At 48.8% G+C, this 138,109-nt stretch overlaps 8 protein-coding genes and 3 pseudogenes across 21 annotated transcripts in view; 4 read left to right on the top strand and 7 right to left on the bottom strand.

The window, feature by feature from the left end:
• Positions 1 to 20,382, bottom strand: part of Bcl9l (BCL9 like) — a 30,042-nt gene extending 9,660 nt beyond the window's left edge. Inside the window, exons 1-5 of one of the 8 annotated variants that reach the window (XM_038321730.2) lie at positions 19,427 to 20,382; positions 13,512 to 13,568; positions 3,944 to 4,045; positions 2,342 to 2,727; positions 1,685 to 1,804 (exon numbers count right to left, since the gene is read on the bottom strand). In XM_038321730.2, the coding sequence (XP_038177658.1) occupies positions 1,685 to 1,804; positions 2,342 to 2,727; positions 3,944 to 3,969 (532 nt within the window). In that variant the 5' untranslated portion in view covers positions 3,970 to 4,045; positions 13,512 to 13,568; positions 19,427 to 20,382. Of the gene's footprint in view, positions 1 to 1,684; positions 1,805 to 2,341; positions 2,728 to 3,943; positions 4,046 to 13,511; positions 13,569 to 14,016; positions 14,168 to 16,307; positions 16,903 to 18,093; positions 18,279 to 19,426 lie in introns of those variants that run through there. The other 7 variants (XM_038321729.2, XM_038321731.2, XM_038321733.2 and 4 more) reach the window with 7 other exon arrangements.
• Positions 20,383 to 46,966: 26,584 nt separating this feature from the next.
• On the top strand, positions 46,967 to 48,659 carry Upk2 (uroplakin 2). Of its 2 annotated transcripts, none has more exons than XM_038324415.1 (5): positions 46,967 to 47,042; positions 47,434 to 47,565; positions 47,663 to 47,801; positions 48,022 to 48,092; positions 48,420 to 48,659. In XM_038324415.1, the coding sequence occupies exons 1-5, from the start codon at positions 46,967 to 46,969 to the stop codon at positions 48,554 to 48,556; spliced, it is 555 nt and encodes a 184-aa protein (XP_038180343.1). In that variant the 3' UTR covers positions 48,557 to 48,659. The 2 variants fall into 2 exon arrangements, with proteins under 2 accessions (XP_038180343.1, XP_038180344.1); XM_038324416.1 differs by having other exon boundaries at positions 48,022 to 48,096; positions 48,424 to 48,659.
• An 11,848-nt stretch (positions 48,660 to 60,507) lies between these two features.
• Foxr1 (forkhead box R1) lies at positions 60,508 to 68,655 on the top strand. Its single transcript, XM_038322201.1, has 6 exons — positions 60,508 to 60,637; positions 65,929 to 66,003; positions 66,106 to 66,335; positions 66,537 to 66,766; positions 67,970 to 68,208; positions 68,603 to 68,655. Exons 1-6 carry the CDS (start codon positions 60,577 to 60,579, stop codon positions 68,653 to 68,655), a joined length of 888 nt encoding a protein of 295 aa, XP_038178129.1. The 5' UTR covers positions 60,508 to 60,576.
• A 1,735-nt stretch (positions 68,656 to 70,390) lies between these two features.
• On the bottom strand, positions 70,391 to 82,048 carry LOC121677132 (annotated as a pseudogene).
• Positions 82,049 to 86,873: 4,825 nt separating this feature from the next.
• Cenatac (centrosomal AT-AC splicing factor) lies at positions 86,874 to 93,809 on the top strand. Of its 3 annotated transcripts, none has more exons than XM_038321534.1 (11): positions 86,874 to 87,033; positions 87,130 to 87,293; positions 87,697 to 87,795; positions 90,489 to 90,555; positions 90,629 to 90,691; positions 90,986 to 91,050; positions 91,166 to 91,271; positions 91,949 to 91,979; positions 93,210 to 93,299; positions 93,395 to 93,527; positions 93,601 to 93,809. In XM_038321534.1, the coding sequence occupies exons 1-11, from the start codon at positions 86,914 to 86,916 to the stop codon at positions 93,659 to 93,661; spliced, it is 999 nt and encodes a 332-aa protein (XP_038177462.1). In that variant the 5' UTR covers positions 86,874 to 86,913; the 3' UTR covers positions 93,662 to 93,809. The 3 variants fall into 3 exon arrangements, with proteins under 3 accessions (XP_038177462.1, XP_038177461.1, XP_038177463.1); XM_038321533.1 differs by having other exon boundaries at positions 91,166 to 91,277; XM_038321535.1 differs by lacking the exon at positions 87,697 to 87,795 and having other exon boundaries at positions 91,166 to 91,277.
• Positions 93,776 to 96,239, bottom strand: Rps25 (ribosomal protein S25). The gene is made up of 5 exons (XM_038321538.1): positions 96,079 to 96,239; positions 95,752 to 95,847; positions 94,969 to 95,152; positions 93,917 to 94,015; positions 93,776 to 93,822 (listed from the first exon to the last, which is right to left on the bottom strand). The coding sequence occupies exons 1-4, from the start codon at positions 96,079 to 96,081 to the stop codon at positions 93,921 to 93,923; spliced, it is 378 nt and encodes a 125-aa protein (XP_038177466.1). The 5' UTR covers positions 96,082 to 96,239; the 3' UTR covers positions 93,776 to 93,822; positions 93,917 to 93,920.
• Positions 96,240 to 96,384: 145 nt separating this feature from the next.
• On the top strand, positions 96,385 to 99,424 carry Trappc4 (trafficking protein particle complex subunit 4). 2 transcript variants are annotated; one of them, XM_038321536.1, is made up of 5 exons: positions 96,385 to 96,705; positions 96,814 to 96,988; positions 98,020 to 98,123; positions 98,733 to 98,859; positions 99,078 to 99,424. In XM_038321536.1, the coding sequence occupies exons 1-5, from the start codon at positions 96,531 to 96,533 to the stop codon at positions 99,154 to 99,156; spliced, it is 660 nt and encodes a 219-aa protein (XP_038177464.1). In that variant the 5' UTR covers positions 96,385 to 96,530; the 3' UTR covers positions 99,157 to 99,424. The 2 variants fall into 2 exon arrangements, with proteins under 2 accessions (XP_038177464.1, XP_038177465.1); XM_038321537.1 differs by lacking the exons at positions 96,385 to 96,705; positions 98,020 to 98,123 and having other exon boundaries at positions 96,853 to 96,988.
• A 586-nt stretch (positions 99,425 to 100,010) lies between these two features.
• Positions 100,011 to 106,082, bottom strand: Slc37a4 (solute carrier family 37 member 4). The gene is made up of 9 exons (XM_038321531.2): positions 105,750 to 106,082; positions 104,591 to 104,932; positions 103,680 to 103,912; positions 103,025 to 103,268; positions 102,409 to 102,567; positions 102,110 to 102,195; positions 101,501 to 101,614; positions 100,818 to 100,956; positions 100,011 to 100,696 (listed from the first exon to the last, which is right to left on the bottom strand). Exons 2-9 carry the CDS (start codon positions 104,736 to 104,738, stop codon positions 100,530 to 100,532), a joined length of 1,290 nt encoding a protein of 429 aa, XP_038177459.1. The 5' UTR covers positions 104,739 to 104,932; positions 105,750 to 106,082; the 3' UTR covers positions 100,011 to 100,529.
• A 4,434-nt stretch (positions 106,083 to 110,516) lies between these two features.
• Hyou1 (hypoxia up-regulated 1) lies at positions 110,517 to 123,842 on the bottom strand. Of its 3 annotated transcripts, none has more exons than XM_038323611.1 (26): positions 123,786 to 123,842; positions 122,754 to 122,851; positions 122,446 to 122,539; positions 122,204 to 122,282; positions 121,928 to 122,082; positions 121,750 to 121,826; positions 121,262 to 121,443; positions 120,892 to 121,007; positions 118,493 to 118,685; positions 118,217 to 118,351; positions 118,015 to 118,097; positions 117,757 to 117,889; positions 117,407 to 117,594; positions 117,011 to 117,149; positions 115,546 to 115,606; positions 115,288 to 115,367; positions 114,737 to 114,916; positions 114,443 to 114,615; positions 114,248 to 114,335; positions 114,010 to 114,132; positions 113,719 to 113,852; positions 113,508 to 113,592; positions 113,116 to 113,356; positions 112,971 to 113,021; positions 112,025 to 112,075; positions 110,517 to 111,906 (listed from the first exon to the last, which is right to left on the bottom strand). In XM_038323611.1, exons 2-26 carry the CDS (start codon positions 122,842 to 122,844, stop codon positions 111,845 to 111,847), a joined length of 2,994 nt encoding a protein of 997 aa, XP_038179539.1. In that variant the 5' UTR covers positions 122,845 to 122,851; positions 123,786 to 123,842; the 3' UTR covers positions 110,517 to 111,844. The 3 variants fall into 3 exon arrangements, with proteins under 3 accessions (XP_038179539.1, XP_038179538.1, XP_038179537.1); XM_038323610.1 differs by lacking the exon at positions 123,786 to 123,842 and adding an exon at positions 123,445 to 123,779; XM_038323609.1 differs by lacking the exon at positions 123,786 to 123,842 and adding an exon at positions 123,640 to 123,768.
• Positions 123,843 to 125,025: 1,183 nt separating this feature from the next.
• On the bottom strand, positions 125,026 to 125,359 carry LOC119810719 (annotated as a pseudogene).
• An 8,562-nt stretch (positions 125,360 to 133,921) lies between these two features.
• LOC119810602 lies at positions 133,922 to 134,393 on the bottom strand (annotated as a pseudogene).
• Between the last annotated feature and the right edge of the window lie 3,716 nt (positions 134,394 to 138,109).

Here is a 138,109-nt window from a genome sequence, read left to right as displayed (position 1 = left end):
ACAAGAAGGCACTTTCTCGTACCATCACAGCAGTACAAACTAATGCTGTTCAAAGCATGCTGAATGCCTGGACTCATTTCTCCTTGTATTAAATCTATACAGACAAGATCGTTTTTATAGATGAGGAAGCAGAAATCCTTTCCGAAGTTTACAGATAGCAAGTGCATTCCCGGGGGGGAAGCAGCCTAGTCTCTGAGCCTGTGCTATGCTCATCTACATCGTTCTGCCTCTCCTTGAAGAATCCAATTGCACAGTTGAACACTGTTGGATGGCGTGCTGTCAAAAGACTATAATCCCAGCACTTGGGAGGTATAGGCCAGCCTTATCTAATTAGCAAACTTGAGATTAGCCTGTACTACACGAAACCTGGTCTCAGCTGAATGGCAGTTATCTAAAAGAGGCTGGTCATGGGATCTCTTCTTTTTATCTCTCTGTATCTTTCAGAGTTTCTACACTGTCACAGTCTAATGTTACAGAAACAAATTCAGGGTGATAGGAAGGTTCCTGTCCCAGGAAGCAGGGAAAGATTCTACCATTCAAGTGTTCAGACAGAGACTGAGGAGCACTAGTGAGCCCCACGGGAGCCTCTACAGTCCCAGTCAGCTGTGGAGGCTTCTTCCCGGCCACTCCCCAGTAGGGTCCACTCAGTCCCCATTTGCTGACTGTGTCCTCTGTAACAGTCATGACAACCCCTTCCTCAAAGGACAGCAGCCAGCACATTCTTCCTCCTTTCCTGATCCCTGCCTTCGAAAGCCCACACTTTAACCAGGCATGGCGATGCCAGATGCCTTTAATCCCAGTCCTGGGGAAACAGAGGTGAATGGATCATTGTGAGTTCTAGGCCAGCCAGGGCTATACACTGAGATCTTGTCTCCAACAAACAGCATAACAGCCCACGGTTTAACCTTCTCTGGATAGTGTCTTATGCATTAAGCTATCTCCTTCTCAAAACAGATATAAGTTTGAGGGAAAACACCAAGGACACAGTCTTCAGTCTCCAGTACACAAGGATGGATAAGAACGAGAGCCAGGTGGTGGCGGTGCACACCTTGGATCCCAGCACTCTGGAGGCAGAAAAAGGTTTCAGACCAGCCTGGTCTACAGAGTGTGTTCTAAGACAGCTAGGACTACACAGAGAAGCCATGTCTCTTAAAAACAAAAAAAAGAAGGGAGAGAGAGGAATGGATATCAGTTCACACCTACTTGTCCTGGCAATGCACCCTGAGCACTTTCTGAGAGTCATTCAGAGGCTGGAGAAAGGAACCAGTGTGGGTTCACAACTAGGCTTTGCAAAGCCAAGCTGGACCAAGCCAGGACCTTCCCTGCCCATCTATTATTGACCAGTAGGTGGCAGCATAGGCCATGAAATCTGTTAGAAAAGTAGTGCGTTGTCCAGGAAAGAGACCACCTGAGAAACCCTACAGAGTGGACCAGACTGAGGAGAGAAGGGGAAAGGAAGAGAGAAGAGGGGAGGGGAGTAGAAGGACGGGAGACTGGGAGAAGGGAACGCAGGGACTGGGCTACCGCAATGGAGGCAGCAAAACAGACTAAAGTAGAACTGAAGAGGAGCCAGGGTGCCTGGTCCTTATCACTTCTCTCAGAATCCCTAAAGCCCTAGGTCAGGAGGTTCCCTTAGGCAGCATCCTTGGAGGGCTCCATGAGGCACAGAACCAAGGGTACTCACTGTGGGCGGCCCCAATGGGCTTGTCGTCCTCCTCGCTGTCTGGCCCGGAGCACCATTCGTCCCCGCTGTACGGCTGCTTCCGCTCTAGCACACACCTCCGTTTACTCCGGGGTGCCACCTCTACCCGGGCAGAAGACAGGCAAAAAGAGTGAGTGCCCCACCCTAAAGGGCACTGCCCTGACCACAGTGGGCACTTTGCCAGTCCTTGGCCCCCACCACACCACCATTTGTTTCTGATTTCTTTCTCCAACCCTGGCTGCCTGTCTCCCCTCCCCCCCCCCATACCAAGTAGAGCATAATCCCAACCACAACTGGTTCTAATTAGGGCTGGGGGGGCAGGGAGGAGCCACTGTGACTCTTTCAGGCCCCAGTGTCTGTTCCCAAAAGGCTTGGGGGGGTTGCTATGTACTCAGGACACCTCCCTCTCCCAATGTAGGGGCCATGGTGGGAAGGCTGAGGACGCTGAAACCAGAAGTCCAATCCACCCTACTCTGGAATGAACTGATTGACTGATGGGATAGAGATAAGAGGAAGAAAGGGGTGGGACGAGAAACAATCCAGGTTGGATGGCAGCGCAGGATGGAATTAAGCAACAGATGTCTTGGACCAGTTGGGGTCTTGGTGATGCTAAAGTCTATAGGTGAGAGGATATCATACCTTTGGCCTCTGAGTCCAGGGATGGAGTCCCAGCCTCCCGCTGCTCTCCAGAGTCTACGGACACACTCCTCTCTCGCTTCACCTTGCCCTTGAGTGAGCTGAAAGGAGGTACCCCTGCCTGGGGGTTCTTCAGACTTGAGTTGCTAGGTGAGATCTGGTTGGCCTTGGCCCCATGGCTCCCCGCCCCCACGCCCTTGGAGCCCAGGTTGCAGGTGGGTCCTTGGTTCACATTCTGGTGCTGGGATTGGGCCCCTCCATTCCCTGTCTTGCCATGATTGGTCAATTTATTTTCTGGGTGCATTGGCTTGGCTGGGGCAGGGGGACAGTGGCCGCGAGGGGACAGCGGCGGACTCCCTGGAGCTTCTCGCCTCCTGGGGTGGGGTAACCTGGGAGAAGGGAGGAGAGACAGGACAGGTTAATCCTACAAGGAGGTGGGCACGCCTGGACTTTAGCTCCCTAGCTTCACCTAATGGTGTAGGGGGTGACTAAGTTCTATCTGGAGACCACCTGCTCTTCCCTGCCTCGGTGTGTGTGGTTCCTCAGATAAGAGCAGAGCTCTGTTCCCTTAGGGGATGTTCCTTATCTCCTGGGCCCAATCAAAAGGAAACTGGGGCTCTGAGTTGGTAGGATCTACCCACCTTCAGCCTCCACATCACCAACCTCCCTCAGCAGCCTGGCCTCTTCAGCGTCTGATGCATTCTTAGCACCTTCTAGGGTTTAAGACTCCTTCCAAGGCCCCAAACCTCAACTATGCTGTGTCCTAACAACTCACAGAGAAGGGCCACAGGACCTGTGAGTCACTGCTCAAGCCCCAGTCCTAGTCCCTAGGGGAGTAGGGGAAAGCACAATTGAGAGTGGTACCCACTGGTCCAGAAGACTCCCCAGAGCCTATGGGGGAAGGCCTGAAGAGGGTGGGCCAGTAGACCCTGTCGGCAAGCAGGGACAGAAGGGGGGGGAGGGGAGGGGGATGTCAAGCAGAGGAGTGCTGCTTGAAGCCAAGGATTCCTGCAGCCTAGGCTGCGGGCCCTTTAAGCTCCAGCCCGCTCCCCCCACCGCCTCCCCCTCCCCGGAGACCTATTAATAGCCGCTGGAAAGATCACATCACGGGAGAGGATATTTATCCCCCCTCATTCCACACCAGCTCAGATTTATTTCAGCCCTGCTGTCCTGCTGCTGCCGCCTGGCCCTGTCTGCCCGCTTCTCCTAAGGAGGAGGGAGGCAGGCACCGCCCCCACTCCAGCTCCTACACCCAACTAGACTGAGGCTGGAGGGCATCCTCCTCACACCCCAATACTAGTGTGGGGGGGTCTGCTCTAACGGTTTTAGGAGGGAAGAAATGGAAGGGACCAGAAGCATCAGGCATAGCTAGCTGCCAGTCTCCTCTGCCTCTGGGCCCAGGCGCTAAGGCTGGCTGCCAGCTCCTGCCTGGGCCCAGACGTTCCCACTCTACCTCCCTTCAGCCCACTGGTGGCCAGGAAGCCAGGTGCCCAGGGGACTTCTCTCCAAACCGGCAAAGCTCCACAGCTTGGCTCCATCACCATGGGCCCTTCCCTTCCCCGCTCTCCAGACACACGTATCCCACCCTCCGTGACACCCACACACCTTGTCTTGTTAGCCAGGATCCTCATGGCTCCCACACACAGTGGGGCTACGGCCCCTGTGCGTGCCCAGGGCCCAGACAGGTACTCGATACTGGAGCAGGGACTGCAGCAACAAGCCCCAAAGAGAAAACTTGTGACTTAAGGAGGGGGTGTATGAAGGGGAGGGAAGGGAGAACCCAACAGCCCCGGGACTAAGGAACTGGATAGGGTAGAGTGGGAGTGGAAAGAGAAGACTTCTCTATCCTAAAGACCAGTCCAGTCCTCATCCCTCCCGCACCTTGTCCTCAAGGAGCTTGCAGTATCTAGCAAGCCCCTCACCCTGGACACCTCCCCCTCCCGAGGGCTGCAGAGTCAGAATTCACTAATAGGCTAGGTCGCAAAAGTGACGCGTGGGGTGGCTGTGCGAGGTCTGCTCTGGCCCACTGGGGGACTCCCACTCCCAGACACGCCCCTTACCCAGGATTCGGGAATCCCTCACGCCCCGCCCCAACACTGCGCCCTGTCCCCGGGCGCTGCAGCCTTCTAGGGGCCTGGGTGGGGGCACTGCCCTGCCCCGCCCCCAGCTCCAGGCCTAGCCCGTGCCCATCCCGGCAGGCCCGGGCGGGCAGCAAGAGGCCTGGCGGGGCCCCGGGGCTGCAGCTGGGCTCTTCTGGAGACCAGTAACGCTGGCTCAGATTCCTCCCAGACCGCAAGAATGCAGGAGCCTCCCCTCCCCCCTCCCTTGCACCCCCACCCCGCCCCCTTCGGCAGAGCCAGAGTGTAGAGACAGAGCGAGCAAGGAGCGAGAGAACCAGCGAGGCAGCGAGCGAGGGTGAGGGAGGCAGGCAGGGCTGCAGCGTGGATCTCACAGGCCCACTGGAGGGCGTGCGGACAGACACACAGACAAGTCCCCTAGGGACTGACTAGGAACTAGCCGGCCGGGCAGACTGGACGCGCAAAGCTGGGGCACAAGAGACCCACAAGCACCCTAACTCTGACTCACGCACACTTACAGCTCACACGTGGACAGGGAGACAAAGACACGCACGGAGCCCAGGAAACTAGAGATGCTCACGGCCAGCTGGCGGAGGTGTGCCCAAGGGACTGGGCAGTGCGAACCAGTGGGAGCCGCCGGGCAGCCTGGGGCATACAGACACGCCGGCAGCCCAGAGGAGTGAGAGCCGGCAGACTCATTGAGCAGGTGTGAAGACTGAGACCCAGACACAAGGGAGCCATAGAAAGTTGAGCCCTATAGTCACAAAGAATACACAGAGGGCCATAGATACACCAACAAGCTGACTTACACAAACACAGACGCCTCACCCAACCGCCCCCTGCTCTGTCCCCTTTCCCCGCCTCCAGCAGCGATCCCGGTAAAAGGTGGGGGAGGGAAGGGAGGAGTCTTTGGCCCTAGAGCTTCTTCCTCTGACAGGTCCAGCTAGACACACCCGTGCACACTCAGGCTCCCTGCTCAGCTGCGGGAAGCTAGGCTAGGACCTCCAAGTAAGGGGGCCCGACAAGGTACACTGTGGACGTCTAACCTTAACCATGTGGAACATTGGCCTTCCCCACTCCAATTCTGTACCTGGAAAAGAAGGTTCCAAAGTCCAGGGCCTAGCTTGCAGCTGTCACCCCCACACACACACACACACACAGGCACAGGCATACCACAACACGACAAGGGAAGATCAGAAGCAGGAATCACTGGGGACTCCTGGGGAAAACCAGACAGGTCAATGATGGACATGCAGCTTCCGCTCTCACCTTCATCCCTGGTTGATTCTTAGAGCTATCTACCCAGTTTCACAAAGAGGAACTGAGGTCTGGGGGGGGGGGGGGGAAGCTGTATTCTCTTGGGTCCCATGACAGCACGGGCAACCGAGGACCTCCATTCCAGGTACTACAGTGTCCTGGTGGAGCCATGACTGTTCATCTCAGCCTAAATCAAATCGGTGGGCTTTTCCCATTTGAGCCCCAGAGCCTACCAAGGGGGATGGGAATGGTCAGGGAAAAGGACATCTCCTACTTTCTGTTAAGGGTCTCAAAAACTGGAGACTTGGCCTTGGCATGGTGACTCACACCTATAATCCTAGCAGTTGGGAGGCAGAAGCAGGACCCACCACAAATTCAAGCCCAACCTGTGTTAGAATGAGTTCCAGGACAGCCTCAACTACTTAGCAAGATTTTATCTCAAAACCTTCCCTGAAAAGCTACCACTGGAGAAAAGAAACAAAAAAAACCAAACAAACAAACAAAAAAAAACTGTACTAATCCAGGAAGGGGCTGCTAGGAACTTAGTTGTCTCCAGAGGCCCCAGTGAATCTTAAACGTGCCCCCCCCCCCCAGGACTCCACCTCCTGCTCCCACCCAACTGCAAGGCAAGCTGAGTCAAGCACAGACAAGTCAGGACTTTGCCATCTCCCTGTCTGCCTTCCAGGAGTCAGCCCTGGCTCCCAAAGACCCCACTTCCTCTAGACTCCGCCCCACATTGGCAGGTAGGTGGGCTGATAATGGCAATGCTTCAGCAATGAATGCACGTCCCAGCACCAGGCCAGAAGGCCCTGGAGATAAGGCCTGTCAGGGAAGACCGCTGGGAACACAACCCTCTCAGAGTACAGAAAGGTGACATGAGCTCACAAACAGGGAGCAGGTGCAAGTCACCTGAGTGAAAGGCCAGGAGCAAGCCCATGAGAATGTGCCTGGAGCAAAGGTGCCGAGACAAAAAAGCTGGGGCCAGCACAGGTCTGTGGTCCCTGTTCTTGGGAGGCTGAAACAGGATCCAGGCCAGATACTTAGTGGGTTCTAAAACGAAAAGCCTGAAGTGGGGTCGCTTGCCTCCACTGTGGGCCACAGATTAGGTGTTAGTGAGAACAACCCCAGCCGGAGGAGCTCCAGGTATTTTGTGCCACCCCTGTTTAACACAACTGTCCCCTAACTGGCCAGGCATTCATATACACAGTGGTAATCTGCCTGCTTCCATGCTGGGAGCCTGCTTGACCAGGACACCCAGCCCACTAGCCTCTCTGCCCTGCTCACAACCATCTCAGAGAAGCCAGGCACTGTGGCTCAGGAAGCTGAGGCAGGAGGATTTTTAGGGATTCAAGATCAGCACAAGCTACACAATGAGTTCTACAATAAGACTCTACAGTAAATCGTACTGTAAGTCTCTCTACAAAATAAATATTTATTCCTGGTATGGTGGTTTATGCCTTCAATTAGGTAGATAGGGCTGACTTTCTGTGATTTCAAGAGGAACCCAGTCAACATACCAAATTCCAGGCCATCCAAGGCTTTGTAGTGAGATGCTATCTCTCTCACCCACCACCACCACCAGCACCATCACCACCACCAGCAGCACACAAAATACATTTTACTTCAGGGCTAGTGATGTCATCAGTAGAGCAAATGCTTCATCAGAGGACCTCTGTACAATCTTAGCAAGACCAAGGAAACCAAAAACAAACACAACAAAGAAGAAGTGAGAAATGTTTTGGATGGCCCATGTCCCCACATGCAGTAAACAGACTTTCAGAAAAGAAAACGTGATACAGGGGGACAGGGTTCTTGGCCTCTGGCTGAAGGAGATTCAGCTCCCCAGATAATGTCCTAATTCCCCTTTCTCCTGGTGTCAGGACTCCCCTGATCCTCAGAAACCCTCTTCCAGTGCTCAAGTTACTCCCTCTCCCTGAGGTGGTGTGACTCAGCTGGGTGGGGAGGTCAGGGATTTAGAGGTAGCTCAAGGAAATCTGCTTAAGGACCCAAGTTGTTATTCTGTTAGGGACCCTCTAGGTGGGGACTTCCAGGCTTAGCGTGGTTGGGGTCCCCTGGCCTGGGTTCCTAGCAACAACTCCCCTCCCAGGAATCCATGCAAATAAACAGTTTTGCTTGGGGAAGTTTTACCAGCGGAGTTTCCAGCCAGCATGCCCCACCTAGAGCCCCAGGTAAGGTCAAACAATTCTAACCCCGCAGGACCAGGAGTCTACTGACCCCAGAAACGTGCAATTCAGAATCTTTGCACCGAGCACCTGTGGGATCTCTTTCTGTTCTGCTCTTCGTGGACCACTGTGGATCAGCTGCCACCCCTAGACAAATGTCAGTCAATCAGGGGTCCTGAGCCTTAGAAACCCCTCATCCCCACCTTTACTTGAGTTCTATAAAAACCCAACTCTAACTGAGCTCGGGGGCTCTCTGTTTATTCCAATACATTGGACATGCGGAGAGACTGAGTTTGCAAACTTGCATAAAATAAAGTCTCTTTGCTTTTACATAGGGCCTCGATCTCCTTGTTGGTTTTGGGGGACTTCGCAGACCTGGGCATAACAGGGGTAAGTGACATTGCCAGAACAGTCCACCCTACTTCTGTAGGCTCTTTCAGCCATTACCTGTGCGTCCAGACCTCAGGAAGCAATCATGCCCTGGCAGTGGGGTGCCCCCAAAAGACTGCTGCCCCATCCCTAGCTACTCCCTCCCCCTAGGGAGAGGGGTGGGGAGGGGTGGGGGGGCACAAGGAAACAAGACAGGGCAGGAAGCCCAGGCAGGCAGCGGGCACTCTGGGCCAGGCACAAACAGCCAACACAGGAAACCACAGCCCACCCCCGCCCACCCCACCCGCCCAAGGCTCTGGGAGAGAGGAGTGCCAGAAGTCTAGTACCCTGACCGAGACCAAGGCCAGGGGTTAGCCCAGGGCAAAGGAGGTGCTCAAAGTCCTCCAGATCGCTCTGACCCAGACCCTATCTGGGGAGGGGGAGAGGAAGCCAGGCTGGCAGAGATGGTGCTGCCTCTTTAAATCCACCGAAATCCTGAGCTAGGCCCAACCCAGCTCTGGTTTCACAGGAAGGAAAGGAGTGCAGGAGCCAGCAGAGCAGACGGTAGTGGCTGGAATTAGCCCCACCGCCCAAATATATCTGGGCTTCACTGCCACCCCCCTGGCACTTCCTGCCCCCTGGCACCTGTACCAGACTGGGGGTAGGAGAGGGTCTAGGTGCTACTTCTCCCTGATGGAAGACCCCAATTTCAGGAGGTGGCCCGTTGCTGTGTGGCTAGGGAATGACTTCTCAAGCCAGTATTCCTACAACAGGGAAAAAAGTGAGCCAGGCCGTTTCCTGGGGGCCTTCACCTGGTCCCGTCTCCCAAGGGGTTAATCTAGCCCCTATTTAGGGGGGCATGGGTGGCCGAGGAACCTCCTCCAAACTGCCTGGCTACTGGGAACAATGGGGCCATTGTGGGAGGAGTGGAGTGCGGGCAGGCTGCTGGCACAGCCAGCACACCACGGACGGGACCTCGCCCAAACCCTGCCTGCCTAGCTCTGCTCTCTACCCCAGGTACTGCCAGAGGCAGACACATCCTCCATCCCTTGCCTTGCCTGCCTGGCCCAAGCTCTTGGCACCAGCAGTACCTGGATGGCCATCTAGTCCTGTCTACATTGACATGCCGGCAGCCATGACCCTCCAGGAAGCAGGGGCTTCTGGGCCAGGGCTAGTGGGGGTGGGGTGATGAGACCGGATGTATGCCTGTGATCCTCCTGCAGGGCAGACAGGAAGGCCAAACTGGGTTTCTAGTGTCAGTCCTGGCACCCTCAGGCAAGAAGGGTTTACAGGACTGTGAGAGTTGTGACAGGCAGGGTCCCCTGTCCCAAGGCCTCCTTTCCCACACCATCCCATAAACCTTCCCTCTGAGAAGGGGTGATGCCCACTGTAGCCTGGACCGGGGTTGGGACCCTGGCAGGTATGGGACGACGAGTGAATGAGAATCTACTCTGTAGCTGAGCAGATGAAGTGCCAATCACATCATGCCAAGTCCACCTCTTCATCCCTTTGAGACTCCGTTTACTCACAGACAAAATCACAAAGTGAGGTATCAACAGAAACCACCTAAAAATTGCATGTTAGCCCTGGACGAAGTCCCTTGAGCAGTCTCTCTTTGCTAACATAGTACCCAAGAATGAGGCATCTGTAATGAGAAGCACCATCTAAGTATGTACCCTGAGTACTCAGGCAGGTGGGGCATGTGGGCATCATTTTAGTGCTACCCAGCGACATGGCTTTTCTTTGCCCTCTGTGAAGAAGTTTGTTCACTCTACTAACATGGCCCCTGAGCATTCTTGAGTTTCCCAACTTTCTCCAACTCAGAGCAGGAATGCCGAGAGCAGCTATCTGTAGCTCCCTCAGCCTCAGATCTTACCCAGGAGGTAAGTGATGGAAGCTTCCCTTCTAGTGTGACCTTTACCCCCTCCAGTCTGACCCCTTCATAGCAATGTGTGCAGTGTTGAACCAGGAAGTGTGAGTTTAGTCTCTGGTCATGGATCTCCTTAAAGAGTAGAGAGGGTCTTAGAGAGAACGCACAGTGGAGAAGCCATTCTAGAGGGCAGAAGGGCCCAAGGAAGAAACCCTGTTGCCTTCTCAACTAGAAAGGGCTATACCTCTCAGGGGGCCCCACAAGCCCAAAAGGGTTAACAAGGTCCTAAAAATAATCCTGTTCCCAGCAGGACCCGCTGATCAGAACCCTCCAGCCATCTGTTCCCATTTTCTCCTGTTCACATTGGAACATCTGAAACCAGCCCCAGAGCCCCAGCCCGATCCCAAAATAGCCCCAGCCTGCCCAAGGAGCAGACCCAGAGGCTGGGCACACGACACATAGCCAGCTCACCAGCTAAGCACGGTAGCACAGGCAGATAAGCCCACACCTCCCAAGCCCAGGGGAAGTCCTCTCAGTCCCAGGAGGTGGGCAGGGCAGCAGGAGAGTTCTACTCCATCCCTCCTAGTCCAAGGCCACAGAGGGCACCTGCCCGCCAAGCCCAGGTCTCAGACCCAGGAGCCCTGCTATATTCCAGGGTTCCCATTTTTCAATCTCCAGAAGATCCCAGCCACCTGTCTGCTTAGGTCCTTTCTTCTCTGGGTTATCCAGCCCTGCATGCTCCTCAGGCAGAGGTCTCCAAGCTCCAGCCCCTACCATACCAGCCCCACCCCAGGATCTTGGGGCGTCCTGGTCACCCACTGGCACTCACATTCTCCCCTGCTGAGACTTTTGGACGGATTCCAGGGGTATCACCCTATGTCACCCTAGATATTAGGGACACTGATATTCCCCTACTCTCCTTTTGGGCTTGAGGCTAGCCCTCCCTGCCTCCCTGTGAGGTGCTGGGCACACTCGCCCTCCATATTCGGAGAAGGAGGCAGGCCGAACCCTGTCACTCACCTCAGCTCCACACTGCCATAATCTCCCTAAGGAAGGTCCCTGACTCCGAGACCAGGAAAGAGAGAAAGAGGCCATTGAAGCCATTTAAGGACAGTGTCTCCTTCAGTCCAGTGAAAGAACTGAGCAGCAGGGGCTGGGTGGTGGGAGGGCTCTAAAACTAAAACAAACAAACAGCTTGGGGAGGGAGGGAGAAGGGCTGGGCCCAGAAATGCAAGGGCAAGGCCATGGGGGTGTGGGAGGGGGGTATTCAGAACCCAAGTCTTTTTCCAGGTCTAAGGGCAACTACAAAACTTGCAATCACAGCATCAGCCTGCACCAACAGTAAGGAAACTGAGGCAACAAGATGAGTCTTGCCAGCTATGGTGGCCCATGACTTTAATCCCAAGACACAGAGGCAAGCAGAGCTCTGTGAGTTCAAGGCCAGCCTGGTCAGCAAAGCGAGATCCTGCCTCAAAATACAAAACCAAGCAGGGTGGTGTGGTGGTGGTGCACGCCTTTAATCCCAGCACTTACTAAGGAGGCAGAGGTGGGTGGATGGAGCTCTATAAATTCAAGACCAGCCTGGTCTACAGAGGAGTTCCAGGATAGCCAGAGCTGTTACAGAGAAACAGAAAACAAAAAAGCAAAGAAACAATTTACTATGCAGCTAAGAACAGCCTCGAACCCATGATCTTCCGACTTCTACCAGCAGAGTGCTGCTGGGCTTGCCTGTGCCTCCACACCTGGTTTACACCCAGTCGATACTGTATTAGGCTTGAACTCAGATCTTCATGCATGAAAAGCTAGCATTCTATTAGCTGAACTATACATCCCCAGTTTAGCCTTTTCTTATTTTTTTGTGATAAGGTCTTATTGTGTTACTTAGGCTGGCCTTGAACTCCTGAGGCCTTGAACTTCCTCAGCCACTAAATAGTTGCAACTCCTACAGGCAGGCTCTTCCTACCACCATAGCCAGCCTTGGAAAATACTTTATTCTTACGTTCCTGGGGTGTTGGAGTTTGCTGGTCTGTTTGTCTGTTTGTGACTGGAAATCACGCTCTAATCCAGAATGGCCTCAAACTTGAAGGATGACCTCAAATTTGAAGAGATCCTCCTGCCTCTACCTCTCAGTTCCTGGAATTGCCATGCCTGGCTTAGAAAGCCCTTTTATTATTCCCTCTTTGCAAGAAAGAAAAGTAGTTTGCCCAAGATACATAGCCCACCGTTACAAGACCAGGAAACCCTCCCTCTAGGTCTGAAGGGTACCAGGTCCTGCACTAAAGGCCACAGTTCATCCCAGGGGAAGAGATCAAAGAGAGCCCTGAACCCTGTGGCCTCGGCACAGGTGCCCTGCTGGGCCAGGCCTAGGCTTTCAGAGAGCAAAGTTCTCGGGCCTCCCCAGCCCCACCCACCCCCATCCGTTACCTCCTCACCTAGCCACGTCCCTAACAAAGTCAGCAAGACCTAAAGGCAGGTTTCCAGTGCTCCAGCACAGGCTCCTGCTGAGATGCCCAAGGCTATGAGAAGTCCTACTCACTCACTTACTCCCCCACCCCCTACCCGCCTGCAGCCTCAGGTGGGAGTCAAAGGTCAAGTGGGACTTTCCAGGGAAGACTGAAGTCCAAGCCCCCCTCCCAACCCACCTGTCCCATCGCTTCCCACTTTAACACAGTCCAAGTTGGAAGTAGATCGCGGCCTCCAGCAGGGAAAGTTGTGGTGGGATTAGGTGAAGGAACTAGAAGTTCTCCCTCCAGAGGACAATCCAGGAAAAAGGCTCCTCCCCCCTGCCCCTCCTTCCCTTCCCAAGCTTCTTTCCCTAGTCAGACAGGAGCTCACAGGAGTGTTTGTTGTGAATTCAGAGAGTTGTTGCTAAGTAAGGAGGAGGGAGGGGAGTGAGGAGGGAAGTGTGTATGTGTGTGTGTGTGTGTGTGTGTGTGTGTGTTTGTGTGTGTGTTGTTAGTATGCGTGCCTATGGAGCCAGGGTAGCAGCAGAAACCATACTACAGGGGTGGCTGGTGGCCAGTGGCCACCCTGGATTTGACTCAACCAGTAGAAACCAAAACCAAGGAGTGGGGACAAGAAATTGGGACAACCAGAAAATCCACCTTGCCCTCCGGTCAACAGACTTCAAATCTCCCACCTCCCACCAGAGAAAGAGACTTAGAAAAGGTCTAGAACTTTCGCTGGCACCCAGCTTTAACCCTTCCCTGTCCAACACACCCCTCACCCCAACAGTATTCTAAGTCGAAGACTATTTTCCCACCCAGACACAGAGGAGAATGCAAGAAGTTAGGGCAGAAAGCCAAGAGGAGGGAGCTCAAACGAAGGCAAGCAGGAGGCTAAGCAAGAGTGATACAGCCACGGCAGACGCAGATTGGAAGGCCAAAGAAAACACACAAGCACATGGACCCGCTCACCTCTGAGTAATGTGTGTCAGGTTCAGGCTCAGGGGTGTGCTCTGGGATGGGGGCTCCCTGTGGAGAGATGGTCACAGCTAAAAGTCCCTGACCAGTAACCTATGCCCCTGATCCTCCCAGAACCCCAACACCCTCCCCAACACCCCGCCATAAACATGTACAATTTACAGACAACCCTACAGCTCCAGGAAGTCTCTCAGAGTTGCTCAAGCCGCCCCCTCCCTTCTTTTCTGTGGATTGGCCAGGAGCCAGGGCTGACCCAGCTGCCCCACCACGCCACTCCCCCTCCCTGTCCTGGAAGCAGGAAGGAGAAGGCACTGGAAGACCTCAGAGTTAGTTCCCTGAGAGCTTGGCCCCACAGAGAGAGGGAGGGGTGGAGGACTCCCACGACCTGGCCTGAGGACCTGGGGGGAGGGGTGGATGAGGCCCAAGGATCCCAGCTTCCAGAAACCAATCACCCCCAGGTTAACTTGTGGCAGGGGGAAGGGCTTAGGTTCCTATGTACCTATGTGGTATCCTTAGCCACAACCCTGGTCCCCTGAGTCCTAGGGACCTGGTGTAGGTACTGGGGCTTGGGGTTAGGAAGGTTTCACAGTTTAGTAGCAGGCACTGGGTGAAGCTCCCAGAACAGGAGGGAGGGAGGCTGGTGGCTGGGCTCAGTTTGTACTGGGGGTCAAAGGGGAGTTCTTTTCCGAAGAATTCTGGGAGAGACGCCAACTAGAGCAAGCTGCTAACCACCCCTCCTCCCTCTCTCTTGCTGCACTGGGGTGGGGGGGTGGGGGTGTCCCTGCCAACCAGACTTAACCCTCTGCAGCCTGCATTACTTCTTGGCTCAAATGGAACTGTCAGGATGGGACCTCTGGCTGCACCCAGCGTCCAGGGACAGGGGTTAGGCCGCACAGCGTGCCCATCAGGAGGAGGCCATCTCCACAGGTTCCGTCTCACCACCCTGCCCTCCACCATCCAGGTGACTTTTCTAGACTCAGCTTCCTAAGGTGTCTGCAGTGACGTGCCCGCGTGCATGTCTCAGAGACAGATTGGGAAACAAACTGAAAATTCCCTGCCAAGGCCCTCCCTCTGCTAGGTCACTGAGCACTGTACCAACATAGGCCTCTCTCTATTCCTCCTTTCCTCCCACGGCACTGGGGACCAGAGGCTACCTGAGGGGACAGGGAAAGACTACCCTGTACCCACCTACCGATGTTGTCTCCATAAGCCTTCACTCATACAAATATCCTCAACCCATCTTCCTCCATACTGACCTTTGCATGGACTTCCAGAAAAGCATTTGGTTACACCTGACATTCTAAGAAAGGAAACTGAGTCCTAGCGAGGAATTGGAGCTACCCAGCGACTATATATCCCAACCAACATATATACACGATCATACTATCAACAGTCTGGCTCTAGCCAGAAGAAACAAACAAAACAAAAAAATCAAAACATTCCAGCTCTCCCCTCCTGCAGAAACCTTACCCATAGTCGAAGGGAATGAAGCTAGACAGCAGTAAGAACTTCCCTAGACCAAGGCCGCAATGGTCCACCCCAAATGCCTGGTTTCTAGGCCCCTCTGCTTTTTTGCTTGGGATTAAATTTTGAGTTTGTTTTGTTACACAACTGTTAACAGTGGAGAAGTGATGTTTTCTGAGCCTGAAATGCACCATCAAACTCCCAGGTAAGCTGTGACTGATTGCACCTGGTCTCCCACGAAGGAGGTGAACCTAGAGGTGGAAAGAGCATGTTCCCTTAGACCCTAGGCCCCTTGCTGAGCCATCCACCATACCCTCCAGACACAGGGTTGCCTGGTGCTGCTGAATACACAAGGCCAGAGAAGGAGAGGGACCAGCCCCTGGCAACAGTTTATCCTAGCATCTCCCCACTCCACCACTCTCTCCAAGGCCTCAGAGCTGCCAGAAGCTTGGGCCTCACTCCAGGAAACCCTCCCCTATCAAAGGGCAGAGGACTCCGCGTCCCAGAGAGCTGTAGGAGACCTGTGACTACAGCCCCCAGACAATGTTCCCAGCGGAGGAGACGCAGACCATAAGCACACAGAGACACACCTCCAGCACACTCCTCAGGAAGAACCCCCCACACACACACAAACACACACACACAAGTGAGAGATAGACAGACATACTTTCAAGGCACCTCCTAAAAATAGCCCAAACTTTCCTTAAGACCCGGGCAAGAGCGGCACAGTCAGAGACGACCCAAGAGAGCTCAGGGAACAACCAGACATCAGCCAGTCACACAGAACTACAGACACACCCACTCCAGGACACATGCACACAGCATACAAAGTAAAGTAGTGCAGTGTGTGTTCAAGTGTGCAAGCACACAAACTCAAATGGAGAATGACGAGCAAGGTACAGCGGAAAGTCAGACCAGAAGACAGCTGCGAGGGGGGCGGGGGCAGAGGGGCGGCAGGCAGGGAAGCACTCAGGGTTTCAAAACAATCCGGGTTTCGAAATGCTGGAAAGGCTGGATTCAGGGCCATTCCTGAAGCTGGGGAGGGAAGGGGGAGGGGAACACAGGCCAACTTGGAGCCACCAGCCCAAGGAAGAGGAAAGGGCCTGACAGAGGTGGTTCAGTCAGTGGGCATGGGGACCCATAAAGCGTTACCAAGTTAGGTGCAGCAACTGGCCGAGAACCAAGAGGGGAGGGCCCTGCCTGCTGGACAGAGGGCAAACGAAAGGCCTCCCACTGGTGTTTGCCACTGACAGGAAAAGTGAAGACCCAAAGGACCTCCACTCCCTTCAGGACTGAAAATAAGAAGCCACCACACCCCTTACCTACCCACAGGACAAGGAGATCACCCCTTCTCTCCAGAATAGTATCTTGGCTCTGCTTTTCTAGCTAATAAGGGTCAAGCGACTGGGGGATGACTGTCCCCCCCCACTTGGGGACCTCTCCTCCCCAGAAGTCTTCATGAGAACAGCCTCAGTTTCCTATGAGTACTCCCACACCCAGGAAGCCACCTCTCCCTGCTAGCCAGAAGATCCTCACTGTCCCTCCCCCAACCTTCAGGGAAAGTAGACAGAGGGAGGGAGAGAGGGAGGGAAGGAGGGAGGGGAGGTCAGGCCAGGCTGGGGGTGGGGTTTGAGGCATGGCCCTGGCACCCAGCAGAGGAAATTCCAGGCTCTAACTCCAGGCTGCCTTCAGGGCCACCCATCCAAGTGACATGCCTCAAGCAGCTCTGAAGCTTCAGGGCTGTGGCCTTCTTCACCTGTCCCCTCAGGTTCTGGCCCTGACCACCCAACCCTCCAGCCCCAGCTCTGGAGCTCAGAGGTCCAGACTTGGGAAGATTTAGTAAGCCTGGAAGAAATCCCCAGCCCAGGAAGGAGTTCCTACCAAGCATGTTGGACAAATCTACGCCTCTTTCTTCAGGCCCCTGAGGGCAGTGGGCACAGTGCGGCTATGGGTGGGCAGCTGTTGGGCTGGCAAGCAGGGGCACAGATGCCAAGCTACAGCAGCCAGGCGTTCAACAGGTTGAGCCAGTCCCTGGAACAGCCAGCCCCACCCCAGGGAGAGCGGGCCTGGCAGAGGCTCCCAGCCTGGGGCACCCAGCCTGTACCGCTTTGCTCCCACGGCTGCCCACTTTCCCACGGTGCCATCCCCCTCTGTCCCCTCCCCCCACCAGGTCAGCACCCGGGCAGTGCCCAGGGCTTTGGTACAAGGAAGCAAGGGATGCCATTTCCCTGTCATCCTTGGGTGCCCAGGCTCCTCAGGTACCTCACTATCGCCAATGGAGACACTCAAGGAAAGTAAACATGGCACCAGGGCTACATCAGTCCCCCACCCCCACCTGCTACCGGGATTCCTTTGATCCCAGGAAGACTGGACACAGACACTCTGGCTCCCTAGAGCTGCCCCAGGGCACTGGGACAGAGCCTCAGCCTGAGGCAGCACCAGAGGCAGGGTGAGGGTGCCCTCAGCAGCGAACTCATCTGAAGGTTCCCTGGCTGAGAGGCTGCAGGGTGAGGGCTCCCTCCACTTTCGCCAGAGCTTCTGCAGCCTGCCACATGGTGCTCTCACCCCCTCCCACACACACCACACACACCCTGCACTCCAGGACTCCCTGGAATACCATCTCAGGCACTTCCCCCAAAGGCAGCCAGCCCCCAACCAAAGGCAAACGCCCCCCCTTTATACCACATTTCCTTTAATCTAAAGCAGGTGCCAAGCACTCTGGCCCTTGCTGAGTCGACAGTGCCACCCTGCCACCCACTAGGTCTCTGCCCAGTCAGCTACTGCCCTGCATGGTTATTGAAGTGGAACCCACCCCCTCCCCTCAATTCAAGGCTTCAGCATAATCCAGGTACCAGGAACTTGCTAACTAATCGTGGGTGCTATGTGTACTTTGAACAAGCACTGACGCTCTAACTCCAGATCTCTGGGAACCACCAGCCTTTTCATGAGCCCCCCACCTCATTCCAAGCAAGAGCAACAGATCTTAGCAAAGAAACTCCGGCAGTGAGGTAGCCAGAACCCGGCCCTTCAAAAGCCAGGTAGGTGGGTCACCTGAGGGAAATAGTGTTTTCCTTCCTGGTAGCAGAGTCCTGCCTCCCTCCCTGCTTCTCACCTCCAGCCATTCTCAGCCTGTCCTGAGGCTTCCTCTGTGGGACCTGAGAGCTGACTGAGCACGCTCCTCCCCTGGAGCCATGAAATCATGGTCTTGACCAGAGAAGACAGTTAAGCCCATGCTGGGGAGCGGGGAGCAGCAGCAGAGGAACTCCTTGCCCCTGGGAGGTGACTGACCCCTGGAGAGGCTGAGGAGAAGGAAGTAGGAAGTCTAAGTATTGGCATTGGTGGTGGTGTAGCAGATCCAATACAGGCAACATTCCCAGAGAAAACAGAACATCAAGCAGTTCAGTGGGAGGTAGAGAGGTGGAGTAAAAGATCGGGGTGGGGGAGACCCCTTTCTAGAGCTCAGAAGCAGATCGCGCCTCCCCCCAAACAACACTCTTTCTCCCGAAGCAGAGGTTCCCCCAGACAAATTATGAACACATACCCCAAGCAGCAGACAGACAGAAGGAGGAGGGAGGAAGGGGGTGTCAGAAAAACCCGGAAGGAAGGAAGCTGGACAGACAGACAGAAGCTAATCCTTGCTTCATTGCTCCAGAGACAGTCTTAGACTTCCAGGCTTTGTGGGATGTTCTATTTCTCTGCCTCCAAGAGGGAAAAAGGAAGGCTGGATCCCGTCTCCTGAAACCAAATCCAGCAGCCTTCAGACAGGACCATACTCTAGCCATGCAGGAGGCCTGAGTCTTACTTCTCTTCCTTAAATCTCCACCCACACCCACCCCCGCCCTAGGAGCTCCTTCGGATCAAGGAAGGAGCCACCTTCCCTAAGCAGTATAGAGAAACCTCCAAGGAACTGTGTGACTGCCCCACCCCCAGCCAAGCCCACACCACTCCGAATCCCTGGCAGAGGAGGCTCCTACAGCTCAGAGGCAATGCCTGGGGGCAGAGAATGACCCCAGCTCTCACTCCTGTCCCAGTCTTCTTCCCGCAGGAGGCTCCCACGAGTCAGGGGAGTAGTGCAGGGGTGCTGGGACCCACAGAGTTAGCGAGACTGGGAGGGGGACTACATCTCCCAGAAGCCCCCAGGGCAGAGTTCCCTGCTCCAGCTGGCCCAAGGCCGGCCTTGTTCTCTGAGCTAAGGTAGTAGGGTCTCCCGGCTGCCCCTAAGCCCTTCTCCTGGTGCTCCGAGGCTGCCAGCCAGGTTGAGGAACTAAGAATATCCTCTAATGACCCAAGAGGAGTCCCCCGCTTCCTAAACAGCCTGGGGTGCGTGCCAGAACGTAAAAGACAATCAGAGTGAGCTTCCCCTCCCCAATTTAAACTGGATCTCGCTTGGCGCGCTCCTGCTGGCCTGGCATGACTTTAGCCCTCTGCCCCAACCCGACCCTCACCTCGCACAGGTTGGGGGTCCTCACGCCAAGCCGGAGCTGGACGCCATAACCAGGTCAGGGTCGGTAGGTGCACTGGGATCCTCCAGCAGGACAGTGGAGACACGGACAAGGCGGGCAGGCGGTGATCTTTTGATCCTGGACGCCTTGATCTCAATACCAGCCCGGCCCGCAAGCAGGTATTCGGGAGGCACTGGTCGCCTGGGTTCCTGCCTCCCAACCGCGGGGCATGGTCCTGGGCGCCCGCAGCGGCGGGAGAGCTAGCGCACCGCCCAGCCGGGGCTCCGGGCTGGGGTCTCGGCCCAAACCTCACGGCTCCGGCTGCTGCCGCTCCTGCTCCTCCTCCTCCCTTCCTTCCTTCCTTCCTTCGCCTCCTCCTTTCACTTTCCCCGAGGCCCGCGGGGACGGCGGGCGCGGGGCGGGGAGGGGGCTGTATAGGCGCTTATTGTTGGTCGAATGCCGAGGGTCCAGGTCGCAGCCCCGGGGCGGCGCGGCGCCAGGGGACCCAGGCGTGCGGGCGTCCGGCCGGCTGGCTCCCGGCGGCGGCGGTGCTGCAGCGGCCCCGGATCCGGGGCATGTCCGGCCACTGGCTCCGCCAAGCGCCGCCGCCTCCCCGGGCTCCCCTGCGCTGCCGGAGCCTCACTCGCCCCTCCACTCGGCTCCTCTCCCCAGCCTGAATAAGCATCGGGGCTCTCTGGCTGCCTCCTTCTGCCTTCATACCAGAGCCGGGAGAGGCCCCTGTCAAAATAAGAGCTCCCCCATCTCGCTCGACTCCTCGCCCAACCCGGCTCCCCCAGCCTCCCAGTGGTCTGACTCGGTAAGGCGCCCGACCGGCTAGCAGGAGGCTGTTGGCCCTGGGCGGGGAAGGGGCCTTCAAGCCACCTCTCCTCCCCCGGTTCCTGAGGTCTAGGGAGGAGAAATACCCACAGCATCAGAGGCTATGGAGAGGGCCGACAAAACCTACCCTCCTATCTGCACGGCTTGGAAAGAGTGGGAGTTGCCTGGACGGACACACACACACACATACACACAGTTTCCCTCTTTATTGTACCCACCCACATCCATTATGCACTGAGAGCATTCCCCCCTCCCTCTGAGGACATATACTGAATTTTTTTTCAATTAAACCTTCAGCAGTGCAAACTGGATGCTAAGAAAATGTTTGAGGAAACGAAACCTTTGTCTTCTCAAACTCTCCCTAACCTCAAAGGGCTTCACACATGCACTCACAGTGCCCACAAACATCAGCAGTGTCCTATGGGACAGGAGACACATGCGAGGAGAAAAGCTCTAAGTGTCTAAAAGCATGTCATATGCTGTCTCAATGGTTCCTGCAAACCTACAGGAAAGATGTTAGAGCCCCATTACACAGATGAGGAAACTGAGGCTCATACGACGTGAGCATCTTACTCAGCTGCACAACTAGAAAGCAGTGAACCTAGGACTGGAATTCAAGTCCTCTTACCCCAGGACACTTTCCTCCTATCCCACGGCCCCCTCGCCTAGTGACAGGTACTGACTGCTTCAGCAAAAAAAGACACTCGCCAGCTGTCTCTCCTCTCACCCCACACCTGTCACATCGATCCACCCACCAGGACGGGCTCCATGTTTTGTCTTGTTTCTTCTGTCTGTACATTTGGCTGGGCCAAGATGCCTGAGGACCAGTCCCTGTGTTTCTTGCACACTAGGGTTTCAGTGAATAGTGACTGAAAGGGGTTCATGGTGCCAGGAGCCAGGCACAGGACAAGATTCAGAAGGGAGGGCAGGGGCATAAGCCCCGAATGAAGCCCCTCAGCATGATGGGAGATGGAGGCAAGAGGATCAGGAGTTCAAGGTTACCCTCAGCCCTCAGCAGTATGTGGAAACCTAAGTTCCCACTGGGCAAATATGAAATTCTACCTAAAATATAAATAAAACCCTGAAAGTGGAAAGAATATAACTCTATAAAATATATTGTGATAACATAACGATTTACAGATCACCTTGATATGCATTATCAAATGACCATGTTTTGGGTTGGTTTTTGTTTGGTTGGTTGTTTTGAGACAAAATGTCTGTAGCCTTGGCTGTCCTGGAACTCACTACTAGACCAGGCTGGCCTTGAACGCAGAGATCCGCCTGCCTCTGCCTTCCAAGTGCCAGGATTAAAGGAATGGACCATTATGCCCTGGGACCATTTTTTTTAATAAAAATATTTTGTTTTTATTTTCTATGTAGGTCTATCTTCATTTTTTGTCGTTGTTGTTGTTTGGTTTTTCGAGACAGGGTTTCCCTGTAGTTTCTACAGCCTGTCCTGGATCTAGCTCTTGTAGACCAGGCTGGCCTCGAACTCAGAGATCCGCCTGCCTCTGCCTCCCAAGTGCTGGGATTAAAGGCGTGCGCCACCACCGCCCGGCTCTGTATCTTCATTTTAAAGAAACGAAAAGAAGCCCAGAGCTGCTGATCTCTGTGATCCCTCAGTTTAGGAGAGTAGACCAATGAAGCTGGGTTTCTCCTCTCTCTGGGGTCCCCAGGCTATACTATTGACCACAGGCAACAGGACCCTCGCTGTTATTTATGGGTATTAGTCTCCCATCATGTAAATGACAAGCCTCTTGGCCTTCTTTGTTTGAGACAAGGTCTCACTATACAGTCATGGCTAGCCTTCAACTCTTTATATAGAACAGGCTGGACTCGAACTCACAGAGATTCACCTGTCTCTGCCTCCCAAGTGCTAGGATTAAAAGCATATACCACCAAGTCCAGCCCTTCTTATGATTCCCTTTGGCACAATCCTGTTTATAGTAGGTCCAGAAATCGGTATAAGGGGAATGGTGACTGGGTTGCAGGAGTTTTAGCGTAGTACATAGTAAAACCCAAGAGTGTTTGGTATGTCCCATGGAGCAGCCAAGTGGAGCACTCTCCTGGGTGTGGCTGTGACTCATTCCCCTAACGTAGGTTCCAGGTCTGAATACAGAGAGCCCAGCTTTGGGCAGCCACCAGTTCTGGGTGGAACCCTGGAGTCAAAGAGCCAGGAAGGGGACCGGGTGGCCCTTTGCCGGAATCGAGCGGCTCCCTCTACTGGCCAACTAGGGGAGACACCGTGCTTCTGTGTGTCGCTGCAGCGCGGGGGAGGTCACAGGTATGCCAGTGAGTGTCCCTGTCGCCGGTAAAAGTGCGGCATGGACGTAAGTGCACGAAGGTGCCTGTTTCTGAGGCCATGTCGCTGTGCCAAAGCTCCCGAGGCGATTTCTGGAAACTACCCCACAACCGTATCTTGTAATAAAATTTACTTTTGGACGGTGGGGTGAGGGTGCCCAAGACTGTTTGTATCTAAGATTCCAGTTTCTGGAGTGATCAGAATTCACAGATAATGCTGGCACTCCTTTCCAGCTTGCACTAGCCCGTGTAGGTAGGCGCCGTTCAGGGGAAATTCTGTGGACTCTATACTCTGAAGCAAGGAACCAAGAAAGGGTTAACCGCAAACCCCACAGTGACTTCAATCATTGGCTCGGGGCACTGCCCGTCAGAGTTCTGAGGGTGGGGTTTCACGGCAGCAGCCAGATTGCCCAGCGCCCCTCACTAGCCTCTGGACCCCTCATCATCTGATCGCTGGGCTGTGCCCACACTGTGCCTATCTTGGTGGAGACACCTTTCTGGGCCCTGGATGAGGCGCGGATCCGGGCATTCTGGCTTCCCCACTCTCTCCAGCTGCCTGGCTTCCTGATAGATGGTGATTATTATATAATAGACTTTCTGGACAGAGCTGTGCCAGCTCTGGGAACACTGCCCCTCCTCGAAGCCTGCCTTAGGGCCTGGCATTTGCCTCACCGACCTTACTGCCCAGCTGTCCCGACGTCCCCAGCACCGCCTCCTTCCGGGAGCGGGAGACCCCTAAGAACCACCTTCCCCGGTGGCCAAGAGGCCGAGTCCCAGGCTGGGGCGGGCCCAGACTGGGAGTCAGGCCGGCGCCCCGCAGATCTCAGGGTCAGCCGGCCGAGCAAGGCTTTACCAGCGCCTCTCTAAGATTGTGGAGTCCACCTGACCCCCTCCAACCTGAACTTGGAAGTTGGGAACCAATAGAGGTGGGGCTAGGGGGCGCTGGGGCCAGGGTCGGAAAGGGAAAGGAGTTAGGAAAAGCTGCGGGGGCAGGAAACTCCAGGCTGGGCGAGGGGGCCGGCAGGGGCAGGGGGGAGGGACTTTTATCCTGACAGGGCTCCCGCCTTCTCCGACTGGAGGGTTTGGAAAAACTGAGCAGGCAGCCAAGGCTTGGCTGGAAATCCTGCAGCCCACCCTCCTGGGGACACAAAGCTGGAGGGCGGGGGTGGGGGGGGGCAGGCAGGGCGGGGGAAGAGAGCGCGACCCTGGAGAGGGCAGGGCCCCTTTTGGGGCTGGGGGCCCAGGGGCCAGGTCCCTAGGGAGGGGGTTCCTGGCGCTGTCTCCCTGCAGTCTGCTTCCCCCATCTCCTTGCTCCCCCACCCCCGCCCCCCTCCTCCCCTCTCTGGCTCCAGTCTTGCAGATTGCGGGCAGACTTAACTCCTAGCACGCCAGCCTGGTGGACTTGGAGGTGGTGACACTTGATTCGCAAAGGAGGGAGGGAGGGACTCCGGACTCCACTCACAGTTTAACACGTTAAGTCCCGGAACGCAATCCCGGAACTTCGGCTGATCTGAGCCCTGAAAGGCTGCCAGTAACTGGAGGAAAAACGCGCAAAGCCGACACACCTGAGAGCTGCCGAATCCGGTCCGCTCTCAAACTGGTTTTAACTGCCTACCTCCGGCTCCGGTCATCTATTATCTTCCCTTCACTCGTGGTCTACCCCACCACCACCCCAGTTGAAGTCCCTTGACAGATTGATGGCTGCATAGAGGCGGAAGTCTGGATTTTGAAGTTGCTTGAGCAGTCTCCACTAAAGCTTGTCCCGGGAGTTCCAGCGCCAGTGACCACTTCCTTTGCCTCTCTTGTGACCTGCAGGGCTTTCACTGCTCTGAGAGGTCACCTACCTATCTGAGGCAGAGAATTCTAGCCTCCCCAGGCGCCAGCTAGGACAAGGACAAGGGTCTGAGCTCCTGGAAACCCTGACTTCACCTTCACCCTGGCCTCCCTACCCCCGGCTGGACACCCTACCTCCGATCAAAATTGACCCCTAATTCCGATAAGAATGACTGCCTGGGGAAAGTACTCAGACTAGGCAGGAAAGGGTTAACGGAACTCTAGGTGAGAGCTAGGTGAGGCACCGCCCATCTTGGCCTCAGGTGAGAGTAGGTGGGAGCCGGATAGAGATAGGTACTGACCTTAAGGGTTGCTTTTTTCTGCCCCCTTGTGGTTAGATCTGGCTTGACACCCACTAGCAAAATCCGTATCCTCACTGGAGATGCTGTAGACTGGCTAGAGAGTTCCCTTGAGGTGTGGAAGTGGCCACCACCACGATCTTTGCCCTGCCTTCCCCACTCAGCCGGCGGTTTTAGCTCCTTCCAGATTCGCGTGGTAGAATTCGCCTAATAGTACTCAAGGGCGGCGCTACAGAGCAAAAGTCGGAGGCCTCTCCTCCCAAGTTCTCTATCTAACAGAGGGGGTCAGTAAGAAGACTCCTCCTCTTTGCTGCTTCCTCTCCGGTGCCCCAGTCTTTCTCAGACCCCCAGGCTCAGCATCAAATGCAAACGCAGCGCCAGATTGCCAGATTCAAAGCTCCCCAACTTCCCTTCACCTGGGTTCCCTTCTAGCCAAGTTGTCTCTCTCCTGGATTTGCCCAGTTCGAAGGGTTCTAGCAGCTCCGCCCTGCTTCCTCCTAAACCCAGCATAAGCCTCCGGGTCAGGAAAGTCAATGACTTTTTGTTTGTTTGTTTGTTTGTGTTTTTGTTTTTCGAGACAGGGTGTGTTTTTCTGTAACAACCCTAGCTGTCCTGGAACTCACTCTGTAGACCAGGCTGGCCTCGAACTCCCAGAGATGCACCTGCCTCTGCCTCTGCTGGATTAAAGGTGTGTGCCACCACCCCCAGCTAGCATCCTCTCTTTCGATCATCCTGCTTTCTTTTTTCTTCCTCCCTTTGGTTCCCGTTACCTTCTAGCTAAAATTCCTTTTTGTGGAAGTAGTTCTGAGTGCGGGCTATTTGTATTGCCAGCTACTGAACCTGGGATCGCTTGGTGCTAGGCAACACTTTACCTCTGACCTCAGTTCCCTAGCCCTCTTCATATTCCTTTTAAAAATTTGAAGCCGGTCTCTCTAAGTTGCCCAAGCTAGCCAACTGGCACCTCCCTCCCTTTAACCTACAAAGTGGGAGGGTTCAGGCCTTTTCCACCATGCCCAGCTCTCCTTGTGAGCTTTGATAACCAACTCTCCCTTTTCTCTCAGCGTTCCTCTGACCAACTCTGTTTCTTAGTCATTCAGTAAATACTTATTGAAGATCTCCTATGTTCCAAACACTGGCCCGGACACAAGATTTGTGTTGGTAACACGATATGGTCCTTGCCTTCACACAGCCAATGGTCTTGCTAGGAACAGGCAATACACTGAGAATTCCAATTCCTGTGAGGAGGAAGCTTAGGTTAAAAATACTATTCCTGAGTTAGGCATGAAAGGAGGCAGTATCTAGACTTCTGTTATCCTAGGGAGACAGTGCACACCTTGCTGGAACCCTAAAGAGTGCAGCAGGAGATTGCTTCCACGTAACTGGAGAGAGTTCCGAGACCTCCTCCCTCTGTGTTCTCCAAGGAAAGAAGACTGGGCCTGAAAGACCAGAATAGTGGGACCCTGCCCGGATCACTTTCTAGGCTTATTTCTTCAAATGTTAAAAACCAACAGGGCTACTGAGATGCTCAGTGGGTAAAGGTATCTGCTGCCAAGCCTACCAGACTTCAGTCCCAGAGACCCACATGGTAGGAGGAGAGAGTCAAGTCTCACTAACTGTTCTCAGACATGCATGTGGAGAGAGACACCCCCATAAATAAATAAATGAATGAATAAATAAATACGTTTTAGTGCTCACTTTGGCAGCACATATACAAAACAAAACAAAGAAAAAAGGGAAAGATACAGAGATTAGCAAGCACACAAGGATGATATGCAAATTTTTTTGTTTTTTGTTTTTTTGTTTTATGAGACAGGGTTTCTCTGTGTAACAGTTTTAACTGTCCTGGAACTTGCTCTGTAGTCCAAACCAGGCTGGCCTTGAACTCACAAAGATCCACCTCCCGAGTGCTGGGATTAAAGGCATGTGCCACCAGCCTGGCAACATGCAAATTCTTAAAGGGATTCCTTTTTTTGGTTTTCCAAGACAGGGTTTCTCTGTGTAGCCCTGGCTGTCTTGGAACTCACTTTGTAGGTCTGGCTAGCCTTGAAACCAGAGAACTGCCTGCCTCTGCCTCCCAAGTGTTGGCAGTAAAGTTGTATGCCAACATATCTGATATATTGATACATTCCATTAAAAAAACTTTTAATAGAAGAAAAAGAATTGGGTGAATTATTTGTATCTTTTTTTGAAATTGTATTTGTTCTTAGACATATTGGTGTGTCTACATGTATGTCTGTGCATTACTTGTGTATAGTGCCAAAGACACCAGAAGAGGGCATCAGATCTCTTGAAACTGGAGTTCAGACAGTGTGAACTGCCATGTGGGTGCTGGGTGGGAATTGAACCCAACAGAGCAGCCACTCCTCTTAAGCGTTGAGCCGTCTCTACAGGCCCATAAGTACCTCATCACCCTGAAAAAAGCAATTCAGTAACATGTAGCATGATTAATAAAAACCCAGAGACAAAAATTGGGGTTCAACCTCAAGGTCAGAAAAGCAAAACAGCCAGCCCCTGGCTCTCATTTCTACCTCAGTTTCAAAATGGTGATGCCTCCAGGAATTCTCAGGATGAGATTGGCTGAGAGCTGTCTCCTTTCATTTTATATTCCTCTCTAGGGCTGGAATTAAAGGCCTGCAACCACTACCACCCAGTTTTTATGACAAACTAGTGTGGCTACTGGGATTAAAGATGTCTGTCACCCCTGCCTGGTCTGTAAGGCTGGCCAGTGGGGCTGTTTTACTCTCTGATCTTCAAGCAAGCCTTATTTATTAAAATACAAATGAAATATCACTACAGTAACAGGCTTTGGTTGACTTGGCTATTCCTTGGTTTCATCTGTTGTTTGGGGAAAAGAGGCCTTGTTGTGTAGGCCTGACTGACCTGGTCTTCACTCTGTAGCCCAGGCTGGCCCCAAGCTTTCGGCAGTCCTTCTGTGTTTGCCTCCAAAGTACTGCAATTATGGGCGTGGCCCATCACACCTGGATGTAGCTTCTTTTTTCCTTTATAATTTATTTTATATGCTTTGTTATGAAGGTGTCAAATCCCCAGGAATTGGAGAAACAGACAGTGTGAGCTGCCATGTGGGTGCTGGAAACTGAACCGGAGTCCTCTGGAAGAGCAACCAGCGCTCTTAACTGCTGAGTCAGCTCTCCAGCCCCTGGCTATTTGTTTTGAGAGAGGGTCTACTTAGCTTAGTAGCTTAGGTTGGCTTCAAACCATCTCTACACCCCTCCCAGCCAACCAAGCCTGACAGTGTTGGTAATACAGGTTTGCCCCACCACCCCAACTACTAACAGACCTATTAGCAACTACTAACAGACTGGTGAAGGGAAAAACCACTTCATCCGATCAGTGCAAGAGTCTTTGCTGAGGTAGGGATTGTTCAGGCTCATATCAAACTCTCAGGGTCAAACAATTCTCCCATTTCACAAGAGCTCAGACTACAAGGGCATTTTTTCTTCCTGAGACAAGTTTTCTCTGTGCAGCCCTAGCTGTCCTGGAACCAGGGTGGCCTCAAATTTGGAGATTGCCTGCCTGCCTCTGCCTCCTGAATACTGGGATTAAAGGTGTGTGCCACTACCACCTGACTTTACTAGGACATTCTTAAGAAGGGCTGGTGGGATGACTCAAGGGTAGAGTGCCAGTCTCGCATGTTCAGGGTTCTGAGTTCAATCCCCAACAGGGCTAAACGAATAATCCAAGAGACGCTGTCAGAGAGGCAGGGGCCCAGAAAGAGCTGTAGCCACTTTCCTCCTCTCTTGGCCTGCTGCCCAACTGTTCTGCCAGCTCTGCATCTTGGAGACAAAATTCCCGCCATTTAATCCTCGAGTTAAGGGCTGGAGCCTTTCTGAAGGTTGCACTGAGAGCAGGGAGCACTCGCAGAATATGCGCGCATACTGCCTAATTTGCTCTTCTGTGCAGGCCTGTGGAACGATCATTTGGAAGAGAAGGTTCAGAGGGTGCTGACAGACTTACGCAAAGTCACGTGGCTGGCAAGCACTAGCCGGGAGGTGACCAGGCCTTCTAGAACCCCGTCCAGACTCTTTCCACAACACCATGGCGGTGCCTCGCTTCCAACTTTCCATTGGATTCCTTCCTGTGCCTGGCTCCTTTCCCCGTGGAGCTTTCTGAGCTGGAATGGCAATCTTGGCTTCCTTATCTGGATCTTTCCCAGAGTGTGGGGTGCTCAGGGCTCCCAGACCCCTCCCCCCTTGTCATGTCTCTATTTATATGCATGTAGCGCTCTAGTTCATTCTATAATCACTAGATTGTAAAAAGAAAAAGCCCTGGGCCAGGCAGAGTCGTGTCCCAGTCAGACCCAAAGAGCTCTGTGACATGTGACATCAGATGTCAGACAAACACCCTTCCCCAGGCCTCATGAAGATCTGTCAAGACCGTTAACCAGTTTTTTTTTTGGGGGGGGGGGTGGGATAGAGACAGGGCTTCTCTGCTTCTCTGTGACTTTGGAGCCTGTCCTGGAACTCACTCTGCAGACCAGGCTGGCCTTGAACTCACAGAGATCTACCTGTCTCTGTCTCCTGAGTGCTGGGGTTAAAGGCATGAGCTGCCACCACCCAACCCATTAGCCAGTTCTAACTCCTAGGGCATTGGTAACTCATAATCCCAGGTTAGAAAGTGGTTCTAAGAGGTCAGGCATAGGGACACACCTGTAATCCCTGAATGCTGGGATTACAGCCTCAATCAGAATCAGCCTGGGTTATATGGGTTTTGTTGTTGTGTTTTGGTTTTTGTTGTTGTAGTTTGGGGGGTTTTGGTGTTTGTGTTTTTTCTTTTTTTTTTTTTTTTTTTTTTTTTTTTTGGTTTTTTGAGACAGGGTTTCCCTGTAGTTTCTAGAGCCTGTCCTGGAGCTAGCTCTTGTAGACTAGGCTGGCCTCGAACTCAGAGATCCGCCTGCCTCTGCCTCCCGAGTGCTGGAATTAAAGGCGTGCGCCACCACCGCCCGGCTTTTCTTTTGGTTTTTGGAGACAGGGTTTCTCTGTGTACAGCCCTAGCTGACCTGGAAACGACACCATGGCTTTAACAACAACAGCGTCATCAACAAAACCATACTGCACTTGGCAAAGGAATGATCTTTCATTTCTAGAAATCTTCCTACAGGCTCCTACAGCCTTAGGGGCATGTGTGCAGTATCTGTAGGAGCAAGGGTCTGCTTACGGGGGACACCTACACTCTGGCCCCATGCTTGGTCCTGTGAAAATTATGGGACATATGAACCAAATATATGTGGGGCACTCACAATTCAAATATTAACAATTGCAGAAAAGAATTCCAGTTTGGGGGGCTGGAGAGTAGGCTTGCTGGTTATGAGCACAGGCTGTTTCAGAGGACCCCTGTTGGATTCTCAGCAACCAGATGGCAGCTTACAGTCACCAGTAACTGCCATCCCAGAGGATCTGACGCCCTCTGCTGGTCCCAGTGGGCACTGCACACAAAGTGGTGCGCAGTCATACATGCAGGCAAAACACCCGTATGCATAAAATAAAAACAAATTAACAAAAGAACTCCAGTTGGTCTGAATGTCCGGGTGGCCATCACTTTGCAACTCACAGCCAGACCTGTTCAATTCCTCGACCTCTCTGCTCCACCTCGCAGCCTTCACCAGCACTTCACACCCAGAGCCCCCCAGCAGCTCCTTGTCTTTGTTTTCTTGTTTTCCTTTTTTCTTCCCCTCTATTCTGAAACAAAGTTACTTTCCACTGCCTGCGTTGTCCAAACTCTTCTGCCTTCTCGCTTCTGTGCTACAAAGCCCTAAAGAGCAAGCCATGACAAGAGTTCCTACAAGTTGAGGAATAAAATTATCTTGGTTGGGAGAAAAGCAGGCATCGGGGAGCATCAGAGATAAGGTTTTGTTGTTGATTACAGATGGAGTCTATGTAGTCCTCATCATCCTGGATCTCTCTAAGAAGACCAGGCTGGCCTCAAATTCGGAGATCCACCTGCCTCTGCTTTCCAAGTGCTGGGATTCACGTGCTACCACCACCTGACCTTTGGTTTTTATTTTGGGGGATTGGGTCTTGCTATGTAGCCCTGGCTGGCCTTGAATCTGAGATATTCCTGCCTTTGTTCCCAAAGTATTTAGATGTACAGGTATGCACCACTACACCTGGATGATCAGTAGTACATTTTTTTATCTTTTTTATCCAGAAACAGGTAACTCAGGTACCTGTCCTTGAGGTAAGCTAGGGACAATGACAGAGCAACAAAAGACAATAAATAAAATGAGACATTTATGTAATAGGTAGTGGGATGGGGGGGTGCTATCTTCAGACATGATGGAGAAGGAAGAAACAGACCTGCTCTGGAATGTGGTCAGGTAGGTTCAGGGGGGCACAGAGGGCTGGGTGAGAGGCAGGAAGGGCAGGCAGCAAAGACAGGAGCAATCACAGATCTGGATCTCAAAGACCAGCTGCCTAGTTCAAATCTGTTAGCGCACTTCCTGCAACATCTCTGCAAGCAGTGTTCCAGAACCATCTTGTACAGCTCCAGCAACAGGGAGCTTATGTCTCTAAGGCAGCCCTGTCCACTTTGTGTCTGCTTTTCCCTCCTCTGAGCTGAACTCCCGTCTCCCAGTGATCCCCATGGAACTGAGCTTCACAACTGGCCCTCTCTACCCCGTGAGTCACACAGTGGAAGCCCTTTATAGCCCTTTATAGCCCTTCACATATCTGAGCTTTAGCAATGACCAACCCTTCTTCCCCAACCCTGAGACAAAACCTCATGCACCCCAGGCTGGCAGCGACTATGGTGTCAGCTGAAGATGACAAAATAACCTTCAACTCCTTAGAGTGTGTGTGTGGACAGGGGTCTGCCTTTTTAAAATATTTATCTCTGTGTTTTTTTTTTAAAGATCTATTTATTATGTGTATAGTATTCTGCCTGCAGGCCAGAAAGGAGCACCATATCTCATTACAGATGGTTGTAAGCCACCATGTGGTTGCTGGGAATTGAACTCAGGACCATTTAGAAAAGCAGGCAATGCTCTTAACCACTGAGCTATCTCTCCAGCCTACCTTTGTGGTTTTTCAAGAGAAGGTTTCTCTGTGTAGCCCTGGCTGTCCTGGAACTCACTCTGTAGACCAGGCCGGTCATGAACTCAGAGATTTATCTGCCTTTGCCTCTGGAGTGCTGGAAGTAAAGGTGTGCACCACCATCCTCTGGCCTTAAAAAATTTTAATGTATATGAGTGTTTGCCTGTGTGGTGCCCCAGAGGCCAGAAAAGGGAATCAGAGCCCCTGGAACTGCAGTCAGGCACCATGTGGGTGCTGAAAACCAAACCCAGATCCTCTGCAAGAGCAACAAGTGCTCTTAGCCTTGAAATGTCCCCTCAGCCCCTTGCCTTGTGTTTGGACAAAGAACTTCTCACGGGCTGGGCTGGGTGGCCAGTGAACCAAAGACTGCCTGTCTCTAGCCCTGACACTAAAAGCATGTATCAGCTGAGTGGTGGCACACACCTTTAGTCCCAGCACTTGGGAAGCAGAGGCAGGCGGATCTCTGTGAGTTTAAGGCCAGCCTGATCTACAGAGCGAATTCCAGGAAAATCAAGACTACACAGAAAACTCCTGTGTATGGAAGAACAAATGTTATGTAGGTGGGCAGGGGGGCATCAGAGGACATTTTGTGGAGTTGGTCTCTTCTTTCTTTTCTGTTTAGCATTCATGATCCCCAGAAAGGCATAAAACTGAGCAGGGTAGTCAAGCATGGGTGTTGCTTACATTTAATCAGCACAGGAGGCAGAGGCAGGCAGATCTCTGCTCGAGTTCAAGGCTAGCCTCGTCTACAGGCCAGACAAGGCTACAAAGAAAGACCCTGTTAAAAAACAAAAATCACAACTGAGGATGGTGGTACCCTCAATAACCCAGCCCCCAAGTGCTGAGGCAGGAGAATCAGAAGTTTGGAGCTGGGTCCCAGAAGCGGCTCATCAGTAAAGTTCTCCCTCTCAAATCTAATGACCTGAACTCAATTCCTGGAACCCAAAAAAGGGAGAAGGAGAGAACCAAGTCTGCCGAGCTGTCCTCGGACCCTCACATTCATAGGTCATACGCGCGCACACAAGACGATTATAAACACTTTTTAAAAGGTCAATGTCTTGGGTACATCACACCCTGTCTAAATAAATAAATGGAATCTGACTTCAGCTTCCATATTGTGCTGATGACTCCTTCAGAACCCTGGCTCTCTTCCACCAGAACTGCTTCCGTGTTCTGCCCGCCCCACTGTGTGCCAAGGGCTCTGGAGCATCTCAGAACATTTCATCTCGCTAGGTTTACGCACCAGTCCACACCTGGAGATGATGTTTGGATCCTTACCCTGTATCTTGGTGTTTATTTTTCCTTCCTTGTGTCTGAGAAAGGGGATACTATATGATATAACCCGTTAATTAAGATTTTTGGCCAGGCATGGTGGTGCACACTTGTAACACCAGCACTGTGGGAGGTGGACGTTGGAGATTCAGGAGTTCAAGGCCATTCTCCATAATATATATTCTCCATATATATTCCTCATAAGCAATTGAGGCCAGCCTGGGCTACATGAGGTCCTTATGTAGGGAGGGGGCAAAAAGAATTTTAGTTGCTAGAGATGAGGACAGACAGGCAGAACACAAATGTTCAATTCAAGTTCACACCAGTTCACGTCACTCTGAGTAATTAGCTCATACTTGTAGGAGACACTGAGGTGGGAGGCCCTGGATCAGAGGAGCCTCAGGGTCCAACCAGAGAACAAGGAACCAGAAAGGCTCCGAAGCCTCTTGAGCTGGAAGAGCCATATGAGGACAGTGCCGTGTAGCAAGAAATTAAAAAATAAAAAATAACGCACTAATTTTGGAGAGCTCCAAGTCTGGATTTGAGCGCCAGCTTTTGGCTGACTAGCTTGGGTGGATTAACCACTCTGAGCGCCGGCGTATTCTTGGAAAAGGGGATAATAACTCTCTGATCAAACATTCTGACAATGAACCGAGGTGTTGGTGTTGTGTGTAAAGTGAGTGGAACACAGTAGCTGCTCAATAAATAATAAAGGAAACAGAGAGATCAGGAGAAAGGGAGGGGCGGAAGGTGTGTGTGAGAGGTTTGGCTTCTCAAGGGTGACTGCCACGGGGCCCTTCAGTGAGTATGCAAAATGCCCGGTGGGATGCTTGATCTAGGGTTGCCTAGGAGGAGCTGTCACAGCAAGGGGCAGACATGAGAGCCCTCCCAAGGAAAGCTGCTGCGGGAAATGAAGGTCACAGGTAGCCTTCCTCTAACTTTGTACCTGAGAAATGGGATACTATAACCCTCCCCAGTCAGGGCCTCACATAGCCCAGGCTAGCCTCAAGCCTTAGAGGGATAGTGAGGTTTATACACTGAACACAGGGCAATCCAGAGGCAGTTCATGCTTAGGCTGACTGCATTAGGACATGACAATAGGATCCACCCCCTATGACCAGTGAAGGCATGAAGAGACTTAAGTGAACTTCGAGGAGAGAGAAGTCAAAACCAGGTTAGTCTTGGAGGATGAACCCCATACTGGTGTTGACTGAAAGACATTGGCTGAGCGTCTCCAAGGGTGAACCAGGGAGACTATCATACAGGACACACTCAAGAGAAGATTGAGCTGGGCGGTGGTGCCGGACGCCTTTAATCCCATTACTTGGGAGGCAAAAGCAGGCAGATCTCAATGAGTTCGAGGCCAGTCCGATCTACAAAGGGAGTTCCAGGACAGCCAGGGTTGTTACACAGAGAAACCCTGTCTCGAAACCACCCCCTCCACCACCCCCCAAAAAAGATTGATTTTGACCCAGTGCAGAAGCAGAAATTGTCCAGGGCTGCAGCCCTGACCCCCGTCCCCATCTTTCACTGCAGCAGAGCTCTCCCAGAATCCACTGGGGTCCAAACTCTGTCCCTCTGAGACGCCCTTCTCTGTCCTGGTCCCAAAAGGGACACGAGTTCCTGTCTAACCAACAGACCTCAGCTGGTGGCTACAGCTTTAGATTTGAGGAGGGGGAGATGGGAGTGAGGCCCAAGAAAGAGATCTGCATGAGGGAAGACCAGAGGGACCTGGAGCAGCTGAGATGGAAAGGGGAGGACCCTGAACCCGCAGAAGAGCAGACCAATAGAGGATGAGAAAAGAGAGATTGAATTGGGAGGCAGGAAAAAAAAAAGATTTGCTGAGAAGCTGATGAAGTGCAACTGAGAAAACTGTTGCCATGGTGACAGGTCCAGCGGAGGGAATAGGAATATAAATCGGATTATGAATTTTAGGGGATCTTGTATGTGCTAGGGTGAGGGTCCCAGAGGCAGTCCTCTCGTTATCAGGCCCTCACTAATAGACTTCCTTCAGCCCACGAGACAAACACAGTGGTGAAGGGGCCCCAAGCTCTAGTGTGGAGGGAGACAGAATACAGCTGCAGTCTTACTTCCAGGTGTCCCTGGCCTCCCCCTTCCTTCAGAGCCCCAACGAGGAGGAAGGAGAACTTGTTTTAAGCACTCTACTATTTGTCGAGTGCTGTGTGGGCTCCCCGAGCCTTCTGTCCTTTTTCATCTTCCCTGATCTGTGAAGCGAAGTCACAGCCAAGCCACCGTTCAGAGACAGTCACCTGAGTTCAAGGTCAGAGCTGGAAGGTAGCACCCAGAGGGCTGGACCCTCTGCTCCTCCCAGCCCTCTGCCTACCTCGGGAGCCTGCTCCTCACTCTTCGGCTTGCCCTTAAGGCAGGCTGCACACTCGGGAAGCTGATCTGAGGACATGCTAGTTTGGAGGTTCTGCCTCCCCTCTTTTTGTTTGTTTGTTAAGACGGGGTTTCTTGGTAGCATTGGAGCCTGTCCTGGAACTAGTTCTGTAGACCAGGCTGGCTGCAAACTCAGAGAGATCCGCCTGCTTCTGCCTCCTGAGTAGTGGGATTAAAGGCGTGCACCCCTCTCCCCCCAGCCCCCTCACCACCCTACCATCCCCACCGCCCTGCCTGCCTCCATTCTTGTGAGCACAGCCAGGGAGGCTTAGCATTCTGGGCTCAGTGGGAGGCCCAGGGTACTTCTGAAAGCAGCCTTGGAGAAGCCAAGAGGTTGAGAAACTCCTGGGGCAGGAAGATGGCAGTGGGAAGCACAGAGGCCAGGCTATTTCTAGCAGTCCTGAGAACTCAGAGCCTGAACTGGGGCATGTGAGGAACTGGGGAAACAGCAGCCTCCAGTGTGCAGGTTCAAACAGAGTGACTGGGGATGGGCTGTGTGCCTGCAGGTCCCTACAAGTGGTAGCAGGGATGGCGGGAGAGGAGGGAAAATGTCCCCCTCCCCCCATCCTTTGGACTTCTGTACAAATGACAGCTTTGCGAAGGGCACCAGCATCTCATGTGCGTATCAAGCAGGGCCAGGGAGGTGAGAGGCCAGCACCAGGCTGTGACCTGATCAGCCTTGCCAAACCTACCCACCCACTTCAGAGGATGGGAGAGGATTCAAAGCATTGTTGACTCTTCCCATAACTCTGTTCTTCTTCCTGGGGTCAACCTTTGACTGCCAGAGCTGTGGACTGGCTGGGGCTACACTCTAACTCGAAAGTCCCTACTGGCGGTGTCAGATTTGGATAGACTTCAAGAGGGGTTAAAAATGGCAGTTGGGGTGGGGGGAGCTGGAGAGATGGCTGACCCCCTGGGACACACCTCCTCCAATAAGGCCAGACCTTCTCCAATGAGGTCACACCTCCTAGCATTCAAATATACGAGCCTATGGGGACCATTCTCATTCAAACCACTGCAGGGGCCCAGAAGGTCTTAGGAAATATGTGATAAAGCTTAGGAAAGAATATCCCTCTCTGATCTTCCTCTGGTCCTGTCCTTCCTCTTGGTCTTTTAGGGAGTCCTGGACCCATCTCGATTCAGCGTTTGTCTTTAGTATCCTCTTGCCCATCTTCTCATTCACATGTCTCCCAGTACAAGCTACTGTTGTCCTGCACTGCCAAGGATGGGACACAGGGCACTGTGCCTGTTAGGCAAACGCCCTATGATTGAGCCACATCATCAGCCCTAGCACCTACTGTCTGGGTCTGAAGAGCTTCCCAGCGGCTCCTCCTTGCCAAAGCCAGGAGCAGATTGCACATCTCTCTGCTTTGCCGGCTACTGCTTCTGCTGCTCGTCCGCTCTGCGGGCTTCCCTCTTTGAGCACCTGGGAGGACAATCTCTCCTGCTCTTTTGTATTTTAAGGAAGCTTCTCAAGCTCCTTTGCAAGCCTCACTCTTCCTTCGTCCACAGATGTCAAGGCTCCTTGGGCTCTCCTGCACATACTCCCCAAGGCTTCCGCTGGCCACCCCTGTACTGACAGACTGCCCCGCCTGTACAGTAAATCGCACATGCTATGTACCTCGATATCTTCAGGCACCTCAACTAGCAACTTTAAAACAGAAACATTCACCTTGGCCTCTCTAGACTAGTAAGAGCTCTGCCCTTGGTGCGGTTGCCCAAGTCAGCACAGGAAGACATCCCTAACAATGCTCTCCACGCTTCCAAAGCTGTCCCTAGCCTCCTCGCTGACTCCAGGCTCTGTCATTTCGCCCTCACCCAGCCCTTTTCCTATCAGTTTCTGTCTGGAATGTGATCTCAGCAGCCTCGAAATATCTCTCCAAGCTGCTCGTCCAACTCAGCTGCTTCACTACAGGCATTTTTGTAAAACACAAGCCTGAAGCGGGCGGTGGTGGTGCACACCTTTAATTCCAGCACTTGGGAGGCAGAGGCAGCACTTTGCCAGTTTCAAGGCCAACCTAATTTACGGAGTGAGTTCTGGGAAAGTCAGGGCCGCTACAGAGAGAAACCCTGTCTTGAAAACAAATAAAAACCCACAAACCCGATCACCATACTCTCCATTTTAAAATTCTCAAAGGGGATTTTATCCTTAGGGTAGAAACTAAAACTCCTGACCCTGAGGGGTGCTCAGCAGTAGAGTGCTTGCCCAACATGAGGGAAGCCCCGGGGTTCAATTCCCAGATCTGGAGAAAAGTAGGGGGAAGAGGAGGAAGAGGAAGAGAAGGAAGGAGAAGGAGAGGGAAGAGGAGGACAAGGAAGGAGGAGAGACCAACTCTTGGAGAGTCTAAAATCTCATCTGGCCTCAGCTACGTCTCCAGTGCTTTTTCCAGATTCCATTCTCTGACTTTGAATCTGTGGGTTCTCAGCCTGCAGCAATCTCCTCCCTCCCTCCACTCCTCTCTCAGAGTTCTCTCTGCTAATTCCTACACTTTTAGTCTCTCCGCCTCCTTCCTGTTTCCTCCAGGAAGTCCTCCCAGACGCCCCCACGCCAGTCCATTTAAATTTCCTCTTTGGCAAATTATAGAAAATAGAAAAAAAATCCTATTTTGCAAAGGACAATAAGATAAGAACAGGGATCCCTGGCTACGTGTGGTGCATGTCCACGGGCCCATCTCCCCTGGAGGCTGAGGCTACAGGAACTCCTTTTAGAACTTTATTTATTAACTGAGATTATCTATCCTGTTGGTTCAGTTTCAGAGAGCCTAGAGTAGTCGGTGTCCCCGAAGACAGTAGACCCTGGGAAAAGTGGAGTGATCTCCATCAATACAGCCTTTCTCTGGAGCCTTATGAATCTTGCACCCCAACTCCCCCAAGGGCTGCTTCAAGCTTCTTTGGCCCCAAGCTCTTCTCTCCACTGAGTTTTTCATTTCACCAGAAAAGCCAGAGGCTTCAGGAAGGATTCCCCCTTAGTCCCTCAGCCTTGGCCTCCCGCCTCCTGCCTTTCCCACACCACTCTCCGGCAAGGGCATTTTTCAGCAGGCCTGCCCTCATCTCCCCTCTGCAGGGAGACGGCATCACTCAGAGACCCGCAATGCCACCTCTCTGAGCAGAGCTCCATATCCCCCACCTTCCAGAAGACTTTCATTAATTCGAATCATCTCTTCCCTGTATCTTTTTTGGCATGTGTTTTAATATTTCCCTTTGCTATTTACTGCTACTTATTTCTTGATAACTTCTTTTGTTTTGCTTCTTTGGTTTTTCAAGAGAGGGTTTCTCTGTGTAGCCTTGACTGTCCCAGAACTTGCTCTGTAGACCAGGCTGGCCACCTGCCTTTGCCTCCCGAGTGCTGGGATTAAAGTCACCATGCCTGGCTTTATCTATTTATTCTTGGTTTTTTTTGTATATGAGAGTTTTGCATGTGTATATATTGTGCAGCACATGTGTGCGCGGTGCCCTTGTAAGTCAGAAGAGGGCATTGGATTCCCCAGAACTGGAGTTACAGACAGCTGTGAGCCACCACAGGGATGCTGGGACCCAAACCTGGGTCCTCCACAAGAACAGCATGTGCACTTCCGATCCGTCTGCCCTGTTCTGACGATAGAACCTCACCCGCCAATCACGTCTAGGCTCTGGCTGTTTGGTTTCTGCTTCCTCCCCAAGGTTAGGGAGAACCCCTAGGGTACCAGGCCCAGTGGATACTTTTACTCTTTTTCTCCAATCCTGATCTTCATTACAACTTGACGTTTTGTTTGTTTGTTTGTTTTATGTTTTTCAAGACAGGGTTTCTTGAAAGTGTCCGGTCAGGTGTAGCCATGACCGGAACTTGCTTTGTAGACCAGACTAGCCTTGAACTCAGAGATCATCTTGTGTCTCTGCCTCCCGAGTGCTGGGATTAAAGGCATGAACCACCACCACAAGGCTCTGACATCTCATTTTTAAAGAGTTTTAAATTATTTTTCAATTTATGTGCATGTGTGAGCATGTGCCTCGAATGTGTGTGGTTGCCCTCAGAGGGCTGATGGAGCAGTCAGAGTCCCTGAGCTGGAGTGGCACAACATTGTGAGCTTCCCTTCCCAACGCTGGAAACTGAGCTCTGGAAGAGCAGCAAGCACCCTCAACCGGCTCTTCAGCCCTAACGCACCATGGAGTCTGGGAACTCCATCTACTTCCTCCTTCTTTCCTAGTGAATATCCATTTCTTCTTTACAGAACTCTCTTCCTCTTCTCCCTCTCGCCAGCCCAGAAGCCTGTTGGTCACTGCCTTCTTCTCTTACAGTCTTTGCAAGGGCCTCCTTCCACAGCCAAGAGGAGAGTGCTGTCACATGCCAGTCCTCTGTGTCAACAACTCAGTGCCCCATTGTAATGTCCTCCTGGCTGCTTCCCACTGTGATTGTATTGGTTAGCTGTTATAGCAGGGAAGCTGCCACAAATGTAGTGACTTGTAAAGGTGATTATTTTGTTTTGAGAGTCAGGCATCTGGGCAAGAGCCAGGGGCCTGCTTTTGCCTCAAGAAGGCACGGTGAGGATGTCAAGTGAAATGCAATCATCCAGCAGCTTCCTAGACTTAGCTCCAAGTCACACACTGCTGCCTAAGGCTTTAGTCCCTTGCATGGAGACGTCACCTCACCGTGGAAATGCTCCTGCCTCCTCCAGAGTGAACAAGGAGCAAAGTCTATGTCATCGTCAAGTGAGTCATTGCTTCTGCCACCCTGAGGAAAGGGGGCTTTTGAGACAGAGTTTCATCATCTATCCTATAGCTGGAACCTCTATAGTTCAGGGTGTCTTGACCTATAGCTCCTGCTGCCACCGTGTCTTGAATGCTGGGGTTACAGGTGTGCAGTATCATGCCTGGCAATTCCGAGCTCCGTTCCGTTCCCTGCCTTCCCTTTCCTTTGTTTTTGAGACAATGTCTCATGTAGACCAGGGTGGCTTCAAGCTTCTGATCATCCTGCGTTTAACCTCACAGTATTGCTTTGGCTGACCTCAAACTCATGGCTCAAGCAATCCCCCTACCATAGTCTCTCTTGCAGCTAGAACCACAGGTACACGTCAGCACGCCTGGCTACTTGCTGGGTTATCCTATTGTCTGCACAGACTAACTCTGAGAGAATGGGAAGGGAGCTTCACAGAGTCACAAATGTGAGGAAACAGAAATCAAGGATCATTACGGATCATCGTGGAGGAAGCCTGCGATCATGATACGTCAGACATAAGGGATCCATAGGGAACATTTCCCCCCCCCCCCCGCCATTCAAATCTGTTCTGAACTATAAATCTGGAAGTCATTTGTTCTTTCCCCTTAGACATACTCTACAGTCATCACCGAGTCCAGTCAGTCTCTGTGACATGACGACAGCCTGCTCCTTTCATTCTGGTGCCCACGGCCTGGACACACTTGTTTTTCTTTATTCTCTTGGATAGTTTGGTTGCACAATCTCCTCACCTCATGCCTGATCTGAGGTTCTCTACATTGTTACCAGAACGATTCTTCCAGAACTTAGGTGAAGAATCTTCAAGGCAAAAATTTAAACTCTTGGCAACTACAAAGTTGCTAGCAGTCCGGCTGCAGCCGGAGCTCCCATCAGGTCCCTGCCTTTGAGTCTTTCTTTTGGCCAAGATGTGTAGTTTGTAGTTCCCAGGTGTGACAATAATTCATGTCCCCAAGCCTTTCAGCAGGTAGATTGTTTTTTTGAGACAAGGTTTCTCTGTGTAGCCCAGGCTGGCCTCAGACTCTGAGATCTGCTTGCCTAGGCTTGCAGAGTGCTGAGATTAAAGGTGTGTATCACCACTGACTGGTGATACGACTCCCTCTTTATAGGCTATCTTCCTCTGCTTACTCCAGGCAGACCAACTTGGGGTTCAGTCCTCAAAACTCCGCAGCTGAGAGCAGGAGTTGTATCTCATTGCTTTAGTACCTCAAGGTCTGGCATAGAACCCACCATAGCGGGATTTTTCTACCAATGTTTAATAAGTGAATGAATCAGATAAGCTGTTCTGGATGCCTGGTACCCTGTGGCCACTAACCCTTGGACAAGTTTTTCAAATCTTTTTTTTTTTTTTTTTTTTTTTGGTTTTTCGAGACAGGGTTTCTCTGTGGCTTTGGAGCCTGTCCTAGAACTAGCTCTTGTAGACCAGGCTGGTCTCGAACTCACAGAGATCCACCTGCCTCTGCCTCCCGAGTGCTGGGATTAAAGGCGTGCGCCACCATCGCCCGGCTAAGTTTTTCAAATCTTAACATGTCTCTTTGTGCCAAGGACACAACTGGAAAAGCAAATACTGAGTTATTTAGGCCACTTCATTCCCTGTTTGCTCTGTGACCTTGGGGCTGTCACCTATTACCTCAGCACCCTCATTCCTCATCTGAAATGAGGGCTAATAAAAAGGAGAGAAAAGGCTGAGCAGTGGTGGTGCACGCCTTTAATCCCAGCACTCGGGAGGCAGAGGCAGGCGGATCTCTGTGAGTTTGAGGCCAGACTGGTTTACAGAGTGAGTCCCAGGACAGCTAGGACTGTTACACAGAGAAACCTTGTCTACAAAGAAAGAAAGATAGAAAGAAAGAAAGAAAGAAAGGAAGGAAGGAAGGAAGGAAGGAAGAAAGAAAGAGAGACGAGAGAGAGAGAGAGAGAGAGAGAGAGAGAGAATAAGATGGATTGCTTAAATCAGTATTTATTGAACCAGATACTGTCCTAGGACCTCTTAAATAAATCATTTGGCATGTTAGTCACCATATTCCAGGAGACAGGCTTTGCTGTCTTTCCCATCAAGAGGAAACTACAGCGGTTGGAGAGACAGCTCAGCAGTTTTTTTTTTTTTTTTTACAGAGGCCATGGTTCAGTTCCTAGCACCCACATGGCAGTTTGCAACCATCTATAACCCCAGTTCCCAGGGATCCGATGCTCTCTTCTGATTCCAGAGGATACCAGGCACAGAAGTGGTGCACAGCATACATGCAGACAAAACACTCACAGTGCATAAAATAAATTAAACGAATGCATTTGAAATGGAAACTACAACTTGAAGCGACAGCTTAGCCAAGGCCACAAAGCTGGAAGGTGTGGTTTGTGTTGACCTGGATGATGGCGTTTTCCTTAGGGCCACGCATTTTCCAGCCTTAGATCTCCAAAGAATGGCTCTTAGGCTTCCCAACAAGCTAATATTTGGTGAGCACCACTCCTGACCTGCAGGCCCAAGTCCTCAGGATGGCCACTGCTCACCTAGATTATAGCTGGCTCTCAATGCTCTTTCTGCATTTTTGTCCTAAATCTTTTTTTTCCCCTGAGATGGGTTTTTCTGTGTAACAACCCTGGCTATCCTGGAGCTCACTTTGTAGACCAGGCTGGCCTTGAACTCACAGAGATCTGCTTGCCTCTGCCTCCCAAGTGCTGGGATTAAAGGTGTGCACCCAGCTGGAGCCTTTCCATTTTCAAGTTGAAAAAAAAAATGAGGTTCAAAGTGGTTCACCTAGCCATAAGGCATCTCTCGTCGCCAGGAGAGTAATGGTCACCATCTGTGTCTAGCACACCCCTGGAGACAGGCAGACATGTTTTCTAATTCCCTGGGAGATAGAGGAGTGGCCTAGTTGAAGTGGGACTGTGGACAGGTCAGGGACAGGTCAGGCAGACCTGGGTTCTAATCCTGATTCTTCAGGCTGCAGAGGTACTGTAGCTCAAGAAGGGGGAAAGGGGAGTCTAGTCCAGGAAGAAGAAGAGGTCTGTTCAAGGAACTGATGGAGCAGAAGAGGGAAGGGCAAGAACTTAACCTGCGTTTCTATCTTTACTGCTTAGTTTATCCCAGGGGCAAACCTGGGAGCAACAAGTGCCTGTTGGCTGGAGGAGGGTATTTGGGAGAAGGAAGGGGTGGGAACTTTAAGGAGTTTAGAGTCAAGAATCAAGGGGAGGACAGTGGAGAAGATAGAGTTCAGGAGAGAGACTCCGGACCTGTGATCCTGGTTCCCCTGCTTGGCCCTTAGGAAATTCTCCAGAGGAGCGGGGTGCTGTGGCTTTAAATGATTCCGGCACTGTCAGTGAATCTGCTCTGCTGAAAGAGTTATCCTCTTGCTTCTGCACTGGGCCTCCCCCTCCTCTTAGCTCCCCAAACCCTTCTCAGCCGCTGTGATGGGATAATTAGATGCGAGAGCTCAGCACAGATGATGCTCCAGTTGCTTAGCAACTAATGGTTTCCATGGAGACCGCAAAGCACAGCCTCCAGAGCAGCCAGTGAGCAGCTCGGCAGGGCAGGGAGAAGATGCGTCTCTGCTCCTCCAGAAACCTGGGGAGGGTTCGGGTGGGGAAGGTGAGGGGGGAGATTGGAGGGAGATGGGAGGGCTTAAAGGCACAGGACCCTCATATCCCTTTAAAATGCGACCAGAGATATGCCCTTTCCTGTCTCACTTTGTCTCACTCCTAATTTCAAATGGGACCTAAGACTGGACCAACACAATCTGCCCTGCAGTAAACCCATTCTCTCCCTGATTCCTCCTTAGCCCAAATGGGAGGAGAGAGCTCCCAGGCCCATGCATAAGCACCCTGCTATGTTGAGGTTTTGAGATATGCCAGGAAGATACCCTGACCCTGACATCCCACCATTTAGCCCTCTTCCTCACCTCAAGTTCTCCTTTGTGTGCGGATCTTTCAGTGTGTAGAGTGGGGATAAGATCTCATCTAAAGGGGACAAAAGCCGTGGAGCAGGACACACAGAAATCCACCCAAAGGCAGCCTGTGCTGGCAGCGTGAGAAAAACCTCTGTCCTGCTTTCCATTGGAGGCGTGTGTGTGTGTGTGTGTGTGTGTGTGTCTGTGTGTCTGTGTGTCACCTGTAAGCGCCTTAGAAATGCAGCTCTAGGAAGCGGTGAGAGGGCTCTACAGGTAAAGGCTCCTGCCACCAAGCCTGAGGATCAGCGTTTCGATACCGAGAAACCACACTGTGAAAAGAGAGGCCCAGCTCCCACAAGCTGTCCTCTGTCCCCTACATGTGTGCTGTGGCACACGAGGGCATACACATACACAAGATGATAAGTGTAATTTAAAAATTGTTCAAGAAATGTAGTTTCAGCGCACGCCTTTAATCCCAGGCCTTGGGAGGCAGAGGCAGGTGGATCTGTGTGAGTGTGAGGCCAGTCTGGACTACAAGAGCTAGTTCCAGGACAAGCACCAAAGCTACAGAAAAACCCTGTCTCAAAAAAAAAAAAGAAAAAAGAAAGAAGAAAAAAAAATGTAGTTTCAAGCTTTACCTCAGGCCCACTGAATCAGAAGTTGTGTTTGAACCAATTCCCCGATAATCCATTGCATAGTCAATTTGGAGACACTCTGGGAAGAGCCCGCCCACTCTCTGCCTGAGCCCCAGGTTCTGTCTTTATTTCTTTTTTTTTTTTTTTTTTTTTTTTTTGGTTTTGGTTTTTCGAGACAGAGTTTCTTTGTGGCTTTGGAGCCTGTCCTGGAACTAGCTCTTGTAGACCAAGCTGGCCTCGAACTCACAGAGATCCGTCTGCCTCCCGAGTGCTGGGATTAAAGGCGTGCGCCACCACCGCCCGGCTCTGTCTTTATTTCTATCCCCCTTACATCCCGGGCTTTACACCCACCCACTGTGGGGGAAGGACGTTATAGCATCCCACTCTACTGGAACCCTGACCCTTTCTCTGGACAAGGGAAAGTAAGTGGCTTCTGGAGCAGCTACTGAGGGTACTGAGATCAGGCTCTGCAGAGTTCTCCAATCTGGAAAAGCCCACGCCCACCTGACCATTTTCCAGGGACAACCTGTCTGAGTCTCAGGTGCCACGCTGACAAGGCAGGGCCACTTAAGATGGCTGTTGAGGGCATGCTGAGAGCGAGGGCACACGGAGAGCAAGGGAATGTGGAGCCACTGCCCAGCATTCCAAGTAGTTCGCTCTCCTTCCCTCTGGCTGACAAATCTAGTTCTCTCATTTAGCCAGGGGTGGGAGACACCAGGAAACGGTGCTGGTCTTGTGTCCTGTGGATAGGAACCCATGCCTCATGCACCTTTCCACTGAGCTGCACCCCTGGACCGTTCTCCTTGTCGCTGGCTCATTTTGACTTGAGGATGTTTGTTGTTGTTCTAGTTGATTCAGGGGTCTTTTTTTTTTTTTTTAAAAAAATTACTAATTATTTTAGTTTATGTGCATTGGCGTGCATGTACCTCGGTGTCAGATCTTGAAGCTACAGACAGTTGTGAACAGTCATGTGGGTGCTGGGAATTGAACTCAGTCCCCTAGGTGAATACTGAGTTCTCTTAACAGCTGAGCCATCTCTCCAGCCCTGATTTTTGTTCAGTTTTTTTTTTTTCTCGAGACAAGATTTCTTTGCATAGCCCTGGCTGTCCTGGAACTCACTCCATAGACCAGGCTGGCCTCAAACTCAGAGATCCACCTGTCTCTGCCTCCAGAGTGCTGGGATTAAGGATGTGTGCTGCCACCACCCAGCCTTGTTGGTTTGTGGTTTGAGACAGGTCTCTCAACATAGCCCTGACTGTCCTGGAACTCACTATGTAGACCAGGCTGGCCTCAAACTTACAGAGATCCTCCTGCCTCTGCTTTCTGTGTGCTGGAATTAAGGTGTGCACCATTATACCCTGCTTGACTTGAGACAGGGTCTCACTGTGTAGCCCAGGCTGGCCTGGAACTCTGGATCTGCCTGTGTCTTGTTTCCTGAGATTTTTCTTCTTTATTCTCTACCAGCGGAACCAATGCTTACTGCCCAAGTCTATCTGTGTCTACACCAGAGCCCGACATCTGTGCTGGACTTCAACATCTACCTCCTTGGAAGCTGTCTCTCACCTCCTGTGTCCCCACCCTCTGGAGAAATCTGAAGATTCACACTGACACCCTCAACTTATCTTGTGCCGGAGTCAACACTAGGAATCAGAACTCTGGCTCTGCTATCCCCACCCCGCACAACCAATCTCCCTCTCTTCTGCTCTTACTAACCAGAGCCATTTCGTTCCTTGGGGTTTTCCCTACAAACCAGGGCAACTTCAGAATCATGGCCCTTCTAGAAAGATCCCTACTTCCTTGGGGAGAAGCAGCCTCTATCATGGCTGTAGACACACACAGAGGAACTCTGCTTCAGACATGGAAGTTCTCAAAGAAGGAGCTCTCCTGGGCTGGAGAGATGGCTCAGAGGTTAAGAGCATTGCCTGCTCTTGAGTTCAATTCCCAGCAACCACATGGTGGCTCACAACCATTTGTAATGAGATCTGGTGTCCTCTTCTGGCCTTCAGGGATACACACAGACAGAATATTGTATGCATAATAAATAAATAATTTAAAAAAAAAACAAAGGAGTCATCCTCCCCTGCAGCTAGCTAAGCTGCCAGGACCCAGTCAGGGCATCACCTTTTGGGCCTGAGGGCCAACTCCCAATCCTGAAAAACCTGTCTGGGGGCCCTCCCTGAGGCTACAGTGTCTGACAGGCAAGTTGGACTGGATTCCCACCCAACAGCCCCTCCTACCCCCAAACAAAATCAGCCATCCCGGGGCAGGGCCTCATTGGCCTCAGGAAGCCCCAGCTCGGTCCAGGATCCAGTCAGCTCTCGGCGCAGTATGACCTCCACGCTGCCTGTCCAGACCTTGCCCTTGTTTCTGGGTCTCCTGACTGTCCCGGCTCCGGGGGCTGCAGGTCTCTGTTTCTGGGGGGAGTGAGGAGGGTTTTAGAACTCTAGACAGGGAGCATTGTCTCTTCCAGGACTCTCAAACTCGTAGCTGGCTGGGGTTGAGGACTAGCGATGGTAGTGAGCCGCTGACAAATTCCTAGGCTTCTTCCTGACCCAGGAGTAGAGAAGAATCCACAGTTTGCGTGGGTGGATGAGGTTGGAAACTGACAGGCTGATAGAGTCTAGTCCGGCTCCCCTGGCAGCTCAGCGTATCCACCATTTGCAGCTCAAGCCTGCCATCTGGTGGTCAGAGTCACACGGGCCTGTCCTGACTGCGCCCTTTGTAATGACCCGCCGCCAGATCTGAGTCGAGAGTGAGTCTAACTCCATCTGCATTCCCTCCTGACTTTCTAACAGACTTCAACATCTCAAGCCTCTCTGGGCTGCTGTCTCCGGCGCTAACAGAAAGCCTGCTAGTTGCCTTGCCCCCATGTCACCTCACGGGAGGTAATGCCACACTGATGGTCCGGAGAGCCAACGACAGCAAAGGTAGGCTTCCCGGTACCTGTTTCGTCTTCCCTGTTAACCCGTTCTCCATGGCACTGCTAGACGCTCGACTCTGCCTTTCGCTCCTATTTTCCCTTAGTGGTGGAATCAGTGTTTGTGGTGCCTCCATGCCGTGGGCGCAGGGAGCTAGTGAACGTGGTGGACAGTGGGGCTGGCTTCACCGTCACGCGGCTCAGCGCATATCAAGTGACAAACCTAACCCCAGGAACTAAATACTAGTAGGTACCAGATGGACACACGTGGGACACAGAAAGAGAAACTGGGGGATGCTGGTAAGAATGAGGAAGAGGACAGGGCTAAAGGGTACGGAATGTGAGCCTCCACCCCAGGAGGGCGCAGTTGCGGGGCATAGCCATGGAGATGGGGGCTGGAACCGCTCCTCGCAAATGCCGGATTCCTACCGGGATCTCTGCTTTCTACCAACTCCCACCTCTAAAGCATTTCCTACCGGGTGCAGAAGGGGACGTCCACCGAGTCCAGCCCAGAAACCCCGATGTCTACGCTTCCTCGTAAGTAAAATGCCTACCCCTCTCACATCTCAAGTGTCTACACACCTGAGCGCTGGGCTTTATCCCCTAGAGGAGGTTGTTTTCAGAGGACTCTCACTCTCCTGTTGAATGTTTGCTCTGGCCACCTCCTGTTCATCCATCTGCTGAACTAAAGACTCCTTGTGAGGAGGAACGGTACTCTAGAAAAATCTCCTTGGTGACCCCTAGGGGATGCTAGGAGAGGCCATAGCTGTTGTTGCCCTGGTTGCTGGCTGGTTGGCTAGCCAGGCTAAGCTGTGAGCCCTGCTAGGGACCCCTCCAACCCACTAAAGTTTTCTCTTCTGACAGGAAGGAACATGGAGTCTATTGAGTTAGGAATGGCCCGGACGGGTGGCATGGTAGTCATCACGGTGCTGCTGTCCGTGGCCATGTTCCTGTTGGTCGTGGGCCTCGCCATTGCCCTGGGACTGGGTGCCCGAAAATGAGGAGGGCTCTCCTGCATCACAGGCTCCTCCAAGTCCAGCCTGCTTCAACTGGTTTTCTCCAGTGTCTTCTTTTCCCTCTCCCTGCCTCCCTCCACTAAGTCCTTTCCTAAGTATCCCTCTCCCTGCTCAGCCTTCTAACACTCCCGCTGTGCCCTCATTGCCATCCTGTGAGAGCTGATTTTCCTCTTCCGGGGGCTTAGTTCTCACAATAAAGGCTGGCCCACCACGTCTGTGCGAGTTTCCCTTTGGTGGATTCCCCTTACGCACGTTTTGTGGCACCAATGTCACTGACAGATGTCTGTCAGTTTCTCTAGCCCCAAGTCCCAGGAGGGAGGCAAGCGAGGAAGAAGGTAATGACAGACAGTTGAGGAGAGAGCACCAAGTCCCAGACCCGGCTGTGAGTTTTGCATCCTGCTTTCAGCAGGTCACCTAAGCAGGACTCTGGGCTGGCCCAGGAGGGGAGAGGCTGGACCATCACATGGGCAGGTGGCGAAAAAGCTGATAGAGCTGGGTGAAGTACTGGAGAAAACACGAGGACAGGACAGGCACTGAATTTGAAGCATGGGTGAAGAACATGCTACAGGGTGAAGAACATGCTACAGGGTGAAGAACATGCTACAGGGTGAAGAACATGCTACAGGGTGAAGAACATGCTACAGGGTGAAGAACATGCTACAGAATAAGGAACATGCTACAGGGTGAAGAACATGCTACAGGGTAAGGAACATGCTACAGGGTAAGAAACATGCTACAGGGTGAAGAACATGCTACAGGGCGCTAGGACTGAGAGCAGAGGTGGAAGGACCCTGGCAGGAGGGGACAGGATAGTGCAGTGTGGCAGATGGCGTCACCCTCATTCATTTCTTAAATTTATTTTTGTTCTATAGAGGTTTTGTGTGTGTGTGTGTGTGTGTGTGTGTTGTGTATATACCATGTTAAATGTGTTGACCACTTTTGGGGAGTCTATTCACTCCTTCCACATGAGTTCAAGAATCAGACTCAGTTTTTAAGCTTTCAACACACACACACCACACATACTACACATGCACCACACATACACACCACACACACCCACACCATACACATCACACACTCACATACCACACACACCATACTCACACACCACACACACTCACACCCCCACCCCCTCACACACACCACACACATACCACACACACACCACACACTCACACACACCACACATACACACCACACACACTCACACACCCACCCCACCACCCCCACCCCACACCACACTCACAGACACTACATATACCACATTCACATACCACCCACACTCACACACCACACACAACACACACACACTCACACACCACCCCCACCCCCACACCACACTCACACACACACACTACATATACCACACATTCACATACCACACACACCACACACTCACACACACACCACACACACACAAACCCACACATTCTCACACACCACACACTCACACACACCACACACTCACACACCACACACTCACACACACCACACACTCACACACCACACACTCACACACACCACACACACAGTTTTACCCTCTGAGACATCTCCCTAACCTGCTCTCATTCATTTCTGTCCTCTCCAATATGTACTCCTGATGAGAATTACTCATCTTTCATCTTTACATTGCTTGTAGGGTGAAGACCCCAGGCTGTCAGGTGGTCTTAGGGCCGGATCTAAATCACATAGCTTCACCTCAGCTTTCACCTCCTCAGGAGCCTGTTCCCTTTCTTGCCACGTGGCAAGGGATAGTTCTCTGTCCCTTTTCCAAGCAAGTTTCTGACCTTGGAACTTAACCGCTGAGATGACTTCATGGTCGAGAGCACCGGCTGCTCTTCCAGAGGACCTGGTTCAATTCCCAGCACCCACACGCAGCCCACGCCTGTCTGTGACTCCAGTTCTGGGGGATCTGACACCTTTTCTGCCTCTACAGGTACCTGCACCTACACAGGGACACATGCAGGCAAAACACCCTTCCACAGAGAATGAAAGGAAACAAAGCCTTTTAGAAATCAGAAACAGGTTAGATGTGGTAGCACTTGGGAGGTGGAGGCAGGTCAGCCTGGGTTACAAAATTTCAGGCCAGTCAGGGCTTCACAGAGAGTCTCTGATTTAAAAAGGGGGAAAGCAAAATAAATAATAATAATAATAATAATAATAAATAGGAGATAGAAAGGTGACTGTGTGGTTAGAGCAGTTGCTGCTCCTACAGAGGACCCAGGTTTGGTTCCCAGCACCCACACAACTGTTTAGCTCCAGCTACAGGAAAGCCATTGACTTCTTCTGACCACCAGAGACACCGCGCTTATGTGGCGTGTAAACAAACAATCATACCCTCACACGTATACAGAAAACAAAATATTTTAACAAAACTTTTAATAAAGACATCTTTGAGTGACCCAGGCCCCAGAAAATCCCTGATCCGTAGCCCCTATAGAGACCCTGAATGGTTCGGCTCCAAGCCCGGTCCCAGCGAAAGAAACACACTGTGAAAATGGCACCAGAGTCAGGGGAAGAGACACTTTGTCCTCGAACGCAGAGCCGGAGAAAAATCCCCAGACCCTGAAACCAGGACCAAAAGAATGCACAAAGTTCCTAGATTCGGAGCATATCAAAGATATTTGCCCTGGTCCCAAAATTAGAGTCAAAAGGTAAAAAGAACAAAAGAAAGAAACACAGTTTGGTCCCAGAATCAGAGCCACCTCTGCCCCTTACACAAAACCAGCCAATCCCTGGGCAGAGAAAACTGACCAATAACTGAGCCCCTAGAGGCTTGGCACATTATAGGGGACAGCCAATCACAAGCCTGGAAGTCTGGAATTCCCCTCAACCCACTAGGGGGCAGCCAATAACAAGCCCAGAGGCTTGGCATGCCCAAAACCTCCTCCCCTAAATAAACCCTGTCTGCCCACCATTCAGATCTCTCCTGCAATCTTTGTGTTGTTCACAGTTGTTGCTGTTGCAGCTGCCACCACTGGCTGCTTCAGATGGATGGAAAGACCCAATTAACTCGTGAATACTTTTTTTTTTTTTTTTTGCATCAGAGTTGGTCTCCTGGTGGTGATTTGGGTTCTAGAATTTGGGTGTAGCTGTCCTGAACTCACTTGGTAGACCAGGCTGGTCTTGAACTCAGATCTATCTGCCTCCTCCCAAGTGCTGAGATTAAAGAGGTTAAAGGCATGTACCACTACCAGCAGGTGGTTTTTTTGTTTTGTTTTTGCTTTTTGTTTTTTGACAGGGTCTCAATGTGTAACCCAGCTGGCCTCAAACTCCAGAGACCTCCAGTGCTGGGACTAAATGTGTGAACCACTCTGTCCGATGTTAGATCAATCTTCTTAAAAAAATCTTTAATATTTAAAACAAAACAAAAAAATACCTTGTAAATGAATGAGTGAATCACTACACCCCTGAAGAGAATGAGGAGTACTTTGAAACCCATCAGAAAGGATTCACAGAGCAGTAGAAACACTGGAACAACCCTGTGGGTTTATTATTTGTGTGAGGGGAGGATAGGGATGTAGGACAGGGTTTCACTTTGTATCTCAGGCTGACCTCAGCCTTGTAGGATCCTCTGCTTTAGCCTCCCCAGTTTTGAGATTACAAATGGAGGGGACTGGAGAGATGGCTCAGTGGTTAAGAGTACTAATTGCTCTTCCAGAGGACCTGAGTTCAACTCCCAGCACCCACATGACAGTTCACACCTATATGTAATTCTAGTTCTGGGGAATCTGACACTTTCACACAGAATATATACAAGCAAAACACCAATGTACAATAAATAAATGAATGAATGAATGAATGAATGAATGAATAAACAAACAAACAAAAAGGTAAAGATTACAAGTGGAACCACCATGCCCAACTGGAATAATGGTTTGTTGGGGTTTTTTTTGTTTTTAAATTTTATTTATTATGTATACAACATTCTGTCTGTGTGTATGCCTGCAGGCCATAAGAGGGCACCAGACCCCATTACAGATGGTTGTAGCCACCATGTGGTTGCTGGGAATTGAACTCAGGACCTTTGGAAAAGCAGGCAATGCTCCTAACCTCTGAGCCATCTCTCCAGCCCAGTTTGATGGTTTTTATTTCCTCTCCCTCCCTCCCCAAGACAGGGTTTCTCTGTAGCTTTGGAACCTGTCCTGGAACTTGTTCTGTAGACCAGGCTGGCCTTGAACTCACAGAGATCTGCCTGTTTCTGCCTCCTGAGTGCTGGAATTGAAGGAGTAAACCACCACCACCTGGCAAAATTATTATTATTATTATTATTATTATTTGTTTTTCTTTTTTAAAAATTTATTTATTTTATTTTATTTTATTTTGGTTTTTTGAGACAGGGTTTCTCTGTAGCTTTGGAGCCTGTCTTGGGACTAGCTCTTGTAGACCAGGCTGGCCTCGAACTCACAGAGATCCACCTACCTCTGCCTCCCGAGTGCTGGGATTAAAGGTGTGTGCCACCACCGCCCAGCGATTTATTATTATTTAGAAACCACCTTCAGAGAAACCCTGTCTCGAAAAACTAGAAAAAGAAAAAAAAAAAAAAAAAAAAAAAAAAAAGAAACCACCTCTCACACCACAGCCGATGCAAAAGCATGAGGATTTTATTAATTTTGTCATGACAGGGTCCCCCAGCATTCGGGAAGCTGAGAGACCTCGAATAGCTGGTACAAGCTACTTTTCAAGAAGGCCACAGAAGTAAGGGAGGTTGTTCTTTGATGGGATTAAAGGCATGTGCCACCACTGCCCAGCTTTTTTTAAAGATTTATTTATATATACAATGTTTTTGCCTGTGTGTAGGCCAGAAGATAGCACCAGATCTCACTATAGATGGTTGTGAGCCACTATGTGGTTGCTGGGAATTGAACTCAGGACCTCTAGAAGAACAGCCAGTGTTCTTAACCACTGAGCTACCGCTCCAGCCCTGGAACCATGGTCTTTTAAGATTAATGCCAGAAGCCGGGCGGTGGTGGCTCACGCCTTTAATCCCAGCACTCGGGAGGCAGAGGCAGGCGGATCTCTGTGAGTTCGAGGCCAGCCTGGTCTACAAGAGCTAGTTCCAGGACAGGCTCTAAAAATGCTGCAGAGAAACCCTGTCTCGAAAAACCAAAAAAAAAAAAAAAAAAAAAAAAAAAGATTAATGCCAGAGCCCAGGAGAAGCACAGCATCATTGTTTTTCCACAGACGACACTATTCATTTCTATGTGCCAGATGCAAGGCATAAGACACATTTCCATATGCCGGGCAGTGGTGGCGCACGCCTTTAATCCCAGCACTAGGGAGGTAGAGGCAGGCGGGTCTCTGTGAGTTTGAGGCCAGCCTGGTCTACAAGAGGAAAAAAACAAAAAAACAAAAAAAGAGATACATTACTGTGTCCAGTAGGATTTTCTTGCCAGACAACACAGAGGTCACCAAATGTGACCATTTACATACACAATACAGGTTTGGCATTGGAGCTAATGCCTATAATCCCAGCACTCTGGGGGGAGAAGCAGAAGGGTATGAAATTTAAGGCCAGCCCAGCTGGGGGAGACCCTGTCTCAAAAAAAAAAAGCCAGGCATGGTATACCATACAGCTTTAATCCCAGCACTTGGGAGACTGAGGCAGGTATATCTCTGTGAGTTCAAGGACAGCCAGGACTACACAGTGAGATGCTGTCTCAAAAATAGAGCAGGTATGGGGGCACAGGCCTGTGATCCCAGCACTGGGTGGCTGAATTAGATCTTAAGGTCACCCTGAAGGTTATTATGCTGGCTAATTTTCTGTCAGTTTGACAAACTAGAGCAGTGGTTCTCAACCTGTGGGCCGTGACCCCTTTGGAGGTCAAACCATCCTTTCAGAGTCACCTAAGACCATCAGAAAACAGATATTTACATTGCAGTTCATAACAGTAACAAAATTAAACCGGGCGGTGGTGGCGCACGCCTTTAATTCCAGCACTCGGGAGGCAGAGGCAGGCGGATCTCTGAGTTCGAGGCCAGCCTGGTCTACAAGAGCTAGTTCCAGGACAGGCTCTAGAAACTACAGGGAAGCCGGGCAGTGGTGGCGCACGCCTTTAATCCCAGCACTCGGGAGGCAGAGGCAGGCGGATCTCTGTGAGTTCGAGACCAGCCTGGTCTACAAGAGCTAGCTCCAGGACAGGCTCTAAAGCTGCAGAGAAACCCTGTCTAGAGAAAAAAAAAAAAAAAAAGAAAGAAAGAAACTACAGGGAAACCCTGTCTCGAAAAACCAAAAAAAAAAAAAAATAGTTATGAAGTAGTAATAATTTGTTTTGTTTTGTTTTTCCAGACAGGGTTTCTTGGTAGCTTTGGGGCCTGTCCTGGAACTCACTCTGTAGACCAGGCTGGCCTCGAATTCCCAGAGATCTACCTGCCTCTGCCTCCAGAGCGCTGGGATTAAAGGTGTGCACCACCACCGCCCAGCATGAAGTAGTAATGAAAACAATTTTGTGGCTGGGAATCACCACAACATGAGCAGCTGTATTAAAGGGTCACAGCAGTAGGAAGGTTGAGCACCACTGAGCTATAGTCATCTGAGAAGAATGAACCTCAACTGAGAAATTGCCTCCATAAATCAGACTGTAGGGAAGCTTGTAGAACAGTTTCTTAGTGATAGATGTGGGAGGGCCTAGCCCACTGTGGGAAGTGCCATCCCTAGCAATTCTGAGTTGTATAATAAAGCAGGCTGAGAAAGCCTTGAGGAGCAACTCAGTAAGCAGCAAGGCCTCTGCATCACCTCTCGCCTTCAGGGTTTTGCCTGGTTTGAGTTCTTGCTGTGGTTTCCCTCAATGGACTCTGGGATATGTAAGCCAAATAAACCCTTCCTTCCCCTTGGCTTTTGGTCAAGGTGTTCATCACAGCAATAGAAACACTAAGACAGTTATCTCAGCTACATAGTCTAACCCCAGCCTGTGCTACAAGCCACTTCATTGTAAAGAAAGAAAAACTAGCCTGGGGAGATGGGTTGGTAGCTGAGAAGGTTTGATCTGCAGACATAAAGACCTGAGTTTGAATCATCAGCATTCACCTTCAAACAAAACAAAACAAAACATGTCAGCAATTAGGAGGCAGAGCAGGCAGATCTCTATAAGTTTGAAGCCAGCCTCGTCTACACAGTGAGTTCCAGGCCAATCAGGGCTACACAGTGAGACCCTACCTCAAAAAGAAGAAAAGAAAAAAGTCTACTATGACTTCATATGCCTGCAGCTTCAGTGTTGGGGCAGAGAGATCCTGGGAACTTGCTGGCCAGCTGGGCTAGACAAACATCAAGCACAAGGTTCTGTGTGAGACCCTGTCTTAAAGGAGCAGTGTGAGACCCTGTCTTAAAGGAGCAGGGTGGCCTTCACTTGCAGGTGTACAACACATACACCCACATGGCGTGTGGTGTGCACATACACACACACACACACAGTTAAATAAATAGATAAATACAAAGTGTGCTAAATTGTGCAGATTGTGGGAGAGGAATGCAGAGTGGAAGCAGAGCCCTCCCTTACTTCATATGGACCTGACTGTGTTAGAGCCAGAGGTCATAGAGAATGGGTCCTGAAGAGGTGATGTTTTGGTGCTAGGCTTCCTGTATGGTAGCAGGAGCACTGTACTGGCAGGCACATACAGGCTCCATGTAAGGGGCTCTGATTCATACCAGGCTCAGAGTGAAGACAGTTCTCACCAAGAGATTCCACTGTGCAACCAACTTTAGCAATGACCAACCCACACGACATAGGATTTACTACTGTTAAGTTTGTTGCAGTTTATTTTTCCCTGTGGGTTGTGGTGGAGGTGGTGGTGGTGGAGGTGGTACTGGTGGTACTGGGGATGAACTCAGAGCGTCCAAGCCCCAACCTCAGTTCTGGCGGTAAGACCCTTTACATCGCTCTGTGACCTTGGCTGTGACCAGCCTGACAGAGATAACTAAGAGAAACTTGTGGATTGTGTCCCTTCTTTGTCTTTCAGACTGAAACTCAGTGTCAGAAGGAGGAGCTGAAGCCCTGGAAGTAGCCAGAAGAGGAATTTGTCTTCCAGAGAAAAACTTTGTCAGAACCCCCTCCCTGCAGGAGACCAGAAAATGATGGACCAGTGGAGTGGGCTTCTTAGCCTGCCTTTGTACTAGAACCCTGTAGATGGGCTTAAACCTCCCCTTCATATTCGAATACTGAAGACAGACTTCGGGGGAGTGGTACACGCCTTTAATCCCAGCACTTGGGAGGCAGAGGCAGGCGGATCTCTGTGAGTTCGAGGCCAGCCTGGTCTACAAGAGCTAGTTCCAGAACAGGCTCCAAAGCTACAGAGAAACCCTATCTCAAAAAAAATTTGCGACTCCTGAATTTTGTCTACATAAACTACTGTCTCTGTGTTGAGGAGATACTGACTAAAGTGTCTGGGTGACCAGGTATGTTGTCAACAAACAACTCAAATAATTCATAAAAATTATAGCTGGGCGGTGGTGGCACACACTTTTAATCCCAGAATTTGGGGGCAGAGAATGGCAGATTTCTGTGAGTTCGAGGCCAGCCTGGTCTACAGACATATTCCAAAAACAAACTATACGCACACACACACACACACACACACACACACACACTTTTAAGGGCTGGAGATGTAACCCAGTGGCAGGGCAATTGTCAGGCATACTTAAGGTCCTGGGTTTTATACCCAGTATAAATCAGTTCACCAATAATAATAAAAAAAATACATCATGAGAAACAGAGGCAAATGGATCTCTTCTTTGAGTCTGAGGCCAGCCTGGCCTATAGCATGAATTCCTGGACAGCCAGAGCTACATAGTGAGACCCTGTCTCTAACAAACAAAAAGAAAAAAGAAAGAAAATTACATAATGAGGACTGGTAAGATGACCTAGTGTCAAGAAAGGCTTGCCATCAAATTTGACAATCTGAGTTTGATCCCTGGGATCCAAATGGTGGAAGGACAGAACCAAGTCCCCCAGGTTGCCCCCTGACCTCCACACCAGCACCATGGAGTCTCACATGCATATACACACACATAAAATAGATAAAACACAATAAAATATATATATAATAAAATATATATATATAGTTATAAAATAACTATAACTAATGAGCTGAACATGGTGATGTGTGCCTGTAATCCTGGCCCTTGGGTGACAGATGAAAGAGGATCAGGATTTTCCAGTTAGTCTAAGTACAGAGTTCGAAGTCACTCTTCAAGAGTGGGATTGAGGCCAGGCACGATGGTGCACGCTGTTAATCCCAGCACTCAGGTGGCAGAGGCAGGTGGATCTCAGTGAGCTCAAGCCCAGCCTGGTCTACAAAAGTGAGTTCCAGGATCAAGTGAGATCAAATTTTCAAAAAACTGAGGAGGAAACCTGTATGTATACATGTATATATATATATATGTATATATACACACACACACACACATGGGCTGAGGGTATAGATGCAAGGTTAAATGAATAAAAGGTTAATAAGGATGCAAAGAAATTTCTACAGCATATTTTTTTTGTAAATTTGAAACTAAAAACAAAATTTTAAAAATAAAATTGCTTTCAACACAATGTCCATAAAAATCCCAGCAAAATTCTTCAAAGACCTCGAAAGAACGGTACTCAACTTCATTTGGAAAAGCATAAAACCCAGGATAGCCAAAATAATAAAAGAACTTCTGGAGGAATCACAATCCCTGACTTCAAACTCTACTACAGAGCTACAGTACTGAAAACAGCTTGCTATTGGCATAAGAACAGACAGGAGGACCAATGGAACCGAATAGAAGATCGAGATATCAATCCACACATCTTTGAACACCTGATTTTTGACAAGGAAGCAAAATATATCAAATGGAAAAAAGAAAGCATATTTAACAAGTGGTGCTTGCATAACTGGATATCAACATGTCGAAAAATGAAACTAGACCCATATCTATCACCATACACAAAACTCAAGTCCAAATGGATCAAAGACCTCAACATAAAGCCAGCCACACTGAACCTTATAGAAGAGAAAGTGGGAAGTACACTTGAACACATTGGCACAGGGAACCACTTCCTAAATAGAACCCCAGCAGCACAGACACTGAGAGAAACAAGTAATAAATAAATGGGACCCACTGAAACTGAAAAGTTTCTGTAAAGCAAAAGACATGGTCAACAAGACAAAACAACAGCCTACAGAATGGGAAAAGATCTTCACTAACCCTACATCAGACAGAGGTCTGATCTCCAAAATACACAAAGAACTCAAGAAATTGGACACCAAAAGATCATATAATCCAATAAAAAAAGTGGAGTACAGACCTAAACAGAGAAGTCTCAACAGAGGAATCTAAAATGGCTGAAAGATACTTAAGGAAATGTTCAACATCCTTAGTTGTCAGAGAAATGCAAATCAAAACAACTCTGAGATTCCATCTTACACCTGTAAGAATGGCCAAGATCAAAAACACTGATGACAACTTATGCTGGAGAGGTTGTGGAGTAAGGGAACACTTCTGCATTGCTGGTGGGAATACAAGCTGATACAACCCCTTTGGATGTCAGTGTGGTGATTTATCAGAAAATTAGGAAACAACCTTCCTCAAGACCCAGTAATACCACTTTGGGGTATACATCCAAAGGATGCTCAATCGTGCCACAAGGACATTATGTTCAACTATGTTCATAGCAGCATTGTTTGTCATAGCCAGAACCTGGAAACAACCTGAATGTCCCTCTACCGAAGAATGGATAAGGAAAATGTGGTACATTTACACAATGGAGTACTACACAGCAGAAAAAAACGACATCTTGAATTTTGCAGGAAAATGGATGGAGCTAGAAAACATTATTTTGAGTGAGGTAACCCAGACACAGAAAGACAATTATCACATGTGCTCACTCATAGGTGTTTTTTAAATATAAAGCAAAGAAAGCCAGCCTACAAACCACAATCCCAAAGAACTTAGACAACAATGTGGACACTAAGAGAGATTTACATAGATCTAATCTACCTGGGAAGTAGAAAGTATAAAAAGACAAGATCTCCTGAGTAAATTGGGAACATGGGGACCTTGGGGGAGGGTTGAAGGGGCAGGGAGGGGAGCAGAGAAAAATGTAGAGCTCAATAAATATCAATAAAAAACATGAAAAAAATTGCTATGTAATTTAATAGCTCCACCACCTACTAGGGTTATAATCTTAGATAAACTGTATAAAACTTTTATGAAATATAAATTTTGGTTTTTGGCCAGCCTGGTCTACAAGAGCTAGCTCCAGGACAGGCTCTAAAGCTACAGAGAAACCCTGTCTCGAAAAACCAAAAAAAAAAAAAAAAAAAAAAAAAATTTTGGTTTTTTTGTTTCTTTTTTGTTTTGTTTTGTTTTTTGTTTGTTTGTTTGTTTTCCAGACAAGGTTTCTCTGTGTAGCCCTGACTGTCCTGGAACTCACTCTGTAGACCCGGTTGGCCTAGAACTCACAGGGATCCGCCTGCCTCTGCCTTCTGAGTACCGGGATTAAAGGTCTGCGGTAGCGTTGTTATTTTTCTTTAAGGCCTGCTGGTCAAGCACCTTTAGCCTGCCCCTCCACGCCCCCGCATTTGAACTCTTCCCGCCCCCTCCACTCCCTAACCCACCCACCCCCGACCCCCAGTCCCTTGAACCAGCGTTTCTAGAAATCCAAGACTAAATCGCAAAGTAGTTTGTGCTTTCTACCGAGTGTGGTTGTGGGTGTGTAGCACGAAATCTGGTTTTAGGCGGTGAGGGTCTGCGAGCTGCATAGATAGGCACTCTATCAGCTGAGCCGAGTCCGCAGGCCTAGTGATCGGGAGCGCGCTGGGTGGAACCTGGGGCAATTGGGAGTGTCTGAAGGGGCTGCTGATCGCTCCCACCCGCTCAATTGCCCCAGGTGTTTGAGGAAGCACCTTCCACTCAGGCGAGCCTCTGCACCGGTGCCGGCCTGAGTCCTCTATCGTTTAAAGTGGACCCCAGGCTCCAGGACCAGGACTTCTGGGCCAGCCTCCATGGCCAAGTGCCTGGCCTGCTGGACTGGGACATGGGCAATGAGTGTTTCTTGTCCTTCACCACGTCGCACCTGCCCAAGTACATACAGGAACGTGAGTGGGGCTGTGGGGGAGGGGCTCGTGGGTGGCTGCCTCTCTCTCTCTCTCTCTCTCTCTCTCTCTCTCTCTCTCTCTGTCTCTCTGTCTCTCTGTCTGTCTCTCTCCTCTTTCCTTTTAGGCTTCACTTGACATACTGAAGGCTTTATTTTTCGATGTAAAACACTTACAGTTCTCTTTGGGGAAATAGCCTTGCCTCTTTTTTGCTTGGTTGTTGCTATTTGCTTTTGTTTTGAGGCCCTTTGTTTTTGAGACAGGGTTTCACTGTATTGTTTGGAACCTGTCCTGGAACTAGGTCTTGTAGACCAGGCTAGCCTCAAACTCACAGAGATCTGCCTGCCTCTGCCTCCCTAGTGCTGGGATTAAAGGTACGTGCCACCACTACCCGGCTTTGCCTCAAACCTTAACTGTTGACCACCTCCAGGGCTCTTTGTGTGGGCCACACCTACTTGTCTTGTCTGTAGTACCAAATAAATTTAACATTGCAGAAGGGAGGGTGGGCCAGTTTGTTCTCTAAATTTTTCCTCCTCCTTGGACTGGACCTTAAATTCAGTTGTTTGAGGTAATTACTCTTGTGTTCAAAGTGCTTTTTTTTTTGTGCCTTGTCTGGCAAAATCGTTGGGTTAACACTACCTTTTCCCTGTTACAACACCAGCTCCACTTCCATATATAAACTGTCAGATGCCTCAGTAGTACAGGAGTGATTGAGCCCAACAATTTTGGGTCATCCTAAAGGTGGCTTGTGCAAGGCCCTTGTCTTTGTTTCTGGGAAGGTTTTGCGTTTTGTTTTGAGACAGGGTCTCACCGTGTAGCCTTGGCTGGGTCCCTGACTTGGTCTTATTTATCCAAGGAGGAACAGTGAGTGAGCAGGTGATTAATGTCAGGGCCTGGGGTTCTGGGGAGGGGGTAGATTGGTGACACAAATTTTGAGATTTTTGGTATAAGGTTGGAATTCAAGGAGTAAGAATAGTTGGAACAAGGTTGAAGCCTTGAGGTATTTCAGTGTAGAGATCGAGGAGAAAGAGATAACCACCCCAGAAGAATCAAACAGCGGTGGTGGTGCACAGGAACCCTGGTGAGAATTTGTTTCAAGAATTGAGGTGGGGAGATAGAGGTGGGAGGGTCCGGAGCTCAAGGTCATCCCGGGCTTCTCCAGGAGTTCTAGGGCTGCTTGGCCTTGAGACCAGCGCCCCCCCCTAAAAAAAAGAAATGGGGGGAGGAATAGAGGTGGTCAACACAGGGTAATGGGGTAAATCTGATCAAATACATTGTGTGTGTGTGAAAATGTCGTTTTTTGGTTTGTTTTGAGACAGGGTTCTGCTCTACAGATAGCCTAGGCTGGTCTCCAACTTGAGACCCTCCCACTCAGGCTCCCTAGTGCTAGGATTACAGGTGCAAGCTGCTAGTCACAGCTTTCCATGACCTTTTTTTTCTTTTTTCTTTTTTGAGAGAGGGTTTCTCTGTAGCTTTGGAGCCTGTCCTGGAACTTACTCTGTAGAGTTCCAGGCTGGCCTTGAACTCACAGAGATCCACCTGCGTCTGCCTCCCTCCCAAGTTCAGGGATCAAAGGCGTGCGCCACCACTACCTGGCTCCTGTGCCCTTTTACAGTTAATATATGCATGTCAAAGGTCTAAAGAGCTAGGCATGGTGGCGCATGCCTTTAATCCCAGCACTTGGGAGGCGAGGCAGGAGGATCTCTGTGATTTCGAGACCAGCCTGGTCTACAGAGTGAGTTCCAGGACTGTTAGGGTTGTTAAACCCTGTCTCAAACACACACACAAAGTCTTGGGTCAAAAGGGATGACAGGTGAGAAAAGTTTTAAAAGTTTCAGGGCCTAGAAAAGATGGCGTAGCATTTAAGAGAGCTTACTGCTCTGGCATCTACAATGTCACAACCATCTATAACTCCAAGTGAGGGGACATCTTCAGGCCTCCCTGGACACCACCAAGCATGCAAGTGGTGCACACACACACACACATATATATATATATATATGCAGGCACTCATACACATCAAATAAGTTATGGTCATGCCCAGCCTCACCTAAGACATTTTTATGAGATCCTAAGTATTTAGGTATGTAAGCACAGAAACAGGCAAATCTCTAGTCTACATTCAGAGTTCAGGGCAGTCAGAGCTACATAGAGATCCTGTCTCTAAACAAAGCCAGGTATATAGGTTTGTAAAGTTGGTATGCAAATCAAACATGTACTGATAATAAATCTGTGGGAAACTTATTTAAAAATGGTTCTTTAAAACACACATAATTTTTCCATTATTAAAGATACAAACAGAATTACATACAAATGAGATGAATGTGCTTATTTTTTAATGTATTTTATGTGTGTTGGGGTCAGATCCCCTGGGACTAGAGTAACAGAGTTGCCCTGTGGGTGCTGGGAATTGAACCAGGGTCCTCTGGAAGAATAGTCAGTGAGTGCTCTTAACCACTGAGCCATCTCTCCAGCCTCAAATATGCTTATTTTTACATAGAAAATTAAATTTTGGTGGAATCTTTGATACTACAGAATTTATGTAGAGTGTCTTCAACAGTTTTAAGAGTTGACTGATATTTTGATCTTTTAATCGTACTGTGAATGCTTTTCATAAATGTAGAACAAAATGGCAAAAATATATTTTTGTGCCACTTCAGTAGTTGAAATTCTATCCTAATCTCAAGACAAAACTCTATGGAACATTTTTAAATCAAATATTCTTTGTTTTGCTTGTTTTGATTTTTTTTCAAGTCAGGGTCTTACTGTGTCTCTCTGGCTGGCCTGGAATTCACTCTGTAAAATAAACCAGGCTGACTTTGAACTCACAGAGATCCACCTGCCTCAGTCTCCCAAGTGCTGGGCTCAAAGGCATGCACCACTACACTGGCTAAATCAAATATTTTAACACAAAACAATCCAAATATATCAATTGGATACTTGCTGAGGAATGATGGCAGGAAAACCTTAAGCATTTAAGATGCTTAACTGAATATTGTATTACACTTGAAAGTCACGGACAGACAGGTCTGTGAGTTCAAAGCCAGCCTGGTCTATATAGCAAGCTATAGGCCAGCTAGGATGTCTTAATGAGACCCCCATCTCAAAACAATCTTTAAAACAATATTTTGTCACTGGGCAGTGGTGGAGCACGCCTTTAATCCCAGCACTCAGGAAGCAGAGGCGGGGGTGGGGGTGGGAGAATCTCCGTGAGTTTGAGGCCAGCCTGATCGACAACAGCGGGTTCCAAAAACAGCCAGAGCTGTTACACAGAGAAACCCTGTCTCAAACAACCAAAAAAAAATATCTTATTTTGTGGTGTTGGAGATTGAACCCAGGTTTATGCATCTCAGACAAGGGCTTCACTGATGAACTACAACCTCAACGCTGAGTCTTTGTTTTCCGTAACAAAAACACGGGGGCCAAGGAGATGGTTCAGTGGCTAAGAGCACGTAACTCTGTAAGTGAGGTTCTGAGTTCAAATCCCCAGCACCTGCCTCAAAAGCTAGACATGGGTGTTTGTGCCTGTACCCTAGCATTTAGGAGTGGAGTCAGGTGTATCCCATGAGCACACTAGCCAGCCAGCCCAACCCAAAAAGGGGAACTTTTGGTTCGGTGAGAAACAAGAACAAAGGGCAGCCTGATGCGCAGTAGGTAGCGGTGCCTGCCACCTGAGTCCCATATAGTGGAAAGAGAACCAGCCCCTTCCAATTGTCTTATGATGCACACGCACCATGACACATGTGCCCCCCCCACACTAATTAACTTTAATGCTTTTTTAAAAAAGTAATATAAGGTGGAGCCTGACAGAGGAAGACATTGGAATCCTGGCCTCCACATGCACGCATGCAGGGGCATACAGACTCATGTACTCATGTACTCTCAGACACAGATCTACAACATACATTTCACACACAGACAGGAACATGGACCTCCAGTGCACTTGAACGTGTTCCACATCTCCCACATACACACATGTATATACAAGTGTCCAAACATACACATGCTCTACACTATACACGCACCACCCACAATAAAAACAAGAGGTAGACGAGATGGCTTAGCAGGTGAAGGCTATCGTGCCAGATGACCTGAGTTTGGTTATCAGAGCCCACGTGGTAGGAAGAAGAGAACCAACTCTTTAATTTTTTTTCAATAAAAGGTCTTTTAAAATTTTATTTTATGTGCATTGGTGTTTTGCCTGCATGTATGTCTGCACAAAGGTTAGAGACAGTTGTGGGCTGCCATGTAGGTGCTGAGAATTGAACCCAGGTCTTTTGGAAAAACAGCCAGTGCTCTTAACCACTGAACCATCTCTCCAGCCCTGAACCAATTCCTTTTTTGGGGGGTGGGGAGGAGGTGTGTTGAGGCAGGGTTTCTCTGTACAGCCCTGGCTGTCCTGGAACTTACTCTGTAGACCAGGCTGGCCTCAAACTCACAGAGATCCACCTGCCTCTGCCTCCCAAGTGCTGGGATTAAATGCACGTGCCACCACTTCCCCGCCTCAACCAAGGAATTTATTTTGGGGTATTGTTTGCCTCTGCAGAGGCTGTAAGTCACCATCTATAAATCCAGGGCTCTCAAATCTACCTACAGACCAGACCCCACCCCCACTGTCTGTGACCTCCACTTTCAATTTGCCTTCCCATATGAAGTTGTGAGTCAACTTTAGTAAAGAAGGGATGTAGAATAGCACTCGTGGGCAGGGCTAGGGGATTGGTTTTGTTCCAGACATGACCTGCTAAACTATCTTGACAGCCCAAGAAAATGTTAATTTTAGATATGTTAAGCTTGAAGTTGGCCATAGTAGTATGCCTATAATCCTGGGAGACTCAGGCAGGGGGATGAAGACTTTGAGGCCAGCCCGTGGCTTATAACAGGACCCCATGTCAGGAGGAAAGGAGCGGAAAGGGGAGAGAAGAGTAGGGAAGAGGGGAGATACTGAGTTTGAAGTACTTGTCAATAAGCCAAGTAACAACACCCAGTCCGCAGCTCTACTTTAGAGACTGGCAGAGAAGTCTGGTATGTAGGTAGATCTGGGAGCCCTGGGTTTATGAATGGTAACCCATCCATAGGCATGTATGAGGTTGTTCAGGGATAGTGTATGCGGAGTGAGAGAAAAATGCAGAAACTTTGAAGGTCAGAGATGAAGGGACTACCAGTCTCTAAGCTTCATACTACCCCGGCTAGCCCACACCGCCCCCAGAAACTTTCAAGTCCCCAGATCGTGGGGTAACAGTGAAAATTCTACTATGTCTTGACTCTCTCTCTCTCTCTCTTTCTTTCTTTGCCAGTTGCCAAATACAGACTCCAAATAGTTAAACCACCAACACTGCCTTTGGAAAAAATACCCAACCCTGGTAAAGATGGTAAGTAGTGAGCTCTCTGGACATGGTTTTGTTTCCTGAACTGGGGTTATCCCGCTCCCCAAAGCCGTTGAGCTATGGTAAGTCCCTTTTTCCTCTGCACAGGTCCAGACATTAAGCCCAATCTGTGGATGTGGGTGGACCCAAACATTGTGTATCCTCCCGGCAAGCTGGAGGTCAGGAGACCTAAATGGGTCTTGAAGGAGGAAGAAGCTAGCTGCTCCGAGGCTTCAGGGGCACTGCCGCGGCTGCTGTCTGCCAGCCAGCCATCACCTCCTCACAAGCGGAAGAAGAAGCAGAAACACATTCCCTCTTCTCCTAGCGTCTGGGAGGAGGTACGGATGAGTGGGCACAGGGTCGAGGCATCAGCAGTTGGGTGTCTGAGGGCCAGACAAAGATGAACACCTTGAGAACTCTGTGCCCTTGGGTTGGGGAGAAGCCCAGATGGTGGTTGCTAGACTGCTCCCTCATCTGCTGCTGTATCCTGGAGAGGAGGCCAAGGAGTCAGGACCAGATCCTACTCTGTGCCCCTCTAGCTTACAGAAGAGGAGGAGGCCAAGGACCAGGATGACAGCTCCTCTGTGGCTCTCCCATCCCTTCCCACAAGGGGCCCCCTCCAGAGTCGCAGGAGGCTTGGACAAACTATCAGCCCAGAGGGGAGGCTCTGGTTCCGTCCCCCTCTCAATTACTTCCATCTAATTGCCCTGGCACTCAGAAACAGCACCCCCTGTGGCATCAACGTGCAGCAGATCTACAGCTTCATTCGGTATGTGCCCAGGAGGCCTGTGAGGAGGGAAAGGGGAGGGTCAGGGTCTAATAATTTCCAACCTGGCCCTGGGCTGCTGACTCAGTTTCCCCATCTGGGCCTGAGCATATATGTACCGGCCTTGTTTTTTTTTTTCCCCAGGCAAATGCATGCCTACCCCATGTTCAGGAACGTAAGCACTCCCACCCCCTTCTGCCTCTTAAAACTCAGCCTTCCCTCAGATATCAGTCCGCCTGGGCCAAACTGCAGCTTCTCCCACGCTGCCTCCAGATTAGCCAGAATAAAGCCCAATATTCCCAACATCTTCCACCTACTGCCCCTTAGACTGTCCTGACTGGCACAGAACCCTGTACCCCCTGGGGTCAAGAAAACCTTACTGAGAATTTACATTTAGTGTATGTGCATGCGTGTGTGTCTGTGTGTGTGTGTATGCGTGATAGTTGAAGTTGAAATTAGGGCCTCATTTTTGAGATAAAGTCTTGCTTTGTAGCTCTGATTGACCTGGGTCTCACAATATAGTCTAGAATAGGCTTGAACTCGGAGATCTACTTACCTGTCTCCCTAGTGATAGTGTTTCTCTGTGTAGCCCTGACTGTCCTAGAACTTACTATGTAGACCAAGTTAGCCTCAAAACCAGAGATCCACCTGCCTCCGCCTCCTAAATGCTGGGATTAAAGGTGTGATACCACAACTTCAGCTTTGATATTCATGTTCGAGTGAGTATGGGGGGAGGCCTTCCCTGATTTTAGGCAGAGAACTCAGCATGTTGGTTCTCTCATGGTTTGATATCAAAATCCTCAACCCTTGAGGGAGGGTCAAAAACGAACCTAGGGTTGGGGACAGTAAAGTGGGTTTAGGAGAAGAAAGTTCTCAGCCGAGCATGGTGGTACATGGTGGCACAGGCCTGTAATCCCAGCACTTAGGAGGTAGAGGTAGGAGGCAGACCAGGAGTTCATGGTCAGCTACCCAGAGGGTTCATTGTCAATCTGGGCTACATTAAGACTCTCTCAAAAAGACCAAGAAGAAAAAAAGGGTGGGTCATAAGCGATTCCTGGGGTAGTGGCGCTGCTAGCAAAGGTTCCAGACCAGCCTGCCCCGCTTCACCCTGCTAGGAAGTTCTCAGGCTCCTGGCCCTGGGGAAGAACAAGGCCTAGAATCTTTCAGAGGAACCACACCCTTCCTACTTTTCCTCCCTGTCCACAGAAAGCACTTCCCCTTTTTCCGGACAGCTCCAGAAGGCTGGAAGAACACGATCCGTCACAATCTCTGTTTCCGAGACAGCTTTGAGAAAGTGATGGTCAGTATGCAGTGTGAGGCCCACACACGGCCTCGATCCTGCCTCTGGAAGTTGACTGAGGAGGGACACCGCCGCTTTGCGGAGGAGACCCGAACCTTGGCTTTCACACGGCTGGAAAGCATCCAACAGTGCATGAGCCAGCCAGGTGTGAAACCTTGTCATGGGTGGGCCCAAGGGTGGGGGACCCGAGGCCCAGACCTAGGCTAGATGTGCCCGCCAGGCTCACACTCTAGAGACCTCTGTAGGAAGCAGGGAGGCTAGAAGTGGGTGAGACCCTCTGAGACCTCTCACAAGAGTGGAACTAAGCAGTAGGTTGGGAAACCATGGTTGCAGCTGGCGCTGCCGGCAGCCCAGCATGCTGGGAAATCATATACGAGCTGGGGAAGAAGTTCAGGGAGTTCTGTGCAGAGATGACTCTTCCATAGCAAGCAGAAAGGCTTCAGAAGTGGTAGCATTGGAGCCTTGAGCTCTGCGGGACAGCGTAGCAGACCCGGGGGAGAGCAGGTCAAGCTTGTAAGCTCCTCTAAACTCTCTTACAGATATGATGCCCTTCCTCTTTGACCTCAAAGAAGAATCAGCCATGCCCTATTAAAGTTTCCTTTAGCAACACTGTGTGTGTGTGTCTGTGTGATCTCTACGGATGAGGCCAAGTGGATGGGTCCAAGTGGGAAGTGGAATTCAGCTCCAAGAATGAGAATAGGGTTCTGCTGGGTCGTGGAGGTGCGTGCCTTTAATAGCACTCTGGAGGCAAAGGCAGGTTGATCTCTGGGTTCTAGGCCAGCCTGGTCTACAGACCGAGTTCCAGGACAGCAGGGGCTACACACAGATAAATCCTGTCTCAAAAAAACTGAAAGAAAATAGGGGTTCTGGAAACTGGAGGATGCTCCTGAGGCGATGAGGCAGTTGCCTGATAGGCACAAAGGGAAGATGCTTCTTTTCCTTCAAAGGAGGAAAATGTTCAACTCTCTTCAGGTTCGTGGAGCATAAAGATCATCTTTGGAGATGTTGGTTTGTAGCAGTCAGCCCTGGCAGTGCCACCTGCTCCTTCAGCTGGCAGCTGTCAAGCAGCTGCTGGTTCTAAGCTGAGAACAAGAGACAGGCCCTGCCTCAGCTGCAAGGGAGGGACAAGTGCTTGGGGAACAGATCACCAGGCTTGTCTGAGATGGCATCGTGTGTGTAGGCAGGCTAGCCTTGAGCCGAGACCTGCTTGCTTTGGCAGCTGGGACTTCAGACCTCACCATAGCTGACTTACGTTTGAAACCTTCAGTCAGTGAAAAGACAAACGAGGCCGCCGGCGGCACACGCTTTTAACCCCTGCATTTGGGAAGCAGAGGCAGGCGGATCTCTGAGTTCGACACTAGCCTGGTCTACAAAACAAGTTTCAGGACAGCCAGGACTATTACAGAGAAACCCTGTCTCAAAAAAAAAAAGAAAGAAAGAAATCCCTCACAGGTGAACCTAGCCATTTGGGTTTTAGTTAATTCCAGGTGGAGTCAAGATGACAACCAAGAACAGCTATCACAAGTCCACCCCTTGTAAACCTGACACAATCATATTTCCTTAAGTCATGTTTAATTTCCAGATGAAAACAATAACCATAATTAGTCATAATTTTGCCTAACATAACTATACCGTGTACAATAGCGAAAGCATGTGTTTAACCAGGTCATGATTATGCTTAACAAGGTAGACACAACTCTTCCCTCACACAACGGTGAATACATTTTACATTTTGAAATAGGTGGCACTGTCCCTTTTAATATCACAAAAGTGAACATAAGCACTGATAGTCTCTTAATTAATGTTACATTACATAATAAATTGAGAGAAAGCACCAATACCTGTGCAAACATACTTAACAAAGTATGACAAGCATTTGTCATCTTGTTTCTGCAACTGGTCATGTGACCTTGGCTGGTTTATAGCTACCTTCCTCTCCTATCCATTCTGTATTTCCTCTGCCCTCAGTGAGCACCTAAGTAGGTCTGTGCTCTCTTCCAGGAGGAGTGACCCACACCTTCATTCCTGAAGGGTCTGTGTCCTTTGTCATCGTGCCTGAATTAGGCTGTTGTTTCCTATTGACTCTAATCACAGGACATCAGGCACCAGAAGACACCCTAAAGATCTCTTGGACTCAATTCAGTTTCCCCAGGGCAATCTGGATCAACCACCCTCCTAACACTCACTCCTTTCTCGGCTTGTTGACTGGAGGGCATCAGAAGCCCAAAGTGGCCAGGAGGAAATCTGAGCTTCCAGATCACTGGAATGTTTGTTATCTCCTGGCAGGTGCCTTCCCTCATCAGGAAACAAAACTAAGCCAGCAGAATTTAAGGAAGGAAACAGAAAGGAAAAGAAATTCGTAGTGGGTCACTAGGGGTGATAGTGAGTAGAACTATTCCTTTTTCCACTCCTTGGCTCCTGGACCTGTGGGTCTTCGCTATGGGAGAAACCGTACCATATATTGGTCGCTGATTCGGGGCATATACCACCTTGAGAAGCCTGCCTTAGCCCTCCAGGCTGCTGCCATCTAATTGGTGCAGTAACTCTGTCTTCAAGAGGCTATTCCATCTTCTGTCAGGCTAGCTACTTCAGGATGGTGAGGAACATGGTGAATTCATTGTGGGCCTGCTGTTAAGACTTCTCTGTGAAGTGAGTTCCTTTGTCAGGAGCAATATCACGACGGTGGATAAAACATTCTGTAAGTCAGTGGATGGTGGTTTTGGCAGAAGCATTACATGTAGGAAAGGCAAATCCGTAACCAGAGTAAATATCTACTCCAGCAAAGACAAAGCGTTGTCCTTTCTATGGAGAAGGTGATCCAACGCAGTCAACCTACCAATTGGTCCCTGGCTAGTTACTCCAGGGAGTGATGCCAGATCTGGTGCTCAGTGTTTGTCTCTGCTCTTGGCACATCTGGCCCTCAGCAGCAGCTGCAGCAAGGTGAGTGTTGATCTGTGTTGTCAGGTCCATGCATAACCCCCATCTCTGCCACCATGGCCCATTGGGCAATGACAGGAATGGTTGGGGAGCCACAAAATGGATCATCCTATCTGATTGATTACTGAATTCCTTCTCTGCTGGTTGCCTTTTGATGAGCGTTTACATAGGACATTTCAAGTCCCTGACTATCCAGCCAGTCCAGTGGCTATAGACCATGAATAAGTCAGTTGCACATCTGGCCATTTCTCCTTCCAAATAAAAAGTACTGCTCAAAGTTCTGTCTCCTGGTATCTTAGAAAGGGGTTGTATGCCATAGCTGTCCACTTCTGGGTGGTTCCTGCAGAGCCATCAGTAAGCCAGGCAGAAAGAAGGCCCTAGTCTTCTCTTCCTCAGTCTACCGATCATAGGGCACAACCTATAATGCTCTAACTGCGTGCTTGGCAGCAGATGGCATTGTAATATGTGTAGAAACCAGTCATTTGGGCAGCTTCTTCATGTAACTTTCTTGTGCCTTCAGGACCTGCCCGTGCCTAGTCACGTATGTATACCACTTCTATTTGATAGGAGATTGCTGCTGTCCACGTCCTACTTTATGACTTGGTGGGTTAGATACACACAGCTCGTGATGGGCAACTTGGGTTGCCTAGTAACTTGGTGACCCATTGTCAAACATTAAGTTTCCATTAAGGCCCAATAGCCAGCCAAAAACTGCCTCTCAAGAGGAGACTAGTTGTCTGCAGATGATGGTAGACCCTTGCTCCAAAATCCCTGTGGTCTCTTCTGTAGTTCATCTACAGGAGCCTGCCAAAGGCTCCAAACAGCATCCCTATCTGCCACTGAGACCTCATGTACCATCAGGTCTATGTAATTATATGATCCAAGCAGTAGAGCAGCCTGCACAGCAGCCTGGACCTGTGGAGGAGCCTTCTGTTCCAGGCTCCACTCGAAGCTCACGGCTTTCCTCACCGCTTGATGTGTGGGGTGGAATAACCCCCAGGAGAGGAATGTGCTGTCTCCAGAATCTAAGTAGGGTCACAAAACACTGCTTCTTGCTTGGTGGTGGGAGGAGCCAGGTGTTATGATTTACAGCAAGAGTGGGACCCTGGCGGGTTTCTTGGAGGGTGAGGACCATGCGAGAGAGACCTTTGCAGCGGGTGGGTGACAGGAAGGGAGACAGAGAGGGAGGGAGAGGCAAAGGCCTGCTTGCGACTTCAGAAGAACAGCTGGGAAGAGAAATGGGAGAGTGGGTGGAGCTTGTTTCTTAAAGGGACCCTTTGCACCTGCGTACAGACTAGGACCCTGGACTGGCCAGGGTACTGCCTGAGTGCATCCTGCAAAATGACAGGGCAGGCCAGCATAATACCTGAATCCTAACACTTCCATTTTTTTCTCATTTTGAAAGGTGGGGAAATTAAAGGGACCAGCAGGTGGGACAGGGATGGACTACTGGGTTCTCAAGACTGCCTCCTGCTGATTGGTGGGCATTGAGACCTTGGGGGTGTCTGAGGAAGCTGGGGTGCTGGCCACATCCTGGGGTAGCTGGTTGCTTCACTGCTGTCCAGGCTCTGTGGAACTGTCCAGTGTCTCTTGGACCTGGGGAGGTGCTGGCAGAACAGAGGACAAGGTTAAGTTTAGGGAAAATTTTTTTTCTTAAGGTCCTGGTGATTGAGGGGGAGGGTGTCAGGACCAGGGGAAGGTGGGGAGGCTTGGGCTCTTAGGGTAATTGAGGGAGGGGTACATCTGACCTGTTTGAGGTGAATCCTCCCAGTCAGCTCCCTTGAACTTACAAGAATTCTTTTGAGTTTGTGAAAACATAAATTTTGGACACATTAGCATTTTTACTGTTTATAATTTGTACTGAAATTTGTCTTGTAGGAACGGCAGTGTACTCATATCAGAAATGATGGTGACAAACTTTTTAGCACAATGAAAAGTATCTTTTAGGTAGAAGGTGACCAAAGGAAACTTAAAATCTAATGCAAGTAAGTGTTACCAACAAGTCCAAATGATTGCTCCCTCCTACTCACTTGGTCCAATCAGCACAATGTTGTTAATGAGAAGCGAAGGGATAGTTTGTGGAAGAGACAAATGACCAAGACCCCTTCAAGCTAAGTTATGAGGCAGAGCTAGAGAGTTACTATATCCCTGAGGGAGAACTGCAAAGGCATGTTGCTGGCCTTGTCAGCTGAAAGCAAATTGCTTCTGGTGGTCCTTATGAACTGGTACCAAGAAAAAGGCATCTTCTAGATTAACAGCTGCATACCATGTATCATGAGATGTGTTAACCTGCTCAGAGGAGAACACCACATCTGGTACAGCAGCTGCAATTGGGGTCACCGTCTGGTTGGGTTTTCCATAGTCCACTGTCATTTTCCCATGATCCATCTGTCTTCTGCACTGGCCAGGTAGGAGAGTTAAAGGGAGTCACCACCCCTGCGTTTTTCATGTCCTTGATTAGTGGCACTAATTTCTGCAATTCCTCTGCCTCCTGAATGCTGAGATTAAAGGTGTGCACCCACCACCATCCAGTGAGACACTGTTCTTGATTCATGTTTCCTTGGCAGTGACAACTCTAAAGGTTTCCATTTAGCCTTTCCAACCATAATAGCCCGCACTCCACAGTTCAGGGAAACAATATGAGAATCCTGCCGACTTCTAAGTATATCTATCCCAATTATACATTCTGGGACTGAGGGAATAACCACAGGAGTTTGGGGGACCCACTGAACCTACAGTGAGTTGGATTTCAGCCAAACCTCCATAAGCCCCTACTTTAACTAGAAGGCCACAGTGCTTCTTGGAATCTATGGGAATCAGCCTCAATTCAGAACCAGTATCCTCCAATGGACCCTGGAGAGTCTAATTGTTTCCTTTTCCCCAGTGTGTGGTTACCCTTGTAAAAGGCTATAGGTCCTTCTGGGGAAGAACTAGAGAAAGGCTAACAGTAAAACTTTAAGTATTTTATCAAGGTCCTTTCTCAGGAGAACTTGATCATCCCTTCTTCAAGGGGTTCTTGGTCTACGAAGTGGCTCAAGTCTGGAAGATAATTCATGGACCCAGACTCCCTTTTACCACAATCCAATATAGCCTCTCTTTCATTTGCTTGAGAAAATTTCTGCTTATACAGAACAAACAAAAACCCAGTAGACTGGAGCTGGAGAGATGGCTCAGAGGTTAAGAGCATTGCCTGCTCTTCCAAAGGTCCTGAGTTCAATTCCCAGCAACCACATGGTGGCTCACAACCACCTGTAATGAGGTCTGGTGCCCTCTTCTGGCCTGCAGGCATACACAGACAGAATATTGTATACATAATAAATGAATAAATATAAAAAAGTTTAGTAGAGGACTGGAGAGATGGCTCAGAGGTTAAGAGCACTGACTGCTCTTCCAGAGGTCCTGAGTTCAATTCCCAGCAACCACATGGTGGCTCCCAACCATCTGTAATGAGATCTGGCGCCTTCTTCTGGCCTGCAGGCATACATGCAGACAGAACACTGTATACATAATAAGTAAATAAATATTTTAAAAAAAGTGCAGTAGACTTCCTATCTGTTTCATGCCTGGAACACCATGATTGATGAGCCAGTGCTAAAGATCCATATGGGTCATGCCACCATAAAAGTCCCTTTGCATGTGTTGTCCATTATGGGTGAAGCCATTATAGACATCGCTTTGTCTATGCTGCCCATTATGTAACTATGATCACCTCGCTTTTGGCAACACTAGCCCCTGCTACGTCAGGACCCAATTAAACCCCCTGCATTTAATTTATCCAACAGAGCAGTAAAGGAAAGGCCGACTACAAGGCTCCTCAAATGTCCTCACTGCTTTGCATCTCATAGGATTAGAGGATTGTGTGTCTCCTGGCCCTTCTCGTTGTGCATGACCAGGTTTTACGCAGCTTTAGTTTCACACTCCCGCATTGCACTCCCCGAACCTTAACACGCCCTCATCAACACTAAGCCAAGGAAAGCAGCATCTCCAACTCCTTCTCAGTAGGCCATATTTTGAAAAATGCTTTAGCTAACCATTCTAACAAAATGTTGATACTTCTCCCATATTAAATCTAGATTCTTCACACAATATCAATAAGCTCAACCTGATCCAGTTTTATGTTACTTCCACCTTATCCCCGCCTTGACTCTTCCCTCAGACTTCTGCTTGAGTGAATTAGTAAACTTACAAAGCTCTTTACTAATGTAGCGCACCTCCTCACCGACTGTACTCTTTATCTTCCCTCCAGGAGCCTGCTTAGCCGTAGGTCTGGTTCTAGATCTAGAGGCAATTATCGGTAGCCCTGAGGGACATCAGCATTATCTTGTCTGCCTTCTCCTTCAGGGAAACTCACAGCTGGTTTAGCCGCTAATGGTGGATTAATTTCCTCAAGGGTTTGGAAAGGTGGTATTTTAGGGGGTGAGGGTGGAGAGGCTACTTCCTCAGGTGAGATAAACCCTTGATAACCTAAGGATTCAGACCTCTCAGCCTCAACAGCGTCAACTTAGAGGATCGCATTCTTCACCAGTCAATGATGTTAATTTAGCCACCTTTAATCCCAGCTCCTGTAGGCAAAGGCATGTGGATCTCCGAGTTTGAGACCAGTCTGGCCTACAGAGTGAGTTTCAGGACAGCAAGGGACACACAGAGAAACCCTGTCTCGAAAAACCAATAGAAGAAAAAAAATCCCTCATAGTTGTACCCAGTCACTGGTATTTTAGTTAATTCTAGATGTGGTCAAGTTGATGGCCAAGAACAGCCATCACGATAGTAACGAATCCAGACGGAGCACAGTACAGTGTTATTTGGTGCTTGTTGGATTTGGAATCCCAAACATCTTGCCACAGAAAGCAATGAAAGGGAGTCCAAAGCACAGGTCCTGCCAGCTGGGTAGATGTCGACCAAATGGTACTTGAAACTGCAGCTGGGACTAAGGACAGACCTAGTATTAATGAGGCAGTTGAAGGATTTTTCCCTAAGACCAGAAAGGTACTAGAAGAGATGGGAGGACAGTATGTCTTGAGAAACTCACAAGTTCAAATCTTACATGTTGTTGACATTTAGTCTCTTCTCTGAATGCCAAATCAAAATGTGTTCATTCAGATTAACAATCCAGGAGGTTGTGAGCCAATCAGGAAGAAGTGAGAATTTGGAACTGAGTCCCCTTTGCTCCTGCTGTTGTCTCTCAGGGACCATCAGGACAAAGCAGGACACCCGCAGCCTAACAGTCCTGGAAGATACAACTCTCAGGTTGTGGCCTTTCTAGCTGTTTAAGGGTAGAGCAAACTGATGCCCCCACACACACACCAAATCTGAGGTTAATAGGTAGGAGCCAGGACATAAGGAAAAAGAATAGGACCTAAGAGTAGCTCAGTGGGCAAAAGCCCTTGCTACACAGCCTGATTCCATAATCAAAGATGAGGCGACTCCCTCTGAAGTTGGCCCCAGCTCCACCTGCATGCTGTGGCAGGTGTGCACATAACACAAACACAAATGGAATGCTTTTATTTTTATGTGTATGTGTGTGTGTGTGTGTGTGTGTGTGTGCGCACATTTGTGCAAGTGCCTACAGAGGCCAGAGGCGTTGAATCCTGCTGGAACTAAAGTGACGGGGAGGTGGTAAGTCACTCAAGGTGGGCACTGGGAATCACATCCTGGTCTTCTGGAAGAGCAGGAAGTGCCCGTAACAACTAGGTCATTTCTCTAGCCCCAATAAAAATGTTTTTAAAAGGTTCCAGGACCTTTAATCCCAGCACTTGGGAGACAGAGGCAGGTGGATCTGGAAGTTTGAGAGGAGCTTGGTCTACAGAGCAAGCTCCAGGACAGTTAGGACTGTTACATAGGGAAAGCTTGTCTTGGGAAAACAAAACAAAACAAAACAAAACAAAACAAGTGCCAGGCCATGTATAGTGGCTCGCGCCTGTAATCTTGGTACTTGGGAGATTAAGGCAGGCAGACTGCTAAAAGTTCTGGTTGTAGCCGGTGTGGGCTACAAAGTGAGACTCTTGTCTCAAAAGAAAAAAGGGGGTGGAGTGGGATGAAGGTACAGGATGTGGCTCCTCCGTTGGTGAGCCATGAGCAAAGTCCTGAGTTTGATCTGCAGAACCATGTAAACTGGTGGTCCACACCTGTAATCTCAGCCTTCTAGAGGTGGAAGCAGGAGCATCTGAAGTTCAAGGTCATCCGCTGAGTAGTGAGTTTAAAGTCAACCAAGAAATAACTCTGTCTATAAGTAAATACATAAATAGTAATAAAAGGAATGTGTGAAGTTTAAGGCTTATTAGGCTCCCAGATATTTGTTGTGCACTCAAAAGCCCCATCTCCCCTGAACTGATCCACCTGTCTTTTCCCACGGCTCCCCACCCTGGAGACGACATGCCTGCCCAGGGCCGTGTCCTCATGTCCTCAGAAGCCCCCTCCCAGAGACTCTGAGGATGGGCCCACCACAGGACTCCCGGGTCCTGCAGCTGACTGCATGAGGTGGTCCCACTCCATCTTTCCTTTGCCCTCCTCGCTGGTTGTCCACTCTGGAGTAGATCCCACTGTTATGGAGATTTGAGTTGGCATGGATCTTGATTTATTAATACAAATTTAAGGTCAATTTTGTTATATGTATATTTCTGCTCTTGATTAAGGTATTGTGTTTGTGTAGCTCATTTTTAAAATGTTATGGGCTGGGCAGTGGTGATGCACACCTTTAATCCCAGCACTCAGGAGGCAGAGGCAGGCGGATCTCTGTGAGTTCAAGGCCAACCTGGTCTACAGAGCTTGTTTTAGGACAGGCTCCAAAGCCTGTCTCAAAAATCAAACAAAAAAATTTAAATAATTAAAAAATAAAAATAAAAGTTATAATTAAGAAATATAGGTTAGCGCACGCCTTTAATCCCAGCACTCGGGAGGCAGAGGCAGGCGGATCTCTGTGAGTTCGAGGCCAGCCTGGTCTACAAGAGCTAGGTCCAGGACAGGCTCTAAAAAAGCTGCAGAGAAACCCTGTCTCGAAAAACCAAAAAAAAAAAAAAAAAAAAAAAAAAAAAAAAAAAAAAGAAATATAGGTTAATAGATAATCATCTATAATAGTCAAGCTTGTAGTCATGTTAGATTTTCTAGATGTACAGAGATGTATTTCAGATAGATAGGTATGCTTCAAACCTTTCAAAGTCTACAGAATATGGCATTTAAAGTGTTTTAAGAATTTAGGGGGGGGCTGGGCTGGAGAGATGGCTCAGTGGTTAAGAGCATTGCCTGCTTTTCCAGAGGTCCTGAGTTCAATTCCCAGCAACCACAAGGTGGCTCACAACCATCTGTACTGAGATCTGGCGCCCTCCTCTGGTGTGCGGGCATACATCGAGGCAGAATGTTGTATACATAATAAATAAATCAATCTTTTTTTTAAAAAAGTATTTGTTAAAAAAAAGAATTTAGGATGGGCTGGAGAGATGGTTCAGCGGTTAAGAGCACTGCCTGCTCTTCCAAAGGTCCTGAGTTCAATTCCCAGCAACCACATGGTGGTTCACAACCATCTGTAATGAGGTCAGGCATACACACAAACAGAATATTGTATACATAATAAATAAATAAATATTTAAAAAAGAATTTAGGACTTTTCAAGACAATAAGACACATCTGCTCCTGTAGCACCAATAACTTCAAGAGGAAGACGGGCATCTAAGAGGCTCCTTATGGAGTTGGTTAGCCATTTGGGCAAGAAACTGCTCTTGCCTGGACTGTTTGATGAACTGGACATGCAGGACCCACAGAGAAATGACTGCTGAACTTGCCTAAAAGTAGGACGATCCTTTGGGGTTCCTGCTTTATGAAAGAGTCTGTCAGACATCCTGCAGGACGCAGAAGAAAATGACAGACAAACTGCCAGTATAGGCAGAACTGTCTTTGAAATATACTGCTTTGTGGAAAAGTCTCCTGGATACTATGGGCCTGTTGGTTGAAGATGGATGCCCCAATGGTACAGAACTCTGGGTGACTGTCCAGGTAGTGAGATGTCTCTGTCAATTTTAGAGTTTTGGAAGTTGCTTACAATGCACTTCCTGTTTACTTAGATAATATTATATCCTTCTGGAGTCTCTGATGGAGTTGAAGAATTTATAGTTATAGTTTTCCTTAGTTATAATAAAAGATAAAGGAGATATAAATATTGTAACTGTAATTCTTGCTTGATACCTGTTTTGTTATATGTAATTTTATTTTTTTAATATTTATTTATTTATTATGTATACAGTATTCTGTGTGTATGCCTGAAGGCCAGAAGAGGGTGCCAGATCTCATTACAGATGGTCGTGAGCCACCATGTGGTTGCTGGGAATTGAACTCAGGACCTTTGGAAGAGCAGGCAATGCTCTTAATCTCTGAGCCATCTCTCCAGCCCTATATGTAATTTTATTATGTTAAAGTTAAAACCTTCCTTTTTTATTTAAACAGAAAAGGGGAGGTGATGTGGGGTTCCTCTCTGTATGCTGTGAATACCATTGGTTAATAAAGAAAACTGTCTTGGGCCTGCACAGGGAATAAAGGTAGGTGGGAAAAACTAAACTGAATGCTGGGAGAAAGGAGGCTGAGTCAAGGGAGAAGCCATGTAGCCCTGCCAGAGACAAACATGGTGAAACCTTGCCGGTAGGCCATAAACTTTGTGATAAAATATAAAATAATGGAGATGGGTTAATTCTAGATGTAAGAGCTAGCTAGCAATATGCTTAAGTAATTGGCCAAGCAATAATTTAATTAACATAGTTTCTGTGTGTTTATTTTGGGAGTCTGCACAGCTGGGAAACGAACAAGCGGCTCTTATTACAACATCCTACTTCCTCATTCTAGAGCCTAACTTGGAAAATGAGGCCTCTTCCTTAGCCTGGGAAAGGAATGGGATGCAGTACTGTGCCTAGCACAAAACCTGGGTCTTTTTCTTTATAATTAATTTCATTTACTTGTTTATTTATGTATTTATTTTCTAAATACCAATCTCAGCTCCCCCTCCTTCTCTTCCCACTCCCCTCCCCATCTGCTCCTTAAGAGAGGGTAAAGCCTGCTGGAGAGATGGCTCAGTGGTTAAGAGCATTGCCTGCTTTTCCAGAGGTCCTGAGTTCAATTCCCAGCAACCACATGGTGGCTCACAACCATCTGTAATGGGGTCTGGTGCCCTCTTTTGGCCTGCAGGCATACAAGCAGACAGAATACTGTATACTAAATAAATAAATATTTAAAAAAAATAAAAAAAGAGAGGGTAAGGCCTCTCCTGGGAAGTCAACTAAACCTGTCCTACCACCTTGCTGAGGCAGAACCAAGGTCCCTCCCTTATCAACCCCCCCCCCAATCCGTGCCTGGACTGAGCGAGGTATCTCTCCATAGAGAACGGGCTCCACAAAGTCAGTTCATGCATTAGAGTTAGATCCTGGTCCCACTGCCAGTGTCCCCATACACTGCCCAAGCCACACCACTGTCACCTGCATTCAGGGGGCCTAGTTCAGTCCTATGCAGGTTCCCCAGTTGTTAGTCTGGAGTCAGTGATCTCTCACTAGCTTGGGTCAGCTGATTCTGTGTAAACCTGGTTCTTAGAGGGACCTAAGTAAAGGGGAGCTGTTTTACTGTTCACTGTGACGTCACTATTCCAGGAGCCTGATGGACTAATCATGGCTTGGATCTACTTTTAGTCTTGGATAGATGACTCCTACTGATGGCTTGGATCTATGTGTTGCTTAGCAACGTTTTTATTCTGTCTTTGATATCCCCCTTGGCTGTCTCAGTAGATAACCTGCTCTGAATTGAGCTATGCATTGGGCATAAGCTTTCTTAATATTTCTAAGGCTGTTTACTCAATATGTAAAATGAGGATAATGAAATAAAGTGGATATTTGATTTGAGAACTAAATAAGGTCATGGAAAGGTCATATAGTCTGGTGCACTAATGACTGGGATGCTCAATCAGATCAGATGTCATTGTATGTGTGCTTTTGGATTTAATACACCCCCATACCTTACGGAGTGGGTGCTATCTCTTTGCTGGCTTGTTTGTATGTGTGTGTTTAGTTGATTGGGTTTTGTTTTGGTTTCCCAAGACAAGGTTTCTCTATATAACAGCCCTGGGCATCCTGGAACTCGCTCTATAGACCAGGCTGGCCTCGAACTCACAGAGATCCACCTGCCTCTATCTCCCAAGTACTGGGATTAAAGGCGTGTGCCACCACCCTGTGACTGCGAGATTTGTTTTTATTTCCTCTATTGAGACATGGTCTCCTGTAGCCCAGGTTGACTTTGGACTCCCTGAATTGTTGCTAATCGCCTTCACCTCCTGGTTCTCTAGCCCACACCTAGTGTGTGCCAGGGTTCTAGGCATGAAGTACTGTACCTGGCTCTGTAACAAACTTTTAAAAGTTACATGTGTGGTAGCTTCCTGTCAGTATGATTCATGTCAGAAAAGTAAACTGTCTGCTCTAGCCCTGGCCTAAGGCTGAGGAGGTAGAGCCACTAAGCTAAGCAGGATAGAACATACAGCCTCCACCCCACAGGGGCTCCTTCTCAGTGCCCCAGCAACCGGGGTGAACACCGCAAAGGAGTAAGTGATGCTCACGTCCAAATTGCCAGAGCCTAGCATGGGGTCTGTTAGGTTATAAGGACCCCCTGTTGGCTACAAATAGTCACTTCTGCAGCAAGCAGAGTCTGTATATTCCCAGGAAGCGTCAAGCAAGGAGCAATAAGCTCTGGCTGCAGGAGCTGGAGAAGGCTTCTGACAGGAGCACTGAGGGTTTTCCAGTTAAGAGTTAATTCATTTCTACAAGTACCCAAAGTTAACGCTGCTCAGTAGGATCAGTTCATGCTCCAAGGAAGTATAGGTAAGGGCTGGGATGGAGCAGAGAGGAGATGGGAAAGCACGGGTTATAGGTGTGCATGCGCTATGTCCAGATAAAAGGATTCTCTCCTATAAACTGGAAATGTACTGACTGTACCTAACGCAAGGAACTTCCTCATTCACCAATACCGTGCACCTTAGAGGTGGGTTGTTTGTCGCATGATGCCAGGGCTAACTGGGAGCTGTGCTTCATGCTGCTGTTCAGTGTCAAAAGAAAAAAAAACTTACTTTTGGAGGGAATGGAGAAAGGACTCAGTGGTTAAGAGTACTACTTACTGGCAAACTGGGTGTGGTGGAGCACGTCTTTAATCCCAGCATTCAGGAGGGAGAGGCAGGTGGATCTCTGAGTTTGAGGCCAGCCTGGTCTACAGAGTGAGCTCCAGGACAACCAGGGCTGTTTCACAGAGAAACCCTGCCTTTGAAACAAAATAAAACAAAACAAAACGATCTGTTGGTGGCTGGAGAGTTGGCTCAGAGGTTAAGAGTACTTGCTGTTGTTGCAAAGGACCCAGGTTCAATACCTATCACCTACATGGAGGCTTACCACTTTCCCAGGCACCAAGTATGCATGTGGTACACAGACGTACATGCAGGTAAAACATTAATACACACAAAATAAAATAGGAAGGAGGGAAGGAAAGAAATACTTTTTTATATTTATTTATTTATTATGTATACAATATTCTGTCTGTGTGGATGCCTGCAGGCCAGAAGAGGGCACCAGACCTCATTACAGATGGTTGTGAGCCACCATGTGGTTGCCGGGAATTGAACTCAGGACCTTTGGAAGAGCAGGCAGTGCTCTTAACCATTGAGCCATTTCTCCAGCCCCCAGGAAGGAAATACTTTACTCGGTGGTGGTGGCACACACCTTTAATCCAGAGAGGCGGACAGATCTCAGTGAGTCCGAGGCCCCGTCTGGTCTACAGAGGAGTTCTAGGACTGCCAGGGCTACAGAGAAACCCTGTCACAGAGAATACTACTGGGTGCTCCTTTTTTTTTTTTTTTTGCCTGTCCTGGAACTCACTCTGTAGACCAGGCTGGCCTCTGCCTCGCGAGTGCTGGGATTAAAGGCATACACCACCACCGCCCAGCAACTGGGTGCTCTCTTCCAGAGGACCTGGGTTCAATTCCCTGCACCCACTTGTGTGGCTCACACCATCTGTAACTCCAGTTCCAGGAGAACCGATGCCGTGTTCCGGCCTCCAGGGTCACTAGGCTCGCACGTAATGCATAGACATACATGCAGGCAAAACTCATACACATGTTAGGCTGGAGGTTTCTGGCAAGCACATCACTGCCTCCCACCCCTCTCCAACAAAAAAACCCTAATCCAGCACAGCCTAGGAACTTCATGGACCTCCTACTGTGTGACTGGACCTTCTACTGTGTGACCCGGAACTTGCCTGGGAGTGACTAATCCCTAAATAAACTTGCCTTTTACTTTTTAATTCGGTTCACTTGGACTTATTGCATCAGCAGCAGAGAAGCAATTCACATAAAATAAAAATTAGAAATTGAAAGCTGACATGATAGCTAATACAATTCCAGCATTCAAAGGCTGAAGCAGGAGGACCAAGAATTAAGAGGCCAGCTTCGGTTACAAAGCAAGATCTGGGTGAAAAGGGAGGGGGAGAGACAGACAGAGAAAATGAGAACACACTCATGCTGGACAGATGGTTCAGTGGTTAAGCACACTTGCTGCCCTTGTAGAAGACCTAGGTTCAGTTCTCAGAACCCTCTTGGTGACTCACAACGCTCTGTAGCTCCAGTTCCAGAGGATCCAAACGTTTTTTTCTGGCCTCTGAGGGCACCGGTGAACATGTGATAAGCATCTACATGTAGAGACAAAACACTCACATGCCTAAAAATCAATAAATACTTCTAGGAGAGTGAGAGAGAAGCTAGACATGCCCGTAATTCTAGGAAGAAGCTGAGAGAAGAGATCACTGAATTTGAGGCCATACTGGTTGTCTTAAAGGGGTTAGTGAGTGCGATAAGCCTTTTCCTGGAGAGACACAACATACTCATCTTAAGGTAGGGAGCCCACAACAGATCAAAGCACAGATACCATCAAAGTCCAACTTGGTGGATCAAAGAGTTTTATGGGGGTTACTTACAGGAATATGGGTGAAGGATTATTTTGGTTTTATTTTATTTATATTATTTGTTGTTTTGCTTTGTTTTGTTTTTCAAGACAGGGTTTCTCTATGTAGCCCTGGCTGTCCTGGAACTCACTCTGTAGACCAGCCTGGCCTCGAACTCACAGAAATTCACCTGCTTCTCTCAGCCTCCTGAATGGGATTTAAAGCATGTGCCACCATGCATGGCAAGATTGAAGGGTTACTTACAGGAGTAGAAATGACTCAGACATCTGTATCACCAAAGCGCACCTCAGCATTGGAGACAGATCACAAATCTGGGAACCTGGAGCACATTGCACAGCCTGCTGAGAGAAATGGAGAGAAAAAATTAATTCTGGGGTTGGTTAAGTTATCTCAGTGGTAGGTACTGACATAGTTTATCTGAGAACCCTGGTTCCATTCCCAGCACCATGAGTGAATGAATTCACAGACACAACTATGGAAGGGTCACAAAATGGCTAGCATTCGTTCAGTAAACATTTGAGAACTTACTGTGTGCCACATAAGGCCACTTCACTGCAATTAAGTTGCAGATTTCAGAGCCTGCTAGGATGGGGAGAATAGAGGACATGGGAATGGAAGGAAGTCAGTTCCAGACACAGGAAGCTGGGGGACAGAGATGAGAGACACTGAAGTGCACCGCAGCAATCGGACTAGTGAATATTGCCTGGAAGAAAGATGGAGGCCAGTGGGGCGGAAGGGGTCGAGTCAAGGGAGTTGGGAATCACTTGGTAGGGAGCTCTGAATGAAGTGCAGGGGAGGCTGGGGCTTATTCTGAGGGCAATTCAGTCCTTAGTTACTAAACTAATCCGGAGAGTTGCTTTGGAGACTTCCTAAGGGTGATGCATAGGGTAAATGAAGCAAGGAGAAACCAAATACTTGGAAACCAGTCAGCTGTTACATGGCTGGTGGGCAGAGTGCGATCCCAGCTGCGATCCCAGCATTTGAGAGTGGAGGCAGGATGGTCAGGAATTGAAGGTCATTCTCAGCAACCCAGCAAGACTGAGACCTATGCTACCAGGTCCTGTTTCAAAAAATAAACACAAAACAAAACAAATTTTACCTGACTCCAAGCAAGAGAAGAAAGAACGTGAAAGCCAGGTGGTGGTGGCGCAAGCCTTTAATCCCAGCATTTGGGAGGCAGAAGCAGGTGGATCTCTGTGAGTTCCAGGACAGCCAGGACTATTACACAGAGAAACCCTGTCTTGAAAAATAAAACAAACAAACAAACAAACAACAAACAAAGGATGCAAAGGAGATATGCTGTGTGAAAGAAAATGGAGGCTGGTTTTAAACCACGCAGGCGTCCAGTGGATAAGACAGCTCCTTGCAGAGTGGCTGAGGGAATTAAAGAGAGTGTGCCTTCTGGCTTTAGCTTGGTGGTTTCATTCCCAGGGAGATAGGTCACTGTTAGGTGTTACAGGAAGGGGAAAGATTTCACCAGTGCAAGCTCTGAAGGGAAAGGTAATCTGGCAGTCGGGAGCCAAGGGAATACTACAAAGTCACACTGCACAAAAAAACCTCACACAAGAGGTTCATTGGGGAAGGATACAAGATGGCGGCTGCCCCTGCTGCGTGAAAAGCAGCAGAGCTGTGAGCTGGAGGCTGGCTTAATATGGGGGAGGGAAGGTGTGCTTTCCTTGGTGGCCCGATCTTGGGGAAAGCTCAGGGATTGGTGGGATTCTGTGGCTATATCTTGGGGCAAACTCAGATTTTTTTTTTTTTTTTGGTTTTTATTCCGTGTAAGGTGTAGCTTGACTGCCTGCTTCTCCAGGGGACTAGGAAGAGCTATTTCAACCTAGAGTAATATTGGGTGGGGGGTTACAGTCTGTTCCACAAACCTAGTTCAAGTGGGAAAGGAACACTTGGTGGTGGCGACTACCAGGCAAATATTTTCACAAACCAGACTGCAGAGTGCCAGGAAGTTCACAGTAATTGGGCAGACTGTGTAGACATTGAGCAGCTTTGGAAAAACGAGGAAACACGTTCCTAGGGTGTTATATGACACACAAGAATTCTTTTTTTTCCACCTTTTAAATTTATTTTTATTTGATGTTCGTTGGTGTTTGCTTGCATGTACGTCTGTGTGAGGGTGTCCTGGAACTGGAGTTACAGACAGATGTGAGCTGCCATGTGGGTGCTGGGAATATAACCAGAGTCTTCTAGAAGAGCAGTTGGTGCTCTTACCTGCTGAGTAAGAACCCCGACATATGAGAATTCTTGCAAGGCTGTTAGCGAAGGACTCACTTTAAGCATCAGAGATCAAGGAATTAGACTACCAAGCCAATGCTGGGAGAAGTGGCTTACTTACAAAGACTGTTCTACTCCGGAGCACTTTTAAAGATTAAGGAGTAATTACCACCAGAAAGTCAACACTCCTGTGGAATGGCTGTAACTAGATCACAATCACTTGGATCAAGTGTTCTCCAGCAGGCTTCAGGGAAACTGGATGCTGATGCTGACTCTGAAGCTAACACCTCTTCAGTCTTCCTCAGAGGTCCTCATTCTTCGAAGCCACATCTTTCTCACGTGTAAAATAACAATAATGCCAAACTACAAATCGTCAACCTGAGAACTCAGCAGGGTCGTTAACACAAAGCTCGGGGACACAGTGTGCGCCCTGTGATAGTCCGAGGTCCTAACTGGAGTGCAGCCTGTCCCGTGTATACACACGAAGTTCTTTCACAAGCCGCAGGACATCTGGAATGCCACTGAGTCTGCTCAGTTTTCCGCGTGCACGTGGGCGGGGCTAGGTAGTAAATAGTGTGCGCAACCGCAGAACGAATTGCAGTACCGCTTACAACCTCTAGAGGGGGCTGAGAGCTCCCGGGTTCGCCCCGCCCCGGGAGGGTCAGGGGTTAGTGGGTGGTGACAAACCGGCTGGTGGTGGAGGTGATAGCGGGTCCTGGGGTCGATGGCACCACCGCAGCGATGTCCTCTGTGTCGCCAAACTTTCTTCTGTGGTCGCGGACACGTCTACAGCCGCAAGCACCAGCGGCAGTTGAAGGGGGTTCTGGAGCGGCTTTTACCGCAGGTGCGGAAGCGAGGCTGGAGGAGGCCAGGGATGCAGGCCGGGCTCGAGGGCCCGCAGGCTGTGGTTTCAGGGTCCTAGCTGGCTTCTGTCCTGCAGGTGGAAGCCGCCCGCAAGGCCGTCCGTGCCGCCCAGATAGAGCGCTATGTCCCCGAGCACGATCGGTGCTGTTGGTGTCCGTGCTGTGGCCGCGAAGTGCGAAAACACCTGAGCCACGGAAACCTGACAGTGCTGCACGGGGGTCTGCTGGAACATCTGGCCAGGTGACATCTGGGGAACACCCGCCTCCCCCGTACACACGCAGAGATGTACACACGGAAGGAGGGAAAGTTGGAACTGAGGAGAGGAAGGTCGCTTTTGTGACTTACTTGGGGTAGATGGATTGAATTACCTTGCCAAGCTTGCAGTTTAGGGGGTCTTAGCATCCACTACCACCGTCTTGTTAGAAAAGCCGCTTTCCTCCCTCCTTCCATCTCACTCTATCGGAGGAAAGGAATCCCGAGATTGAGATATTGAAGAGGTTGATACTAAATAATGTTCTTTTGTCTGCCTGTCCAAGGAAGCAACCCAGATGCCAGTCTGCATTACTTACCTAATGCTCTGATAGCCAGTAGTATTTTACTATCTTTCTGCCTTGCTAAGATTACTCTTCCTCTCCATTCTCAGCCCAGAGCATAAGAAAGCCACCAACAAATTCTGGTGGGAGAACAAGGCCAATGCCCAGATGAAAGAGAAGTTTCTGATCTCCCCCCAGGATTATGCACGGTAAGTCACCTGGTATAAGAGACAAAGTAGCAAAGTGAACACTACAGATGTTTGTCTCAGGCACAAAAACTGCTTCGAAGTGGAAAGCTCCAAAGGAGCGTCTGTATCCAGGACTAGGGAAACTGAGAGTGGATTCTTGAGAGTTCAAAGCCAGCCTCTGCTATAGAATGAGACCTTATCTCAAAACAAGGACACATTTGGGAAGTTCAGACTCAACTATGTTAGTGCACATTCATAGTTCCAATCAGCTGAATCAGGAGGGTCTCAAGTTCCAGGACAGCCCAAGCTATGTGTCTCAACACACCCAAAGTAAGTAAAAGTTTGGGAAGTCCAGCAGCGATTTCATTGTTATCTAATGTTTTCATAGCACTTTTTATTAGTATGCCCCCACCAAGTTCTACATTGAATGTGTACACACAGAAAATGTGATGTCTGGGTGTGGTGGTTTAGGCCCATCGTCCCTGCTGTTTGGAAGGCTGAGACAAGAGGATTGCTGCCTCAGAGGCTAGAAGAGAGCATCTGATCCTCTGGAACTGGAGTCACAGATGGTTGTAAGCTGCTGTGTGTTTCTTTAAACCTGGATCTCTGACGAGCAGCTAGTGCTATGAACCTCTGGGCCATTTTTTCAGCTTCCTACATAGGATCGTTGGTTAGTGAATGAAGATACATAGAAACTTATTGAGGGCAATGATGAGTTCATTCTTCCCTCCCTCCCTCCCTCCATCCCTCCTTCCCTCCCTCCCTCCCTTCCTTCTTTCCTTTTTCTTTTAGGAGACAGTGTTTCTTTATGTAGTCCTGGAACTCACTATGTAGATCAGGGTGGCCTTGAACTCACAGAGATCTGCCAAGTGCTGGGACTAAAGGCATGTGTCACCATGTTTGACTTACTCTTCTAAGATGAAAAAAAAAAGGTGTAAAAGAGGATACAAATGCAGCTTATAGGGAACCTATAATCCCCACCAAGAAGGCTAAGACAGGAGGATTGTGTAGCCCTGCTTGTTTTGAGACAGGATCTCACTATATAATACATGCTGGCTTCAAATTTAAGATCTTCTTGCCTCTACTTTTTTATGGTGGTATTAGTTAAGACATACGTTCATGTGTAGGAGTGTCTGACCTGTATTGTATGTATGTATGTATGAACATGCAGTGTCTGCAGAGACCAGAAGACGATGTTAGATGCCCTAGAACTGGATTTACACCGTGGTGAGCCACCACATAGGTACTTAAAACCCAAACCAGGCCTTTCCAAGAGCATCAAGTGCTCTTAACCTCTGAGCCATCTCTCCAGCCCTTATTTTTGATAATGTCGAGGCAGGGGAGGGAGGGTGTGTGAATGCAGGTGTCCTTGGAGGCCAGAGGAGATGGTTTCCTGGAACTGTAGTGCAGTTGTGAGCAGCCCCACATGTGTGTGTGTTAGAAATTGAACTTGGGTTGTGTACAAGAATGGTATGTGCTCTTAACTTCCCGAGCCATCTCTCCAAGCCAATAGTGGTATTTTTTTTTAAAGATTCATTAAAAAAAAAAGCTGTGCAGTGGTGGCGCACACCTTTAATCTCAGCACTCAGGAGGGCAGAGGCAGGCAGATATCTGAGTTTGAGGCCAGCCTGATCTACAGAGCAAATTCCAGGACAGCCAAGGCTACAGAGAGAAATCCTATCTCAAAAATAATTATTATTTTATTTTTGTGTATATAGGTGTGTCTGGTCTGTTGGGTGTGTGCACTTGAGTGCTGCTGCTTAGGGAGGCCGAAGTATCAAATCCCCCTGGGCCTGGAGTTACAGGTGGTTGCCAGCTGCCCAGCATGGATGCTGAGAACTAAGCAAGTCTGCTGGTAAAGCAGTAGAGTAGTATATGCTTTAAAAATGATAATGTGTGTCCGGTGGTGGCACACACCCGTAAATCCCAGCACTCGGGAGGCAGAGGCAGGCCTGGAAAGATCTCTGTGAGTTTGAGGTCAGCCTGGTCTACAGAGTGAGTTCCAGGACAGCCAGGGCTACACAGAGAAACCCTGTCTCAGAAAATCAAAATAAATAAACAAACAAGCAAATAAATAATAGGGACTGGAGAGATGGCTTAGAGGTTAAGAGCATGGGCTGCTCCTCCAGAGGTCCTGAGTTCAACTCCCAACCCACATGGTGGCTCCCAACCATCTGTAATGAGATCTGGTGCGCAGGCCTATACATGCAGGCAGAACACTGCATAAATAATAAATCTAATAAAAACTAGGGTGCATAGTGGAGCTGTCATGACAGCGTCACCAGTGTACCCAGGTGAGAGTTACAGGGGCTCATTTGACCAGTTTTGTTTTTGTGAGTTGCAAATTTTCAAAATTACATTGAGCTTGATGTTTCATCCCTGTAATCTCAGCACTCAGATGGCTGAGGTGGGAGTTCTGTGCTAGGCTAAGCTATACAATCAGACTGTCTCAGTTTTTTCCCTTCAGAATTAAAAACTGTCTACTGAAGTGTTCTTTAAACTAGTGGGGCTGGAGTTCTAGGCTAATTTATCTCTTTCCAGTTTGTTTTGTTTTTGTTTTTGTCTGAGATGTTGTTTCTCTGTGTAATAGTCCTGGCTGTCTTGAAATTCACTCTGGAGATCCGCCTGCCTCTGCCTCCCAAGTGCTAGGATTAAAGGTGTGAGGCACCACCACCTGGCCCTTTCCAGTATTTTTATAATTCCTTCATTTTTAGGTTTAAGAAATCCATGGTGAAGGCCTTGGACTCCTATGAGGAGAAAGAGGATGAGGCAATTAAAGAGGTAGGAAGAAAGGACTCAGCAAAGGAGCTCTCCTCATGATCCAGAGCCACCCTAAGCATTCTTTCTCCCACAGATGGCAGCTCAGATCCGGGAAGTAGAGCAGAGTCGGCAGGAATTGGTCCGATCTGTCTTAGAGGTTTGTTTCCCTCGGCGGACCCAGCGCAGTATCCAAATCCACTGATGCCTGGCTTCCCCTGGTCCAGCATTCCAACTGTCAACTCTTCTCAGAGAGCTAATGGGTCACAAGTCGATATGCCTCAATTCCCTTCTCTGTGGGGGCAGGGCCCCTCAATGGAGATGTGGGCAGGGCTGGGAGTTGGTAAAATGGGCAGTATCCTCCATAATATTCTGGGGTCTGGAGTGTGGGCTCATGGCCCAGGGAGGCTGTTAAGCACCTTAGACACATTTATTTTTCCTGAATCAAACTCAGCCTCAGGCAGAGCCAGATCCAGAAGAGGGCTCTTCGGCACCTGGAAACTGGAAAGCAACCAATGGGTACGTTGTCAGGGATCCTCTTTTGTTGGATGCTGGAAAACGGGAACAGATCTAATCTTTGCCCTCCTCACTGCTCAAGGACCTCATCTGCCAGCCTGGCTCCCCTGTCTTTCAGCCATGTAGCCTCCAGCTCACAGCAGGTATCACACTTGGACCTGCAGCGTGTTCCAGAGCTTGACTGGATGGAGACAGGACAGCAGCTAACATTCATTGGCCACCAGGTACAGGTACAATGGACAAGCAAACTGGAAGAGGTCATTGACCCCTCAGGTCCCAAGACAGCTGTCTTGGCTTTTCTACCTATTTTAACCATCTTCTCTTCCTGCCTGTTTTCCCTTACTACATCCTTCTGTGGTAGTGTTCCTAGACACTATTGCAACCTTTCAGGGTAGTATCTACTCAGGAGTGTCTGCCTCACACCTTAACTCTTTTTTTAAAAAAAAATATTATGTATACAATATTCTGACTACATGTGTGCCTGAAGGCCAGAAGAGGGCACCAGACCTCATTACAGATGGTTGTAGCCACCATGTGGTTGCTGGGAATTGAACTCAGGACCTTTGGAAAAGCAGGCAATGCTCTTAACCACTGAGCCATCTCTCCAGCCCCCACACCTTACTCTTGATACAGGGTATCCACACTTGGGTACTCCAACAGGCCATCTGAAATTACACCCCACCACCCTGCCATTGAATCCTAGCACTCCCTTCTGTGTCTCTAATTGCTGTGTAACTTTGTCAAGCAATTTTACCTGCCTACCTCAGTCCCACCAGGGGACTGTTCAGTGACTGGAGTTCTTCAGAACTAGCATTGTCAGAAGTTGTGTTCCTTACAGTTTGCTGTCTCTAGCTTTGAGTATTTATCTCATGATTTATCTGGCGTCTTATTTTCACCACAGGACACACCTGGCATTGGTAACATCCACTCAGGTAAGTTTCTGAGCAATGTTTCTATGTCTGCAAGGCAATTTTGGGTGCTTTGTTTTGATTTTTGGTTGTTGTTGAGACCGGGTCTCAATTTGTAACTATGAATGGGGATAGCTTGGAATTCAAGATATCCACCTGTTTCTGCCTCCTAAGTGCCGAGGTTGAAGGTGTGCATCACCATGCCCAGCTATTTTGATACAGGTTAATCCTTGAGCTCCTGCCACAATTTTTAAGATTTAATTTTGTATAGTGTTTTGCCTGGATGCCAGAAGAGGGCACCAGATCTCATTACAGATGGTTGTGAGCCACTATGTGGTTGCTGGGAATTCAACTCATGACCTCTGGAAGAGCAGCAAAAATAAACAGTGCTCTTAACCATTGTGCAGTCCCTACCAAAATTTTTGAAGTGATAGAATTAGACAAATATACCTTATCTGACCTGTTTGCTATTTTCTTTTTAAATAAAGCTTTAGAATTGAGCAAATAGCTCATTTTTAAGAGTACTTGCTGTACAGCAGAAGGACCCAGCTTCCAATCCCCAGCACCTATACAAAAAGCCAGGTATGGTCCTAGCACCATTAGATGGAGACAGCCAGTCACGACAGCTGGAACCTAACTTGTTTCCACAGTGACTTCTTTTTTCGAGACAAGGTTTCTGTATAGCTTTGGAGCCTGTCCTGGAACTCAGATTTCTCTTGCTGCCTCCCCAGTGCTGGGATCTTAAGGCAGCAAGACTGACAGCCAAGAGGAACCTTTAACTACAGCACTTAGGAGGCTGAAGGCAGGAAGGGCTTGATTTTGAAGCCAGCTTGAAGTACACAGTGAAACCAACTCCAAAAGGAATAAAAAGCCAACCAAACCAATGTTTAAAGTAACTACACCCAGTGCTTGGCTGTTAGGTGAGGTGACACTTTCTGCAATCTTGCAGGAGTGTAACATACCACCTTGAGAGCTCAGCACACACTTGTAAACGTCCAGTCTACACCCTCCACTGCCTCTGCCTCCCAATGCTGCCTTTTTTTTCCTTGAGACAGTGTTTCTCTGTATAGCTTTGGAGCCTGTCTGAGAACTCACTGTAGACCAGGCTGACCTCAAACTCAAAAGAGATACGCCTCCCTCTGCTGGGACTGAAGGTGTGCGCCACCAGCTCAAGCTCCAGAAACCTCGGATTTTTATTCTTGAGTACTCCTGGCTGGACTGCATTACATAGTAAAGGACTTTGCTTTGTTGTAGGTGCCACGCCTCCATGGATGATCCAAGAGGAGGAACACAGCTCTGGAAACCTACCAATAGGACCTTCCTATGAAGAATTTCTTAAAGAAAGTAAGCAAGCTGGCTTCACATTCAATGCCACTTTCCTGAGCTGGCTGCAGCACAGTGGCATGCAGTAGTCAGGTCACCATATCTCTTATTTGCAGAGGAAAAACAAAAACTGAAGAAACTCCCCCCAGAACGAGTTGGGGCCAACTTTGACCACAGTTCCGATACCAGTGCAGGGTGGCTGCCCTCTTTTGGCAGAGTCTGGAATAATGGACGCCGTTGGCAGTCCAGGTATGTGTCCAGACTAATCAGCTACCTCCTATATGCTTTCTATTAATTTTGCTAAGTCTTCATTTCCTTTCAGGCATCAATTCAAAACTGAAGCCGCAACGAGAAACAAGCAGTCACACAAAGGAAAAAGCTGAAGAGCCCCAGCCTGATACTCCTATGACCTCAGAGCCAACAAACCCATTCCAATTACTACTTCGAAAGCCAGATCCTCTCCAGTTGTCTTTCTTAGGAAACAGAGCACCCATTGATTTGATTTAATAAAGTTTTATTTTTCCAAATGTACAGCTGATTGAACCTGCAAAAGGATAAAGAGATAAAGTCAAAAATCAGAGTATCTCAGAGGGAACACGCAGTATTTCAATGCCAAGAGAGCCCTTTGGTTCTCTCACCTGTTCATGCATCTTCACCAGCAGCTGGGGCATCTCCACCCTTTGTGTTTCTGGTGTAAATTACTTGGGCTCTGTGCTTTGAAACCAGCTTGATAAGCCCTGAGGAGAAAGGGTAAGATCTTAATTTTTTTGTGTGTTTGAAGGACTTTGCATGAATGTATGGCACGTGTGTGCCTGATGATCTGAGAAGGCCACCTCATGCTCTTCTCTCCAGCACCAAGGACATGACTAATTTTATCAGACCCTAGGTTCTTAGAGTGGTATTTGAAGGAGGGTCTTACTCTATAGCCTATGCGGACCTGGAAATTAGGATCCTTTTAACCTTCAATGAGCTGGGATCACAAGCATGAACCATCAGTGTAGCTGCTTTTAAGATTTGCTTTGTGTGAGGGCACACACCTTTAATCCCAACACTTGGTGATAAAGGTGGGTCTGTGTGAGTTCAAGGCCGGTCTGGTCTACAGACCAAGTTCTAGGGCAGGCTCCAAAGCTACAGCGAAACCTTGTCCGTCTGCCCCCTCCCCCATTACTGTGGACTAAGTGTGTGTGAGTGGAGGCATCAGAATGCTAGTGTGTTGAGAAGTCACTTTTCTTCCACTCTGTTGAGAAAGGATCTCCCCTAAGAGGTTAACTGGCTTGAGAGCTCCTGGCTGATTCTCCGGTCTTACCATTAAAATGTTGGATTACAAGCTAGGAGTCAATGCACAAGGGTCTCTCTGTAGGACATGCACTTCTATTCCAGCACCCAGCCCCATCAGTGTATTTAGTAAAAATGACTGTAACCAAAACATCCCAGGCAGGAGGATAATAATTTTCCTGGGCTGCATAGTGACATGGTTTCCCTAATAGAGTATAGTGGTATTTGCCTTTAATCCCAGTACCTGAGAGGCAGAAAAGGTCAGGAATTCAAGGCCACGTCAATAACCATATTATACCAGCAGTAAGCTAGGTGGTAGTGACAGAGTCTTTGATCCCAGCACTTGGGGTGGCAGAAACAGTTGGATCACCAACAAGACAACCCAGTCCCCCAAACAAAGCACATCATCTTTTACCTTTACTAAGGAGCTCCTGAAGGGCTGCCCTGGCCAAGGAACCACGAATCTTCAGTCTCTCAGAGACCACGGCTGGAGTAATAAGTTTATAGTTGGGAACTTCCTTACAGAGTTTGTCGTATGTAGCCTTGTCAAACAGGACTAGATTGTTGAGCTTGTCCCGAACTTTGCCTTTGGACCACTTCTGCTCATAAGAAAAGGCACACTAGTCAGAAATCCTGGCAGAATCATCTTTTCCCAAATATTCCAAGTGTGAGAAACCCTCTGGTTATCACATCAGGTAAATTAAAGACTTCAAACTAAGCCACAGCGTTAGAGACCTGCTAACAGTCCGGACAGTGGCTGTGCAAATGCTGTGGCTTTACACAATGGTTGCCGTGGTTCTCAACCTAGGGATCACCTATAAGAAATTTACATTTTATTCAGCAGCAAAATTACGCCAGGATTAATACCAGCACCCAGGAGGCAGAGGCATCATGGTCTACACAAATAAAACCGTCTCGAAAAAACAAAAGCAGTTACGAGGTAGTAACGGAAATAATCTTATGGCTGGGGGGGGGGGTCATCAGAAACTGTATTAAACACCTCAGCATTAAGGTAGTTGAGAACCACTGTTTTAATATACCACCAAATTCTTGAAATAAGGACAAGAATCAGTAGAGGTACAAAGTCAACAATATGTTTTACGTTTCTAGAAATTCACGATCTAAAGAAAAAAAAATTACAGTACAGGTTCACAAAAGGTCCCCCCGGAATCCTCTATTACAAATGGCTACCCTGTACCTTCTTTTTGGCCTTGCCACCGGACTTATTTACTGGGTCTTTGTCTTTTTTGGCCGACTTTCCGGCATCTTTCTTCTTCTTATCATCCTTGGGCGGCTAGGGGAAGAAAGCGGGAGTGCGGGCTGGTCATAGGGCGGCCCCAGTCGCCCCGACGGCTGCATCTCCCCCACCCATGGCGACGGCGCCGGAGCACATGGAGGCAATGCCCGCAAGCAGCCCTGAGACGCAGCCACGCAGATCTCAAAGCGCTCCGTGTAGCGTCGCCTTCACCGCCCCCATCACTGTTCGGCCCCCTGAACCCCGCCGCCCAACACCCGCAAGCCTCACCATGATGAAGCTCGGAGAGTGGCGACGACCACTGCAGCCTCCCTAAGATGTCGGGAAAAAAGGAAGCCCGACTCGCCAATAGTCCCAGAAACCTCAGCCTCGAAAAAGTACTTCCGGGGCAAGAGGTGGGGCCAAGCTTAAGCAAACCCCGCCTCACCCTCCTGCGAGACGGGGAAGGGAGGCGTGGCTTCCAACCTGAAGCCACGCCCCCAGGTGCCGGTTGTGAATGCTGGGCTGTGCTGAGGGTCACCCGACAGTCACTAACGTTCTTCTCCGACTCTGAGACACAGTAGAACAGTTCCCAGAAATTCGTTTCTTCGAACTATGGGGGCATGGTCTGCGCGTGCGCTTCAGGCAGATGGGAGGAGAGCAGAGGCGGGGCTTTGACGCCAGTTCCGGGGCTGGGACGTCCGGAAGAGGCTGGATGGTAGCGCCTTAGCGGTAGTGCAGAGATGGCGATTTTCAGTGTGTACGTGGTTAACAAAGCCGGCGGCCTGATTTACCAGTGGGACAGCTACTCGCCACGGGCTGAAGCCGAGAAAACTTTCAGTTACCCGTTGGACCTGCTACTGAAACTGCACGACGAGCGAGTGCTGGTCGCCTTCGGCCAGCGAGACGGCATCCGGGGTGGGCGGGGTCGGCTCTGCGGAAGTGGGCTGATGGGCAGGTGCAGGATTGGGGGAACTGAAAGGGGGCGTGGATCGGAGCGCCTCTGATCCTTAAGTCTCTTTGCAGTGGGCCATGCCGTGCTGGCCATCAATGGCATGGACGTGAATGGCAAGTACACGGCCGACGGGAAAGAAGTGCTGGAGTATCTGGGTAACTCTGCGAACTACCCGGTGTCCATTCGATTCGGTCGGCCCCGCCTTACCTCTAACGAAAAGCTCATGCTGGCTTCCATGTTCCACTCGTAAGTCCTCCCCCCGCCCCCCAGCAGCTTTTTCTAGGATGCCTAAAGTGTTTTCTGTGTACTGACAATCATTTTGTACCTCTTAAGTGACTGAGTTCTGATGTCATGAAGAAATAACTGATAGAACATATCCAGGTTTGAGGTAGTTTTAACTCAGCTTCTCACCTCCTAATCTTAGCCTTAGCGTCTTTAACATAAGGGAATTGAATTTTTTTTTTTTTTTCGAGACATGGTTTCTCTGTGTAACCCTGACTGTCCTGGAACTTGCTCTGTAGACCAGGCTGGCCCCCAACGCACAGAGATCAGCCTGCCTCTGTCACCCAAGTGTGGGGAATAAAGGTGTGCGCCAGCACTGCTGGGCTAGGTAATTGAATTAAGTAGACATTCAGAGTCTTCCTGTGACTACCTGCGGTGTGAGGCATGTCGGCTTAGGCATAGCCATGAACTAAGAAGATATGCATGTGTTCCCTAGCATGTTGGCTTTAGCTAACGTTTTTAGGGTAAGATGCTTCATATTGGGACTGGAGAGATGACTGAGTGCTTGATGCCTTTGCCGAGAACCAACATCCATATGGTAGCTTACAATCGCAACTCCAGTTCCAAAGGATTTGATGCCACCTTCTGGCCTCCGTGGGTACCAGGAACACATGTGGTATACCCACATACATAACAGAAAAACACACTACCGTAAGCCATTTTTACTTTGTCCTTTCTGCTACATAAAGCGGCCTATAGAGGAGGGGTAGAGATGAACTGGCTTTACTGTCATCAGGTGACTGAGTGACCAGACTTGAGACCATAAATAAAATAAATAAAAATTAAATAAATCTGAGGGGAATGGGGTTTCGTAGCAAAATGTGTAGTTTACAAAGTATGCAGAAGGCACTTGCATGTAAGAGATTTGGCACTGCTGCTGGGTAGTTCACACTCTTTCTCCTGTCTGTCCTGGCTGTAGAGTGAACTCCTCAGCTTGAGGAGCACTTTCTCCTCATCACCTGGAACATTGCCAACTTTACCTCCCTTGCATACAGGCTCTTTGCCATTGGCTCCCAGCTGTCTCCGGAACAGGGAAGTTCAGGCATCGAGATGCTGGAGACAGACACATTCAAACTGCACTGCTTCCAAACACTGACAGGTAGGCACCTATAGGGATGGTTGGGGCAGATTGGACCAAGGGATTGACCAGAGAAGGCTCTGGTAAATAAGGGCAGGGATGGTGTCAGGTTTCCAGGGACAGTTGTGCAAATACATCCATTTGTCTTGGGAATCCAAAGCCAATATTTAATCAGAGGCCGATTTTGTTTGTCACCCAGTGTGCTCAACCCTGGCTATCTGAGTTTGGATAAAATCCACGTCAATGTTAGGCTTCACACATTTTGGAAGATGTGTTGTTCCAAATAAAATTTGAAGGCCAAATAGAGATGGCCTTTCAATTCTGCTTCTCATTGCTTCACTCCTTGTTGCAGATAACTGAACTGCCAGAGTTTTGTCTTCTGCCTGTCCTGTTTCTGCTGAGGGATTCCAAGACTAAAAAATGGCATTTAGATCCCAAGTCTGGGCATTCGGTCACCTGGTGACAGTGAAGTCACTTCATCTCTAGCCTCCTGTGTTAGCTGTTTGATGTGGCAATAGCACAAAATAAAGATGGGTTTATAGGTCTTACGAAATGAAAGGGCTGCACAAAACATAGGATGACGTTTGCTGCATTCTCTGTTCTTGGGTAACCGGTCCTGCTTTTCTCCAGGGATCAAGTTTGTGGTCCTGGCAGATCCTAGGCAAGCTGGAATAGATTCTCTTCTCCGAAAAATTTATGAGATTTACTCAGACTTTGCCCTCAAGAATCCATTCTACTCCTTGGAAATGCCTATCAGGTAGGTAGTCCCAGATACTGTCAAAGCCTTATGTGGTCTCCCAAGTGTGACCAAGTATTGCCTTTAGGTAAGGCCAACAGTCACCAGCTTTATTTATCTTGAGAACACGGGGTTTCCTTGTGCTTCGTGTTCTTCAGTAGTTTCTACTAATTCTCCCTCTACCCTTTGTGGCAGGGGTCTGACACCTCACAATTTTTTGTCTTCTGGGTCTGGCCTAGATGTGAGCTGTTTGATCAAAACCTGAAGCTAGCTCTAGAGGTGGCAGAGAAGGCTGGCACTTTTGGACCTGGGTCATAGGCTGAACCTGGAATGAACGCCCTAAATTCTGAGGCATGCTGCAGAAAGGCTTTGCTGTTTCCACTCCAGTGAGGATCCTATTGCAGTAGCCTTATATACTTGAAAGTGGGAGAACACTGAGCCTGGTGATAGGGACGGCTCCTGGGCTAGAATGCCGTGTTCCCTGCCCTTCTGTATATATCACAGTCCTACGCCCTGCTCTGTACAGATTTATTTATGGAGGATGCTGGCTTAGCAATGCTTTAATAAACTTTCCTTTGTTCTAGTATTTGTTGTCTTAACATATGTATGCTTTGGGAGAAAAGCATGGGAGGGGAATGGTAAGGGCATTCTGCAAAGGTGAGGTCCTATCTCCTAGTAGAAAACAAAATAAATTGATGTTCATTAACTGACATAGTAGTTTGACTCCTGAGCCCTGGATGCAGTCCCAGAACTGATTTCCTGAGAGCCTGAAGTGTGGTGGTGGATGATGGAGTACTTGTTAGCACTTAGATTCAAGCTAAGTTTTATCTCAGTATGCACTCTAACGCTAGGATGTGTTTACTACTGCAGACAGAATTTAGCAAATTACAAAGTAGCTGTGCTTCAAAGTCCTCAAGCCAGTTACTGATGACCCGCACTGAATTTGGATCCATGCTTTCTGACTTCCCTCCGTTAAGTTATTTACCTGCCTGCAACCCCACAGTATACAATGTCCAGGTGATGCTGGGCTTGTACTTATTCTTCTCCTGTCTCACTCCAGAGAAAAATCTTTCCATTTGGGGGTAGAAAAGAGCAGATACTGATAAGAATACTTTCCCAAGGAAAGCTGTGTCTAGCTTATGTCTCCCTTTGAAAGGATGAGCCACTGACTATTTATTATCAAATCTAGTTTTATTAATCTATAACAAGTCAGCTTGCCCACTATGTTCCCCCCTTTTGTCCCAGGGTATTGATGAGAATGGTGGCTTCCTCTCTTCCCTTGGGACTGAGGTACTGGCAATAACTTTGCCCCCTGCCAAGAAGCTTTGGGGTACACCAGAAACCACAGGCATTACTGTTCTGCAGCTGCAGAAACAGATTTACCTCACTAGGAGATGGGGACAGGACAGGACTAGGAGAGGAAGAAGGATAGGAGACACCTGAATGCAGGAGTTATCTCTGTCTGCTAGAAGGTAGAAATATGATGGAGTCTTAAAAACAAACATTTAAATAGAGCATAGAATGGGAGTTAGGATCTCATTAGCCACTGGTAACTTGTAGCACCGTGGAGGTCCAAGGAGACAGTGTAGACACAGAAAGGCGAAGGTTCCATGCTAACTAGAGCAGCTTCTCCCTTTCTATGCCCTGCCAGGGAGGCTGAGGTTGGGGATGCTCCATAGTGAGTACTCTCTTCACTCTGCCTTCTTGGGTACACGGCCCATCTTGGTGCGGATATTCCGAAGCAAGAAGAAGACAACTGTGCTGGCTATACAAATCACTTCCGCCACCCAGAAGGCGGTGCTCCAGCTATAGTGCTTGGCAATGGTACTGAAGGGCAACCCAGCCAGAAATCCGCCCACTGTTGGGGAGAGAGAAGAATCTAAGTTCCATGTGAGGCTAAAGCAGGTAGGCAGTTCTACCTCTAGCAGGCCTGAGCAAGACAATGCCAGGAGGCAGCTGTTCCAGAAAGTACCACTTACCATTTGCCATGAGTCCCACAATAGCATGAGAGGTGCCACACAAGTTGGGAGGTGCACTCTCATTGGCTATGACTCCAAACAAGGCAATGGGACCATAAGAAGAGAAACCAAACACAGCTCCCAACACCAGGATCCAGATCTGCCAGGGCAGGGAGAGGTAGTATTGAGAATTAATTGCCCACAATTGCTTAAGGAGAAAAGTGTACTTAGCCCTTAGTCAAGCCATAGTCCGTAGCCATCCTCACCCCACTCCCAGTACCGCTGATGATAGAGATGGCAGTGAGCCAGCCCCAAGGGCCTAGGTGGACAGGGTTAGGGGAGTTAAGAGTCATCCCTCTGAGTTGGATGCTGGCTATTTCAGAATTTGTTCAAGCTGGGTGAGTTAGGGGCGAGACAGGGAAAACAAAAATAAGACAGACCAGGAGAAAAACCAGAGATATCTTTAAGGCACCTCGTGCTCCGTAAAGCCTGTGAGCTCAGCCAGAGGATGGAGAGCAGGAGTCCAGAAAGCAGCATCCTAGAGAGCGGAAGAAAGAGAAGAAAACCAGGCCCAGAGTGGAGGGGACACAAAGTGCCAGAGAGAAAGTAAGGTATAAGCTGCAAAGGGAGAAGGAGCTGGCCGGGGAAGCGCATCCTGCTTTCTTTCCTCGTACCTTGCAGCCTGCCAGGCTCTCAATATTTACCTTGGGTGAGTCACTGGTCACCGTTACCCGGAAGAGGAACATGGATGCTGCCATGCCAGCCATCATGAACAGCAACAGGCCATGACGAGGGTTCCCATACATAGACAGCCCTGCCTACGGACACAGTGCCAGCCGTATCAGGCCCTCTGTGCAAGGCAAAACACCACCACCCATGGACTCTGACACAGCAGGGCTATTGCTGACAGGTCTTTGGCAATCTGTCACAGTTCTTGGCCCGAGACAGCTCTGGGAGGCCCTAGGAGCTGCTCGGTGATCTGAGGCCAAATTCCACAACTTCCCTTCCTCCACCTTGGGGCAGGCACGGGACACGTGCTAGGGAGCTGCACCTAGTCCACTGCCCCCCTAGTTTCCTTGGGGCAGAGAAGAAGCCTACTGAGAGATTCCGGTTCTCTTTGCCACCAGTGAAAACTTTTCCCACCAGTCTTTTCTCCATATCTCAAGCAGACAGAAGCCTGGAATCATTCCTGTCTCACACAACTGGTGCCAACCAGCCCATATGCCCAGGATGCCCATCTCTCCATTAGGTAGCCCAGCCATGCAAGGAAGATGAAAAGTCTCTCTTCCTTAACAGTCTTTCCTGCAACTCACCTTTGCCATGGCCCGGTCTGACAGATACCCCGCTGCAATGCTGCCCACAAGGCCTCCAACCTCCAGGGCACTCATGTAGGAACTGCCTGCATGGAAAATTGTGGGGAGATGGGAGGAAAAAGAATGAGACATTTCCTCTCCGGGGATATCCCACAACGCCTTATCCCAAGATACAGAGATATCTCCAAGGGTGCCCAACCTCAGGGAAGGAGTCTGGATAAATGGAAACAGAGCCTAGATATCCTGTCTGCGTTGGCTCCTGTTTTTCACACCCTTCCCTGTTCAAACCCTCATCTTACCCACTAGGGCGGACTGCCCTCTCTCCTGGATGAGGAAGAACTGGCCCCAGTCTGTACAGCAGGTCTTTACTCCAAAAACTACAAGGTAGCCAGTGGACAGCACCCACAGATAGGGGGACAGCAGCAGATCCTGTAGGGTACTCTCCTCCTTTGATGAACCTGGATGTAGGAAGAGAACAAATAGGATTTGGGCTCTGCTCCTGCTGGCCTGTCCCCCACTGGACCACTCCCACAACCATTTGTTAACCAGCGGCAAGGCTAGAGTCTGTGGGCCCAACCAGGACTGGTGAAGGGTAACCCTCAAACCCCTGCTCCTCTCTCCTCTACCTTGCTGTAAAAGCCTAGCAAATGAAAGAAAAACTGAGGCTTGGTATGGATAGACAAGGCACTCAAACCTCTTAAACTTAAGGTGTTATCCAGAACAGAGAGGTCTGTGCTGCCAGAGAAGCCCAGGATATGCTGGCTCTGACTTTCAAGGATAGAACTTTACTTCCCCACCCATTCCTTTGCCTCCATCTATTGACAAACACAGCAAGGCTTAGGCTAGTCCTAACAAAATTGTGCCAAGTAAAAGGTGAATGAAGGTGCCTTAAGAGTCAGCTTGCTAGATGCTCACCCTTTTTGCCCTTGGAGGGAGTAGGGTCCAGATTTCGGAGTCCAACATCAGCCGGTTCGTTGTGGATGAGCAGCAGGCAGAGGAAGGAGACAGCCACACACAATGCCCCAGACAGAGCCAGTGTGCTGCGCCAGCTGTAGCTCTGGGCAAGGATTGTTGCCAAGATAGGTCCCAAACCTCCAGCCAGGTTCATGCTGGTTGACAACACGGCCCACCAAGTGCCAAACTGGGACGGCTCAAACCACTGAGAGACAGAAGGGGTATAATAGGAACCTGGCCTACAGTCCACATTGAGCGAACAGCTCAAGTGCAGCAGACCTAGAGACTCACATTACAGGGATGAGGGAAAGAGTGTTTCTACTTGGCAGAGCCAATACCCTCATCTGCCACCCGATCCCCCTACTCTCATGCTCCTAAAATATCCTGACAAGCAGCAGGAGCTGGCAGAGACCTAAGAAACTTGCTATGGGTTAGGGGTGAAAGGGGTGTGTAAGAAGGGGTGCTCCCAGCCGGACAGTGGTGGCACACGCCTTTAATCCCAGCACTTGGAAGGCAGAGGCAGGTGGATCTACAAAGTTCCAGGACAGCCAAGGCTACACAGAGAAACCCTGTCTAGGTACCCCCTGCCACAGACAGGTTTGGCGGATGCACTTACCTTCCTCAGGATCTTCCCACAAGGGGGCCAGCCCAGCCCCTGTGCCAGGCCATTAAGAAACCAGAGAGCAGCAAAGACTGGTACTGTGGAGCTCCAAGAGAAGACGACGTTGACCAGACCGACCAGGAGCAGCCCAGAGGAGAAGAGCCAGCGAGCACTTATCTGATCAGACAGCACCCCACTCACAAACTTGCTGATGGCATAGGCTGCCGACTGGCTGCTGGTGATGAGCCCTGCAGTGAAGGAGAGCAGGGAGCAGGACACCTGAGGGGTTAGGGGCAGGGCAGAGGTATAGGAGGGGGTGGAGGAAGGCAAGGGATCAGGCGTGTACAGGTGCTTGGCAGGGTAAAACAGGTTCCTTCCCAGAGGAACAGAAGGACCCGTGCTGTATGTCGGACACTTTCTTGCCTGCTGAGCCATGTAGCATAGGCCCAGGCTGACTTGGGTAATTCTATCTGCAACTGTCTGAACTAGAAGGGTGATGTTTCCTTCCCTAGCATTTGCATTTCCCACCTCACCCCAAAGGCCTCAGGAAGTGCTGTTGCCCCACCATGTCTGACCGTGGAGGAAAGGGGTCTAGTGAAAGATCTTACTCCTCCTGGAGGTAGCATAGCAGGCTGCTCAAATCACGGGTGCTACCTTCGTAGTGTTCACTAACCTGCAGGTACAGCATGCACCCACAGGCTCAGACTCTCCCTACATTGCGCCTCCCCGGTACATGAGGGTCACAGGCATACACACCAGATAAGCAACGAGCCCCAGTCCTTCACCCACACCACATGCAAGGAGCTCATCAGCCTCTGTACTTGGTACATGCTTGACTGACTTCACATGCACACACTTCATGCTATACACACCACACTCCAAACAGTGTATCCCACGGCCTACTACCCTACCCTTCCAAGACTCACCCAAATCGTCCTTGTCCAGAGCAATCTCTTCCACCAAAGATGGCATGACAAAGGAGAAGGTTTTGCGGTTGAAGTAGTACAGGCTGTAGCCCCCGAACATGGCTGCGAAGATGACAGCGCGGTAATAGCCGTAGCCTTGGGCTGCCATGGCCGAAAAAGCGGGCCCTGCAGGCCAGGTCACAGTGCTTTTGATCACAGCCTCTTGACGGCTCCTGCTTGCTGCTCTCTTAGTGCCCAGATCTGCTGAGCTGTGTTTTTCTGCTCCCTCCTCCACCCAGGCTCTTTATAGCCGCCTTCTGGACAATCATTAAGCCTGGGGCAGCAACTAGGGAACCCAGTGTCCTGAGAGAGACAAGAAAACAGTAGATTACTGAGAGCCAAACTGGGAGAGGAGGAGGGGGGGTCCCAGAGGGAGGCAAGCCTCTCCCCAGGATTTCTGCCTTTCCCTCCTTTTCCATGGCTTCTTGCCTGTGAAATCAGCTGTGATTAAAGGCTCAGCCTAATTACTTTTGTCTGCCTGAGCCCAGGGGAGGCAGGGGTAGGATGAGCAGAGAGAGCTGAGTTCAGTATAGCCCTACTCCCTTAGTCAATGAACTTTCTCATTCACTCAGGTTCAATGAGGTTTCCGGGTTGTCAGGCATCATGGAAGGCGCTAGATTGGTTTTATGCTCAGTCTCTTCCAATCAGTACCCTAAAAACCCCACTTCCGAGCCTTCTAGAGCTGACTGCTCCGATGCCTAGTACACACTGGGGTATAACTTCCCTAATAGGTAGCGGATCCCTTATCGCGGGAACCATTCCATGACCTCCCTCATACATGAACAATGAATACACTTCCCTTATATACATAATTATAAAACTTAAATATATACATTTGGTAGGAAATTACAACAATGTACCATAATAAGGTTCTTAAAGCCTATTAATGGTTTATTTCTGGAATTTCCCATTTCATTTTCCCTCTGCGGCTGGCCTGGGTCACTGAAATGTGCAAAGCACAGTAGCGGATAAGAGGGAGTTAGCTAGCTAGCTGTAATAGTTGCAGAATTTTAGCGGGGGAGGCAGACCCCTCAGTTCACTAGACAGTGACATGTAGAAGGCGAGCTGATGGTTCAGGTCTGGGTAAGAGCCCTCGGAGCTGCCTCTGGGTCCCTATTACCCTCGACATCAGTCAGGCTTCGGTCCCGCGGGGCTGTGGGCACCGCAGCATGTCACCGCAGCTTTCGGATCGGCTGTGAGGCCACTGGAGCAGATGGAGTGGGCGCTAGGGAGCCTCACGTCGCCTCGGGAGGCCCCTTGCTTTGGCGGCCCAGGCTCGGCCTGTCAGGACGGGCTGCACCCTGTGTCCTCACGCCACCCGGGACACCCGACTCCAGGCTGGGAACTGCGGGTCCTGGGGACAGGAGCAGGAGAGCCGCGGTATCGGAGCGCTGCAGCCACGAGGGCGCGGCGTCCACGACCGCTGTCCCTGGCCCCTGGAACTGTCGACATCCCGGAAGGGCAGTCACAGAGACAGCCTCCGCAGTCGGAAGTCAGGGGAGCCCCAAGGCCCCAGGCTGGCCCTCCGGTCCAGCCCTCACCGACGCCCCTCCCTCGCATGCCACCCCTACCTGAGCGGAGGCGGTAACCCCACAAGGACGGGGGCGGGGCTTGAGGAAGGCCGGTGCGCACGCACAGAGATGGGCGGGCCTCGGCTTCGCCTTGCGGCTGACTGCTATCGGCGTGGGATGAAGGCGTCATCCTGCCTGTCAGGCTGCTCCCTGTGTAAGGACAGTGACGCTTACAGGTTGAGCACCACATGTCCATTACGTTCCACCGACCAGTTTCCATAGAGTGTCTCCGGTTACTGTGCATATTCAGAAAACTAAAATAATCACTGCTTGTAGGGGCTTGGCATTTTCTCTTAGAAATAAATTCAATCTTCAGCACTGGAATTCTACGTTGTGGTCAGGCAAATGAAAATAGAAACAAACAATATAGCCCTAGTACTTAAAAGACTTACTAGTACTTACAAATCCTGTTGGATGGTGGTGGCGTACGTCTTTAACACCAGCACTCGGGAGTTCAAGGCCAGTCTAGTCTACAAAGTAAGCTCCAGGACCCTGCCTCAAAAAACTGAAAGATGACAGACAGACAGACAGATAGATAGATAGGTAGATAGATAGATAGATAGATAGATAGATAGAGATTAGATAATAGATAGATAAGGTGATAGATTAGATAATAGATAGATTAGATAGATAATAGGTAGATAGATAATCCTGATGAAACTTTGGGTTCTTTTAAAATCTCTTTAATAATCATGTATGTACATTAGGGTGGTGGCGGTGAGTGTAGGTGGAGGGGCTAGAGGGAGTCACAGGTGTCATCCTCCCCCAGAATGCTGTCTATTTCCTTGAGACCGGTCTCTCACTGATTAGGCTAGGCAACACACCTGGCTTTTTCTTTTTCCCATGGGAGCTAGAGATGGAGTGTAGGTTTGCTCAAGCTCTTTACTGTCTGAGCCATCCCCAACCTCACATTCTAATCCTGGAGCCATGACTTTGTGGAAAGACGGTGAGACACCCAGCGGGCCTGGAACTCTGGGTGATCATCCTGCCTCTGCCTTCAAGTATCTAGGGTTACAGAGAGGCCTGTAACCTGACTTGGAGACAGCAGATTAACAGCGGCCTTCACTGTTCACACCCGGCACCAACCTTAGATCCCTTAGGGGCTGCACAGATGATTTGATTTGCGTGAGAGAACAGGAAAGTTAAACCTGACCTTGACCAACTGTAAGTGCAACACACGGGAGTTCACGAATTCAGGGCCTCTCTGAGCTACAGGATGAGTTCAAGATGAGGATGGATACCTTGGCAAGACCCAATTAAGGAAGAAAAGGACAAAGTGCATCCATTAGAAATAATGACGAGAGCCAGGTGGTGGCGGCGCACGCCTTTAGTCCCAGCAGTCAGGAGGTAGAGGCAAGGGGATCTCTGAGTTCAGGACCAGTCTGGTCTACAAGAGCTAGTTCCAGGACAGGCTCCAAAGCTACAAAGAAACCAGGTCTTGGAAAAAACAAAAAAAACAAAAAACAAACAAACAAAACAAAAAGATGGATACACTTGTTTGTTCAACTGGTGGACAAGGACAGGTTAGATAACTGCAAAATAAATCCTCTTTGGAAATCCAGAACTTATTGTTCAGTATGAGGTGTTTTTGTTTTTGTTTTCAGAGACATAATTTCTCAGGACCAAAACAAAAACCAACCAAACAAACAAACAAAAAGAAGTCCCCACAAAAGTGGCTTTTACTTAATAAATCAAAACTCTTAGCCAGGCATGGTGACAGGCATCTTTAATCTCAGCAGAAACAGACAGATCTCTGTGAGTGCAAGTCCAGCCTGGTCTATAAAGTGAGTTCCAGGACAGCTAGAGCTATACAGTGAGACTCTGTCTCAAAACAAACAAAAAAACACAGCCTCCCTCCCAAAACCAAACAAACAAAAACAAGAACAAGAGAGGGAGGGAGGAAGGGAGGGAGGGAGGGAAGGAAAAGGAAAAGCTGAAGCAGAATCAAAGAAATCATGAATTGTTTGCATTGAATCTACGTTGGCTATAAATAGTGAAACAGCTCAAGAGTTTTGTGATGGATGGACAGTCTACAAGGAATTCTCGTAAACTAGTTTCAGTAACACTCATCTGCAATACCAGGACTTGGACTGAGACAGGAGGATCAGGAGTTCAAGGTCGTCCACAACTGAAGAGCAAGTTTGAGGCAACCTGAAACACGTGAAGCACAACAGCACTGCACTTCGACGTCAGAAACAGGAGGATCTCTGTACGTTCAAGGCCAGCCTCATCTACACAGTGAGCTCCTGGGGAGGCAGACAGACATAGTGAGACCCCATCTAATGCAAACAAGAGCCCACTAACTTCTCTCTCCTCTTCTCCCCTCCCCTCCTTTCCCTTTCTGCTTTGAATGTAGGATATCTTGGGATTTTCTATTACACCATCCCGCAGGAAAATAGCTGGAGATTTTTTAAGCACTCCATATTGGAGAGCAAAGATCTTTTTAGAATAGTGAAAGCCAGAGAGGAAGAGGAGATAAAATGGGACTCTACAGGTGCTGAACTTCTTCTTCTACTAAGCTGGCCTGCTGCAAACCAGGCTCTGTGCCCTTAGGCAGATGACAGAACCAAGGCCTGTGCTCCCTCAAAACCAAGCTCCAAGGCGCACGCCTTTAATTCCAGCACTCAGGAGGCAGAGGCAGGGAAATCTGAGTTTGAGGCCAGCCTGGTCTACAAAACAAGTTCCAGGACAGCCAGGGCTAAGTAAAGAACCAAGAAACAAAAAGCAAGCTCTAGGGTTGGGAAGGTAACTCAATGTTAGAACTCTAGAATGTCTAAGGCTCTAGATTTGATACAGGAGCCTGTGTATGTGTGTAATGGAAGATTTCCTTAGGCATAGTAGTTCAGACGTGTAATTCCAGCACTTGTAAGACAGAGATGGTTAGAAATTAAGAGAACAGGGGCTGGAGAGACGGCTTAGTGGTTAAGAGCACCGCCTGCTCTTCCAAAGGTCCTGAGTTCAATTCCCAGCAATCACTTGGTGGCAAACAACCATCCATAATGAGATCTGGTGCCCTCTTCTGGCCTGTAGGCAGAGTACTGAGAATACTGTATACATAATAAATAAATAAATCTTTAAAAAAGAAAAAAAGAAATTAAGAGAAAATACTCCGGAGCACCTGAATTTGGTTTCTAGCATCCATGTGGGATGGCTCATATCACCTGTAACCGGCCCCTTTGTGTTCATCAGGCATCTGCTCAGGTATATACATAGTCATACATATACAAATAATTTTTAACTAGGGGTAGAGGGGTGTCTCAGTGGTTAAGAGTGCTATCTAGGAGTACTTTCTTCCAGACAACCTTAATTTGGATAACTGTACCTAGACTGGGTGGCTTACAATAATCTAACCTCAGCTCCAGGGAATCTTGTACCCTCTTCTGGCTTCCACAAGTACCTGCATGAGCACAGGGTATGAAGAGACATTCACACCTATGGGTGTGTGTGTGTGTGTGTGTGTATATATATATATATATATATATATATATATATGCACATAAAATAAATTATTTTTAAAAATTTGGCTTTTATTCAATGTTAAGACAAAATTTAAATAAAAACCAAAAACTTCTCTTTAACAGATGTGAGATACGGGGACAGTTAAGTCCCACCCGCCTTGTCTGTAATTAATCACCCCTGTAATTACCACTGATTAACAGCTCTAAACAGATTACTTGAGGGAAGTTTCAAACCCACTCCAAAGTTCCAAGAATAATCAAGACTTCTCAACAAATGTTAACACTGTGAAGTTTACCTAATTCCTCTGCATAAATATACATAAACATGCCCATTTCCAAGACATGAAAGCTAGTTGCTGGCATCATTAAACTTCAATTTGGGACTGTACTGCTGTAAAAACAGGGATATTCTCCTAAACAACCATAACATCATAATCACACTCAACACATACACACAAGCCACGAGTGTGTCAGAAATGTAAGCATGTTGCCAGGCAGTGGTAGCGTGCACCTTTAATACCAGCGCTTGGGCCAGGCTGTGGTGGCGCACGCCTTTAATCCCAGCACTCGGCAGGCAGAAGCAGGTGGATCTCTGTGAGTTTGAGGCTGGCCTGGTCTACAAGAGCTAGTTCCAGGACAGGCTCCAAAGCTTCAGAGAAACCCTGTCTCAGGGTGGGAAAAAACAGTACTAAACAGTATTTGGGAGTCAGAAGCAGGTGGAGCTCTATGTTTGAGGCCAGCTTGGTCTACAGGGCAAGATCTGTAGATGGCCAGAGTTACACAAGAAATCCTGTCCTGAAAATTAAAAAAAAAAAAAGGAAAAAAGGGGGAGGGGGAGAGAAAGCAATACATACAATCTATAGAAAAGAATATTTTATTGAAACAGTTTCTCAATTAACAATGGAACAAAGTACAATTCGATTCAAACCTGTCCAACCAGCCTGAACTACTAATGAAAGAACTCAAACATACAGGAAGGGGATTGTGTAGGACCTTCAGGTCCCTCTGCCAATGTGGCAAAAAAAAAAAAAAAAAAAAAAAAAAAAGAGGGGGAGTTGTTAGGGCAGGGGAGAAAAGACAAAATGACTGACATACCAGGTTTGCTTTGCCCCAGGGTGGAGAAGTCCTAGCTCCTGCTACAGGTGCAATACTGGAGGACAGGCACTCTAGACATGGGCATAAGGGTAAGGGACTTTCCCTCCTAGCAAAGTACGCTGGGAAGCTGAGCCCTGACCCCTTCTTTACCCACAAAGCCTGCCTGAGAGTGAGGTGGCATTTTTACATTCACACCATGGTCACTCTGTCCCTCAGTCTCGGGAAAGGGGCTCACAGTAGATAGCACGTTTTTTGGTCAGCCCAGGAGGAAGAGGGAAAGAACATGAGAAAGGGTAGGTGTCACAGGAACTGGGGATAAGGAATACAAGTGCCTGCAGGATACTTGCATCCTTGCCAACCATGCTACATAATTCCTGGGCCCAACCACCCAGAGCAGGGGTGACAGGGCTTTTACATTCTCTCTCCTTCCCCTGAGCAGGGGATTCCCTTACTTGCTCCCTGCTTGCTCTGGCCATCAGGGGTCGCAGGAACCAGAGAATATAGTCACACAGTCCTGATGACTAAAGGCTTTGGGCTAGAAGACTAGAGCCCAATCTGTACTGGGAAGGCAAGGACAGAAAGAGCCAAGGAGGAAGGGCAAGGGAGAGAGAAGACACAGGAAAGAAAAGAGGCACTCGGAAACCAGAGGTGGTGACTGAGGCTCTGCAGACACTGGCCCAGACAGGACACTGATTTTGTGGAACAGGAGAGGATGAAAGGATGCTCAGAGAAGACTGGGCATTCTTTAGTGTCCCAAAACATCCTTCCCACTACCAGGTCTCCAACAACCACGGGCAGCCATTATCTAGCGCACTTACCCACAGGCAAATAATTAAGACATAATAGTGATTTTTCCCAAACACAGGGCCAGAGAGTAGGAGACCAGAGGGTGGAGCTGGGGACAGAGCTAGATCCGGTTTCAGCCATGGAGCTATTCCAGAAGGACTGCTAAGCAGCCACCTCCTGTCCCAGCTGAGAGAAGGAACTGGAGCCCCTAACAGCAGGAGCAAACCCGGCCCCAACCCTGATGTTTAATAAATAGAGGTGGTAGGAGAAGGAGCTGGAGGCAAGTGGGGAGACAGGAGGTGGGGTTATAGTTCGTCATTCTTCAAAGGCCGCTTCTGTCCTGCTGTCTGCTCTTTCTGTTCAGATTCTGTTGGATGGTGGGGAAAGACGGGGGAGAAAGGATAGGGGCATAAGGCTCAACAGCCAGTTCTTCTTTTTCCCTCCAACCCTAACAAGCTGCCCAATACCCTGTGCTTCATTCTTACCTGCTCCAGGACCTCCTAATTCCAGAGGCTCAGAGTCTGCTGGCTCCGTAGCTGCAGTTTAGAAGAAAAACATCAGTCACTGAAGAAGTGAGATGCTAATACAGAGGATACAAACCCAGGTAGTAAATATTATAATACTTGTGAAACACATTTAGGGTCTCTGCCTACTTTTTAAAAAAATTTTATTTACTATTTATGGGTGTTTTGCCTACATGTATGCCTGTGTATTTCATATGTGCCTCGGAGATCAGAAGAGGGTCTAGGTCCTCTAGAACTAGAGCTACAGACAGCTGTGAGACCTCACGTAGGTGCTGGAAATACAAACTGGATCCTCTGCAAGAGCAACAAGCGTTCTTAACAGCTAAACCATCTCTCAGCAGCTGTGGCTACCGTGAAACTCACTATGTAGGCCAGGCTGGCCTCAAACTCAGATATCTGCCTGCCTCTGCCTGTCCTGTGCTGGGGACCATGCCACGGCCAGCAAATCTTTACTTTAAAAAAAAAAAAAAAAAAAAGTTTTGCCCATGCATATGGAGGCCCAAGGGTGATGCAGTGTTTCTCCCTCATTGCTTCCTACCTTACATACTGAAGCAAGGTCTCTGACTTGAACCAGAGCTAGCAATCCATCTAGATTAGCTAACCAGCCTACTCTAGACAACTGCCTTCTCAATATTCTGGGTAAGTGGGCAATATGCCTGCCTGGCATTTATATAGGTGCTGAGGATTTGAACTCTGATCCTCACATTGTTTAATTAAACACTTTACCTACTGAGCATCTCCCCAGCATGTCTGTGCCCTTTTTTCTTCCAAAGAAAAACACAATACTTTTTAAAAACTAGGGGTCACCCACAGTTCATGGGCTGAGCAGAACCAGACCATGCCTGCCAGTTTGCCTGCCTCCAGACTTAAGAAATGTCACATTCCAAACCAATTTTCCCCAACTCACCAGTCTCTTCTTTGTCAGGTTCTAAAATGGGTTTTGCCTCTTCAGTCTGACCTAGAGGGAAACCAAGAGTTAGCAGCAGCCCTAGAAGAGATGGGTGGCTTTTCTCTGCCCACAGTACACTGGAGCCAGCACCCTCTCCCCTCACCTGCAGGTGGAATGACCTTCTCCCCCTGGTCACCAGCACTGGCATTGACGGGAGGTTCTGTCCGTGTGCCATTCTTGTCCTTGGGCCGTGGCCGGGGTTTGGTAAACTTGGCCTTATTGAGCAGATACTGCACCTCACGGTCCAGGGCCATCATCTTGGCCTCAATGTCTTTTGAAAGCAGCACAGGTTTCTCTGTGGCAGGAAGCTTGGCCTGCTCGGCCAGAGTTGCATTCTTCCAGGCCTATGGGTGAGGCCAGGGAAGACTCAGAACTAGCCAGAGATTTGGCAGGTGTCACTTTCACCCAGTTAAGGCAACTCCTGCTGACTGCAAACCACCCTGCCACCCTCAGCATCCCAGCTAAAGTGTCCAGTCACACGTTCAAAGTGATTACCCAGGTGTCATTGATGACTTTCTCTAAGGTTGTCATCTCCACCTCAGTGAAGATCTGGTCCATCTCTGGGATAAGTCGGGCACCCCTAGAAGCCAAAGAGAAGACGGATCAGCCTAGTGCAGAGGGCCTGGGCCAGAGGAACAGGGAGTTGACAGAGAGGGGAATCATGGTCTCAGCAACCACACAAGGAAGACAGGCAGGGAGTACTCACTTGAGGAAGATGCTAGAGTGGTTCAGGAGATTATCCAGAGCTGAGAGCCGCTCCGGCCATTTCTTGCGCTCTTCCACCCGAAAAAACAACCCTTGGCACAGCTTTCTCAGCTCAGTCAGCTTCTCCTTCAACATCTGATGGACAGGAGGAGGAGAAGGAGAGTTCAAGGAGCACCCTGGACCCAGGCCTGCATCTTGCTTCATGGCCTGACACCCCAGCTCTTCTCACTCTGGTCCTAGGAGGGGAAGCCAGCACTCCCATCTGCCTACCACATCCTAGAGGGCCCCTCACCACAGTGGTGGCTCCAAATCCCTCATCCTCCAGCCAGGTAGAAGCAGCGCTGAGTTTCCCAGAGATCTCCTCCCGCTGCTCCTCAGTGGACACTTCCTGGTACTCAGGTTGGTAGAGCTTGTCCTAGTAAAGAACACAAATCCATATATGGAGTGAGCTTTGGGGCAAGGATCTGAGCCATATGCCCCCAAGTGCAAGTTCTGGGAGCAGGGTGTGCTTGCTGCCTCCACCCGCTAACCTGGGTCTCAAAGATAAAAGCTTCCAAGCTGTTGGCGGCTTTTTCCCTTTCCTGCTTTGCTAGGTCTCGGAGGGTCAAGTCCTCAAGTCTGTGGGATGAACAAGACAGGAACAAGGTGGGCTTGGAACCGGCGCCCGTCCTTCCAGGATCACCTTTCCACACCCTGCCCATCCTCCACACATTCGCAGTGCTCACTTCTGCACTGAACGGGCCAGCTCATCCTCCGGCAAGTCTGGCAGGTCCAGGACGGCCAGCTCCACACCTATCTCCTCCACCATTTTCTGCTTCCGGGCAGGTTTCTGCTTTTTTTCTTCCTCAGGAGCTTGAGGGACACCCTCAGGCCCTGACTGTCCTTTCTCTTCAGGCTTCTAAGTAGAAAGAGTAGTGACGTCAGGCAAAAATTGGTGCACCTCCTCCATGGGGCATAAACCAAGCAGCTGCCATTCACTCGTGAGCCCCTGGATGCCAGTCTGCCCTGCGGGAGCTCACCTGGGCCTCAGACTTGTCGCTACTTCCCTTGTCGTCAGGCTTTTCTCCCTCAGGGGCTGCATCACCCTTGGGCTCAGGGGGTGGAGGCTGAGAGATGTCTTCTGCAGGGGCTTCAGTTTCCTCCTTAACCTGCTCTCCGGGTTCTTCCTTGCTTCCCTCAGCAGGGCTCTCCTCTTCCTCCTGGGAGATAATTACAGAAACCCCAGAGGTTATATATACTACTAACTCAGCCTATGGCCATATCAGCTCCTCTGCTTGGGGACAAGCAGATGATACCTGTGGGTAAACAGTCAGGGGTTGTTGGAATTTGCAGAAATATAAGTTAACAAAGGGAGGGTAGGCAAGTATGAGAATTAAGCCTTGGGATCTGGTAATAGCTTTAAGTCTATGGAAACAGGAGTAGATCAACCTGCCACAGGCTAAGAAAAGACAAGATGAGGACCAGTGAGGGCCTCTCAAGTCCGAAACTGGGAACACCACCAGATTCTGTTTCTGTCTACATTAATCCAACCCAACCCCCTCTCTATTGCCCATGCTTCTCTACCCCTTACCTGTACAGCATCAGTACCATTCTCTTTGGCATCTGAGGAGGTACCACCTCCAAACAGGCTGGAAATGGTGTTGCCAAGTTCTAGGAGGAAGGCAGTCCAGAGGTTTATGAAAAAAATCAAGCAGTGAACCCACTTCCCACCAACAACAATGCCATTACCTCCCCCAAGCAGACATGTATGTTTACTTTTGCTTGTTCACACACACTTGCATACTCATGCACACTTGCATGCACAGACAGGAGCCTGTTTGCATCTTACTGGTAAGAGTAGATTCTTCCTCTGGGTTGTCCTCCACCAAGGTCTCAAATACAGACTCCACCTATTTTGAAATAGTTTCAAAATAAAGAACTGCATATTAACCCACACTGTCTCGCAAGCACGTTGTTTATGCAAACACTAGGAATACAAAATGACTTGCAGCTGTGGCGGACTGCTGTCCCACCTTCTAGGACTCCCGGACAGCCACAGCCCCTATGAGTGCCGGCACTCTCAGGACAGGCTCACTGCTCTCATAGCCGTCCATTTCTCTACTAGGTACTACAATGGACCACAGTCTCCCAGTGTGCCAGAAGATATTAACTCAAAGTTACTCTTTAGAAATGGGCTCATCTGGGGGACTAAAGAACTGGCTCAGCAGCTAACAACATGGATGATTTTCCAGAGAACCCAGGTTTACTGCCAGCACTGGCATGGTGGCTCTCACTGCAGTTCTGGAGGATCTGACACCCTCTTCCGGTCTCCTTGGGCACCAGGCACACATATGATGCAGACATGTGCATGGGAAATACCTATACATATTTTATTTTAAATTACATTTAAAAGGGGGTTTCTCAGCTGGGTAGTGGTGGCACACGCCTTTACTCCCAGCACTTGGGAGGCAGACGCAGGCAGATCTCTGAGTTAGAGCCAGCCTAGTCTACAGAGAGTTCCAGGACAGCTAGGGATACACAGATAAACCCTATCTTGAAAAAGAAATCAAATAAATAAATAAATAAATTAGTAAAAGGCGGCTGTGGGTTTTCTGGATTGGCAAAATGGCTTAGCAGGTAAAGGGTGCTTACTCTCATCAAAGGTAAAAGGAAGAAAACCAACTCATTTCCTCTGGCCTCCATGTGTGCTGTGGTCTGCTTCCACCCTACACTCAATCATATATACATATACTCAAAAAATTTATCTCTGTGAGTTCGAGGCTAGCCTGGGCTACAAGAGCTAGTTCCAGGACAGGCTCTAAAGCTACAGAGAAACCCTGTCTCAAACAAAAAAAAAAAAAAAAAAATTAAGGGGGTTGGACACTCAACAGTTAAGAGCACCAGCACAGATGTAGATGTAGGCAAAACAAATGATTAAAAGAAAATCTATGCTGCGCAGTGGCAGCACACGCCTTTAGTCCTAGCACTCAGGAGGCAGGGGCAGGTGTATCTCTGTGAGTTTGGTCTACAAAGCAAAATCCAGGACAGGCACCAAAACTATTTGGAGAAACCCTGTCTCGAAAAACAAAACAAAACAAAGTTCTGTATGTCCCTTTTATCAAGTTAAAGTGACCACCAACACGTGCTGTCCACAAAGAGCCCCATTGCTTCACTGTGTTTAAAGCCAAGACTCATTAGATCTGCTCCCAAAATGCTTTGCGCTTATCCATCCTATGGAACCCTCTCTGGGAGGGCTGGGAGGGCCAGGGTTCACCATCATCCCTACCCTGATAAGGGTTCTCTTTTGCTCTCACCCTGTCTAAACTGAGCACCCCACTCTCATCCAGGTTAAAGTGGGCCTTGATGCCTTTGGACTCATAGTCGGGATATTTCTTGAAGCTCTCTCCCACACCTTTTAGCTTCACTGTGGTCAGATTCTGAGAGCCAAATACCCTGGTTGGGAAGGAAAAGAAGAGTTTGAGGAGACCTACCTGCCCCAACCCCAAACACATACTCTGCTGGCAGATGTCAGGGGCCCTACACAGGACACTCAGAAGGATGGACCCTCTCTCTAATTAGGCTGTTCATAACCTGAGCCTAACCCACCTTCAGCCCTCTAAGTCCCACATCTCCTCCCCCACTTAGGTCAGCCATCCAATAGGCACACCTCCCACACTCCCTGGAGATGCCATCCTGCCCCCGCCCCTCACCGAAGATCCTCAGGCCCCAGGAAGCCCAGGTCACCATAGTTGATGTGAAAGTTGAAATCGTGGCTGTAGCGGTTAAAGGTGATGACTTTGCGCTGAGGGTAGGGCCCCATCCTTGAGAAGAGCACACGTTTATTGTGCTTCAGGCTTCGAACCCCAGGCTCTTCCTCCACCTCCCTTGTGAACTCCACCTACACAACAGGCAAAGAAGGTACAGTGGAGAGCAAGGGAAGATTCTGTGGGTAGGAGTGAGGGCACGAGATCTCTCTTGGTATTAAAAAAAGGGGCAGGTTGAGGTGAACAGAGATCTCACTTGGAGAAGCAACAGGAGTAGGCCCTGTGGCCGAGCTTACCAGGATGGGGTAGATGACAGCGTCACGCACAACAAACGGCTTCACCTTGAAGGCTTTGCTGAGTGCCGCTGCCTGGTACACAGCCCCCATGGCGGCTGCTTCATCTGCATTAATATTCTTTCCTAGTTCCTCCCTAGGAGACACAAGCTTCAGCATTATCCCCGCCCAGGAGGGGCTCTCCCTCCCCTCATTCCTGGAGCTCCCCAGCCAACAGCCAGGCAGAAGAGACTCCATGCCTAGCTCCCACACAGTACTCACTTGCCCACAGCCTTCAGCAGCACCTCCTGAACCTTGGGAACACGAGTGGCCCCGCCCACCAGGATCACTTGCTCAATTTCATCCTGCAGAAGGGGAAGGCGAGATGCAGGAATGAATGCCCGACTCAGAATTGGCCTTTCCCTCTGGCACCCCGTGGGTCCCTCACCGCTCAGCAGGCACTCTGCCTCCCTCAGGCACTCACCAAGCTCATCTCTGCACTCTGGAGGGCCTGCTGCACGGGCCCAGGCACTCTTTCAAACAAGTCTGCACACAACTCCTCGAACTCCACTCGAGTTACTTTCGCCTTGAAGTCCACGTCATCCATCAAGCCCTCAATCTGTGGGAAGAAGAACCTGTTGAGAGGTTCTGACCAGATCCTGCCTCTGGGCAAAAGATGACAAAATTCAAGAAGAAAGGCCCAACACCCTTGTGGACAAGAGCCACAGGCCTGCCCTCCGCTAAGCTCCCATGCGGGCACCTGTGCCATGTGATCTGCATTGGCACTCAGGACGGTTTTAAGACGATTGGCTTCCCGAAGCAGTTTGGCCATGGCACGTGGGTTTTCCCGAACATCCTTGGCTTTCTGGCCCTTGCGTTGCTCATTGAAGAGCCTAGCCAGGTGTTCTCGCAGCCGAAGTTCCATCTCCAAGCCACCCAGAGTGCGATCAAACCTGTTCAAAAAAGGGAGCAGGTAAAGCGTAAGAACATAGAGGGTCCTCCCACTGGCACAAGAGACAATAGCACTGAGCCTGCAGGCTCTCAACAGCACAAATAGCAGCTCAGAGTAGCAGCTCATCTGCCTGTTCAGTCAGGGTGCTGAGTATCAACTATTTGAATGTAGGTGGGAAAAGGAGTAGGAGAGGGGACAGTTTCCTGATGTCAAGGAGTTTATAATCAAAATACGAATAACTTCCCAAATGTGAAAACATACACACGTTTTAAAAAAGAAACACCCTAGCCAGGCAGTGGTGGCATACACCTTTAATCCCAGCACTTGGGTGACAGAGGTAGGAGAATCTCTGAGTTCAAAGCCAGCCTGGTCTACAAAGTTAGTTCCAGGACAATGAGGCTACACTGAGAAACCCTGCCTCGAAACCCACCCCCCCAAAAAAGAAAGCAGGGCAGTGATGGCGCACGCTTTTAATCCCAGCACTCGGGAGGCAGAGGCAGGCGGATCTCTGTGAGTTCGAGACCAGCCTGGTCTACAAGAGCTAGCTCCAGGACAGGCTCCAAAGCTACAAAGAAAACCTAACTCGAAAAACCAAAAACATAAAAAAGAAAAAGGAAAAAAAAAAAGCACCCAGCATTAGGGAAGGAGAGGCAGAGGCAGGTAGATTTCTGTGAGTTTGAGGCTGTTTTGCTCTATGTACAGACTCCCAGGATAGCCAGGACTAAATAGTGAAACCTTGTCTCAAAATGAATGAAGAAAGGCAGATGAAGCTACTGGAACACACACAGGAAGTCTGCACTACTCAGAGCAGTCAGAGGAACCTTCCTTGATGCAGTACACTGGAACTGAAACCTCAGGGAGCTGGAGTTGATTAGGTAGAGAAGAGAGTGAAAAGACTGGCCGGCAGCAGTAGCACACGCCTTAAGTCCTAGAGCACTAGAGACAGAAGCAGGCGATCTCCGAGTAGAGTAGCACACGCCTTAAGTCCTAGAGCACTAGAGACAGAAGCAGGCGATCTCCGAGTAGAGTTCCTGGTCTACAAAAGGAGTTCCAAGACAGTCTACAACTGTTACACAGAGAAACCCTGTCTTGAAAAAACCAAAAATAAAAGTTAAAAAAAATAGCAAATAATAATAGTGAAGAACATTCTATACAGAATAGTTTTGCTAAAGATCCCAAGGCAGGAAATAGGGGGGAATGTAAGAATAAAAGGAGCAAAATAAATAAAATAATAATAATAGGAGCCAGGCACCATGGCTTATTTTCTTTAAGCCCAGCACTTGAGAGACAGAGGCAGAGGCAGGCAGAGCTCTGTGAGTTCAGGGCCAGCCTGGTTTGCATAGAGAATTCCAGACAGCTAGAGCTATGTAGTGAGAGCACCTCCAAAAAAAGTAAAAGAGCTCAGCCACAGTTGCAGGAGGCAGGGCTCAAAGAGGCAGAGAGAACACTGAAGAAATGGTATATCATATCGGTATTTCATTTATTCCTCTCTTCAGTGGTACTGTGGATGGAGACCAGGGCCCATGAGCACCAGATGAACAGCAAGGAGCTGAAAAAGGAGGTTCTAGGAGAGAAAGGCTTTGTGTTTTTCATACATGGCCTCATAAATTCCAGGTCGGCCTAGGGCGCCATAAATAGCTAAAGGTGATTTTCAGTTTCTGAACCTCCTGCCTCCACCTCCCAGTAACAGGATTACACCGCCAAGCCTTCTTTAGGAATGGTTATTATTATTATTATTATTATTATTATTTTGTTTTTTAAATTCTGTAGGTCAAGAGACAGAGGCAGGACTGTCAGAAGTTTTAGACAAACCTGGACAACACAGTAAATTCCAGGAATCTACAGTTCAGTAGTGGAATGCCTATGTGGCACATGTGAGACCCTAAGTTCAGCCTCAGTAAGAAGAAAGACAGATAATGACAGGTGGTACAGATAACCTCAATATGTCAAGAAAGCCGAGAAGCAGGTTGCACCTGACACTCAACCTTGCATGCACTCTCATGGGTTTCCTTAGAACACATTCAGGAAGCTCCCTGCTCTTCAAACTCCCTAAAGTGTCCCCTTCTCTCTCCTGCTTCCACTTCCTCTTTGGGAGCAGCCTCCCACGGCAACGGATGCTATATCCAGGAAGTGTGTTCCTTCGGGGAGCAGAAAAAAAGCACCTGAGATGCAGGCAGAAAGCAAACCCTGAAGTCTTAGGAACTTACCCCACACCGCGGATCTGCAGCTGTGGCTGCATCCCAGCCTCCTTAGTCTTCACTGTTTGGTAGGTGACAATGGTGCACACGGTGCTGCCTGAGCCCATGTCATAGAACATGACATTCTGTGGAGACACCAAGGGCACTGTCATGGGAACTTTATCAAATGCAGGCTGCCGGCCCCCTGCCTATCTGGAAACAAAGAACTATCTCGCCTTTCACCATACAGCCAACCAGCTCCAATGGGTACTGAAAGGAGGTGACTGCCACACTGTGCCAAGGGAAGGCCATGCAAACGAGAAGCAAAGCAGGTCAAGGACCCTCTATGCTCAGCTGAGCATCCTGTGTATCCAGTGCTCAGGAGGCCTCCTTGGCTCACCTGTGCAGTGGAATTGATATCTTTCCGGCGGAAGACACCATAGCTGAGGGCAGTGGCAGTGTTGTCATTGATGAGCTGCAGCACTTTGAGGCCAGCCATTCGAGCAGCCTGCAGCACGGCTCGGCGCTCGGCCTGGTTGAAAAAGGCTGGCACGGTGATCACCGCATCCTTAATGGGTTGTTCTACAGAGGACAAAAGATCAGGATCTCAGCAACTCCAAACCTCAGACCAGGGAGGGTTTCCAGACTTAGTGCAATGGACTCTGAGGCAGAGAATTCTCTCTGGCTGGGGCTGATCTTGTACATGAGAGGGTGTTTACTAGCCTCCTTGCCCTCTCCATACTAGATGCCCGCAGCTTATCTCCCATTTGTGACAGCCAAATGTATCTTAATGCAAGAGGCCAACTTTCACTAAGAGATAAAAGTGCCCCTGCTTGACAGTGCAGATTTTGGGGACCTCGCTGCCACTGACCCCACCTTGATACTCACCTGCAAAATCTTCAGCCAAGGACCGGGAGTAGTTGAGAACCATGCCCAGCACCTCCTCAGGGGAGAACTGCAGCTGCCTGAAGAGAGGAGGAGTTGAGCAAGACCACTAGTCATGAACACATGCCAGTAAGAAGCCCAAGAGGGCTACTGAGCCCACCTTCCCCCACTGGACACTCACGGACTGATCTGGAAGCGCACAGTCTGCCTCTGTGGGTCAATGTTTAGCTCGTGTTCTGGGAAACGGTCCCGATAAAGGGCCACATGAGGGTTATCTGCCTGCTTTCCTAAGAGGTGCTGAAAATAACGGAGTGTAGCCTTTGGGTTCTTGATGGCCTGAAAGAAGACCCAACAGGTTCTTAGGCCCAATCCCAGCTTAGCCTGCCTCTTACATAATAGAAATAGACAAGAGACCAGCCTCCATAAGAGCCAATCCGGCTATGGGGCTGCTACTCACCATGCCTGCTGCACTGTCACCTAAAAACCTTTCATTTTCTTTCAAGGTCACAGTCACTGGAGTTTTCCTCCGAGATTCCCTAAAAAAAAAAAAAAAAAAAAAAAAAAAAGCATCGTTAGCCTAGCTTCCTGCAGCACGGTATGAACCTAGGAGCCTCAAGATCTCACAGTGGGCTCAGCCACCCAAGTCTGTTTTGGACACTACAAATTACACACACACCCTCGACACAGATCTGTCCTTACTTGTTCAATACAATCTCCATGGGCACTCCAGGCTTGACAATGGCCACTTTCATGGATTCACTGCCCAGGTCCACAGACATCACAGCCAATGTGTCTGAAGGAAAAATAGTAAAGTACACTTATCTGTTTAGCTCTCTGCTTCCCACACCTTCCTGGGTTAAATCAAATAAAGCAGTCTATGATCTAGACAGAAAGATGACAAAGAAAAAAAGAGCCTAGCTCTGGCAACCCTTCGCACTGAGTGGGCACCTCAGGCCCTCCTTACTACTCATTTACACTTCTTTTTGATCCCTTTGCCAGGTACATACCGCTCAGTGCCAACAGGTCCGCCAAGAGGATAGCCACCAAGGCCCAGAAGGGTAGCCTCCTTGGCCTCTGCCTTCTTACTGTGGCTGCCATCGTGAACCTTGCAGAGAAGGAAAAACACTTGTAACTGGATGCCGAGTGAAGGAAAACCACATCCCAGAACAGACAAGCTCGAAGATTCCTATCTGTTGCACTTGAGGCTAAAGGCAGAGCAGCGTGGACTCCTCCCCTTCCCTTCCGAGGAGTTTCAGTCATTCTACACATCCTCCCGAGTGTCCCACATTTGGGCCTAGGCAAAAGGGCCCCGACGCTTGGCTCCACGACATCACTAGACAGACAAATAGGAAGGAGACTTGACCTTCTTTCCGTCCGTGCAAAGGCAAGTAACTGGCGCACCACAGCACTGTGCGCGCTGTCACACACCTGGAACTTGGCCAGGGACCCTCGAAACCTGCCCAACTACCTCACACCTGGAGCTCCCCTGGTGGTGGGGAAAGCCAGACTGAATCTGCTCAGGAACTGGAAGGTGATGACGTTGGGGATGGCCGGCATGGAAGGGCATGTCCCCTCCTCGGCATCCCTTGAGTACTGTCCGGCCCACCCTCCTTGCCCATCCCACTCCTGGGCCCCGTTGCCCACGCAGACGCGGTACGGGCTAAGGTTACCGGCCGCGAGTGTTCACCTAAACCTCACCTGACGAAGGTGGAAGATCCCACTCCCGGAAATGGATTCGGCCCACCCCGAGCGCGAGGGGCCAGCCCAGCGACGGAACTGCAGGGCCGAAGGCAGCGGTATCCGTGCGGCCCTCACTCCCGCTACCGGCCCGCCCCCGAAGCTAGCACGCTGCCTCCCCTAGGAGCCGCGGCCCGGTTGCTGCTCCATCCTCACCCCCGCTCCCTCTGGCCTTCAGCTCTTGTGTCCCTCGCTCCAGGATCAACGCGACGCGAACGTCTCCACACGGCCAACAGCACGACCCTAACCCCAGGCCCTTCGCAACTCCCCTCCGTTTGCAAACTGTTACAGTAGCCACCAACCTCTCCGCGGCGTCTCGCGCACCAGCCGGCTCCGGACGCGGCGCACGCTCATTGGCGCCTCTGCTGCCCGGCCCTGCGCCGCACACCTGGCCCCACCCCTGCGGTCCGGCGCGCGTCTCCATTGGTCCACGTGGAGGCCCTCCCCCTCCCTGGCTCCGCCCCCGAGGCGGCCGCGGAGCCTCAGTACCAGTTGGAACAAAACCGCCGGCGCCGGCTGCTGATTGGACCACGTCACGGTTCGCGGCCGGGTCGCTCCTCGCGGGCCGTGTGCCAGCCCCAGTGTTAGACTCTTCGTTGGGGTGGCCCCGCGGAACCCCGCGTGCGAGCCGGTGCTGGCGGAGGGTTCGGGCCTCTTGGAGTCACCTGGGGCGTCCGCGCGAAGGACTGGAATTGCGCTGCACTCGCTGCGGCGTTGCGGAAGAGGCGCGTGCGTTGGGGGCTCTAAACTGCCCTGGGCTTTGGCTAGACACCAGGGAACCGCTGCTTTACTCCAACCTTCCTGTTTCATTGAGGAAACCTAAGGAAACCTAAGCCACAAAAATGATGTTCGCTGATGGGCCGGAGATAAATCGTGTTTGTGACAGAACTTGGCTTTAACTCTGAATCCCATTAGTAGGAGAGACGATATTCCAAACTAAAACAGGGATTTAGTTGACTACATCATCTACATCATCCTTCTGGGTATTTCTGTTCAATTAAGTCTTGTATTTTCCTTTCCGTTTAACTAGTGGGGTCGTAGGATTAAAGTTCTGATGTACCCATCTCCCCAGCTATTTTCACTCCTCATTTCCCTTTCTAGTTATGGTCCCATGAAAATGCGGTCCTTGGAGAGTGCACAAACTTTACAGGTCATCGATCCAAAAAAAAAAAAAACAGTATTCAGATGTAATTAGAAATACAGGGCTCAGCAGTTAAGAGCACTGACTGCTCTTCAGGTCCCGGGTTCAATTCCTAGCATCCACAAGGCAGCTAACAACTGACTCCAAGAATTGATAACACACAGACATAATTGTGGGCAAAACACAGATCACATAAAAGTAAATAAATTTTAAAAAACAAATAGAAATACAACTGGGCGATGGTGGCACATGCCTTTAATCCCAGCACTCGGGAGGCAGACATCAATCTCTGTGAGTTAAAGGCCAGCCTGGTTGTCTCTGGTACCTTCTGCTGGTGGTAGTAGGCGTCTTTTCTGGTAGCTGCAGCAGCTTGATGTGGGGATGAACAAGCCACCCACCCATCACCTCTTCTTGAAGCCGTATTTTTTTGCGTTCATAGAACAGGTCTGTCTTAGAGCTCCCCAAATTGACAATCTTGGGACAACCGTCTCTATCCTTCTCCTGGATGGTGCACTCTTTACAGTAGTAGGCATCGGAGACTCTGGGACCTCCACAGATCACACACTGGCCCTGGTAAGACCCATAGTTACACTCGTCAAATATGCGAACAAGGGTGCAGGGTCACACGTAGGAATCACAAATTACACACTTGCCATCGCATTTTTCACACAATCTTCCGATAGCGACACCAGCCTGCTTACAGCAGAAAATCAAGTCTGGATGATGTTTAGCCATAACTCTTTCCCCAGCCAGCAGCCGGAAGCTTAGCCAGTCTCTTTCTTTTTAGGAATGGTTAGAGGCTGGGAAAGTAGCTCAGGATACAGCTCTTGCCTGGCACACTTGAAGCTCTGGATTCCTTCAACAGCACCATTCAATAAATAAATAAACGGTATTCAGGTGATATAAAAAATAGAAACAAAGAGACCTTAGACCTTTGCTTAAAGTTGTAACAGTGTAATCCCACTAAACAACAGAGATTCAATCTTGGAAAGTTTTCTAGATAAAAGGAAATCCTTTGACATCAACCATGACCTCTCACTCTAGTCAGTAGTATAAGTAACAGGATTTCACTGTGTAGCTTTGCTATCCTAGACCTGGATCTGTAGACCAGCTGGTCTCAAACTCAGAGATCCATCTGTCCTGCTCCCTCCTTATTGCTGGGATTAAAGGCATGAGCCACCACTTGCCTGGCACTATTTTTCAACTCAGAGACTTTTCCATGTTGGTGGGATTCACCTCATTGTTGTTACATTGCATAATGTGGGGGTTGTTTTGCCATAGTGATGAATATGAGTAGTCACTTCTACCACATATATGGGATGTGTGCACAGAGACTGACCAGAAAGGACGTCAGGAGTCCTGCTTTATCAATTTCTGCCTCATTTTTTAAGACCAGGTTTCTTATGGAACATGGAGCTAGGCTAGTGCCCAAGCCCCAGGGGACTGTCCTGTCTCCAACCTCAACAGTACTTGGTTGTAGGTGCATGGGGACTTTGTTTTGTTTTTAAATTCTTTTTTATGTATTTTCATCTCAGGTCTTCATGCTTGTGTAGGAAGCATGCTTACCCATCTCTCTAGTGCACCCCGTTCTTTCTTTTAGCCCTGCACTTTCATGTTGTTATTGTTTTTCTTTGGTGTTTCTGTGTAGCTTGGCAGTCCTAGAATTTGCTCTGTAGACCAGGCTACCCTCAAAATCAGAGATCTGCCTGCCTCTGTGTTCTCTGTGCTGAATTAAATGTCTGTCACCACACCCTATTTTGTTTTTTAAACAAGGTCCCTACTACATAGTGCTAGTCCGTATTGGACAGGCCCTCACTATATAGAAGTTTTGCTACTGACCATGAATTTGAGGCAACCTATTTGCCTAAAATTCTGCCTCTTGAGTGCTGGAATTATGAGTATGTGCTTCTAATTTTCTATTTTTGCTTTGTTTCTATTTTTTGGGAGGCAGGGAAGCTCAAGACAGGGTTTCTCTGTGAAACAGTCCTGTCTGTCCCAGAACTCCCTGTATAGACCAGGCTGGCCTCAAACTCAGAGATCCGCCTGCCTCTGCCTCCCGAGTGCTGGGATTAAAGGCGTGCGCCGCCATTACCACCCAGTTTGTTTTTCATTTTTGAGACAGGGTCTCATGTAGGTTGGCCTTGAACTCAGTCCTCCTGACTCTACCCAATTACACAGTTGCATGGAAAAAATATTTTGTTTCTCAATAATAACTCCACTTTGGTCAAAGAGGCAGCAGACTAATTCTTATTGATTTAGACAAAGACTTTGCGTTTAACACTTACTGAGCCTGTGATGGGCAGTGTTCTAAGTGCTCTCCAGAAATAGTTATAATTTAGCATTGCCCACAGAAGTTTCAATCAACCATGTCCAATGGTTCCTAGTACTTTTTAATCCACCAGTTGTTGCTGACCTGGAGGCTGTTTCCTGTTCCTAGGAGGACTGGTGCCCCAGAATACCCTCGATGGAAACCGTGCTATTGGCATCACAGTCCTCGGCCTCCATATCTGTTCCCTTGGGAGGGGTAGCAGGTGTGAGTGCTCTAGGGAGCCACCTGTTTTGTTCTTTAGCCAGAAAAGAACAAAATTTCACAAGACCAAGTGTAGAGTGATGGAAAATTTTCAAGTAAAAATGCCTGATCTGGATTGACCTTGGCTGATGAACTCACTGTTCCAATCCAGAACTTGTTAATATAGCCCTTCTCTGGCACTACGCAGAAATCCGAAGAAAGAACATCACTGTCATGCAAGGATAGGGCCGAAACTGACAAGATTACAGCGGACACAAATGGAGGGTAGCAGCCTGTACAGACCAGGACTCCTGAGAGTTAGCAGAATGAGGGAGGATCTAGAGTTTAAGACCTGACTAGGCTACCTAGCCAGAAAGACACCCAGCCAAAGCATACGTGTTTGATTTATACAAAATGTAAAGACAAATGGTTATGGAAGGGAGGGTTGTGCTTTCTCTTAAGGAAAGATAAGTGTTCCAAAGAAGTCAGTAAGCAGGCTTCTAAAGAGCTGGCAATTCACATTCCTGATTGCAAAAGGTATGTTCTATTTGTGCAATTTCAGTGTGTGCTAGCACCAGGTTTCTCTGTGTATGCCTGGCTGTCCTCAAACTCACAGAGATCCACCTGCCTCTGCCTCCTGAGTGCTGGGATTAAAGGCCAGTGCCCAGCTGAGAGAAGCTATTTTGAACAGAAAAGAAACCAGATTTTCATTTTTTTTAGAAGAGAGAAAAAATTACCCCATAGTTATTGAAGAAAACTGGAACAGCATAAGCAAAAGAATGCAAAACCAAAATGAGGCAGAAGCAGGTGGACGGTGGAGAATTCAAGACAAGCCTGGTCCTCTGGAAGAACAGTCAGTGCTCTTCATGGCTGGACCATCTCTCCAGCCCCTGCTTACACTTAAATATAATAATAATAATTCAGGCATTTGATTCTTTTTATTTGTTGTAGTTTGGGATAAAGATATTATGTATCCAACGACAGCTTCAAACTAGTCCTCCTTAGCCTCCTTGTTAGGACCCTAGCTGGCCGGGGAACCTGGGAGAGCAAAGCCTAAATATGAGGCAGATTGAAGTCTCATACCATAGACAACTTTATTCAGAGCACCAGATAGTTTATTTTCTGAGCGTTGCAGTGTCATATAAGCAAAATTCACCTGAGTTCAAGCTGCATACAGTTACAAAAGCAAGGCACATTCATGAAGGTTGAGGTTGTATATAGTCACAAGGACAACCCGAGCTTGGAAACATCTTTGTTTGCAAAAGTGGGAATGTGTAAATCCCCAGCAAACCCACTCCTATTTCCTACACCTGGGGAGGATAACGAGATGCCATGAGAGTTTGCTAAGGGGTCTCAGGAATTGGGTATAGGATAGGATAAACATGATACAGAACCAGTTAGATGCCACATCTGATCAGCTGCTTGTCCAGTCCAGCGGTGAAGAGCACCAACAGCAAGAAGCCTCTCCACTCCAAGCAACCAAGAAAGTGTAAGAGTGTGCAAACCTGTCCTTCAGGTTTTAAGTTGTTCCGTAGGCAGACAAAAACCACACCTTAGGACTTGCTGCCCTCCCCCTAAAAGTCATTGGCTAACTGGATCAAACTCTCACAACACTTCCCCTTTATTTATATTATATTATATTTATAATAAGATCCATCAAGTATTGTGCAGAAGAAGTGATAATAGCATAAAAAAATGAAACAACAACCAACAAGAAGAAATCAAGCAAGAAACACTAAAAAATGGCAAATTACAGAGATTACTCCAACAGATGTCCTATGCTGGGAAGTCTGTGTTGTACCTAATATGCTCTAGCTAAGATGAGAGGACTGTAACAGTAACTACCTAATCTTCAAACCCATCAAAGACCCAAGGAGGAAAATATTACCTGAGTAAGCAGGAAGTGCAAGCAAACAACTTCCAAAAGATGCAAGAAATGACAGAAACAGCTAGCTGCCTGGACAATCACCCAAGGTTTCTCTGTAGCATTGGGACCTCCAACTTTAGCTTTAGGCCTAGAATATCTAACAGATCATTTTCAGAAGCAGGAAAATCTGAAAGACTGTCCTACCCTGTCTTAGCAAGGTTCAGCAGTCACTTTCCCTTGTGGCCTGCTTGTCCAGATTGGACACCTTGCTTACTGTCAGCAGGTGAGGCAGGGGCAGTTCTTTGCCCAATAGGCCAGTTTTGCAAGGAGAAAACAAGCTCCATGTGCAGTGTCTTCAATGCCCATTATTCTCTTGGGAGTAGATCAGTGCTGCCAGGAGCAGTCGTGTCTCACATCAACAGAAATCTGTTATTAAAACATTTAAATGCTGTACTCTGTAGGTCTTTGAAGTGTTTGAAGATTACCTATCTACACAGAATACAACTTTGTGTGTCTGGAGAACCTAACCAATAAATTATAATTACAACAAACCTGGGTAAATATTAACCTGTAATTCTTTTTTTTTTTTTTGGTTTTTCGAGACAGGGTTTATCTGTAGCTTTGGAGCCTGTCCTGGAACTAGCTCTTGTAGACCAGGCTGGCCTCGAACTCACAGAGATCCGCCTGCCTCTGCCTCCCAAGTGCTGGGATTAAAGGCGTGTGCCACCACCGCCCGGCTTAACCTGTAATTCTTTTTTTTTTTAAATTTATTTATTTATTTATTTATTATGTATACAATATTCTGTCTGTGTGTATGCCTGCACGCCAGAAGAGGGCACCAGACCCCATTAGAGATGGTTGTGAGCCACCATGTGGTTGCTGGGAATAGAACTCAGTACCTTTGGAAGAGCAGGCAATGCTCTTAACCTCTGAGCCATCTCTCCAGCCCCTTAACCTGTAATTCTTAATAACCTACATAGCTTAAAGACTAAAGCTTCACATTAAAGTAATCTGTAAACAGATGTACAGTAAGAACAATGACCTTGTGACAATATACAAAAATATCTTTTTTTTGAACAACTTAAATTCTTTTTTTTAAAGATTTATTTATTTATTATATATACAGTGTTCTGCAGGCCAGAAGAGGGAACCAGATCTTACTACAGATGGTTGTGAGCCACCATGTGGTTTCTGGGAATTGAACTCAAGACCTCTGGAACAGCAGGCAGTGCTCTTAGCTGCTGAGCTATCTCTCCAGCCCCCAAAATATCTTAATCAGAGGTAGAAATGTACAGTGCAATATGACAAAAATATCCTTTAATTTGCATCAATATACAAAATATCTTTAACAGAAGTAGAAACATATACAATATGACAAAAATAATTTTACGTTTGTTATCAATATACAAAAATATTATAAGCAGAAGTAGGAACATGTACAGTGTTATAAATATTAATTTTGAATTTGTAACAATATACAAATTATCTTAAACATGAAAGGGAAATAATTTTACATTTGTATTAATATATAAGAATCCATACCATTGCCGGGCGGTGGTGGTGCAAGCCTTTAATCCCAGCACTCGGGAGGCAGGGGCAGGCGGATCTCTGAGTTCGAGGCCAGCCTGGTCTACAAGAGCTAGTTCCAGGACAGGCCCTAGAAACTACAGGGAAACCTTGTCTCGAAAAAAACCAAAAAAAAAAAAAAAAAAAAAAAGAATCCATACCATTGCAAATTATCTAAAATTGATAGCTGCTATTTTGATTTATAAGTAGATACAATAATCTAAACTACTGTCTCATACTATCTGTCCCATTTTTCTATTTTATAAGAGATTACTGAGTCTAACCTTTATTGTTCCACTCCCAGCCATATAACAACTTGTAACCAACCCTAACAGATGACTATTATGCATAACCCAAAGAAAAACCAAACACCCATTCATCCCACCTATTGGGAGAGGGGGCATCTATTATTAGAATTGCTTCCTGCTGTCTAGGGGGCAACTGTATCTCTTTTGGATCCTGTAAAAAAAACTAAGGCAATGGTTAAGTCTAGGATTTAACTCAGGACTAGATGTAACATTTATAGCCAGTCTCTGATTAATGATTAAAGCGTATCTGAAGTTCTTAAGTTCCTTCTAGGGTACTGTAAGAAGTTGGAACATCTATGCTCAACGATGGTGGTGCATGCTTGAGAATCAGAGGTAGGAAGATCTCTGTGAGTTCAAGGTTAGCCTGGGCTACAAAGAGAAACCCTGTCTCAAGAAAACCAAAAGTCAAGATTAGTCCTGGTGAAAAAGTGAAAGTATCTCTGGGCCTGGCACTCCAGGGGTGTTCCCTATGCTTGGGGGAGACAGGCACTCCGGGGGTGTTCCCTATGCTTGGGGGAGACAGTGGATCTACGGAAGTCTGAGGTCAGCCTGATCTACAGAGTGAGTTCCAGGACAAGCTCCAAAGCTACACAAAAACCCAGTCTCGAAAAGCCAAAACCAAACCGAACAAACAAACAAAAAGGCACCATTATGAACCAGGTAGAGTTGCTGTTGGGCCCCATCTTCCTTCTGGAGACTTTAGAAAAGTCTCTGTTAGAAAAATCATTCACTGTGGAAAACTTAAGCATTATTAATATCAAAACGTTTAAATTTTAAGATAGCACTGTATCTAAAGGAAGATTCTAAAGAATCAAAAATAAGAACGGTGAGAAACAGAATTTTGGGGACATAAGTGTTCTGACAACAACAGTCCCTACATTTTTGGTTTTCTTCTGTCCCACACCAGGTGGCTCTTCTGCTATGAGCCAGAACCTCTGAATTTTTCTTTTAACAACAGGCTTGGATTTAGAGAAGGAGAGAGCCAAAATACAACGCCAAAACTAAAGCTAGCTTTAGTTTTGAATTGAGTCGGGACTACATAAAGACCACCTGATAACATGACTGGAGAGACCAGCAAACCAAATATTTTGAAAGGTATGTGAATTTTTACCCTGCTGATAGTATAACATTAGGCCAGATCATTCCTTTTCTTGGTAAATTTTTTTTGGATAGTTCTCCTTTTTTTTGTTTTTTTTTTTTTTTTTAGATTTTATTTATTACATATACAATACAGTGTTCTGCCTCCATGTCAGAAGAGGGCACTATATCTCATTGTAGATGGTTGTGAGCCACCATGTGGTTGCTGGGAATTGAACTCAGGAACTCTGGAAGAGCAGTCAATGTCTTTAACCTCTGAGCCATCTCTCCAGCCCCTAGTTCTCCCCCCCTTTTTTTTTGTTTTTGGTTTTTCGAGACAGGGTTTCTCTGCAGCTTTAGAGCCTGTCCTGGAACTAGCTCTTGTAGACCAGGCTGGTCTCGAACTCACAGAGATCCGCCTGCCTCTGCCTCCCGAGTGCTGGGATTAAAGGCGTGCGCCACCACCGCCCGGCTTCCCCCTTTTTTTTTTTTAGATGCTTATTTGTCCAAAGGTTTTTAAATTCCTCAAGATGGATGTTTTTATTTTCCTGGAAAGATAAAAACAGAACCCTGCCCTGAACCTAATTGGGTGAGTTTTTTCTTTTCAACAAGTCGAATCACCACATCAGTTATGAATTATCATTCTCATAATCAATCAAGCCAAACCTTTATTCATTTTGATGATATTCATAGCTATTTTTCACCTGTGGAAACAAAAGCAAAACACCTTCCCCAATGTAACAAATATTGTTTCCATTCTGAGGTCAACACATCTTTGAAGTATACAGGCAAAAAACCTTGAACCCTGTTCCAAACATTTAAGGCTGCTGTACGGCATAAGGACAAGGTGTGATGTAAAATGTAGCTTGACTACCCACATCAGCACGCTGGCCCTCACCATGTATCTGATCTTGGGAAGCCTCAAAACCTCTAATCTTACCTTGTTCAAGGGCCTTAGCTTCTTTTCCCCAATAGCTTTCACACTGTAACTAATGACCATATTTTAATATTGCTGAGACTAATTGATTCCAGTCATTTGGGGGGATCCTATTCCTACAAGAACAAGTATTTAAAAACTGTCTCACATATGCTCAATGTCTATCATAAGAATCCATTGCTTCCTTAATATCTTTTACATCTCTTATATGTTTAGGTTTCCATTGGCAGTCTGCATATTCTTTGGGGTAATTGTTATTTGTTGGTCTTCTCCCCCCTTTTTTTGAGACAGGGTTTCTTCTGTGTAGCCTTGGCTATCCTCAAACTCAGACCCACCTGCCTCTGCCTCCCAAGTTCTGGGATTAAAGCCCTGTGCGCCACCACCACCCGGCTTGCTTTTATAAACATTAATAGGAAGAATAATTGGATGAGACAAGAACCCTGGGTAGCTCATATCTAATCATATGATATAATAAAGGTAAGGTTGACTTTCCTCTGACTTCTTTCATCTGTGTCTGAACATTCTTTTATCAGTCTTAGTAAGTTCTTCTGAGGCTTGGAGTCTACTAGTCGTTGCTTCCCGTAATGTCTGAACCTCTTGAATAGTTTTCGTGCTTCCAAAGCCTTCATTAAATCAGTTCTTGGTTTTTTTTAAACACTTATTTATTATGTATAGTGTTCTGTCTGCATGTATGCCTGCAAGCCAGAAGAGGGCACCAGATCTCATTACAGATGGTGAGCCACCATGTCGTTGCTGGGAATTGAACTCAGGACAGCAGTCAGTGCTTTGACCAGCTGAGCCATCTCTCCAGCCCTAGATTCTTGTTTTGATCATTCATATACGTGTCTAAAGTTTTTAACTTCTCTCTCAAAGCTGCCTTGTCTTCCTGAGTGACTATCTGTACAGCATGCAAAGGACTTTCCAAATTCCTAATTCTTTCTAGTAATTTGTCATAACCTTTTTCAATTGCCTGTACTTTATCAATTTCTCATTGATATATTGCAAAGTCTGTACCATCTTAGTCAGATTCTCATTTTTTTTGAAGGTTTCAAAGGTACTTTATTTTTTCTTCAATATGCCATATTTTAGTGAATACATGATTCTTTGACTTGGCATCACTTATTGATTGGTTTTGAAATAATTCCTTGATTATTGCACCAGCTGGCATGACTACTGATCTCTCCATTCCTTGGGGGTGACTCTGCCAACAGGTGACAGGTTCCATTCTATTCCAATTTGTGTTGCTATATATGTCCATGCAGAAATACAGAGAGGCCTCCAGCTGCTAATATAGCATTTCCATATTTGTTGTGGAAATTAGGTGTCCGCTTCTGATGGCTGTGTCTTGACACCACCTGTTGAATGCTTCGAACTTGGAGCCGGCTTAGCGCGTTTTTGGCAAAGGGCAACATCGCGGGAAGAGAAGAAGATGGAACTGCGGTGACGACCGGTGCTGCCTCTGTGCAGATTCGACCCAGCTCCAGATTCTCATTTTTATCACTGATATCAAACCACTTTTTAAAGGATAAGATATGAATTACCGGATTAATAACAATTATATCTAGACATGTATTCATCCCAGCTAGGCGGCATCTCTCTCCTAGCACTGCATCCATAGCAGAAATGAGGTCTCTAATTGCGTGAATGGTGATGTTACATGCTATTGGCAGGAAAATTTCATTAAATTATTTAAAGTTATCAAATAATTTACCTCTGTTAAAATCTTCGGAAGATTGTTGTAGGTGTGATAATCTTAATTGACCAGCAGGCACGATATTTTAGGCTGTAATAACCATGTTTGGCCAGCAGATGTCGCAGTTGTGGCGCCAAAGAAGGCCCTGGAACTCTGATCTGGTTTTGTGGTCTCAAGTTTGCCCTGTATTTCAGAGCAGAATTTTAACTACACAATTTTGATGAGAAAGAGAGCCTCAGGCTGAGTGCCGGGTGGGCCCGCAGGCACACGTAGGGGTGCCAGGAGGCAGCTCGGACTAGGGCTGCCTGGAACTGCCACCCAGGCAGACGCCTGCAGGTGCAGCGGCTGGCAGAGACCAGGGGCTGTGTGCCGCAGGCGGCAGGGGACGGGGCAGGGGGCCGGAGGCAGCTCGGAGGCTGGACAGTGGCGCCACAAGCCGCCACGAAGCCACGCGGGCTGGGAACTCTAGGCTGAGGCTAATGCCATCACCGAATGGCTCTGGAGTGTTGTGGAGCGAGGTAGGGAGGAGTCCGGCTGGGAGCGACTTCTGACCCCGAGCTCTCGTGTACGCGAGCCGGACTTTTCCGGCTTTTCCAGCCCTAGCCGGAGGCCCCGGGCCTCCTGAGTGAGGCGAGTCGGCGACCGGCTCCGCGAAAGCGTAACCGCGCGTGCCCGGGAAAGAATTGGCACTCCGGGCAAACTGGCAGGGACAGGGAGGACGGGCGGGTGCGCGGGGAGTTCTGCAACCAAGGGGCTGGCTCTCGGGAGGCCAAGGGGACATGCGTGCACCGGGCGCCCGAGGCTGTGAGCGCTGGCCCTGCGACAGCCTGCTGAAGTGGCACCAGAAGATGAAGGGAGCCAAAGGATTACTTTACCGTTTATTATCAAGCAAAACCCGTGCTCAGCAATCACAAAAGACGGGGAATGCGAAACGGGTCACCAGTAGCTCAGTCGCTGCACCCAGTCGCAGTTCTTGGACCAAAAGCGCCCGCGCATCCCTCCGCTCCGCCTTCCCAATCAAAACTCCGCCCTTTAAACCAATCACCTCCTTTTCATTGGCTAGCGGACCCGCGCGACGATTTCCGGTAACAAAAAAACGACCCACGTGGTGGAGTAACAGAGATTACAAGACTTGTTTTCTTAAGAGTTTTCTCACAAGCCCTCAGAACACACAGCTTTATTCATGGATGTTTTCTGACATTCCCAAATGCTGAAATTATATATGTGAACTGCCATCACCCCTTCCCCCCGTCAGACAGTATTTCTCTGTGTAAAATTCCAACCTTCTTGTATTTTGCTTTGCGGACCAGAATGATCTGCCTCTGTCTCCTGAATTAAAGGTAGGCGCCATCACTGCCCCAGCTTCACTTTTTTTGTTTAATGGAGGGAAAAAAAAGGTTTATTCCGTTTCTTTAACGTGTATGAGAATTTACCTGCATGCCTGTGTATCATGTATGTACGGTACCCAAGGACGACATAAGAAGAGGTCTGACTGGGCAGTGGTGGCACACGCCTTTAATCCTAGCACTCAGGATGCAGAGGCAGGCGGATCTCCGTGAGTTCGAGGCCAGCCTGGTCCACAGCACAAGTACCAGTCATACTCCATAGCTGCTGAGAAACCCTGTCTTGAAAGACAAAAAAAAAAAAAAAAAAAAAAAAAAAAAAAAAAAAAAAAGAGGTCGAACTGGAATTGCAGTTATGAATGGCTGTGAGTCATGACATGGGTGCTGAAAACAGAACTTGGGTCTTCTTCAAGAGCAATAAATGTTCAAATGTTGTTAACTACTAGTCAGCTCTTCTAAAGTCTTTTAAGGAAGTTCTATCCCAGCCTGATCTTAGTTGAGGTGGTTTTATTTCTTCAGCTCGTCCTGGAACTCACTCTGTAGACCAGGCTGACCTTGAACTCGCAGAGATCCGCTTGCCTGTGTCTCCCTAGTGCTAGGATTAAAGGTGTGCACCACTACCGCCAGGCTTGAGGTTGCTTTTGAATTCTGTTTCTTCCTGTTTCCACCTCCCAAGTGCTAAGATTGTAGATGGGTATGTGCCACTATTCTGGCTTTTTTTTCCCTCTTCGGTGTGAGGCAAGGGGGGTTATTTTGGCTTAGTTTCTTTTCTTTCTTACATATTTATTTTTCCATTTTAAAAATGTGTTTATTTATATTTATTTTATATACTATAGGACCCAGCCATAACAAGCTCAACAGAGGCCTGAGTCTTGTTAGTTTACCCTTGTTCCAGGAAAGACCACAAACTGGGACCACCCAGGTACCACCCAGGAACAGACCAGCCAAAGGAAATTCCTAATGTTCCAACCATTGTAGATAGGATCACCTGCCAGCACACATCCATCGCTGTTCACCAGGACACCCCTAGACAAATGTCAGCCAGCCAGGGGTCCTTAATCTTAGAAATCTCTCACCCCAGCCTTTGCTATTATAAAAACCCAACCCCAACTGATCTCAGGGCTCGCCAATGCCAATCACTCCAATACGTTGGACACACAAGAGTCTGAATTTGAACTTGAATAAGAATAAAGGCTCTTTGCTTTTACATATGCAACTCAGTCTTTAGTTCATTTTTGGGGACTCTGTGATTTGGCCATAACATACATGTATAGGAAGTTTTGCTGGCATGTATGTTTGAAAGTATGTACGTGCAATGAATGTGCAGTTCCTTAGAAGGCCAGAAGATGGTGTCAGATCATAGGTTCTAGAACTATAGTTACAGACAGCCATTAGCTGTTCCATGGGTTCTGGGAACCAAACCTGGATCCTCTGAAAAAACAAGAGCTCTTAAGTGCTGAGTCATCTTGCTAGCCTAATGGTTTTCAACCTGTGGGGGGTAATCCCACAGGGGTCACATATCATATATTCTGCATGACAGATATTTACATTAAAAATCATAACACTAACAAAATTACAGTAGCGATGAAATAATTTTTATTGGGTCACCATCTATAAACATTAGGAACTGTATTAAAGGGTAACAGCATTAGGAAGGTTGAGAACCACTGCTCTAGTTCCCCCCTTTCTTCTTTCTTTTTTTTTTATGTTTTGTTTTGTTTTTTTTTGATATTTCGAGACAGTCTCTCTGTGTAGCTCTGACTATCCTAGAACTGACTTTGTAGACTAGACTGACCTCAAACTCACAGAAATCTGTCTGCCTCTGCCTCCCAAATGCTGGGATTAAAGGTGTGTGCCGCCACCACCACCAGGACTTTTCTTATTTTTTCGAGACAGTATTTCTCCGTGTAACAGTCCTGGCTGTCCAAGGACTCACTTTGTAGACCAGGCTGGCCTCGAACTCACATTGCTCTCAGCCTGCCTCTGCCTCTGGAGTGCTGGAGTTAGAGGCGTGAACCACCACCACCTGGTGGAATTATATTGACTTCTCTAAATTCCTTTCCTAACCCCAGCATTAGGGGTTGAAACGAGTGCTAGTTCCATACAAGATAAGAGTTCCACCACAAAGCTACATCTCTAACCTTTTGTTTGTTTGTTTGTTTGTTTGATTTTCAAGACAGGGTTT

Source organism: Arvicola amphibius, chromosome 3, assembly GCF_903992535.2.
Source record: "Arvicola amphibius chromosome 3, mArvAmp1.2, whole genome shotgun sequence".
NCBI lineage: Eukaryota > Metazoa > Chordata > Mammalia > Rodentia > Cricetidae > Arvicola > Arvicola amphibius.
This window is presented reverse-complemented; position numbering and strand designations above follow the sequence as displayed.

Bases quoted from the DNA above. Each gene is read 5' to 3' on its own strand.
- Upk2 (XM_038324415.1), top strand. From the start codon at position 46,967: ATGACCTCCACGCTGCCTGTCCAGACCTTGCCCTTGTTTCTGGGTCTC. The intron at 47,802-48,021 runs GTAGGTACCAGA...CCACCTCTAAAG, and splicing joins ACCCCAGGAACTAAATACTA to CATTTCCTACCGGGTGCAGA. The intron at 48,093-48,419 runs GTAAGTAAAATG...CTCTTCTGACAG, and splicing joins CCCGATGTCTACGCTTCCTC to GAAGGAACATGGAGTCTATT.
- Foxr1 (XM_038322201.1), top strand. From the start codon at position 60,577: ATGGGCAATGAGTGTTTCTTGTCCTTCACCACGTCGCACCTGCCCAAG. The intron at 66,004-66,105 runs GTAAGTAGTGAG...TCCTCTGCACAG, and splicing joins ACCCAACCCTGGTAAAGATG to GTCCAGACATTAAGCCCAAT. The intron at 68,209-68,602 runs GTGTGAAACCTT...ACTCTCTTACAG, and splicing joins ACAGTGCATGAGCCAGCCAG to ATATGATGCCCTTCCTCTTT.
- Cenatac (XM_038321533.1), top strand. From the start codon at position 86,914: ATGGCACCACCGCAGCGATGTCCTCTGTGTCGCCAAACTTTCTTCTGT. The intron at 91,278-91,948 runs GTACAATGGACA...TTTTCACCACAG, and splicing joins TCATTGGCCACCAGGTACAG to GACACACCTGGCATTGGTAA. The intron at 93,528-93,600 runs GTATGTGTCCAG...ATTTCCTTTCAG, and splicing joins GGACGCCGTTGGCAGTCCAG to GCATCAATTCAAAACTGAAG.
- Rps25 (XM_038321538.1), bottom strand. The intron at 95,153-95,751 runs GTACAGGGTAGC...TCTTATGAGCAG, and splicing joins GTGGCAAGGCCAAAAAGAAG to AAGTGGTCCAAAGGCAAAGT. The intron at 94,016-94,968 runs GTAAAAGATGAT...CTTTCTCCTCAG, and splicing joins TCAGGAGCTCCTTAGTAAAG to GGCTTATCAAGCTGGTTTCA.
- Trappc4 (XM_038321536.1), top strand. From the start codon at position 96,531: ATGGCGATTTTCAGTGTGTACGTGGTTAACAAAGCCGGCGGCCTGATT. The intron at 98,124-98,732 runs GTAGGCACCTAT...GCTTTTCTCCAG, and splicing joins CTGCTTCCAAACACTGACAG to GGATCAAGTTTGTGGTCCTG. The intron at 98,860-99,077 runs GTAGGTAGTCCC...GGTCTGGCCTAG, and splicing joins TCCTTGGAAATGCCTATCAG to ATGTGAGCTGTTTGATCAAA.
- Slc37a4 (XM_038321531.2), bottom strand. From the start codon at position 104,738: ATGGCAGCCCAAGGCTACGGCTATTACCGCGCTGTCATCTTCGCAGCC. The intron at 103,913-104,590 runs GTGAGTCTTGGA...CCTTCACTGCAG, and splicing joins TCTGGACAAGGACGATTTGG to GGCTCATCACCAGCAGCCAG. The intron at 103,269-103,679 runs GTAAGTGCATCC...TCTGTCTCTCAG, and splicing joins GTGGGAAGATCCTGAGGAAG to TGGTTTGAGCCGTCCCAGTT.
- Hyou1 (XM_038323611.1), bottom strand. From the start codon at position 122,844: ATGGCAGCCACAGTAAGAAGGCAGAGGCCAAGGAGGCTACCCTTCTGG. The intron at 122,083-122,203 runs GTGAGTAGCAGC...GTCTTCTTTCAG, and splicing joins GTGACAGTGCAGCAGGCATG to GCCATCAAGAACCCAAAGGC. The intron at 114,616-114,736 runs GTGAGCTCCCGC...CTTTCTACTTAG, and splicing joins GCGACAAGTCTGAGGCCCAG to AAGCCTGAAGAGAAAGGACA.